The 118,786-nt window shown below is 38.3% G+C and overlaps 3 protein-coding genes across 4 annotated transcripts; 1 reads left to right on the top strand and 2 right to left on the bottom strand.

The window, feature by feature from the left end:
• Positions 1 to 54,543: 54,543 nt before the first annotated feature.
• Positions 54,544 to 77,353, bottom strand: LOC146310308 (NACHT, LRR and PYD domains-containing protein 3-like). Its single transcript, XM_084744369.1, has 11 exons — positions 77,177 to 77,353; positions 71,080 to 71,361; positions 70,912 to 70,977; positions 63,333 to 65,181; positions 62,673 to 62,846; positions 61,498 to 61,674; positions 60,869 to 61,027; positions 60,534 to 60,707; positions 60,260 to 60,433; positions 58,459 to 58,505; positions 54,544 to 56,284 (listed from the first exon to the last, which is right to left on the bottom strand). Exons 2-11 carry the CDS (start codon positions 71,357 to 71,359, stop codon positions 55,767 to 55,769), a joined length of 3,618 nt encoding a protein of 1,205 aa, XP_084600495.1. The 5' UTR covers positions 71,360 to 71,361; positions 77,177 to 77,353; the 3' UTR covers positions 54,544 to 55,766.
• A 6,332-nt stretch (positions 77,354 to 83,685) lies between these two features.
• cbx1a (chromobox homolog 1a (HP1 beta homolog Drosophila)) lies at positions 83,686 to 97,945 on the top strand. 2 transcript variants are annotated; one of them, XM_084745014.1, is made up of 5 exons: positions 83,686 to 83,823; positions 93,748 to 94,048; positions 94,298 to 94,469; positions 95,560 to 95,654; positions 95,969 to 97,945. In XM_084745014.1, exons 2-5 carry the CDS (start codon positions 93,771 to 93,773, stop codon positions 96,117 to 96,119), a joined length of 696 nt encoding a protein of 231 aa, XP_084601140.1. In that variant the 5' UTR covers positions 83,686 to 83,823; positions 93,748 to 93,770; the 3' UTR covers positions 96,120 to 97,945. The 2 variants fall into 2 exon arrangements, with proteins under 2 accessions (XP_084601140.1, XP_084601139.1); XM_084745013.1 differs by having other exon boundaries at positions 83,733 to 83,971.
• Positions 97,946 to 102,476: 4,531 nt separating this feature from the next.
• On the bottom strand, positions 102,477 to 118,576 carry nfe2l1a (nfe2 like bZIP transcription factor 1a). Its single transcript, XM_084745019.1, has 8 exons — positions 118,192 to 118,576; positions 117,279 to 117,473; positions 108,806 to 109,021; positions 106,679 to 106,747; positions 106,450 to 106,587; positions 106,188 to 106,359; positions 104,720 to 105,406; positions 102,477 to 104,576 (listed from the first exon to the last, which is right to left on the bottom strand). Exons 1-8 carry the CDS (start codon positions 118,471 to 118,473, stop codon positions 103,591 to 103,593), a joined length of 2,745 nt encoding a protein of 914 aa, XP_084601145.1. The 5' UTR covers positions 118,474 to 118,576; the 3' UTR covers positions 102,477 to 103,590.
• Positions 118,577 to 118,786: the final 210 nt, after the last annotated feature.

Here is a 118,786-nt window from a genome sequence, read left to right as displayed (position 1 = left end):
GTTGAATAGTAGATAATACATTACTAAAGAACAATTTTGAGGTATTTAAGTATTTCCGTTTTATGCAACTTTATACTTCTATCTAGCAATTGGGAATGGGAATTATCTCCTTTAATCTGTCATTTGTTTGGCTTTATTGCTGAAACATGCATCGCCTATGACAGAAATACACTCATAGGCATTTGAAAATGAAGATGTGGGGTTTGGACTAAAGAGCAGCAGATCCTGAGATGATCGACAAATGCAGCTGGCATCTTTCGAACATGAAGTCAGATCAGCTGGATGCACCACAGCAGGTGACCACACCAGGGGGAGAGGAGGTGAGCAAGAGCCATGCTACAGCTGGGACTCTAACATCCGGTCAGGCAGTGCCGGCTGGCTCATTAGGCAATATAAGCATATGCTAAGGGCACAAAATTGGGAAAAATTGACCTTCAATATAATTATATTAAAACTAGTTATTACTATTAACTCTTAAAATGGAAAAGCTAACATAGATTCAAATGTAAAGCAATGCCCAATTAATATTACTACAAATAATAATACCAAATAAGGATTTATGGATTATGGATTAAAGCCAAATTGCAGATTGTCTACATATATCACCCTTTATCTAGTGTTTCTAGATGTGTGTGGAATTAATATTTCTTTAAGGGAATTTGGTGTAATATTTTCCACATAGGATATTTACTTGATTCAAGCTATTAGTAATACTTCCCCTTGTCTGTCACTAATCTTGCATCCCCATTTATAACTTTAATTTTAATGATAACAATACCAGTTTCTGTTTTTTGTTGTCTGATGTTTTGTGGATTGTTGCAGCCTAAAATATCTGATTTTACAGTGGCTTTTCCAAAAAAAAATTGTGATGCATGTTGCAATATTTTTAGTTTTTTTTTTTTTTTTTGCAATGAAATAACAATCAAATGCAACATGTTCTAGGGAGAACAAAACTGCACTCTCTTCAGAGTGTTTTATGTAACCTCAGCAAAAAAGCTCACAAGTATAAAAATTCTAACAAAATAGGCTTTATTTGTTGATGAAGTGCATGCAGGTTATTGATAAATGTCAGTAACACGCAGTGGTGGACAGTAACTAAATACATTTACTTAAATACTGTACTCAAGTACATTTTTTTGAGTATCTATATTTTACTTGAGTAATTGTTATTTTTTTTTTTTTTTTGAAACTTCTGACTTTCACTCCACTACATTTCAAAGACAAATATTGTACTTTTGACTCCACAACATTTCTAGGAAGGTTGTTGTTACTCGTTACTAAGCTGAGCTTTGAAGTCAGCTTTTGCTGTTTTTTCTTTTCTAAAATGCGACTGGTCACATGCTGTGATCCTTACAGAAGGAAACCAATCACAGTACCCACTCTCAACTAGGACTGATGTAAAAGCAGAAATACATCATCCAGATGCTCTGTAATAAGCGCAAGCAAGCTCTCCCTCTTTCATTCAAACAAAACTCAGTAATGGTGACGGCAGGAGAAAGACAAAATTAAATATCAAGATGTAATTATAATTAGAAAAAGAGAAATAATTCCAGGTAGGCTTTTAATGTTGGATTGTTTTATCTGGGTGAAGACTTCAAGAACTCCTTACAGTTGGCTTCAATCTAATTTTATGCAGTGGTTTTAATATAGTTACATCAGAAAACAGTCATAATGTATTAATAATAGAAAATGTACTTTGTAATTTATAGCTTTGAATACTTAAGTATTTTTAAGAGCAAGTACTCTGGTACTTTAACTCCAGTAAAGCAACTTTCATGTTACGTTCTGACAAGGCCTGGACCCCAGATGCAGAGACTGAGTCAGAGAAAGGGTTCAAAAGAGTTTATTTTCCCACACGGGACAAAAAGATAACAAAAGGCGAGGGCAGGTGCAGGCAGAGGTCGGCAGGCTGGCATAGCAGGTGAAGCAGGAAGAAGCCAAGCAGGCGACAGCTCTGGAGCACAAGAGTTGCATGAACGGCTGGAAGGTTCGCTGGTGCTGCACAAAAACACAGACGAGTTAGAGCCACAAAAAACACAAGATATCCACGGATGCGCAAGAGAGGTGCTGTCACTACTTTACCGACAGATACGGTATAGTCTGGCGCAGGAGTGGCGTCTTGACCAGGCTTAAATTTGCAGGTGAATGAGTAGATGAGCGCCAGGTGTGTCTCGTTGAGAAGAGCCAGCCAATCACTGCCGCCGCTGCACACACACACTGCCCTGGAGAGAAAGGAGGGGGAAGGGGAGACAGGAAAAACACAAAGCATGCCAAACAAAAACCAAAAAATCCTACAACCATGACATTTCACTTGTAGTTGAGTAATATTTGACCAGGAGTATCTATACTTTGACTCAAGTACTGTGTTTGAGTACTTTGTGCACCACTGATAACCATGACAAACCTGTTCTTTTCGGTACCTGTGACAAAAATATGAACATAAATGCAAAAAACTAATGCATATTAAACAAAACATTGACCGGGTTCATTAAGACGTACATGTATGAAATTTGTGGAAAAGTTTCGGCGTTTGGACAAAATCGCAAGGCTGAGCCAAATTCACAGGGATTGGTTGAATTTGCATGAATTGTTGCCATCGCACAATTGCAACTTCCTGGAGGGACTGCAATACTAACAATCAATTCAAATTTTCTAGCCATTACAAGGCACAACAGATAATATTTTCTTTACTTCAACCTAAGAACACAGATGGCCTGATGTCACTGAACCTAAATGTCTTCTGTGGATTAAAAAGTAAAACACCACATACATGTCATTTTGAAGTTTTCTTACATTTACATTACTGTTGTTGAAGTGTTCTTTGTGTGGACTTGCTGTGTGTGTTTTATAACAGCTAATGTCCTTGTGGGAGTCGGACCAGATTCTTCTTCCTGTTGTTGTGCATCTGGGTTATTTGTTACCAGGCAGACTGATGGCCATATTAATACAAGGTGACGCTCAATTGGCTGAAGTAATGTTGCATAGATAGCAACACTTCTAGTGATTGGACAATCAGTCATCCACTTCCAGCCCCGAGGGTGACAGTCTGTCTCCCCACCCCCCATCCCCCCAACCTAAATGAAACAGGATTGCATCATATCACGTCAGTCTGTCAGTCTGTCTGTTGACACGTTCTGCTGATCACCAAAACACACAGAAATGACACGAAGTGATCCAGACATGTCACTCTGACCACAAAGCATATGGGTGATCAACCAACTTTTGTTACATCCTTCAAACTCTCACACACATACAGACACAGATTTGTTGATTACAGATCCCATTTTTAGAAAAAAAAAAACTAGGTTTGTTTCAATAATCAGGTAATAATACAGAGTTATACAAGAACCCATTAGTGAAACAACATTTTGGATCCCATCATTCCATCCATCATTTTTGCTTCATGCAATCACAGCATTTCTTCATCGTTAGATTTAACCTTTATTTAACTAGGAAGTCATATAAAGATTAAAATCTCTGTTCCAGTGAGACGTAGTAAAGACAGGGTCAAAATAGCAGCATGAAGGACATGACAAGACAATAACAACATCAAATCACAACAGCAGCAGTAAGTATGAAAATACTTTTATAATACGGGGCATAGTCAAAGGAATAATATTTAGGCACGTGTGAAGCAAATTCAGCTGGAATTAATCACATCTATTATTCTGCATTTAAAATTATTTAAAAATACAAGGGTCTGGAGTTAAAGCTCAGCCTGCAGATGATTCCAGGACCAAGGACCAAAGTAGAGCAGGCTTTGCCAGCCTCTGATCTGACTGAAAGGAGGACCAGTGAACTGAAGCCATTTATGTGATTGTTTATGAGTGTTTTGCAACAAAGCAAGTAGGAAATTTGCCCAAAACAATCTTGTAGAATAAGATGTCCCACTCTGATAGCCCCATGCAAAGTGAGGGATGTAGGCGTCTCCCTACAATATGAGTGAGAATGAATGCAAGCCGTCATAATAAGCTCACAATTTTCTACTTTCACATATACTTTTAATGTCACGTTAGTTTTGACAACAATGTCTAGGAAGTCAAGAAGAACATGTGCAGTTCAGCTGCTCCAACAGTCATGTCAAACATCAACCTAAGACAAAAATGAAATGCAAAACCAGAGTGCTGCTGTCTGAGAGCACTCTGATGCACTCTGACCCACAGAGATCCACTTAGGATAGTGATCATAGTGGATCAAAAATACCTGAATACCTGATGAAAAATGAGAATATATTTTTAATATATATTACACAGTGCTCCGTCACTTAAATGTACTGGAGATGGCATTTTTTCTCTTCTCCATTATCTATTTCTGGCTATTGTCACAACCAACGTCTAACTACTGTGTAACATTTGAAGAACATTAATATCTCCATCCTACTCTCCCACCAGTTACTGAAGGCTGCTGTCTCTCGTTGTCTATCTAATTATCCATGTTGTCACTATCAGCAGGAAATAACAGACATGGTGTCTAGAGGGGAACCCCAGACCTGTGAGATCTTATTAGGGGTAACATTTTGACCGAAATCATGAAAAATCTAACAAGCGGACGTCAACTAGTGGATTAAACCTCCCATATCTGCACCCAAAACTTCTGTCAAACCTTTTATTCATAGCTGCTAATACAGTCTCTATAATTCTCCACTGGGAAAAAGGCAAGGAAAAAACATAAAACCTTGCAAAAAACAATATACGACACCAAGATATCGCAATACTGATGAGACTAATGTTATCACATGACCTTTGTGTTTGCCAAAATATGATAGGTTATATGTGGTGGAACTACAATTTATTACAAATTATGGACATGGCAGATTCACCTGGGATTAAGATCACAGATGACATTACAAGAGGTCTCCAGATAACACTGGGGATAATACAAATAGGGCTTTTGTCCAGTCCAAATACCAAAGAAATAACATCCCCATCAGCCTCTACTGTACTTTGTTAAAGTAGTTAGCAAATATTAACATGCCAACACACTAAACCAGAAAATAAAACTTTCCGGGGAAACATCAGCATGTTAGTATTGTCACTGTGAGCAAGTCACCATGCTAACATTATAGAACCAGCAAAATCTAGTCCAAGAGACACTGAAAGAACAGCTTTGCTAGTCATCTAAGAAAATGTTGATTTTGGGTGAAGGTAAAAGATAAAAACACGTTGTTTTCATGTTGTTGCAAAGACAGCTATTCAAAGACGTCTATCTGTGTCTGGTTTATAATGAAAATGAAATGAGAAAAGATGTCTTCTTGATGTTGAAAAGACAACTATTTAAGGATGGATATCTACATCCAGTTTTAGTTGAAAGAGAAAAATGAAAAGATGTAGTGAAAAGACAGATGGAGTAAACACAGCCCAAATTTCAGGCTATTTGAACCAAATCAGCAGACTTTTGGGGGGAATTTTGGGCCATATTTGGACCAAATCAGTCAGACTAAACACGGTCCAAAATTCAACAACTATTTTTGGGCTACATTTGGGACCAAATTGGATGGACTAAAGATAGTCCAATTTTCAGTGTCTATTTTTGGGCAAAATATGGACCAAACATCTATTTTGGGCTAAATAAAGGCCACAATGGACGAACCAGATCTGATTCAAAAGACAATGCTGAAATGACCCTGGGTGCTTGGTGGGTTGCATTTAGCTCACAGCTGTGCCACATTACAGCTACACAGAGCAGGCTGATTTAAGTATGAGAGTATAACAAAAATATTTTCCCACCAGAAGGGGAGGGTGAACTAGAACTCATGACCTCAGTATTAGTGACATCATGGTCCTGACTGCTCACATGCTGGTAACCAGTAGAACTGCAATAAATAATGCTGACCTTGCATCAGTCCACTCTACGCCACCGTTGTCACACACTGATAAGCTAATTAATGAACTTGTTAGTCATCATGTAAAGATGTCACATGACGGGGTAGTGATGAGTGAGAGGGCAACTTTATCCATCCAAGTTTTGACACACACATGTGGACATTTACATAGGCTACATACTTGTATGCATACAGTAAACACACACTTGGAACAAAGCGCACACAGATGCTGATTTACACAAATTAAAATGCACGCATACACACTTTATCCAAACACACACACCAAACAAAACATCATAAACACAAAGTTGGTGCCCACAAATTAATTTGCTAGAGATCTCATATCAAACTGAGATAGAGAGAGGGCAGAGGGAGAAGGGGAGAGAGTGAGAGATGGTTGGAGGGTAGAAAACACACCGTTTTCCAGCTGATTAATTTTTCCAATTTCATCGAGACACGACCGTAACCTGCTTCAATTAAAACACCACTCTGGAGACAGACACTGTGTGTGTGAGTGTGATTGTGTATATGCAGAGCTGATGGTTGTATTTTATTGAGTGGAAAATTGAATCAAATTGTTTCTTTGAAACAGTCTGTTCTCCTCTCCTCCCTCACTTCACCTTCTCCTCTTTCTTTTTTGACATCCTTTTTTCCTTTCTTTCTATAGCAAAGCTGCTTTCCCAAGACTAGCTTTAAAAGGCTGCACTAAATGTTCATGCCAGTTAGCGAGTATAAAGTTTTATTTTAACATGTTATCATGGTGACAGTAAGTGTAGACAACAATGAAAATTTCATGTAAATCAGATGATGACTGTCACACGAGACTTACTTCCTGTTGCCAGTAGGTGGCACAATGAGTATAACTCCTGATTGGGATGTAAATGTGATCAAGAAGGGACTCTTATCAATCACGTGAAGGAGCTGATTGGATCATTTATACTCAAATTACGGTAACTTCTTGTTCAAAATTCAACATCATGCCACGCCCTTCAACAGTGGACAAAACTTTAAAACTTTTGATCACACATTAGTGTAGATGGCACACACCAATTTTGGGCTCAATCTGATCAATTCTCTAGGAGGAGTTTGTTAAAATACAATGCATGGAAAGCACCAAAATTGACCATAAAATTCAAAAATGGCCAGCTTCCTGTTGGGTTTAGGTTGTGGCTCCAAGAGGATTTTTGTACACCTGGAAATGAAACATTTGTCACCTTATTTTTGTACATGTTGATGAAACGTACCATGGGGGCTGCTTCCTTGAAATATTGTAGGCATGATGGAGCCATTTTGCAACACTGACTAAATGTTGTCCTGTAGATGTATTTAGGCTGCAAATCTTATCAAACATGTTACCTTTGGGGTGGATTCAACCATGAAGCGCCAGGTTACAACAACTTCCTGTTTCATAGCAAAACATTAAAACTTGATGCAACACCACAGCAACATCCTTCAACGATAGATAAATGATAAAAAAAAAAAAGCTAGAATATGTTCGCAGCAGAAATTAGTAGGACTGAAAGGAGAACATTTGGTCTCACTGGTTTCAACAGGACATTAATGTATAAACCTGCTACAGGTGATGTGGACACTATGGACTACAGGAAATGCTAGAACATGTCATTTTATATTGCCCGAGATAAACATGAGACACTTCAAACTACACTTCCAATAAACTAAATGACACCAGACATTAGAGTATGATGAAGTCTGTCTTGTGCAGACTGGACAAAAGCTTTAAATACACATGTGAGTTCAGGACAGAGACACAATAACATTTGAGAAAGATACAAAAGTAAGAGAGGTTATCCTCCATTTGTCTTCTCTAACATTAAAACTCAAATACTTTATATAGTTAATTAATGAATTAATTCTTGAGCATACCTGAGTCCATAAACAGCTTCTTTCATGGAGCAGCTGTCTCTGTGGCCGAGGAAGGAACAAAACTGTTGTGGAGGCAGCAGTGAACATATATGGTGACCAAGTCAAACCAAATAACACACAAGGGAGAAACAAGATGGACGCCAACTAATACAAGACAAAAACTAACTAAAGCCTGACACCCCCCACCCCCTCCCACTTGGCAGCACATGGTTTGGTCTGATGAGCTGTTTTTCAGATTTAAGAGGCTCCACCCCTCAGACACACCTTTTGTTCAACCAGGAAGTGAACCGACCCCAACAACCACAGTAAGTCAAAGACAAAGAAACACATGGTTAATATAAGAGAAAAGAGCTGGTTTAACCCCACAGTGTGAGAGTGTGTTCACTCCATTTAAACAGTGTGAGAGTGTGTTCACTTCATTTAAACAGTGTGAGAGTGTGTTCACTCCATTTAAACAGAGTGAGAATGCGTTCACTCCATTTAAACAGAGTGACAGTGTGTTCACTCCATTTAAACAGTGAGAGTAATGTGTTCACTCCATTTAAACAGAGTGAGAGTGTGTTCACTCCATTTAAACAGTGAGAGTGTGTTCACTCCATTTAAACAGAGTGAGGATACAAACAAATCACCAAGATTCACATCAAATAAACTGTGTCTTGTGAATTGTTTGGGTGTGTTTGACTGCAGATGAAATGATCCTGTGCAGGTGAGTGTGACTGCCTGTTAGCATGTGTGGCTGTTAGCATGGCTGTTAGCATGTGTGGCTGTTAGCATGGCTGTTAGCATGTCTGACTGTGGTCATCAAACATTCTGCATTCTTTTTAAAGACACCACTCACACAGAGCAGCATCTCCAGCTGTGTACAGAAATGTACCAAAATGGTTAAATTGCTGGTGTCAAAATGTTTAAAGGGACATTCATGTTTTCCTCCCATCTCTTGTAGTTTTTATCCATCTAGACCTTTTTGGTGAGTTGCAGAGTTTTGAAAATGTCTCTTGAATATAAGAACTAAATGCCACTTGACTTGTGGTAAAAAAAAAATAATAATAATAAGTTTAATGGCAGTGTCTCTTTCTCCAGTTTCATGTAGGAACTGTTTTCTTTCTGCAGTCATATCTATAGGTTTTGGGAGGATTACTTTAAGTATGTATTCCAAGTTACTAAATACCTGTTAAAAATGTAGTTAGTAACCTAATCCAAGTATCACAATATTAAAATAATGCCCCAATATATTGGGGTTATATTGGGTTGCCCCAATATAAAATATGGCCATGCCATCTGGCCACACCCATCTACGAAATTCATACCCCGTTTTCAGCCCTGGACTGTTATCAACCATGTGAAGTTTCAGAATGATTCGACCATGTACACTGAAGTTAATAAAACTTCCTGTGTTTTAGTGAAACATGGAAGTGCGTCATGCCATCATGGCAATACGTCACAATCTTCACAATATTCACAATAATGCCATTACCAAGGTCCTAAGGCCTCTGTGACCAGATTAGAGTTGGATATGGTCAACCTGTTAGGAGGAGCACGTCAGAGCCCATACATGTCATTTCCTGTTGCCAGTAGGTGGCACTATGACTATCCCAGAATGTTGTCATGTAGATGTGTTCAGGGTGGGACTCTGATCAAACAGTTTGGTGTAGACTGGATTATTTATACTAAAGTTATAGCAATATCATATTCCACGGTGAGACATCAAAATTCGCATTGATATTGGAGTCGTTAAGATGAATTCTGTAGGAAGAATTTGTTAGAATACAACACGTGGAAAACTGACCACTAAACTCAAAATGGCCTTCTTTTTTGTGCGTCTGGGCATGATACATGTGTGTTCTAATTTTTGTGTCTGTCAGTGGAACATGCTGTGGGGTGTTGCTGTTTAGAGGGCATGGACAAGCTATTTGACCACACCTACCGCCAAAACTTATATCAGACAAATTTTTTCACCACAACTAACATTTGTGCCAAGTTTTATGTGCCATTGAGCACGTTTAGCCCCTCAAAAATGTGACTGAAGAGGACAAAAAAAAGGATCCAAGCAAATCAAATAGGGCCCTAATAAACATCATGTTAACATCTAGGAGACACAACATGCAGAACATCCAACCAGGAAATAATCCTCCCTCTCCTCAGTGTCTCTCAGGGTCCCTCTCTCTCACCTCCCACTGACAGAGTCATGAATCTCCATTAGGAGAAGAATAAAGACACACACACACTTACACACACCAAAGTCACTTTGAAGAAAAAGAGAAAGAGAAGGAGGACAGAAAGGAAATGAGGAGAGGGGAAGAACCTAGGGAGAAAGGAAGTAGGAGGAGCTGAAGAATCTCATTATGGCAGTCAAGTTGGAAATGATGTATTTGTGTAGCATAGTCTATTTTTGTTTGCATGTTTGTTAACATTTTAATGTAACAATGCATAGTTCATGGTTACACAATCAAAGTTAATACAACATGTTAAATTGACTTTAATATTGTGTTTATGAAAACATGTAAGAAAATAAAATCCTTGTTTCTCAGAGTTAGTGGTTCAACTCCCCTCCTCACCATCCCCACATGGAGGTCAGCTGCTCGGTTATTCCAGTTCTTATATACTCCCTCATCCCTTACTCCGACATTCCCAGAGAAACTCCTGCAGTCTGGGAATTCTCTGCTGTTATTATGAGTCTGTAATGTTTTCTCAGTGTCTCAGCTCAAGTCATTTTTTTCTCTGTTTTTATTTTGTGACTTGGCTTTTCTGCTTTTGCGTTCTCAGTCATTTCCCTGTGACCATCTCTTTCTGTCACTCTCACAATTTCTGTCATTCAGCATTAACGTGCAACATAGTTAAAAAAAATAAATAAATTAGATTCCATTAGATTAGTTTGGATTAGATTACATTAGATTCAGTACAATTAGATTAGATTAGATTTAGCTTTATTGATGTCTTGGAGGAAATCAGGCCACTGAAACACTGAAAAGTAAAACAGCAAAAATACAAGAAAACAAAATGCAGAAAAACATTTAATTAGCATTATGTAGCTGATGGATATTTGTGCTGAATGCAATAAAAATATTTAAATGTAAAAAGACAAAGGCTGCATGCAGTATTCTGTGAGGATTAAGAGTCTACAGCCATGCTGCAGTAGCAGCTCTGTGAGGCTCGACTGAGGAACAAGAGAGCTTTGAGCTAACATCTGCAAACAAGGCACAGCTGAGGATGTTGGGAATATTATTAGTCTTGCAGGTATGTGGTCATCAACCAAAGTATTGGAAAATGTAAGGTTTCTAACGATGGAAAATAAAAAAAAGAAAAAATGATAATCACTAAAGTTATTAGACCTTTGGCATTTGTTGCAAATGTCAATCCATCCATAAAAAAAACATGCCAAGCCATCCGTTCACATTGTTTCTGCAAAAGTCAGAGGATTACCACAGCCATGGGAATTTTTCCTCAAGGGCAGGGCTCCCCAAACTTTTTCAGGTCAAGACCAAAAAGGAAAGCTTTATATCTCCTCAAGACCCAGCCTTACAAAAATACATCATGAACTGCCAAAACATTTATGTTTCTAAACTACTGATAAAAACATGACAAACCATGAATTTAAAATGCAGATGAAATGTATTTATTTTATTATAAAAGTCTGATGTTTCATGTTTTACCTCATAACAAACTTTGACTGTTCGCTTAAATACTAGAGGGCTTTTCATTTGAAATGGATACAAGGATACAAAGTTAATACTTTGTATTAACAGTAGTCTGACCCACCAGATGCTCACTGTGGGTCTAAGCCCTGTCACTGGTCATTTGCTTCGAGCTGCATTGTGGTGTCTGCTGTCTACATTTTCAAAGTCCCAGGGAAACATGGGAAACACTCCTACTTGCAACTACCATGCTGAAAATGGCAAATTAGCAGCTGGGACACTAATAGTACAAATATAAACAAGCTCACCTCCCAGCATATGAATATTCCACCAAAAGAAGTTCCTCCTCAACACTATTTTGTGGCAGCACCTTTGCCGCATCTTGGGCTAAGTGCTGCCCAAGATGTCTGGTTCTATATGTGCACATTCTTTCTTTAAACCAATCACAGACCTTTCTCCAGCACTGAGTGCTGTGGAGAAATGTCTGACAATGTGAGACTATATCAACAGCATAATTCAGTAACAGCAGACAGCAGATCAAAATGAGGCTTGGCACTAAAATATTGTGGTGACAGCCCACATTTCCCATCATGCCTCATGCTGGATTAAATAATTTGTTAAACTGCTGTTTTTATTTTCCTAAATGCAAATGTTATTTCTGTTAGTGTTTGTATACCCTCATTGTCATTTTTGTGATGGTATATAGTTTCATCCATTAATGATCCCAGCTGTATTTTGCAACTGTATTTTAAGGATTTTGACCCAGTATTGAATGGTCTGATGGTACTGAGAGATCTCTCATTCCCTACTGTTTGCCACAAACTAGCCAATTATGCTTATCAAACAGAGGGAATTTCAAATGAATGTTTGTCTCTAACAAAGGCCTGCTTCAATTTAAGGCCTGGTACTTTCTGCACTCAAGGCCCCAGGCACCATTTGAGGTAATACAGTGTTACCTTTGTCCATTAGTGACCCACTAAAAAAGAGTGTGTGTCCTATTTGGGGAAGTTTGGGAAATGCTCCGCTAAAAGTCTGAGGAGGCATTTAGATATATTCTCTGAACCATCTGGGAAGTTGTCCTTAGAAACTGTTTGGAAAAGGGCAGGTACTTTCAAAAACCACTTGGCAGGTGATTTGGATGAACCATCTGTCTATCATGTCTGACACAGGCTAACTTAAACCAATCAGATTAATCTCTTGCCAAGGCTCATTATGAGAAGAGAAAAAACATGAAGAAAAGCCTTTATTGTCGTTCTTTGCTCTTCTTTTGATGAAGAAATACTCTCCAGTTCTGATATAACTGATGCTATCACAGTATCTATGCTAACCTCTTCAGGAGCTGGTATTGTTTGTTCCATATGAGATGCTTCCATGGACCTTTCTCACTGTCATCACACTTAAAGGCAAGGCAATTTTATTTATATAGCACCATTCATACACAGGGCCATTCAAGGTGCCACGCCTGTAACTGCCACTAGTCCTGGGACACTGATTGGCTTCACCGCTTTTGGGGCGGACACAAATGGATAATTTAAAGTCTGGCAAGATGGATTCTTTTTTAAAAGATTTTATTCAGTTTCCTCATTATCTATAATAAACACTTTCCACATCAACAAAACAAGGTCTGTGTATCAAACTATAATCTCTGTTGTATTCAAACCAGGTAAACCAGGAGAATCCCCTTCAGACTATTGATCAGTATCTGATAAACATGAATCAATTAGGATTTATTAAAAATAGTCACTTAAAAACAAATACAGGAACATCTTTTGATATAATACAACACGGAAAACCATCTCTGACTCTGAGGACTTCCTTGTCCTCAGAATTTGCATTTAAGAACAAATCAGATCTGCTTACCTTCTAGCCCTCCATGGAGGGGGAACTTTTTTTTCCTCGAGCCTGCCCCCATGTCCAGCTGACCATCATCCAAAGCAGGGGCCCAGACAGCCTCGCTCTTTTCCCCTTGCTGCTGCTTTACCCAATTTAAACACTTGAAGTAATCCTTGTACTAAAGGTTTAAGAAAACAGTGACAAGTTTATACAATTTGTGCCCCTATGAGAGTATTTTAATCTCACAAGGTAGTGAAAACAGATTTACACACACACAGGCACACACACACATACAGTACAACAGCAAAGGGAAATGAGTCGAACATTCTTCATATGTTCTACCAGCAGTTCCCAGGGTGTATGTGCTGTTTATATTGTATATATATGTATGTTTTATGTGAATATGTGCTTGTGTAGTGTAACCATTTCATGGTATTTTCCTTGTGTGTGTGTGTGTGTGTGTGTGTGTGTGTGTGTGTGTGTGTGTGTGTGTGTGTGTGTGTGTGTGTGTGTGTCAGTGAGTATTCTTAGCTCCTGCTGTGTTGTAACTGTCTCTCTGGGAAACAGGCATATCCTCTGAAGCCCCCCGCTCCTCCCGCAGGGTCACAGCAGAGGTCAGAGTTGAGGTGTCAGAAAGGTCGTTTCCGTGACGATAATTCTCCTCCTGCTCAGACACTGGGGACATTTTTCACACTGTGAGAATTGTACAAACACACACTAGTAACTCTGCGCAGCACGGGGGCGAGCAAGCATACACATCTATCTGTCTCTACTGCGCACATTCTCTTTCTATTTGACCTGTCTTCCAGCTTCTCTCTCTTCCTCTCTTTCTTTTTCCTCTCTCTCTCTCATTCGCTTTTTTCACAAGAGACAAGACAGGTTCTCCTCTGGGTGTCATTAAAGTATCACATTATCATTCTAACATTAGTCAAACTGATGTTGACGCTGTTTCAGTTCCTTCCGTGCAGCGTTGAGAATGAACATCAGAATGTCATGAAAAAAGGTGAAGAAGGTCTTCAGGTGACATAATGCCTCCTCAGGTGGCCATATTGGAAGTTCACATCTCTACAAACAGCTGGAGTCTCAAAAGGATTTTTCTATAATAAGCTAGCTGACTCAGCTAGGCATCACTTTCCACCACAACCAGATGATTCAAACTATAATGATCAGCACTCACCTCCAGGTATCTGCTGCAGTAACAAGCCGGAGGAGCTCTACCATCAGTTTAGCAAATTGATGGCAGAGTAATTTGGGGTTTGAGTAATTTCAAATGTTATGTCGTACACTTAGCAAACTATGTACTCACTTGCATAGTGCACGAATTTTAACAGGGTAGTGCTGTCTCACATTGAGAGCAGCCGATTGCAGCTTCTTCACCAGTTCAAACTCTTGCTGTAGCCAGTCAGGAGAAAAGCCTTCAGTGCTGTTCTTTGCTCTTTTTTCAATGAAGAAATACTCTCCAATTCTGATATAACTGATGCTATCACAGTATCTACGCTAACCACTTCAGGAGCTGCCATTATTTGTTTGAGACATGTCTCTTCCATGGAGGCTTCTTGCTGTTGTCACACCTACAACCACACCCGCAGCTACTAGTAGTCCCTCCTAGGACACAGATTAACTGCACCACTTTTGGTATGGACTCAAACAGATAACCTGTAGCCTTCCTGTCACCTTGAAACTTTTGTGACTCTTTTGCTTCTTCTCCCTATGTGCTAGCTTGACTTAATTTGGTTTTGCCCCAGCACAGTGGAGTTTGTACCCACTAGAAGGTGTTTGATGATGCTGTCATCTTTGGTGGTGGATAAACATTTTATTTCCGTTCACTTCTTCAAAAAAAGTTCCCTGTTAGTTTATCTAAAATGTTATTATGAAGCAGCAAATTCAGGAAATGTTGGGTTCTCATAAGCAGTAACTTCACACAACTCTTCTTTAGCTAATAGAGGACATGAAACAGAACAAAATAAAGCAGATACCTGACAGTACAAACAGCAATGCAGGAGAGAAACTTAACTCTGAACCACAGAGATTCAGTTAGAAGCTTCACAAGTACTGAGAGCTGAAACTTTTTAAAACACTTTCACCTCTCTGCTCTCCTGCACACACTTAAGGTAAGTCTCAGCTTGCCAGAGCACATCAGAAAAAAATTTCTATTAGCAATCAGAAGGTCATTTGCCTATTTTAGGCAGGTTTAATCATGTTTTAAAAGCCTTCTTATACAGTGTAATTGTAGTCAATGAGTCCAAGTGAGCTGAATCTCCCTGAAAACATGACCCATCCAGAGTCCCATCCAGACAGGATCATCACAACCCTTTCATTAGACCTCAGGTTCCTTCAGCTGGACCACCATCCACAGGTGTCTGCAACGAAAAAGGGAAAAATCAGAGAAAAGACATGTGGGACAGCGCAGAGAATAGTGTGTGTGGATTTGAACCCTGACTCAAACACTTCTAAGGCTGTTTTTGGAAAATTTATGAGTAATGTCAACTTGTAATAACTTTATTAAGTGTCTGATATATATTGTGCCTGACGTGTTGTTGACCTGAGAGGCCTCGGTGCCCTTCAGATTAGAATGTTTCATGTTTTGTGTTAGGAGTACCAGCCTGTCTGGTTCACTGATAAAATGGACCTTAAGAGAGTCTCCAGTCTCATGATGATAGTGAGCAGAGAGACACATTGTTGCTCATATTATCTAGCACCCTCCTGTCTAGTGTCCTGATGATATACATCTCTGTGTAAAACTGAGTGAATTTAATGTTACTTTAAGCTTTTGGTATGAATAGGGCCCATGTGTACTTTAGTGCTTTAATCCTTCCCTGAAGAGTTGAGCCCATCAAGGCTCAATCCAACAAAATTCTGTCCAAAACTGACCCAAACCCAACTTTCATCAGCATATTTCAGCCCAAATCTGATTACTGCCTGACATTTTTCTTGACAAGCTTCCCTCTATGCACCTTAGGATTTTTCAGTGACAGGGACAGTATACAAGGAACTGGAACTGGCAACAGCTAGATTGGAGAGAAAATTCAAAATAAATAAATAAATAAATATAGTACAGCCAGAAGCTGACGTGAGCCCATGAAATTTGTGAGAAATAAGACTTGACCTGAACCTGTCAGGTCCGGTCAGGTCCTGTTGAGGCACAGATCTCAAGCTGTAGTGTACATGCTGTACCAAGATCTTCTCTGCTGACAGATAGGTGTTATTTTAAACTTGTGTATTTAAGTAAGAACAACTGGGGCTCCTCAAGTTTTCTTCATCAAAGTGAAGACAGACCAGAAATAGAAGTGTTCTTTCTTCATCAGCTGTATTCAGACGGAGTCATGAGTTGTAGTGAAAACAGCAGTTCTCCCATTCTTTTGAACTGAGGTAGTGTGTTTAGGTTGCAGCAGAGGGACCACAGGTGATGCTGAATTAATGCAGCAGCCCAGCAGCGAAAAGTTGAAGCAGAGTCAACGCAACCCAGCATCATACTGAAGTGGGCAGAAAGTGAGCTGGCAACAAGACTGCTCCACAGTCAGCCTGAAATACACAGCCTGTCCTCGCCAGAAATATTAGATGTTGGTCACAAGTTCAAGCAGCTTATTCCAATGAATATGTGTGTTTATTGTTAGGCGGTGCCCCTGAGTGGACGTAGTACGTATGAAAGAAGTATAAGGAACAAGAAAGTCTGCATGTGGAGGAGGTGATGGGATGGATGGATGGTTCAAACAAGCACAGGACTTTCACCCAGGAGAATGGTTCAACTCATGTGTAGAACAAAAAGAAAACATAGAGTTATTTAAAATTTTAGTAACATAAAATAAATATGTGAATAACGGAAAATTTCATTATTTACATGAAGTCCACCATATGACTGACTTCACTTGTGTCTCATACATAACATAGCTATTTTAACCCAAACCACAATCTTTTCCTGACCCTAAGCAAGTAGTTTTATTGCCTTGACCTAACCACACTGCAACAATTTTACAATGTAAAATGCATCAGTCAGATGAGTATATCATTCCACCAGTGACAACACTTCTGTCTCGTAATATAATTATTTTAACCCAAACCACAATCTTTTCCTAACCCTTGTCAAGTATTTTGTTACAGAAACCTAACCAAGTAGTTTTTGTGCCAAAATCTAACCAAACCGCCACCATTTTACAACGTGAACCATGTGTAATGTCACCTGAGTTATGTTATGTGACCTATATAACCTAGTTAAGGTGTGGTGATCCTGTTAGTGCCAGTACTGTCCACTGGTAATACATATCATTAGACCTGAAACTTGGCACATTACAAGCAGAATTCATGGACCTGATGATGCTACATTTTATTAACCAGCTAGCTTCTAACTTTCTTGTTCTACTGTTTGGGGCTTAGTAGGTATGGGTTGATGACAGTTTTTTTTTTAAGATTATTTGAGCATTTTTCCACCTTTATCAGACAGTGGAGGTAGAGAGGAAATGGGCCATGCAGCCACGTGGCATGCATCATAACCATTTGGCTACCAGGGAGCTCCCATTAGGGTGCTCTAACTGAAAATTTGTCAAGTAGTTTGTGATGAAGAGAAATCATTTTCAGACAAAAATAATTCACTTGAAAAGCTGATTTCATTCTGTTCTTACTACAGTTATCACAGTAATCTGTTCAGAACATGTGGTTCTTTTTTGTATTAGAAGAGTATTGTGTGTGTTGGTATTGGTCACTGTTGAAACACTGTTCAGGCAGCCAGTGATAGGGACATAGATAACACACACGGGTCCTGGTTTGGGTGGTGTGCTTATTTGTGGGTCTTTAGGTAATTGTTAATTGTTAATTGGCCTCAGCACTCCTGGGATCGCAATCTTCTTCCTGACTCAGAACAGAGGAGTGAGAAGGCAAGAGCAGTGTGTGGTTGTCTTCCTTCATTCTTCTCCCTTATGATTCCCTTTTATTTAAGGTAATTACTGTACACCAAGCACTTTGAACTTATTAATATGTCTGTAAGAGTTTTCACTGTGTTATTGTGGTTCTATATGGAGGAAAAATTGTGTTTTTGCACTATTGCTGAACTGAAAGAGATTTTGCCTGGCTCGGACACAGTGTGAACTAGAGTGGGAGACCCTGTATTAGACCCCACATTGTGTACATTTTAGTCATATTATATTCATACTGTATGTTTGTGCTGTAAGGATTACACTGTTCTTTTAACACTGTAAAAACCTAGTAGTTCATTCAACTGTAAGAATAAGTTCAAAATGTTAAAAATGTATTCCATAATTTCATGTGATGGTTTGGTTAAAAACACAATAAAGATCATTTAGTTGTTGTCTTCCTTCATCCTTGTCACTTGACGTAAGTGGTGAGAGTGAACCAAAGCAGATTTTAGATGACATATTTGGGAAAATACTTGTGCAACAGTTTGGAACAAACATACACAGATACAAAACTACAGTGAATAATTAAAATATGAGATGCCATTTAATTCTGTTTGTCTTTTACCTGTTGAGCCACAGTCTTACTGTGTGTGTGTGAGCGGGTGTTGTAAAGTGGATGAGTTCCCAAGCCATAAAATTGTAGAGGATGTTGCCATTTGCGCACACACACACACATACACACACACACAGTCCACCATTCATTCCTTGTCACCATCTTGCGTTCTTTCCCCTTCTTCCATTTTTCCTCCCTCTCTCCCTCCTCTCTGTGGCGTGCGATCCAGCCATCCATCCATCCTGTCCTCCTCCACAGGGATCCCTCCTCCTCCACCCCCTCGTCTTCCTCCCTTTCCCTCCGTCTGACCCTCTGACCCAAACCAAAGAGACAAACATTTATGCAGCAGAAGCCACGTTCATATTCTGGTGATAAAGCTGAAGCTCAACCCCAGATTGACCAACAGTAGCTTGTTTTCTTTCCAAGCTCTCTATGGCCCGTGTGTGTCCTTTTATTCTTTGTAAATAGTTTAGTTTGAACATCATGGGTATATGTGGGAAAATGGAGAAAGTAGATCTGGAGTGAGATTCTAAGTAAGGCTTTTGAGAGATCAAATAACACAATCTTGACTAAATAAATCAGTGAAATATGGAATTTGTAATAAAACTATCTTTGTTCAATTCAATACACTTTTTGGCCTGGTATTAGCAGTGGCTTATTGTAATGTAAACTTATGTTGGCAAGTTTTCGATTGCTGTGTAGCTGACATTACTGAATTAGTCTGATTACTATGATAGACAAATCGAATACAAAAAGTACAGACCACTTTGTGTATTTGTTTAAAATGTCAGTAACATACCTGTCATTATTTATATGCATTTTTTACATTTGCAGCCTGCTCTCATTGTGACCACCTGTGTGTCGCAAACAGTTCTGAGAATGTGAGAACTTGCTAAAATAATGCAAAAAATACACCATAATTTTATGTTATATTTATCAGGGTCCCGTTTCCCAGAGCCTCCTTAGTACTATGTGCATTTTAAGCTGCACCTTAACATTTCCCTTTAACTTACAGGGCCGTTTCCCAGAGCCTTCGTAGCGCTACGTGCGTCTTAAGTTGTATCTTAAGATCTCCCTTAAGCTTACGGGCTGTTTCCCAGAGTCTCCTGAGCTCAGGTATACCTTCTGAAAGGTTTACCTTCAGAGAGGAGGTCTGAACCACTCGTAAGCTGTGCATCAGTGATGAGCTCTGTTCATCCTGTCACACTTTTACCTTTATTAGTCCAACATTATGCTTTTCAAATGGACAGTTGCAGTATAGTTCACATCTAGACTACTGCAAATGACATCATTAGTTTAAAATGAACTTCATGAAAATTAATTATGAAAATAAAGTTTCTGTGCAGAACACATTATGTGAATGTTGTCATGTAATCTGTCTGTTCTTATCATGATGGTAGCCTAATAAAATATAGAACCTCTCCACAACATTTATCCAATTTAGGAAAAATGTGCAATTATATTTTTTAATGTAATGGATCTAAGTGAGGATCTGTTTTTTTTTCTGTGTGGTTAGTCTATAGTAGCCTGAACCCCAGACTGACACTGAGAGATGAACACTGCCAGCAGAGGAGCACAGTGCTGACAGAGAACACATACACATGTACATGTACACACACACACACACACACTGCAATTAAACATGAATATGCTGCTACAAGTGCCTACTGTGATGACAACAAATTTGTATTAGACCTTTTCTTTGTATAAGAACAAAATCATTCATCCATTTGGTGATATCATTTATCCTGGCCTTTCAACAAGTCTCAGGCTGTGTCATGTGTCTTGATTCATACTCTGTTTTATATTTTGTAGGCTATAGGTTACATATTTATTGTAACTATCACAAAGTCTCATCTGAATTCTTAAATAGATGAAGCAGATGATCTTTAGAAGTCAGAGCTTCCTTTGTTGTCATATGAGATAGAGGTAAAATGATTATGGCAACACTTTTTATATTAAAACATCATTTATGAGCTTTTACAAGTGATCAATTGATGCATGCACTGCAGTAAACGACAGCTTACAGCTCATGATGTACCTCAGCAGCACTTCCTTAAGGGACACTCGTAGGAAAAGAAGTTCTTTTGCAGAGGTAAACCTTGGAAACCTTTGTTTCTTTTGGTATTGTTGTTGTTGTTTGTTTCTTTGTACATGAAAACTGGCAAACATGGCCCAGTTCAGTTTACATTGGCCGAGCTGTTTGTGCCCACCAAACTAATACAAAGTTTCCTGTTTGAAAAAAACAAAAAAAAAATTCAAAAGAAATTAACAACACTTGTTATTGTTTCTAAAAGTCAAAAATATTGTGATGAATGAATTTTCATCCCTGGTGTATCAAATATGATATAATCTAAATATCATATCCTATGTTAATGATAGAGTTTTTGATTTTTGTCAAAAGGTCCAATAAACACTTCAAATTAAAAAAAATGTACATTTTCTGGCAATTATCCCGTGTGTCAGGTTTTAAAGGATTAAGCTGTGAAAGGATTTACTTTAAATCAAATAAAATTTAAATAAGATTTTGAACTGTCTTTATGTAATTTTTATCATATTCAGCTCCTGAACAAAATAAAATATATCAGAACATACACAGCGTTTGTTTTTGCCTCCTTCAGCTGTCTCTGTCATTGTCAAGTACACTCTGTGTTAATTCATGTGTGTGCATTCATCTGTCTATTCGTGTCTTTTACGGTGTGCAGATATAAAATGTGTGTGTGTGTGTGTGTGTGTGTGTGTGTGTGTGTGTGCATGTGTTAATAGGCTCGCTGTTTTAGGTGTCATGGTGTTACTGGTATTAACGGGAATAATTGAGTTGCTCAGCAGACCGAGGACCAATCAGCGTTCTTTGTGTCACCCTGCAGAGACAGAAAGAGAGAGAGAGATCACCATCCACACACACACCACAGTCACACATGCTCAGCTGATACATCAGGGTTAAACTGGTCCGTATTCCCAGAAAAGGTCATTGTTAAACACTTCATCTCTCTCACACACATCAACACACACACACACACACACACACACACACACACACATCTGTTATTATTTCTGCATTTCACATCTCTCTCTGCATGTCATCCTCTCAAGGCATTTTTGTACAAAAAGCTTGTAATTCCACCGACCATCTGTGTGTGTGTGTGTGTGTGTGTGTGTGTAACCATAGGGTGCCAGATGTGTGTGTTGTGCAAAAAATACATATCACTGCAAGTCTGAAAGAGATGGATTCACATGAACAGGGGAACAAGAGAGAAGAGAGGAGAAAAAGAAAGAAAGAAAGAAAGAAAGAAGACAGGGGGGCAGGGATAAAGAGAAAAGAGGAGGAAGGAGGGATGAGCTCAGCTGTGTCCTCGTCTCAATTTCAATCTCGACCTAATTAATTGGGCTGAATTAATCTCACAGTGGGCACACATGCGCACACAAGCACATGCACACACACGCACATTTCTGGTTTTGTAACCCAAGGATTACATGTATGCTCACTTTCACACATGCAAACACACACACACACACACACACCATTTTCCATTTCAAACATAAAAACAACCATATGAATGAGCACACACACACGCACACACACCCCCCGCTGCGTGCCCAGTGGCAGGCGGCACAGTCGGACATGAAATACTGTCCAATAGCATCATCCATCTGCTTTCCTTACACCTCCCTCTCCCGCCTTCTCTCCCTCTCTCCATCCCTCCGTCTTCTCCATCATTACTCCTTCATCTCCTCCTCCCTTTTTTTCATCACTGTTCCTCCCTCCCAGTCCTTCCCATGCATCTGTCTCCCTCCCTTATTCCTTCTCTTTTCTTCATCTCTCTCCTCCTCTCGTGTGCTTCCATGTAAACTTACAGTAAATCACATTTTCTCTTCCCCAAACTGTGTCCATCAGTCTCTGTAATGTGACAAACACAGATAGAGGAGACAAGAATGGACTGATGCTGTTAGACCGTGTTCACCCACAGCGTTTTTTTCTTCCTTTCATTTTGGTAAGTTAAAAGGTGCTGATGAGAAGGAATACAAAACGCATCAAACACCTTGTTTCCATAACAACAGACAGCTCATTTCACCCTACCTGTTGCTATTTTTTAGCTGGTGAGTCACAGTAACAAAACAGTTTACATAATTTTCAGGTAAACTACCAGCAACATCAATTACAAAACAAAAAAAAATAAAATTCTGTGGTTAGTGTCAATAAACCAAAAAAATTGACCCAATCAATACACAGACATAACATACAATTTTACCTACAAACTGGTTAATTCTGTAAAAGAATAGCTAGAAAACTGTGTCATCGAAGGTACAGTGAAATAATGCAATGAACATATAAATACAGGCTTGGGGAGTAATGGATTACATGTAATGGGATTATAGAAAGATTAAAATACATTTTAAAATAAAGAACTAACGTTTGCTGCACAGACCAACTGTGAATTTTAGCTACACGGACCAACCCCTGGCACTGGCTGCACAGAGCAACCCATTATGTTAGCTAGAAAGACCAACCAGTAAAGTTTGCTACACAGACTAACTCCTAACATAAACTTCTCAGACCAACTGCTCTTACACAAACCAACCCCTAGCTTTGGCTACACAGACCAACCATGAACGTTCGCTACACAGATCAACTACTAACTTTAGATGTACAGATGAACCATTAAATTAAGCAACACAGACCTACTGTGAACGTTAGCTCCACAGACCAACTACTAACTTGAGATACACAGACCGACCATTAACTTCAGGTAGACAGACCAACCTCTAATCTTAGCTACACAGACTAACTTTTAACTTTAGCTCCACAGACCAGCTGCTAACATTAGCTACACAGAAATCTAGTTAGCTTGCTAACCTGTCAACACTGCTACTACTGAAAACTACTCTGGAAGACGGGGATGGTGTGTAGGTAACAACACAAGCCCCAAACCAGAATAAATTAATTGCAATTTAATTGAAGTTTGAGTGTAAAGACTGAATAGCTAACATAGTAGGCTACATTTAAATGTTGCATGTGTCTTGTGTTCCTGCAACCTGCCCGAGTTTCCCTGAATCTGGGGAGGAGGGGGCGGGGCAAAACAACTTGCTTCAGCCACAGATCGTATATTGAATAGGATCTCAAACAATGTCGTATACAGTACAGTCGCTATTTGGACTGCTACACACTTGGAACATATTGCTGCTTTCAGAGTCCTTTTGATGTGTATCATCACTTAACATCACATAAATCCTGAAAAAAACAATCAAAAGAAGAAGAAAAGGTAACAGCCCACCTTCCTGCTGTTCCCTGATGCCATCTGGTGGCAGAAAAACAATCATATGCCATAATATGACTTAATATGTCAGTGTGTATTTGACACTGCAAAAGAAACGCACACACACCCCAAAGCCAGTCTGTCCCTGAGTCCATATTGTCTTAATTTGTATTTAGTCACTCTCTTTATTAGGGAGGGAAGTCCAGAGGTCAGAGGTCACAGGGCACACCCCTCCTCATCGTATATACACACACACACACACACACACACACACACACACACACACTGATAAAGAGGCTCCTCTGTGACCTCTGACTTGCCAACTCCTCATTTGTCTCACTTTCTCTGTCTGACCCTCTCTTCTCTTCAACTCTCCACACTTCTCTCTTCCTCTCTCTGTTGTCTTTCTGTCAGGTCACTCGTTCACATGGATAATTACTCTTTTCATCTTGTTAAAGGAACAGTTCAACATTATGGAAACATGAGAAGCGAGATGAGAAGATTCATATTTATCTATGTTTCTCCATTTAAGGATGGTGATAATCTTTTCTTAATTAATCCCCAAAAAGACCAAAACTAACAATGATACATCCTCCTAACAAATAATATACTAATGTACAAATTCATTCAAGTGTCAAACCAATAAGTTATGATGATATGGGTATTGTGATTATTTCTTGGCTGGGGTAAATAGTGTAACATATAAATAACTGTATAAAACCTGTTTCAAACATGTTTATCAGTAAATTCAGGGATAGTCCCTAATATTTTCAAGCACTGACCTAATGAGTCACCAAGCTCCTAAATTTGGGAGAACATTTTTGGCGCCCCAAAAGTAAACTTTTTTTTTTTTTTTTTTTTTTTTTAAACAGCACAGAAAAGACAATTTAACACTGCTTTCCTTAACTGTGACACTTGTGTTGTCTACTTTGCCATGAATAGTGATGTGGTATTTCCTGAAGGCTTTGGTTGCAATGAAAAACAAACTCGACTTCTCAGCTAGTGTAGGAACCTGTCGACACACACTGCAGTACATTACATTCTTAGATGTGTCAGATTCTCGTAATTTAAGGGGATAGATTACCCACAAATGAAAATTCAGTAACTCACCCTCATGCTTGTTGAAGGTCGGCTTTAGTTTTTTATTCTATAAAACACTGCTGCAGTTTCACAGGAAAACAGTTTTGCTGAATCTCCCAAATAACCAGTTTTGTGTATGGTGACCGGTTTTCAAACATTAAAAAAAACAACAGAATAAAAATCTAAAATGCCTCCATACTGCTCGTCTGGTGTAATCCGAGTCTCCTAAAGCTCCAACATGCCAAGTTGACGTAAAAAATGTTATTTACACCATGTTTTCAGCCCGAATCTTCACTGCATGTGCACACTGTCTGAACTGTGTGTGTGTTAGTGTGCAAACGGCATGTCAGGAGACTTGGATTATGCCAGACAAGCAGTATGGATGCTTTTTTTTTTCCAAGTTGACTTCAGGTTTGAAAACTGGTTGTTTGGGAGATTCTGCAACACTGTTTTCCTGTTGAACTCCAGCAGGGTTTGGTGGACTGAAAAACTAAACCCACCCCTAAATCAGCATGAGGGTGAGTAAATAATGACTACAATTTCATTTTTGGGTGAACGATCCCTTTAAACTCCTGCTGCCATTCACTCCTACATTTTTGTTTCTGTTCTGTGTTTTTCGTTTTGTGTTCATCTGTAAGGATTGCGTCAGCAGTTTGAGCAGACTTGCCAAGACTTCAGAAGCCCTGACATATACAGACTGCTAACTGTCAGCGAGCACTATTTGCTGTTTTCATGGATTGTTGAACTGAAGAGCACAAAGGAATTGGGAGTTTGACTTTGTAGAACTGTGACGTTACTAAAGGCTCACAGTGTGGGGATAAAACTTGGTGGTCACAGGGGGACATGAGTGACTTTTTGTGGCCACAGGTCATTGGGCCATGGTAAATGTCAAAACTCTGGGTCACTCTGTGGGCAGTGACCATGACAAACCACTCAGTCAGTGTGATGTGAGGATTACTGGATTTACATCATCAGCTTCTAAAGGACTGAATGATGAATTACTCCTGAACATCTTTCTGTGATTCTACACATTGAATTTTTCTGTAAGTATATATAGTTTTTTGTATGTCTTCTTTGACTAAAGAATAATCCTCACACTTCTTTAGCAGCTCCAGACAGTTCTGGATACATATGAATATGTGCATATGTTATCAGCTTCATTTAGGAATGTGACCTGCTGATCATGTCCATGTATATATGTATGCAGCCCTGCTGCGTGAGGTTTTTGAGGTCTTGTTAAATACTGCAGAGGGTTTTATATTTAAAATTTATCATGGATATTGACTTTATTCTATATGTTATTCTTGTATATGCTAGTTTCACCCACAAGTGTTGGAACCCGGTGAACAGTGTATGCAGTATGGATAGTGTAGAGTTAAACGTGATTGTTGTTATTTAACACATTGGTTCCCAATCTGGGGTCCAGGCCCCCCTTAGGGGAGGCACCAGAAATCACAGGTCCCAACAAGTCTTAGGTCCCCAAGACTTTGTCTGCTCTGAGGTCCTCAAAATCACATTTGCACATCTTAACTGAAATCACAGTTTCAGGGTTTGTACACCTTTTCCAAATGAAACTAAATTCTTTTCAAGCATTTTCAAGCTTTTCCAGCACCTCACAGCTTTTTTATATAAAAATGTAAATGACATATTTATATACACAACAATTATTTCTCCTCTTCATCACATTAAAATCAGATGTTGTTGTGCAATTATCATGCAAAATTATGTTTTCTGACAGAAGGTTTCAAAATGTGTCACCTGTCTGTAAGCAGACTTGGGTTACACATTTTGTGCATTTTTCTTAACCAATAGTTGAAAATAAAACAAATGATTAATTCATGAATCATTAATAATTAGAATGATTAATCATTAACTTCCTGTACAATCTGGTGAGGAAAAATCTGACTTATTTATCTAAAAAGTGGACTAACTTCAGTCAGACAGCAATTTAAGTAATGTGATGACAGTTTCAAGCAGTTTTCAAAAGGTTGGGAACATCTAATTTAACATATATACATTAATGAATAGCTTGCTTTGCTGTATCTATAATGTGGGGTTCTAAACTTCTGTTCTTAACATAATAATAACAATATATTATTATTATAGCAGTAGTGATATTTAGACTTTTCTCCTCCTGTAAGTTTATCTCATTTTATCTGTCCTTCCTCTGTCTCAGTCTCCCACTATAGTCTGTTCTTCAGTTACCTTTTGAACTCTTGACCAGTTCAACCGTCCACACACACACACACACATACAAAACACACACACACAACCCGTTTGACCAGACAAGTGGTGGTCACTCGGTGGTCATCTGACACACACACACACACACACATGTTGAGCCATAAGCCCTGGGGAGGGGTCAGCCGGTGGCCACGGTGACCAGTGCAAGGGTCAGTCTGGGGTCGCTAGGTTGCCACAGCAACAGAGGCAAAGTCACTCAACGGTTAAACCTTGGCCCGGGTCAGTGAATGGTCAAATGCAGTGACTGGATGGTCCACACACTTCATTTAAAACATGTACACATACACACACACACACATTTCCTCTTAAATATTCAAGTGTTTAAATCCTCACTGTTATTATAATCTATATAATTACAATTTTAGATCCCATTTGAAAATTATGACACATGTTTCAGCTGCTGTTTCCATCCAGCGTGGCAGACATGACATCATTTTTGTTGTCAGTTTTACCAGTGAGGGCGCTCTCCTCTCAGCTAATAGCAGCTGATAGTTTACAGCAGCAGCTGGCTGTCCCAAAATAATCTGGACGATACTTCAGGAAATGCTGACATATCAGTAGCCTTAGGGAGTAATGGATTACATGAAACATGATTACATTATCTGGATACAAAAAAGGTAACTATATTTTATTACTGTTGCAGATAAAAAAAAAAAAAAGATGTAATCAGATTACAGATACATTTAGTAAAAATGTGGATTATTAGCAGGATTACAGTTTTAAAATAAAGACAGATATCCTACACAGTTCACACACAACTGACAATTCATTATCATGAGCTCTAGTGAAAAAATGATTCACTGGGTGGTAATTTCAACTATTTTTAGTCTGTAAATCAATCAGTCAATCAGTCAATCAGTCAATAAATAAATTTTGTACAACAAAGGAAAGAACAGTTGAACAAACTAATAAACCCAACAACAAACATAAAACATTTAGAACTGCAATGATTAATCTGTTATTAATCACAAAACTACTAAATTAATCTGCATCTAGTTTGTTAACTGATTAATCATTTTGAGTCATTTTTTGAATAGATTCTCTGATTTCAGTTTCTTAAATGTGAACATTTTCTGGTTTCTTTACTCCTCTCTGACAGTAAACTGAATATCTTTGCATTGTGGACAAAACAAGACATTTGAAGATGTCATCTTGAGCTTTGACCAAAAATCTAAACAATTTATTAAGAAAATAATCAAGCGATTAATAATCACTAGTTGCGGCTCTAAAAACACAATATTAGGCTAAATAATTTCACCATATTTTATATTGAGATAATCCAAAAATAACAGAGACTAATCAAGTTATATTACTTTAATATTGTGATAGTTGGATTATCTTATTGGCTACATTTTTAACAGGTAATTAGTAACTGTATCTGCATACATTTTTAAAGTAACCCTTCCAACCCTGTATATCAAAAATACATTTAATTTCAAGGGTCCTTAATTTCCTTAGACAGAAGTGAAGTACTTAATTTGGTGGTAGTTTGTGAAATTAGAGACCAATTGTGTTGGGACATCAATTTAAATGAAGAGTTAAAGGTATAATCTTCAACATTTTCTTGTACTTTTAATCTACTTAGTTACTTTGAAAATCATATATAATTGAGTACTGAGTACAAGTTGAATTAATATCCAAACCTTTCATCTGCATTTTTGTTGCCGATCAGGTGATCTGATCACAAACAGACCAATGAAAACCAGGACATATGGACGAAAAACCAAGGAATATTTAATCTCTAGTCTACAGTTTAAATGTCAATAACTGCACCTCATTCAATATTGGTTTGTCTGGAGGAACCATTAGATGCACAAGCAAACTAAAACTTAAAATGAGATCAAAATGACAAAATAATATCTTCTATTGATAATGTATTAAACATCAACGGTTAAAAAGAAAGATAACGCTTCAATTTCCATGTCCCATAATTTATTGGTAAATATGTGGTAATTTCCAAGAAATATATTTGAAATATCTTAGAAATTAACCACAAACTTCATGATTAATTTTGTGATAATTAGGAAGTACCATTTTCATGCAGCGGGTGGTCATTATCAAGTGACATATTCAAAATTTCTCTGAATTTACTAATTTACTACTTTAATTTTTTTCAATATTTGAAATTAACTGCAAATGTAATGTGTTACTTTGTATTTACCACCCACTACATGAAAACAGCTAATTATCACATAATTAACCATGAAATTTGGGGGATAATTTCTAAGAAATGTCAGATATATTACTTGGTAATTTCCACCTATTAACCATGAAATTATAGAACCGAAGTAACTAATACTCTGAATAGCTTTAAGTATTTTTTAACACCGGCACTTGTACTTGTACTTGAGTACTATTTCAGTAATAGTACTTGTGCCTGAGTACAGGTTTTCAGTACTCTTTCCACCACTAGTTACATTTCATCCATGTCTTAATATTTATGGATAATCCAAACTAATGAATAATCAATCAACAGGCCATCTCAACACATCCATGCCTGAATTATTTATTTGTGTTCCTCCAAAAAATCCTGACAGCACACTGAAAAATGCTGAGATAAACACTGTGATGAACACTGTGATGAACACTGAGATAAACTCTGAGATAAACACTGAGATGAACACTGAGATGAACACTGAGATAAACACTGTGATAAACACTGAGATAAACACTGTGATGAACACTGTGATGAACACTGTGATAAACACTGTGATAAACACTGAGATAAACACTGAGATGAACACTGTGATGAACACTGTGATAAACACTGAGATAAACACTGTGATGAACACTGTGATGAACACTGTGATAAACACTGAGATGAACACTGAGATAAACACTGTGATGAACACTGTGATGAACACTGAGATAAACACTGTGATGAACACTGAGATAAACACTGTGATGAACACTGTGATGAACACTGTGATAAACACTGAGATAAACACTGTGATGAACACTGTGATGAACACTGTGATAAACACTGAGATAAACACTGTGATGAACACTGTGATGAACACTGTGATAAACACTGAGATGAACACTGAGATAAACACTGTGATGAACACTGTGATGAACACTGAGATAAACACTGTGATGAACACTGAGATAAACACTGTGATAAACACTGAGATAAACACTGTGATAAACACTGAGATAAACACTGTGATGAACACTGTGATGAACACTGTGATAAACACTGAGATAAACACTGTGATGAACACTGTGATGAACACTGTGATAAACACTGAGATAAACACTGTGATGAACACTGTGATGAACACTGAGATAAACACTGTGATGAACACTGTGATGAACACTGTGATAAACACTGAGATAAACACTGTGATGAACACTGTGATGAACACTGTGATAAACACTGAGATAAACACTGTGATGAACACTGTGATGAACACTGAGATGAACACTGAGATAAACACTGTGATAAACACTGAGATAAACACTGAGATGAATGAATCAAGACAACCCAGAGAATTCAAGAATTGCTTCAAGCCAAGTTCCTCATTTATCCATCTGAGGTTTAAAATACCTAATTTATTCATCCAGACTGCCTTCGTCTTCAGGAGAAACTGTAAATCAGCTCTCTAATTCTATCTATAAATTTACTAATTCATAAAACTGACCTCAGGAAGACGCTGTAGGGCCACTGTAGCAGCCGAGAACATTTATATCAAAACTCTTTTATACCAAATGCGTTGTTAAACTTTGCTGAATTCAGACTGTTTGTTATTGTCATCTACACTGTGCATGTTGTGTTACTGTTGTGTGTATTGTAATTTATTGTGATGTGTTTTAACTAACCTGTTTAATGAAGGCAAATTTGCACATTTGTGGACAATTTTTATAATTATTATTAGTACTAGTAGTAGTAGTATTCATAGTTGTAGCATCATTATTATAATATTCTACTATGAAGTGATTAAGGCTAATCAGCTGAACACACTGATGTGTGAAGAAGAGCTTTGCGATGTGCTTTAATTTTAGAAATATATGTACATCTATTAAAATAAATGAAATACATACAATATTATATTCCACATATTGTTGTATTGTTTTTATAATATATAATATATATTTTTGAATTTCATCTAATTGTGAATTTCCTTTTTTCTATTTATGCTTCTTTAACTTGTGGTACTTCCTTTTATCTTTAATCTTTATTCATATTTTCTGGTACAATAAGTTTACTGTTATGCACCAACATGTAAGGGCAGATTCATTTTCCTAAATATTCATTTTCATAAATGCACAAACTATGCATGAATTTGATTTATGAATTATATAACTTTTATGATGTGAACTTCAGAAAAGATACAGACAACATGGTACCTAAAAATAATAAGTAAGAGAACTTACATTCCACTGTCATCCAGTGGTATATATTTGTCTGTCTGTTTATTTTTTTGTGTTTGTTTGTGTTTAATAGCATATAAACTAGGGACGATAATGATTATCATCTGAAATCTAACAGACATTATTTTTATGTGTTCGCTCCACATGTTATCTGATATTCAAGCATATGTGATTAATATGTTGGCCTTTACGTCTGTATGTGTTTCATAAAAACACATTTGGTATTATTTGGTAAAAGCAAAAATGTTATCTTTTTTTTTTATCAGTTTATTAACTAATTTATTAATTGATTAATTGTTATAATTAATTGATTAATTGATCATTGTTACCAATGATCCATTCAGAAAAGTGCTTACAATTTGATATAATCTCATGATATTCATATTTATCATTGTCTTTAGCGCTAATTTAATTATTCAACTTATTAAACACTTTTTTTCCTCATTTAACCAGCATGTGCACCAAAAACAGTTCTTGCGTGGACTTGGATAATGAAGTTTCTGGTTCAGATTTCTCCAGGTTAGAATGTTTCACATGTTTAGCACATTAAATACTTTTATTCAGTTCAGGAGACCTCTGTCTGCAGCGACTATAGTCACTTTACAGATTTGTTTATTTAGTTAGTTATTCAGTCAGTTAGTTAGTTAGTTACTTATTTTATTGGTTTGTTTGTTATATATGTATATTTTTTTATTTCATGCTCATGAAAAAAGTTGTTATATTATATATTATCGGCAGTCATTTTGACCCTTTTCAAATTTATATGTGCAATAACATTGTTAAATAAAAAAATACAATGCTGCTGGTACCTGATGTTCTTCTAAAAGTGTCTGTTTTAATGTCTATATTTTAATTAGGGGAGACCAGGGACGGTAGTAACACCTTTTGGCTCAGCACCTATAACTCACTGAATTTTTGGATTGTAGCTCTCAAATGTTGAAACAAAGTTACCTTACATATTACAAACAGCAATGTTTCAACTTTTTTTGTTTTTATTTTTGTACTTGTCCAGTCTTTTATCATAAGCTGTGGTTATTGTTATTGTGATGGTTCTAGGTGGAAATGTGTTATTTTTTATGTTAAAATAGCATGTTTATAATCTTATAAAATACATTGAACTGTTCATCACTCTGAGTAATTCTAGATTAATCTAAAATTTGAATCAGATCACTGATGGTTATTATCCTACAGAAAAATACTGCTGTGAATATATGCAATCATTACAGTTTACTACATGTACAATACATTTTACTTTATTTCATGTTTAAAAAGTTAAACTGACAGGATCAATGCATTATTCTATTAGTCTGGTATTTATCATGAGAGAGTTTGGATGTCAAAGGTCAAAATGACCATGTATGACCAGTGTAGTGGTTATGGATCTCTGACACTTTTAGTGTTGAAGCTTTACATAATTTTGGTCATGTGAAGAAGAAGAAGAAGAAAATAGATGAAATATGATAAGATGGTTAAGTAAGTTGACTGTATATATTCATGTTCAGGAATAAACACTGATCTCACGTTGTCTTTGCAGATTTAGATTTTACACTTGACACTCAGAGACTGTTGCTGCAGATACTGGATGAGAATGATACAAAATTTTCACCTTTTCAAGAAATCACAGTGTTTTGATTTGAGAGAGCCTGATGAACCATCATGGTGACAGTAACTGAGTTTGTCCAGCAGGAGACGCTGCTCTGACAGAGAGTGCATCATCCACAGGACAGTGACCCGGCCTTCAACTCTGCACCTCTGCTTTTAGGCACAGCGACCTGGCCTTCAACCCTGACCTTTGACCCCAGCCAGGTTCAGCCCGGGGTCAGCTCCCACGGACACACCCACCGGTTCAGAGAGGGGTCAGTGGGCAGGTACTGCTGGGAGCCCCCACAATGATTCAGCTGCTGCTCTGATCCACGGCAGCTTCCAACTTCATACACACAATCAAACACAATAACCCTCGACATCATCCTGCTTTTATTGGGTCATGATCAACTTTATAGAAAACATTAGATTAGATTAGATTAGATTAGATTAGATTAGATTAGATTAGATTTTGTTTTAAATTAAATTTGTCTTTGTTTGTTCACATCTATCAACATTAAAGCTGCACTATCAATATTTTTAGAAAAAGAATTCAAGTGAGTGGTCCTCAGGTGGGAACATAATGGAGCATTTAGCAGCTAAAGGAGTTGGTAGAGACCAAACCAGAGCTAAAAGGAGTGAATATTGGATTAATATTGATCCGGTCTGTCACAAACACCACTTCAAATTAATTATTTTACATTTGCCATACCAACTGTATCGCTAAAAATGTCATTAAATATATCAGTTGCCATGTTTCCATCCAAATGTCTTGTAAATTTTAACCTAATTTCAAGCGAATTGGCAAAATAATTAGCAACATTGGTTAATTGAGATAAAGAGTAGGTGGAGCAAATTCTCCCATTGGAGAACCATTACATCATTGTAGAAAAAGTGGGTGCAACAAGATAACGACATTAAAAGAGCGCCAGTCAAACTTCAAAAGGTGAAAACCAAAGTATGCTCTGAGAAAGACGAGCTCCAAAAAAGTTCTTCTCAAAGAACTGAAGTTCTACCCAGAACTTCTAAAGAACCCCTTTTTTAAAGTAGGACTGTATGTAAGGCTTCTTTTAAGAACCCTTTTCAAGAAAAGGTACTTCAAGGATTGTTGAAATTCTTTTCATCAAGGGTTCTTTGTAAATAAAATGCATCTTGGGTTCCGGATGAAAAACCTTTTGAAATTCAAAAAAGTTCTCTGTAGACCCTCTGGGTGGGTTCTAGATAAAACATTTGGAATACTCAAAGGTTCTTGATATAACCTCCTGGGTGGGTTCCAGATAAAATCTTTGGAATACTGAAAGGTTCTTGAAAGAACCTCCTGGGTGGGTTCCAGATAAAATCTTTGGACTGAAAAAAGTTCTCAGTAGAACCATCTGAGTGGGTTCGAGATAAAACCTTGTGAGTATGAAAGGGTTGTTGGTAGAACCCCCTGAGTGCATATTTGTTCGCACCCAGAATATGGAAAGGTTCTTGCCCTCCCAGAGAGGGTTCTGGGTGCTTGTCGTGACAGAAGAACTATTCAAACACTGGGCGGGAACACAGGGTGTTATATCACCGTTAAAACACTGGTCCCTTCATTTCCTCAGCAGCCATCTTAGATTTGGCGAAACAAACGCTCTGGCAGCCATCTTAGGCGGGGGCACAGGCTCGGCGAGGACGTGCCAGCTCTGACCGTATCCTCCTCACTGATCTCTCAGTCCTCCTCATTATTGATGAACTCATTCAAAAGTGCTTCTTACAAAGAAATCCATTTGGTCCTATCCAAACACCGTCATCACTTCCTGCCCTGCGGGGTCACAGTGGGGTCAGTCTGGGGTCGAACGCAGGTCACCGCAGCGTGAGGTCAAAGGTCACCTCGTTGTCTGTTGTACAGGACTGGTTAAACGGCCATTTATATTCATTTATAGTCATTGTTTGCTAATGCTCATATGACATAATGCTTCTGTTTGATAAAAGGTTTGTTTAAGGAACTGAGTCACATTCACATGAAATAGTGGATCCATGCAAACAGAAAATCTGCCATGCCAGATCAGATTCTTGTAGCTAAATAAAAGATTTTGCCAAAAAAAATCATAAAAAGCACAATAATTCCACAAAACACTGCTTACACCTGTTCATATCAGTAAAAATGACAGTATATTCACAATCATTTGTTTTTAAAATTGAATGTCAGACAGGGACACTGTGGACACACTTCCTGCCTGTGAGGGTCACAGCAGGTTCAGGGGGTCAGACAGAGTTCACCTTCACGGTTTCTTCTTCTACTTCCAAATCAATATGTGAAAGTTGTGCATTTTATACACAGCGAATGTAAATGTATTCAAACTAGTGGAGGACAGTTAAAAGAGACATGTGGACACAACTCCTGAAAAGCTTGTTCATATAGGACTAATTTGTAGATATACAATACCTCCCAAATGATCTTTTTCATCAAGATACTAAGGATACTTTTTATTTATTTAAAAAAAAAAACATGCTCATAACAATAACTGAAATACAGATGGAATATAAGGGCAAAGACTGGTAGTGGAAGAAAGGAAAGCCAGCAAAGAGACAGTAAAAACAAACAAATAAACAAAAACAACAGCAACAAAAAACAAAAACCAGTAAGTAGCGTGGCATAAGCAATGTCCACATATTATTGCTGGTATGAATTAATTCTGGATGACATAAGCGCGCACTACATGAGTATGTAGCAGGCTGATGATTTAACAAAAATACAGGAAAAACAAAACTTATTTTAAATCACATTTCAGTGATAAGTGAAGAAGTCATGACCCAGTTACTCAAGATAATCTACACACCTTGCAGTGAGCAGTTTCATGTCGGAACTATTTTCTTTCTACTAGAAAGTTCAAGATTCAACTATAAAGAAAATAGATTTTTTTTGGTGCTTAGAGCACCACATGTTGAGTGCCATCTAGTTCCATTTTAGTGGAGAGAAGGCAGACATCTCTACAGCTGATATCTCCAAAACTCTGCAACTCACACCAAAACTTTCTAGATGGATCAACAGCACTACAGGCCAGGGGAAAAATATGTATTGATTATGAATTGATTTTGGGATGAACTGTCGCTTTAAGTTTCCCAGATTCTTTTGGTGGTGCTGGGGGGTATAATCACCTTTGAACATGAGAAACATTATACATGTTAGACATGAGCATTAGCATTTTCACGGTTAGCTTGGTGATGTTAGCATTTAGCTGTACCTTGTTCAGCCTCACAGAGCTGCTAGCTTCTTGTTACGTGTCCTGCTCACCTGTTCATGTACTTCACCTGTAACTGATGGAAGATTAAAACAATAATAACCTGGAAGACCAATAATAATTATCTTTGAAAAATCCAAATGCGGTGTGAAGTGTGTCTCTGCTTTGAACAGACTTTACTGGCTGTTTCAAGCAGGACAGGTATAAAACAAGCAGCTGATCACTATCTGTCAGGAGAGTATGGAGAGAAGCTCCGACTGCAGTACAAGTGCTGCTCTGTGTGCTTTATGATACTCCACCACACTGATGGACATATTAACATTTTCAGCTGTATGAGGACAGCTTCACATTGTTATCAAGAGAGAAAGCAAGAGGCAAACACACACGCCCATATCGCCCATATCTTTACGTTTCTTCCATAAATTCCTTGTTTATTTGAATGTTTGGGAAATGAAGACGTGCAGAAAAGGTTTCAGGGCTGAGATCACAGAACAGCATACATCAGGCATGAGAGAGAGATGGAAGAGGAGGACAGAGATGTGGAGGGTTCAGCAGCAGGGCAACGACTCTCTTACTATCCTCCATCACACACACACACACGCAGACGCACACACACACACACATACCCTGGGGGTACGCAGCACAGCATGCCGCCATGCATTAAGGTGTGTGTGTGTGTGTGTGTGTGTGTGTGTGTGTGTGTGTGTGTGTGTGTGTGTGTGTGTGTGTGTGTTTGTGTGCAGATATACCAAATGAGCACCTTCTGGTCCTCCTGGCTCAGAGAGACGGAGAGACACAAACAAGAGAAAGGATGAGAGTTCAGTACACAGTCTTATCCATTATACATCCACTTACATCCAGTATATCATCCATTCCTGAGAACTGATCATCAAATCATGTCCTGCCCAAAATTATTAGTACCAACACTCTAATTCTAATTTTAGGTGAACATTTATTCTTTAAGGATTTGTATATATGACATATATGAAACAAGATATGTAATTTATGAAATGTTTTGGCTGGCTCTAATTTCTAAACTTGCTCTGTGTCAGAAAACAGCCTTGTCTCAGACAAGAATTCACAACTTCAAACAATTTAGACATGTGTTAAAAGCCTTCAAAATCTCAAACTAACAATATCTGCTGATAACAGAGGTGTAAAAATGTTCTGTTACAATTATCTTTGTTTTAAAATTGAATTTTATGAAAACATTGGCTCCTGTGTCCCATAACTCCATCAGATTTGTACAAAAACATGATTTAATCAGGCATAAAAAGGGTTAGCTATACCATAAGGACCCCTGTCTCACTTCCTGAAAGGCAGGAATACTGCTCAAGCACTGGTAAACTTTCTATTTTTAGACAGATTCATTCAATAATATTTCTATCAAATGTGTTTCAACCATAACATGTCAACTCTGTAGTCCTTCTAAAAAGATAAATAAGAATTATGGTTTAAAAATGTGTATTTTGATTAACATTAAAAGAACTTTGAGACACTTTAAAAAATAAAATGGCTGCTCACTATGACTATGTTGTGAAATGAAAAAATTTTGTCAACTCCAAGACAGAAAATCTGACTTGTGCGCACATACATATAAAAGATAGTAGAATAACTGTGGAAACAGGAAACTTCAGAGCAAAAGGTGTGATTTCTGTATGTACTGATGCTAACTGGATTGATTTTTGGATGATTTTATATTAAGTTAGCAGAGTTATGGGTGTAATGGGAGTGAAGAGAGCATTAAACATAATTCTTCAGGTTTTATTGTGTTACATTCTACAGCTGTGTAACTGTACATGTGTATGAGTTCATAGTTGATCAGCATGCAGTTCTGATTCTGATAAAATTCTCAAAAGAATATTCGTTAAAACCAATAATTTTTGACAAATCTTGTCCAGCCAATCAAGGGTGACATAAATGATGATAAAAACACGGTCAGTACAGTTGTTGCATTTATAGTGAACTGTGATTCAGCTTCTTGTAACATTAAGAGTGACAAGTGAAAAATGATTCTGAGGAAACAAAAGCAGGGTTCAGTTAGCTCAGCCTATCACAGCATGAGCACCACGGTTTGAGCTTCAGATCACTGGTCCAATATTGTCTTAGGCTTCATTGACCATTTCACAAATAGCATATTCACATATAGCTAATATTAGCTGACTAGCTACTTAATCTCGACATCCAAAATCATCAGCGACCGCTCCTGGTGTGTTGCGTTGCCATGTCTTATATAATCAATGAAAATTATAACACTAAATATGACAGTTTTGCTATGAATCCATGAATCAAGCCAATCAGAAGCAGAGTAGGGTGGGTTATGCCTTTGCCATCCTGAGAAAAAAATCACTTACCCACTACTACACCCCTGTATGAAATCTTCATGTACATATGTATACAGTGTAAAAATTCATGATTGTGGATGAAGTGTCCAGGCTGCCTTCAAATTAAGGTTTTAAGTTTAAGTTAAGTTGATAAGTTGGACTAATTTTTTAATTATTCAAAACAAATAAACTTTTTTCTAATCAAATGAACTAAAATATTAATTCAGTTGTACTTACATTTTCATTCAGCAGACACTTCTATCCAAAGCGATGTATGTGTCAGACAAAGGGACACTGCCGATCAAACATGGTTTGGTAGCTCGTTCCACCATAAGGGAGCCACAAACTGGAAGAGTCTGGCTGGTGACTTTGGACCCTTTTATGGTGTTTGAATCAGGCATCTTTCTTTGGCAGAGCACAGTGAGCAGGAGGGAGCATAGACCTGGACAAGGGATTTCAGGTGGGCAGGATGTGGGTGGATTTGTTGTTGAACTACTTGAGAAAACATGTTCAATAAACCTGAGATATCAAGTTTAACCAACAGCTCTTCTGTCACACTGACAAACATTACAAACATTATAAACTCATCTGAAAGTGTAGACACACCACAGGTTTCCATTCCTGTACTTTTGAAAAGGACAACCCTCCGAGCAGGGACTTTTTGGAGGGTAAGATAATGTGCCTGGAACTTAATTTAGACCCTGGTTCCTGTGGTGGAAACAGATTGAGTCTCTAGTCCCTGGGGTAACTTCCTGCAGTGGAAAAGTGGCTTTGGGAACACCCGTGTTTACCCTAATATTTCATGTCAAAAGGGAAGCTGTGAAAAAAGCCTACTATAGCAAGGGTCAAATGTCCCTACCAATATCTAGCAACTGCTGAATTTCCCATAGCAAGAAGTCTGATCAAAAACAGTTGGACATCAGTGTGAAGTTAATGTTAGTTGGTGACATTCAGTACTGTCAAGTTTTCAGTTTTTGCCCCACAGTGGTTTGGTCCACTACCTGCCGGTCTGCTTTTACTGCCAAAATATTTAATTCATGAATGAAGCAACTAGCAACAAAGTTAGCAAGTTATTCAGACTATCAGGGGGAAAGTGAAGAATACACACAATATCCACACCAACAGTGACATGAAAAATCCACCCTTGTACTACAGCACCCATTACATAGAATTATTCACAGTCTGACTCATCAATCGTCTTGGCATTGAAACTGTAGCAAAAATAACTGCAGTTTCCTGATTTTCTGTTTTCTCTTTTGTATAAAAGCATTGAAACAAAAGGAAAAGGAGAATACAGAGCAAAATATATTAAAAAAAAAGATGCAAAATCAAGAGACATATACTACATGGAAGTAGAATGAGACTGATAAAGGAGAAATGAAAGCAGAGGAAAGCAGGAGGAAAAATAATCTGATCAGAAGAGGGTAGAAAAGAAACGGTCAAACATGTTTACACTGTGAATCTAAATCTTAGTATGTAGACAATTAATTAAATGTAACTAAGAAACACAAACACAAAGACACACACACACACACACACATTTGCATGACATAAAAGTTCAGACATGCGCAGTGTGAACTTCCACACATGGACACACACAAACACGCAGTTACCCTCTCCCCAAGGCTAAACACATGATGTCACATGCGTTGTCATGGTAACTTGTGATAGACTGATATGCTTCCTAGGTCTGTGTTGCTCTCACTTTCTCCATCCAATGAGTGTCTTCATTAGGTTGGAAATTGGGGAGAAAAAATGACAATAACTACCTGTGTGTGTGTGTGTGTGTGTGTGTGTGTGTGTGTGTGTGTGTGTGTGTGTGTGTGTGTGTGTGTGTGTGTGTGTGTGTGTGCATATGTGTTATGTATCTCTTCCTCTACCTGTCTGTCCTCTTCCCTCCTCTCTCTGTCTCTCCATCCATTGTCAGGTCATTGTGAGGTCGGGAGGAAAAATGAGGCGCTGCTCTGCCACTGATGAAAATCTGTGTGTGTGTGTGTGTGTGTGTGTGTGTGTGTGTGTGTGTGTGTGTGTGTGTGTCTATATCTCTGTCTCTCTCTCATCCCTCCATCCCTCTCTCACCTCTCATGTATCTCCCATGTTTCCTCTCTGATGTCTTCGTCCTGTTTTTCATGCTCTTAGCTCTCCTCTAGATGACATTTTTGTTCTTCTCAAAGCTGCTTCAAATATAGATGTACTGCATATTTTCTTGTGGGGGTTGAAAATGAAGAAATATCTGAGGAGAATGGTTGCACTCAAGGTTTTTAATTGGTTTTATGTGTGTGTGGAATTCAAAGGTGGTTAAAGTCCAGATATTCTTACCTCAAGAAGAAGTACAGATGTTTGTTTAAAAAAGACCGAGGCAGTGAACACAGAGCTATGGCTCAGACTGAGACACTCGACAAAAAAAATGAGCCCAAAAAAATCAACCCAACCCAAAGCACCTGTATTTGTCCACCTGGGACTCAACAATCAGCCATTTTCTCTGGAATCAGTCACCCCGCCTGTAAACTTCTCTGCTCCTCTTTTATCAGTGCATAATAGAACTGGTCCACTCAGCCTCTGTTCTCATCCTCAGATAGCTTTCAAACATTTTGAGTTGAATGACCTGAATAATGAGGTTAATGGTCAAAAGCAGCATGAACACATACACACACTGGCTGAAGGTGGACATTTCTACATGAAGGTGAAAGTCACTGCTGGACGATCCACCATGAGTGTGTGAGCCACACTCAGCATGCACCTGTTGGTCACACAGCATTATGGGTGTGCTCACTGGGTGGTTCATTGAATCAGTGATTGATTTATTGATGTGGATGCAACATTTTTTTGACCTATACTGAGTTAAAATAATATTAACCATAACCATCGCCATTTGTGTGCACCCAAGGCTCATACTTTTCTGTTTTTAATTACACACAGTTGAGTGGAAGAAGCATTCATTGTACTCATTTGTACACACACACAGGGATGTTTCTACCTTTTAAGGGGCCTTATGTGAAGTGATTTTTGGGGAGGCCTATCTTTTGAAACTTAAGTGGAGGGATTCCAAACCCTCTAAAGTGGTCCCTAGGCATGAATTTAACATTTAATACATTGCATCTGGTGAAAGAAAGATAGATCCATGAAACACGCCCCCTTTTTTCTCAAATGCAAATCACAATTCTAAAGTTGACCCCAGCACTTTAAATCTATAGAAAATTATAACATATGTGAATCACTTGGGCTCTCCTACATCAAGAAAACTGTGAAAACTTACTGCTGGTTTACAGAATCTGCATTATAACATCTGCCACAATGATACATGCTGCAGTTTTCTTAAAATTTTTAATTTTAAATGTTTGAAACAAATTTGAAATATATAATACTAAACAAATCATTTTAAAATATGAAAAACTTCCCTGCTGATCTCTGGACAGTGTCAGTGGGGATACTCAACAGTGGATCTGCTACTGAACACAGATCATCACTACATCACACTGTTTGGGGGGCCCCTGGTGGTTTTCACGGCCGTATGCAACCGCATAGTCCGCATATGGCAAGAAACGATCCTGTGCACACATACTGGTAAAAATAGATATGATATGTTGATAAATCCGCAGCCTCTGAAGTGCTGTGCCAGAGCGCAGTATTATTACACACAGCCGCTAGCAGTGTTTACCTGCAGTAAATCAGCTGAAAACAGCTTCAGGCTGCTACAGACTGGACAGTTATAACTCCATATTCAGCTTTTTATTAGCAAGACGTCTGGTTATGAGGGATTTTATTCCAACTTTCTTTAACCTTAAAACACATCACAGTGCAAACGCTGCTGCGTAGCATTGATTACCAAACTACATGACCATTTGCAAAGTGAGATAAATTAGAGTTATTGCTAAAATTACCATGACAAAAACAATACTTTGAAAAAACATTAGTGTGCAAATTAATTGCATGAAAAAAAGTTTTAAAAAGAAACAATACCAAAATGTACATTCTGTAAAATATATTTACTCATATATATTCATCAATATGTAGCCATCACATTTAGTAAACTGTAATGATTGCATATATTCACAGCAGTATTTTTCTGTAGGATAATAACCATCAGTGATCTGATTCAAATTTTAGATTCATCCAGAATTACTCAGTGAGAAACAGTTCAATGTATTATAAACATGCTATTTTAACATTCATAACAACATAACATTACTTGATGTAATGGTTCCATAAGAACCATTACCAAAAAAATCACAGTCTATGGGAAAAGACTAGAAATGAGGACCAAAAAAAAGTTGAAACACTGCTGTTTGTAATAATTCAGGATACTTTGTTTCAACATTTGAGAGTTTTATCACAAAAATTCAGTGAGTTATAGATGCTGAGACAGAAAGTGTTACAACTGTCCCTGGTCTTCCCTGCTTTATTTTTAATTGAGTCTAATTAATTAATTATTTGTATTTTCACGTTGGGAAATTGGAAATCCAGACCACTTGTGAAGTTTTATTTCTAGAGACAATGATAGTTGCTAAGCAACCAAGATGTTCTTCGTCTGTACAAAAAGTAACAATATAACAGTGACTATTTCCATGTGGTCAGTATGACTGTCTGTGGCTGAAATAGGTCAAAATGATCACATTTTATTTTCCTGTTGTGTAATTCATAAAAGAAAAAGATTTTAAATGAAAATACAGACACTTAGGAAAAGTCAGGTAAAAGCAGCAATGTGTTTTTTAATTCAATAAAGTCATTGCACATTTAAATTTGAAAACGGTCAAAATGATCTCCTTGGCTGTTCTAGTGTTAACCTTCATATTCAGAGTGTGTATCTGTGTATTTTTTTTCCAGAATGTCTGCAGGGTTCTGAGCCACAGATTCTCTTCTGCTGCAGCTTCTTCTATTCCGTCAGGAGTTTTCCATGTGTCTTCTTACTGACAGGTGTGACATGAAATGTAGTTCAGTACAATATTTAATAAGAAATACACAAAGGAAAAATTGCAGATTTATAAAAAAAACTACCCCTATATTTATGAGTGATCAAAAAATGATCATCAAAAATGACTGTTACAGTAAATGAGAGTAAATATAATCTATAACTTCCTGAAAACAGCTGTACTATTCTTATTGATAGCAGGAAAAAGAGGGAGGAGAGGAGCGACCAAACAAATGGTTTCTCTGGTTCCCTTCTCACATCAAACCTCCCATAATTCTCTGTGTACAGCTGCTGCAGGGTCAAAGTTCAAGTCAAGAATTACACAATTCCTGTGTGTGTGTGAGCATGTGTGTGTTGATTATCAAGACTCACTTCAAATAATACACACCATTACACATGTCAATATTCATAGCACCTCTCTCAACACATGTGTAGTAAGTGTTGTGTGTGAGTGTTTTGTGGTGAGATGACGTTTTGACGGTCAAACTGATCATTAATATTGATCACACTGTTAGAGGTCACACATGTTCAATTGAGTGAGAATGATTATGATTGTGTGTGTGACCACAACCTGTGGTGGAAAGTAACTAAACCACATTCACTCTACATTTAAAGTAGTTGGACTTTACTTGAATATTTCCATTGTGTGCTACATATATACAGGGTTGAAAGGGTTACTTTAAAAATGTATTCTGGTACAGTTATTAATTACCTGTTAAAAAATGTAGTCAGTAACGTAATCCTGGTATCATAGTATTAAAGTAATACCATGAATAATAAACTTGTAATTAACTTGATTACTTTCCATTACTTTTGGATTACCTCAGTATAAAATATGGTGACATTGTTTAGCCAAATACAGTGTTTTAGGGCTGCAACTAACAGTTATTTTCATGATTGATTAGTCAGTCAATCACTCAATTAATTGTTTGGTCCATGAAATGTCAGAAAATGGTGACAAATGTTGATCAAAGATGAATTAAAGAAAATGAACTGGAGTGGGTTATTATTGAAAATAAGATGTGTCCTCCATTTACCCCCATAGAAAGCTTATCCCCATCTCAACATAGCTCCCCCAAACCCATCTTGTCTCACGCTAAAGAGGTCAGGACCAGAATACACACGATGTTAAAAATACCACATTGCAGACAACCTTACTCCTCTGTATGGTATAACAGGACATGTCATATTGGTGACCTGTACCAAGATGGGGTGTTTATGTCATACTCAGATCTGATAAAGAGATATACTCCTAAAGGAAAAGAACATTTTTGGAAATATCTCCAAATACGGAGCTGTTTTACCTCCAGGACTCTGGGTGTAGAAGAAAATCCCATTATGGACTTCTTCAAACTGCCAGCAGAGCGTCTTCATGCTTCTGTTTTTTATAGACTGACTAACAGTCTGCTCAGTAATAACTGTGATAGCCTGAAAATAATATAGCAGACAGACCTGGGATGCACTCTGGATGAAGAGCAGTGGTTAAAAGTTCTGTCCAGCAGTGGTAATATGTCAGGGAATCCAAGAGCAAATTCAACCAGTATAAAATAATACACAGATACTACTGGACACCAGCCAGGCTGCATAGGATGAGTATAATAACTAATGACTCCTGTTGGTAATGCCAGGAGAAAACTTGCACCTTTTAACTTTGTGTTTGGGATTGTCTGCTCATCCACCCCTTTTGGAACAAAATTCTTAAACACATGAGTAAGTGGTTAGGTAAGATTATGTTTACTCGGAGACAGATCACAAGTGTATAATATGTCAAAGGATGAATTCTCAGTTGTTATGCTGGAGTCATTACAGGTGGTACAACAATACTCAGCTACTGGAAGTCAACAAAAACCTCCAGAAATAAAAGAATGGGTCAATAATATGACAAAAACTGCCTCTTATGAATCAAAGTCCAAGACGACGTCCTCAAATGTCTTGTTTTCTCCACAACTCAGAGATATGCAGTTTACTGTCAGAGAGGAAAGAAACCAGAAAATATTCACATTTATTTCTTTAAAAAGTGACTCAAACTTTTAATTGATTATCAAAATAGATGCAGATTTATGCAGATAATTTAATAGTCACTTAGTAATAGATTAATCTTTGCAGTGTTGTATGTTTGTGAAATCATTTTTTCACTAGAGATCATGATAATGAATTGATAGCTGTGTGTGTGAACTGTGTATGGTAGGATATCTGTCTTTATCTTAAAATTGTAATCCTACTAATAATCCACATTTTCACTAAATGCATCTGGATCTATTTTTTTTATCTGTAACTATAATGAAATACAGTTACCTTTTTGTATCCAGATTACATAATCAAGTTACATGTTATTAGTTTCTCCTCAGACTGCATATATAAAGTATGCATGTGAGATCTGTAGTTACCAGTGAATTCACTTTAAGTTCTTGTATTTACTTTATTATTTTTATTCTGAATATTGTTTTGTCTTTCAGCCAGTACAGTTTCATGTAAAGCTCTTTCTATTCATTCATACTTTCAGCTATAAAAGTTAGTCAGTCTTCAAAATGTTCAGTATCTTTCATATATTACGCTGTTAAACTTTTAACATACCTTTTATAACTTGTCTATAATTGCAGTCAGGGTTTTATGTTCTTCAGATGTTTGTCAGATGTTAACTGAGCTTAATTTCCCAGCTTCTGGTTGTTATATATATAAAATCATAATTCAAACTTTTAAACACACAGTTCTGCTTTTTCATACCTTTCATAATCTTTCTGTAGTCGTACATTGGGTTTTATTCTCTTCACAAACATTTCCCAAATTTTATCATTTTCAAAATACTTAACTTTTTTTCTATGTCTTCTATAATAAAAGTTGATGTAAAATATAAATGTAAAAGTCTGTCTCCTCCTCTGCCCTTTCATGGGTTTTATGCCCTTTAGGCTTTAAAAGATATTCATTCAAAGATATTGTTTTCTATTGGGCAGAATGGTCAGGTCTATTTTTTGTAATTTTTTTACACGTTCAACAGACACTTAAAATCTACAACTATCATATACCTTTCATGGTTTTCTGTAATGTCAGGTTTAATTTTGTGCTCTTTCCAGGTGTTTTTGCAGATATTTATATTATATATAATATACATAATTTATATTGTAAGCAGTGTATTGTGCAGAATGGTCAAGCCTAGAACATGTGATTTTGTGTACTTGCACCTCAAAGGACACTTCAAATTATTCTGTGCTTCAACTTCAACTACAACTCCCAGATACAACATCCCACAGGCAAACATTTTAAAGCTGTTTACAGTCTTAACACCAGCAACTGACTCCGCTGCTTTCTAGTTATTTTACAGTTATTTTTGCTGCAGACAGCAGTTAAATGTTTCCACACTGACCATGTAGATCCTTCAAATGCCCACTGACAGTAATATAATCATGTAATAACAATGTAATATCCAGAGAGGTAAATTATTTTTGCTTAAGTTGTACTTCTACTTCTGATACTTACATGTTGTTTGTGATGCTTTTGGACTCTTACAGAAGTCAGACTTTCAATGGATAACTTTGACTTTTAATTACGTTTTTTTTCCATTGTGTTATTTTTACGTTGAGGATGTTATGGCAGCCCTGTAATGTTTAATGTTTTACAGAGTGTGGTGGTTAAAACACAGGCTGGAGGTCTGCACCACTGCACCCTCTGCTGTCACACAGTGACACCACAACACACTGCTCTCACATGGAACATTATCATCTGCTGGAAAAGACAACATGAACTCATATACACATTCAGACTTTCATTTTAGATTTTTATTATTATTTATTATCTAACTTAGTTTTAGACTTTAACTTGTGTAAAGAATTTTCTCTTATCTGTACTGAATGTTTCTAAACTATCTAAAGTTTAAAAGCAATAAAATACATCACAGCATGTCACAATAATTATGCACTCACACATGTGTGTGTGTGTGTGTGTGTGTGTGTGTGTGTGTGTGTGTGTGTGTGTGTGTGTGTGTGTGTGTGTGTGTGTGTGTGTGTGTGTGTGTAATGACATGACATTCTTAAAAATAAGTAAAATATTTTTATACAATACTTGTGTTTAAAAAAATAATAAATTCTAAATAATTTGCTGAAAACATCACAATGTTCTAATCTGGTCATTTTAATTTTGCAGAATGAAATGAAGACTAAATAACGTATTACATAATCAGTCACAGAACATGTTTTATTTATTTGTCTTGAAATACTAAATACTAAATAAAAATAAACATGACTATTTATGCTATTTTATTAACTGAATTCTGAATGTTGTAAAACCTCACAAATAAAATAAAATAAAATTACTTATACTGAAAGGAAAGAACAATGTTAAACAAGGAGCAATTATTCAGATTATTTCTGTATAAACTGAAAAAGTACATGATAGCTTTGAAATTCAACACAAATGTACTAAATTGCAACCACATAAAATATCAGTTATTTATTTATTTATTTATTGATATTAAATATTGAAGAAACAAAGGGACATAAATAAGACAGAATAGCTGCAAGCTGTTTCATGGGGGAGATAAGATAATCCTTGAATAGTCCCACAGCAGGGACATTTGCATTGTTACAGCAGCAAAGAGGATAACAATAAGCATCAATTTAAAATATATATATATATACATATATTATTACTATAATTATACAGTATATACAATGTAATATAATATAATTAAATAAGTAAAACAAAAAGTAAAAGATAAATTTGATAGATAAACAATATAAAAATATAAAAAGAAACTGCAGGTGTACTTACACATTACATGTAGTATTTGCACATGGGAATATAGAAATTATTGTTGATTGTCATAAATATATTGAAAAAGTTATTGTATTATCCAGGTGATGACTGCACTGACAGAGCAGGTGTTTACCAGGTGTCACACACACACACACACACACACACACACACACACACACACACACACACACACCGGTGTGCTTTAACTGTCTTTCATGTCAGATTAGAGTCATTTCATCTTTCACTGAGAAACATGGTGGAAATAAATCCCCATACTTTCATCTGGAGTCAAATATACATCATATTTTTCAGTGTTATCATATTGTATTTCTTAAAACCAGACAAACGTATGTATGTATTTCCACACCATTTAAAGATGAGTGATTTTTACAGCGTTGATATGCTGCTTCAGGTTCTTTTATGGTGTTAAAATCCCCTGCTGATCCTCTGCTACTGACACACCACACCTGTCTGTGATGTTCAACACTTCCAGCAGTTATTTAGTGTTCAGCGTTCTGTCTGACTTTATAGCTTCCCACACATGATCACTTCTGTGGCTCCAACACATGTGACTGACTGTAGTGTTCAGACAAATATACTCATAGTGAGCTCATTTACCAGCAGCAGTTGTGTTATTACTATAGTAGTTGTGGTAATTTCTAGTGTTGACAGTAGTGGTATCTAACAGTATTGTGAATTATGTTTGTGATGTTACAGGGTTGACTCATCTGGCTCCCAAGCCCCATCTGGTGGTTAAAAACAGCACTGCAGCTAAAATGTGTGACATGACCTTTCCCTGCTGGTATCACCAAATGGTTTGAATAAAGTGAAGTAAAAGACTCAATTCTGAGACCAAGTCTGAACACTTAGAAATGCTCATGAAAGGCACTTATTCTTCATTGTATGAATAAGAGTAAAATCATTTTTATACATATTACATTTTTACACATTTAAGATCAATATTTCTCTCTGTGCAATTAGCCCTTATAAACCAATACTATTCACATTATTTTCTCTTAATATAATACTACATACCAGGTGTGTATTACAGCATGTGTGCAATTATCCTGCACAATTATCCACATATACATAATACAGAACATCACCATATATCTATATAGTCTTGAGTGTATAGTTTGTCAAGTTTAATACTTCATATTTGACATTTTCTATTTTATTGGTATTGTATTTATCACTCACCCCCTTTTTCTACTTCTTTGAGCTGCTGTAACATTTCCCCTGCTGTGGGATCAGTTAAGTTTATCTTATTTCTTTATTTTAATCTTATCTCAAGTTTTGCTCTAAAATTCAGCAGTGGAAGAAGTATTCTGATCAATAATAATAATAATGATGATGATGATGATAATAATAATAATAATAATAATAATAATAATAATAATAATAATAATAATAATATGAATTTATAGAGCAATTTTCAAAATCCATGTTACAAAGCGCTCCACACAAAACAAATTAAAATGGAAAAAGCTGTCAAATTATCAGGTTTTAGAAGAACAAAGCTATTTGGTGTATGAAAACCAATACAGTGCAAAAATTTTAAAAAAAAAAAGAAAAGAAAAGAAAAACTTAAAAGGAAAAATACTAAATACTACTAAAATACTAATACCACACTGTGAAAATACTCCCACACTAAAGTAAAAGTATTGTCAGAAAAATGTACGTAAAGTATGAAAAGTAAAAGTAGTCACTGTGCAGTAAAATGCTCCCTGTCAGAGTTTTATATATTACATGTGATGCTTTCTCATTAATATTACTGCTGCATGAACGTGTATGTTGAATTTTACTGCTGTAGATGTTTCAGGTTGAGCTCATTTTTACTACTTTATGTTCTATTTTAATCTACATCAGTGGTTTTCAAAGTAGGAGGCGGTCCTCCCCACGGGGCTCCACACAGTGTCAGACGTGACTCATGAGGGGAAGTGAAAAAATGTTAGTTATTATATTAGATATCAAAAGGAGATCGCATGGAAGAGAGAGTTAACTTAGAGATACAGCATTTGGGAATGTTACTGTTTTCACACTTTTCCAGAGTCAAGTTTTGTCAAATAGTAAAGTTAGTAAAGTAATAGCTAACTATCTACCACCACAAGTTCCAGGATTCCCTAACTAGAATACCCTTTTTTGACCTGGTGTTAAACGTGAAATAACAAAATGTACATTTGTGTGGGTCTCAGACTTGAAAACACCTGATCTACAGCAATGCATCATATTCTAAAAGATATTTAAAAAATCTATAAAACTTCTTCTTTTCATGGTGTCAGAGTGATGATGTGTTTTCCAGCTGATCTGAGAGGAGTTTTAGAAAGTTAATCAAGCTTAAGAAGGAGGAGACTTTTCTCAATTCATAAAGAACACTGGACTGACAGGGTGTGGAACATTGTAATCTATGAAGTAACTAGTAACTAAAGCTGTCAGACTAATATAGTGGAGTACAAAGTACAATATTTGCCTCGGAGATGTAGTAGAGTAGAAGTATAAGTTTGTATTTTATGCTTAAATTTGCATAAACTGAAATGGTCAAGTAAAGTACAAATACCTCAAATTTGAACTTAAGTAGAGAGCATGAGTACATGTACTTAGTTACATCCCTCCACTGCTAAAATTATGCTAAAAATAGCATAGAATGGAAATACTCAAGTAAAGTACAAGTACCTTGCATTTGAACTTTAGTAGGGTACTTGAGTAAATGTGTTTAGTTATTAATGGTTTTTAAAAGGAGTTCTTCAAAGTTAGCCCAGTCCAGGTTTTGTAAAGGAGCAGACTTTGACATCAAACCTGTACCTTTTTTGTTCAGCCACTAGATGGCAGGATTGTATAAATTTATTTCAGCCAAAGTCAGCTTCCTTCACAGTTTGGACTCTTTATGTGATTTTGGTATTAGTAGATGAATGAATGAATGAATGAATGAATGAATGAATGAATGAATATATTATAAATATTAGTAGAACAGTGGTATTAAAATGATTAACACATTTTCTGTACCTTGGAAAACCTTATTAATATTTACTTATAAATATATACTTTAAAATGGTATAGAAACATTTAATGCATGTTTAACAGTCTTTAACTTTAAATCCTCCTGGGCATCCATAGTGTTATATCTGCTTACAACTACATTATAGCATGTTATGCACCGTAAGAGAAATGTTTATTATGCTAATGAATGCTAAAAAGAGGAGGCTGAATGAAGTACTATTATAACATATCATATTAATAAAGTATATAGCAGGGGAGACTGGGGGCAGTTGCAACACTTGTAACATTTCTCTCAGTAACTATTAAGGCTCAACCAATAAAATCTTTACATATTAAACTTACATCTGTTTGATAATTATCCACACCATTTAAAGATGAGTGCATATGATATATTGTTTACAACATTTACGGACAAATATAATGTAATGCAACGCTGGGGACACAAATAGGATGGTTGCAACATGCTTAAAATACACAAAATACCACTAGTTAATGCTTTGTCTCAGTAGACATTCATCTGAAAACTGAACTATTTTACAATCATATTATAGTATTATTAATGTATTCAATTATACATCTTTTTTTTTTAGTAATATTTAACAGTTACTGAGTTTTGTTTGAGTATGTGCAGAACACTGGCCTACTTCGAGTCAGTGTGCAGATGTTACAGATGTTACTCACTCTCTGTACATTATAGTGCATGAGACAGAGAGAACTGAACAATTTGCAAAGTAACAAACTTTTATTAACCATTATTGTACAAACATGAAAGTAAGTAGGTTTATTACTTTCTGTCAATTATCAATTAATTGATTGATTAATTAATCCTGTTGATTTAAAATAGGTCCAAACATGGAGAAACATACATATGTTCATGAGCTCCATGTGTTTCTCCATATGTTGGGACCTATTTTTCCAAGTGTTTCCTGTAACTATTATTTTCATTATTGATTAATTTGTTGATTATATTCGCAATTAATCGATAAGTTATGTGGTCCAATGCCAGAAAATGATGAAAAAAGTTCAAGATGACGTTCTCAAATGTCTTGTTTTGTCCACAAAAACTCAAAATTCCAAAATATTCAGTTTACTGTCAGAGAGGGGTAAAGAAACCAGAAAATATTCACATTTCAAAAAAAATATTTGAATGTTGGACATATTTTTTTCAATGATGTGAACAGGACTGGATGAACTTGCTGGTATGATATTCAAAATCATGTTTATCAACACAGACTAGATATCGTTAGCAATGGTGTCAAGGTATGGCTTGAGCTGTGCAACAGATCAAATGTTATTTTTTGAGATTTCAAAGCTGTAATGTGGGAATTAGGATAATGTTGGTGTTAAAAATGAGGATTATCCTGATCCTAGTGCAAAGGTAGATTCAGAATGGAGTCAAGGTGGTTTTATTTCATATTACAGTAACACAGATCATGCCAGAAAATACATTCTAAATAAAACAATTAAGCAAGAAAATATTTTCATATAGAACACCAAAGAAATTCCAAGCTGTTTTGTAAAAGTGAGTCCATATACAAACAAGAATTTCACATTTCAAGTCACAAATTTCAAGTCACAAATTTATTCAATTAGCATTCATAATACACCCTGAAGAAATACACAGAAGATTTTCCTGACAACAAACATAATATGAGGGACAAAGCTAATCGAAGAGGTGTAGGCTGAAGCACATGCTTATTATCCCTACCCTTTTTACAAAAACAACTTTAACACGGCGACTTCTTTAGCTGCATGGTCTGAGTTACACCATAAATTAAAAAAAGAAAGAAAAAGAAAAGAAATAAGAAAACGAGAGAAAGAAACAAAAAAAAAATAAAAACAAACACAAAAACTCTCAGACATGTTACAAAAGTAAACAAATAAATAAAGTTCCATAACAGTAATGCAAGCAAACACAATGTATATTTTCATTATTACTTTTCTTCATACCTGATTTATATATTTTTTTATTAGTTTAGTTTTATACATATTTTTAAATGAGGAAAGTGAACTACATATTTTTAATTCATCCTCACAACTATTCCACAAGTTAACACCTCTAACAGAAACACATCTCTTCTTAATATTTGTTCTTGCTTTAGTTTTTTTGAAAAAACCTGTTCCCCTCAGATTGTACTGACTCTCTGATTTCAAACAGCCTCTGAGTACTGCGGCAAAGTCAATTATTGTGTGCTTTGTACATTATCTACGCTGTTTTAAATTCAACTAAATCATAAAATTTAAGGGTATTTAAACTTACAAACAATAAATTAGTTGATTCAAGGAAGTTTGATTGATTTATAAGTCTTATAGCTCTTTTTTGTCATTTAAAAATAGGCTGAGTGTTAGTTTTATGTGTGTTACCCCATATCTCCACACAATAGGTCATATATGGAAGTAACAGAGAACAATAAAGTGTGTATAATGACTTCTTGTTAAGAACATCCTTTGTTTTTCAATGGTTTTTGATATTTTACTTTTCACATTATTTATATGTGGCTTCCAACAAAGTTTATCATCAATTATCACACCAAGAAATTTGTTCTCATTCACTTTTTCTATTTCAGTGCAATTAACCCTGATTTTAACCTGGTTTTTAATTTGTCTGGTACCAAAAATGATAAACTTTGCTTTCTTCAAATTCAGAGATAACTTATTAATATCAAACCAGGTTTTCAGTATATTTAATTCATTTTCAGCTGTAGTCAGAAACAGTTCCAGGTTTTTACCAGAGCAGTAGAGAGTGGTGTCATCAGCAAATAAAACACATTTTAACAGTTTGGAAACATTGCAAATATCATTGATAAATAATATGAATAATTTAGGGCCTAACACAGACCCTTGAGGAACCCCACAAGTGACCTTCAATTGATTTGATTTTACATTGTTTAGTTGCACATACTGATATCTGTCATCCAGGTAACTTTTCATCCACCTGTATGCTAACCCTCTTATACCATATTTCTCTAGTTTATTCATTAATATACTATGATCAATAGTGTCAAATGCCTTTTTTAAGTGTATAAAAACACCAACAGTGTATTCCTTGTTATCTATCACAGTAGATATCTCTTCCACAAGTTCCATCACTGCCATTGAAGTGGACCTTTTTGCTCTAAAGCCATATTGGCTGTCACTTAAAAGATTGTATTTTTCAACAAATTTGTCAAGTCTACGGGCAAATAATTTTTCTAAAATTTTTGAGAACTGCGGAAGTAGTGATATTGGTCTGTAATTGGTAAATTGATGTCTTTCTCCACTTTTATAGATAGGAATAACTTTTGCTGTTTTCATTTTCGAAGGAAAAATACCAGTTTGAAAAGACAGGTTACAGGTGTATGTAAATGGTTGCTCTATATATTCTATACTACTTTTTACTAATAACATGTCAAAACAATCAGAGGACTTTTTATTCTTAAGTGTTTTCACAATATCAAGTATTCTGGATACTCATTTTTTTAGAACCCTTTTTGATTATGCTATTTAATACTCTCCACATTTCTTGTGTATTGCTCCTGTTCTATTCCAATAATGTATGATAATATTCTTTCTTACTTGTTCTTATAATATTTATAATATTTTATTTTTATATGTCTTATACTTTATTTCAGCATCTTTTGTCCTCTGTTTTATAAATCTCTTATATAAAATATTTTTCGTTTTACATGCATCTCCTATTCCCTTTGTGATCCACGGCTTATTTAAGAACTGGTGCTTCCTGGTAGCTTTTATTAAAGGACAGTGCTTCTCATATAACAGCAGTAAAGTTGACAGAAATGCATCATATGCATTATTAGGGTCTTCATTAACATAAACCTCACTCCAGTTTTGTTCCCCTAGATCCACCTTAAGGGCAGCGATGGTTCTTGGTGTCCTATGTCTTATCATTTCAACTGTATAAGTCTTTTGTTTAGTTTTTGTCCCAAAGTAATTTTGAAAAATTGCAAAAACAGGGAGATGATCACTTATATCATTTATGAGAAGTCCACCTACTATTTCATAGTCAATTTTATTTGTGAATATATTATCTATCAGTGTAGCTGTGTCCATTGTTATTCTACTTGGTTTTATAATTACAGGGAAAATTTCTTTCTCTGAAAGTGCAATGTGCATTGTAATTCTCACCTGCATCATGCTTCATAAAATCACTGCGCTGCATGTCCAAAGTAGATGACCTACCACTGGCAGCACTGCAACTGAAATGAACTGTCACTTTGATCAACAGATGGAGGCTGATCCAAAGACTGCAAATCTAGATCTGTAATCCTGATCTTGTGAAATCTGGATCAGCATGATCCCATCTGAAAATTCTTTAAAAAAACAGGACAAAACCTTCAAGGTCTTTATCTGGGATAGCAAAATCTGGATAATTCTGATCTTGATTAAAAGTTTTCTGGCCTCTGGAGACTAACGTCATTCAGCACAGTGATGCAGATGAGAAAGTGCCAGTAAGTCTAAATGCAGGATAGAGGGGTTCAGTGAATGTGCAGTGGAAGGTGTGGAGGTGAATCAGTTTGTCCATGGAGACTCTGTAGAAGGACAGAGAGCCAGCAGGCCAGTCCAGATACACTGCTACTCTGTTGGACCTGGGAGCAATAGATGCAACTGTGGCCTTTCCGTTGTGCCAAGCAGTGTTCTTGTTGCAGTCAAAGCACCAGGACTTTTCATTCCACCCAAGCAGAGAGTCATCCTGCCGCCCTTTCCTGCTGATTCCTCTGTATGCCACTCCTACGTCAACCACTCCTCTCCATTCCACCTCCCAGTAACAGCATTCAGTCAGACCATTTTTACACAGAACGTGGTACCTGTAGTCAAACCTCTCTTGGTGATAAGGATATGGCTGCTCCACTCTGCCCACTGTCGCCTCTTTGCCACTTTGAGACAGGATGATTTTCTTATACGCTGTGTTTGGGTCTAGCGTGAGTTCACAGGCATCTGCAAGTAGGGAAAGAGAGACCGTTTGAAGTACAACTTTATTCACAGGGACCCATTATTTCAGTTGCAGAGGAGTTTTAGAATCACATTTTCCTTCTAATCTTGAATATCTGATGAGGCAGAGCTGGACAACTGATGGGATTCCCTCTCTTTCTCCCTGCTGGAGTTCATGAACATGTAGTTCAGACTCAACTGACCAGAGGTGTGGAGCAGATGACATTCACCTTAAAGAGATAGTTTGGTTGTATGAAGTACTTCTCCATAGTCAGTGTGTTACCTACAGTAGAAGGCAGTCGGCACACCCCCAGTTTGCAGAAGCAACAGGAGTACTGGTGTATGAAGCAACAAAATGTATTTTAGACAGCATTTTCCATAGTAGCAGTAGTAGTAACTTTGGTGAATCTGATCCAAACTTTTAAAACAGAAATCACACAATAGATTAACAGATCAAAGCTTACCTTGCAAGGTAGCTGGATTCGCAAGATCACGTGATAATCTGTTTTGCTGGGCTTCAAGTTATCCATTTGTGTCCACACCAAAAGTGGTGCAGCCATCAGCATCCTAAGATGAACTGCTGGTATCTGTGGGCGTGGTTTTAGGTGTGACAACAGCGAGACGCATCCGTGGAAGCAACTTCTCTCAAACAAACAACGGAGGTTAGTGCGGATACTGTGATAACATCAGTTATATCAGAACTGGAGAGTATGTCTTCATTGAAAGAAGAGCAAAGAACGACACTGAAGGATTTTCTCCATGGAAAAGATCTTTTCATCATGTTTTTTTTTTTTTTTTTGAAGTGCCGGCCCTTTTCCAAACAGAATTCCCAGAGGGTTCTGTGTAACAAACCATCTGTTGTGTCAAGTTAGCGATAGACCAGCAACTCCCATATTCAGCAAGGTAAAATTACTGCTTTGAATCTGGTTGAGCGAGAGTTATTTCCCTGATGGCGAGGTAAAGTCGTGAAAATTTTCTAAATGTAATGTATACTTAAACTGATATGAAAAATATCAGTAAAATAAAATAAAAGTAAAGTAAATAAAATATGTTTTATTGCTGACACTATCAACAGCAGTACGTTGCTCAGCTTCTTACACCAGTGCTCTTGTCTGCCTCTACAGGCCACAAAAACGAGTGTGTCCATAATGTGTGAGGCCACATTACCAGATAAGCTTAAGACTTCTCATGCTCACTATGATCTCCTCAACAAAGAGTCAGCTCTAAAGTCTCAAGTCTCATTGTCAGTGATATATAAATAACATTATATCCTTGTATCTGGACTTGGGGTGTACTATGGGTAAGTACCCCATACAACCGCACTTCAAATAATCTGAACTATCCCCTAAAGATTCTGAACTCTCTTTTTCAGGCTGTCAAAACCATCATGCCTTTTGAGAGTTGCATAGAAATCAGGGACAGCGCAGGTAGTGTTGATGGTTACAATTTTTTAACAAAAATATGAATCTGCAGTCATGTTAGCTGAGTTGTAAACCTGTATTTAGGTACAGTGATTCTTTCAGCTAAATGCTAATATCAGTTTGCTATGCTTGCATGCATGCTACACAGTAAATGCTCTCAATTGTGTTGTTAATGTGCTAATGCCTATCTAAGATAAACTAATTAACACTAACAAGGGATGCACTGATACCACTTTTTTCAGACATAGTACAATTACCAGTACTTACATTTGGGTACTTGCCATTACCAGGTACCAATATCAGTACTTTGTAATGCCATTTCAGTTCTTATGACTGTAAAAAACCAACATTTTCTCTTTCAAAATGTAACAAATTGTGGTTGCTGTTTTCCCATTGCTAGCATTAGCAAACTCCTTGAACTCATCATCATGTTGGTTCTTCAGATGTTTTATCCAATTGTTTGTGTTGAAGGAGCTACTTTTTGTAAAGTGGTATCAGGTGTGGTTGGTATCTGAGTAGTTTTACGATGAGTACTAGTACATGAGCCCAGTATCACACCAATACCCAGTATCTTTGAATCCCTTGCACTAACACAAAGCAGACATGTTAACTATACCTGCTGAACATCAGTATGCTAGCATTGTTAAAGCCACTGGCTATAGACTCTTAATTTTGTTCATATTTATGACTGCCTCTTTACAGACATTGATATTTGCCTACCTTTACGTGGGAAGGTTAAGAGGGAGTAGTAGTACTCACATTTCCTTGGCCCAAACAAGATCCTGGACTCTCCACAGTGATCAACACTGAAACAGGAAAATAGGTAACATCACGATCACTTCTGCCTGAATACTAAATTGTGTGTTCATTCTAACATATTGCGCATTTGGTTCATGGGTGTTTTGCAAGTGATCAAATAAGAATAATTGTGGAAATGACAGGTATTTAAATGAGGGTTTTGCATGTTTTGCAGGTGGCTGCCATGTGGAGTTTGGGCTGAAAGAAGAATGACCTTCGGACCGTGGCCATAAATGGCCTGACAGGAGGTACTGAAGATGGGGTATAGGCAATGGTGAGGTCTCTCAGTCCAAACAGTCCCACAGTGGAGCAAAAAAAAAAAGATGAAGACATAAAGGTCAGTGTTAATTTTCTTTAGGCTACAATGGCTGTGAATGTTCAGTTTTGTTTGGCTGCAAATAGGCTGCAATAAATTTGTATTTACTCATAGTCTTTTTCTGTGTTAAGGTTTATTGAACAAAAATAAAAATAAATGCATCCCCCATACGTATACAGACACAGTCACAGTCACTGAAATTATTTTCAGGCTTGGCATACATATTCACCTATTTGCATTTTCTCCACTCAGTATTTTACACTTTAGGGTAGAAACACCCCATATTGCATATTCATTAAGTCAAAAATAATAAATGGAAGAAGTGTGTTGTCATGCACATTTATAAGTTGCAATCCTTGGTGTGCACTGTTAACAGATTAGCTTGCACATTTGTTTGCAGATGATATCAAGTTTATACATGTTTTTAAACATGCAAACCTTTAGTAAGTCAGGCCTTTAGACTGTTAATACTATACTGACCCCTGCAGACCCCAAATTATTCAAAAAGTATAACGGGTTTTATTGGTGCATGTTCAATGATTCAGCAATGGAATGTGCTGCTGGCATTTTCATTTTTGTTTAATTCTTTTAACAACACAGAAGTTAAAACTAAAGTAAAAACTGTCATTCTACTAACTATACAGATATACAAGATTGTGAAAAGTTCCAAACTGTTCAGCCTCTACTTGTGGATGAGTGGATGAGTGTGATGGCTACCAATCTGACCCATGTCAAATCTGAAATAACACTTCTTCCAAATGGTATTTTGTTGGTTGTCCATGGTGGCATGCAAGAAACCTCGGGGTTAGCTCGATCTGTTGTATGTTTGGACCCAGCAGCTGAACATTGTGTACTGAGGTTGGTTAGAAAAGCTTATGCCAATTTTGAATTATGTAAAAATTAAACATACAGACACAGGTTTAAAGATGCAGAATTTCAAACTTGTATAGAACATGAAAAATCCAAAAGGTCAACCTTTTTCAGCTTAGTCAACATATGCTATGTGATGCAGATTTCTCACATCTGGACAAAATTCAAGATCTATCCAGGTGAAAATGGGATTGGTCATGTTTCTGAGACTGATGGTTCAAGAGTTATGGGGGAAAAAGTAAATGTTATTGTTTGATTCAAACTTCAAGCTTGTCAGATTGTCAAATGGCATGTGAAGCCCCTCTCTCCACATTATTTTGAAATTGGAACTGGGGAGCTGCTTCCAATGATTAGTACAGTACAGGTACACAACCTTTCTTGTCACTTCTTGTATGAACAACTGCATCTGACAGCATGAATGTCTTGGGGGAGCGACTGTCCAAACGAGTGTACGGTTATCCCATTTTGTAGGATTTGTCACATCTTGCCTCTTTCTATGACAGCAGGTCCTGAGCAGCTGGTTACATTATCAGAAAGCCCTGCACAAGAGGCAGGTGGCTAATAAACTGTTTATACCTTAGAGTCTCCAGTCTACACTGTGGATCCTCAAGTCTAGCGGAGAGCAGCTTCAGCCCTGAGTCTCCTGGATGATTGTAGCTCAGGTCCAGCTCTCTCAGATGGCAGGTGTTGACAATCAGAGCTGAGGCCAAGGAGGCACAGCCTTCCTCTGTGACCAGGCAGCCTGACAGCCTGTGGAGAGTACATGCTAAATCTCCCATGGACTTTCATGCTGGCATGCTGGAACTACAATTTGGTTGTCTCTATTTAAAATCGAAGGTTCAGCACTGACCCGAGTGTTTCCAGTCTACAGTGTGGACTTTGCAATTCAGCAGACAGAAGCTGCACTCCTAAATCCTGCAGGTCATTGTTACTCAGGTCCAGTTTTCTCAGACTGGAGAACCTGGTGTTGAGCAGTGCAGCCAGAACTGCACAACTTCTACCCGACAGGTGACAGAAACTGAGCCTGAAGGAGATTTAATGATGACAGTTCTTTTAGATTAGTTTGTTAAACCTGATAACAGATTAGGCTGTGACATTTCAACAATGTTCTTAAACACCATGACAGATATAATAGAAACAGAACATAGAAACAGAAAACTGTCTCATTAAATGAAGTCAACAGACCTGAGAGTTTCCAGTCTACAGTGTGGACTCTCAAGTCCAGCAGACAGCAGGTTGACTCCTAAATCCTGCAGGTTGTTGTTACTCAGGTCCAGCTCTCTCAGACTGCAGTGTTGTCCCACATTGTGACAGCGTGCCTCTGTTAGCTCAGAGAACCTTGATCTAAGAAAAAATGGCAATTAAAAAAATGAAGTCCATAGGCATGCTATATGCTAAAGGATAGCTAATATTCTGTACAGCAATAAATGTATAACTGTTCCGTCAACTGTTGCCAATAATTGTTGTACAACAGATGTATATTATTACAAAACTGAAAATGGGAAGATTATGGAATGTGGGTTGATGAGTACATATACTCTTTCTACAAGAGTAAGTGTATCCCGTAGAATAAAACTGGTTAAAAACAACAGCACAATAGAAGCACAATTAAACTCACACTGCTGTATTAACAAATTATCCCTGGTAAATGTAAACTGCCAATCAAATTAGGCCTATAACAACTCTACAGTTTAATATTTTTCTTAAATAACAATGAATTAAAAAAAAAAAACACTTCAGCTGAAATACAAAGTAAAGTAATAAAATATAAAGTAAGTCAATGATTTATTATTATTATCAATAATATACTGTACGATGTGTATGACTGTTGACTGTGTTCCTCTGCTTTCTTTTTCACAGTGAGCCGCTTCACTTTTGTTTTTCCTGGATGACTGTAGTTCAGGTCCAGCTCTTTCAGATGAGAGGGGTTGGAGCTCAGGGCTGAGGCCAAAGAAGCGCAGCCTTCCTGTGTGACCTCACAGCTTGACAACCTGCATGTGGCACAGTGTCATTAATTTATAATGTACTTGTCTATTTTTTCTTAACTCTGAACTTATCTCATTATTTTTTTTTCCAGAGACCAACCTGCAAATGCAAAAGTAACATATATTTTGTTCTTCAAGTGGATAATTATGGGGAGCAGTTAATTTAGGAAATCAGACTATTGCTTTAGGCATTGTATTTGCAGTAGTGACTTTATTGTCCACATTTAAATGATGCTGATAATGTAATTGGAATTAATGTAATTTCTTTAATTAAAAGTCACAGTGTAAAGGATGTGAACATTTCTGATGTTGGTGCCTCTCAGTAGTTGTATCGAAGATAAAATACAAAACTCAGTGATAGTGGCATTAACAAGAGTCTGCCCTCAACTGTTTTATGTAAAGCAATTCAGGGCAGAGGTGGGACCAAGTCATTGTTTTGCATGTCTCAAGTCTTTGCATTGAAGTCCAGAGTCAAGTCCTAAGTCAAGACAGGCAAGTCCTGCGTGAAGTCCCAGGTCACGACTTACAAGTCCCAAGTCCTAAACTTTGAATTTTGGGTCCATGCAACAAGAAATATCAAATAGAAGTTGTTGTGTCTCCTACACCTTGATTGGATGCAGTCAGATTGTTTCGAAGTCAATCTGTGCAATTAAGTGTTGATTTGCTGGGAATTAAAAGTGACATTGTTAGTTCATTTAGGAAATTCAAGGAAGTGAATTGATTTGTGAATTCACACTTTTCAATGAACAGATGTTTTTAATTTTTGGGTTTGGGGACAGAGTGTGTCAAGTATTTATCAAGTCAAAACCCTAAAGTCCAAGTGGAGTCATGAGTCACTGGTGTTAAAGTCCTAATTGAGTTGCAAGTTTTTAAATTTGAGACTTGAGTCCACACTTCTGGTTAAGTGGAGAGGATAACTGTAGTGATTATCCTATAAGCAGGTGAAATTCTGCACATCTTTTAGGTATAAAAGATCTTTTAGGAATAGGTTTAAAAATATTGACCTTAGGTTTTCCAGTCTACAGTGTGGACTCTTCAGTCCAACACAGAGCATCTTCACTCCTGCATTCTGAAGGTTGTTGTTGCTCAGGTCCAGTTTTCTCAGACTGGAGCACTGAGAGCTGAGCACTGAAGCTAGAGCCTCACAAGACATATATGAAAGCTCACACTGGTCCAGTCTGTTTTAGAATTAGACAGAGTAGGATAATAAAGTTAAGATCATATATCATAGAAGATGCTGTTAAATTAACACATGCATAAAAAATAAAATTCAGTCAGACATCTCAGCTTCATAGGAAAAACATCAGTTTAGCCCCAGCTATTATACGTGGGCAAGTGAAAACTCAATTTACAGTGTAAACTGTGTTGAATCAAAAATATCCAATCTATACAAAATCCCAAGACCCAGTCATCACATTCAACAAGATTATTCATGTTTTTTAACAAATATAATATATTTAAATAAAAAAGTCTCATGATATGATAGTTATTTAGTTTGGTTGTAGGGTACCTTACGTTGCAAGATCCCAGTGCTATGTGTCAGGTACTATGCTAGTAGTTGTTTGTCAAATGTATTCTTTTTCATTAAAATTTAATGGTTTATGCATGAAGTGACATAAATATTTTATATGCAAGTGTTTAAATAACTTCGAAGAAGTACTTACAGTGCAGATGTTGATGCTTTGACCAATGGCAGCATTCTCAGAAGAACCTCCTCTGACTTTGAGTATTTTTTTAAGTCAAACACATCCAGCTCTTTTTCAGATAACAGTAACACATAGACCAGAGCTGACCACTGAGCAGGGAGAAATCTGGCTGTGGAGAGGTTTCCATTTCTCAGGTAATGTTGGATCTCCTCCACGAGGGAACAGTCCTTCATTTCACTCAGACAGTGGAAGAGGTTGATGCTTCTCTCTGGAGAGGGATTCTCCCTGATCTTCTTGTGGATGTACTTGACTATTTCCCGGTTGGTCTCTGTGCTGCTTTTTGTTACTTTCAGCAGGCCATGTAAGAGATGCTGATTTGACTTCAACGATAAGCCCAGGAGGAAGCGGAGGAACAAGTCTAGGTGTCCATTTGGGCTCTGTAAAGCCATGTCAACAGCCTTCATACAAACCTCAGTTTGGGATGCTTTCCTGAAAAGCATCTGTACGCGCTGGAGAGGTGGTTGCAGCTCAGCCATCACATCCTTTCTGTTATTTATGAGTGACAGGGCCACAAAAACAGCTGCCAAAAACTCATGAATGCTCAGATGCACAAAGCAAAACATCTTGTCTTCGTTCAGCCCATCTTCTTCTTTAAAGATCTGTGTGAACACCCCTGAGTACACTGACGCTTCACCGAAATGAATGCCACTGTTCTTCAAGTCTGTCTCATAGAAGATCACATTACCCGTCTGCAACTGGTGAAAAGCAAGCTTTGCAAGTGACTTGATGATCTTGATGTTCTTATTTGTGTCATACTTTATTGCCGTCTGCTTGATCTGAAACACAAGGAATTTTGCATACATCTCAGTCAGAGTTTGGGGAATTTCTTTTGTCTCGTCTTCTCTCAGCATTTGCTTGAGAACTGTAGCAGTGATCCAGCAGAAAACTGGAATATGGCACATGATGTGGAGGCTTTGTGTTGTCTTTATGTGGGAGATGATTTTGTCAGCCATCTGTCCATCTCTGAACCTCTTCCTGAAGTACTCCTCCTTCTGTGGATCAGTGAACCCTCTCACCTCTGTCATGATGTCCACAATGTCAAGAGGGATCTGACTGGCCGCTGCTGGTCGTGTGGTTATCCAGAGGCGAGCAGAGGGGAGCAGTTTCCCCTTGATGAGGTACGCCAGCAGTTCATTCACCAACAGTGGCTTATCAACAGAACATTCTTCTTCCTCATTGAAGTTGAGCTGAAAGCGGCTCTCGTCCAGCCCATCAAGCACAAACAGAAGTTTAAATTTACTCTTGTCATAGTTGGTATTTCCTGAAGCCTGTATTTTGTGGAAGATGTCATCAAGAGCCTCCTCTTCGATATCCCGACTTTCCCTGATACATTTGTGAATGAGCTCTGCAAAACAAAACCTTTTCCCTTTCAGTAAATTCAGCTGGCGGAAGGTGAAGGGGAATATGAGATGCACATCTTGATTAGCTCGTTCTTCAGCCCAGTCCAGGATGAACTTGTAAACAAGGAATGTTTTGCCGATTCCTGCGATCCCACTGGTCAGAACTGTTCTTACAGGTGTGTTTTCTCCAGAGGGGTGCTTGAAAATGTCATTGAGCGGAATTGATCTCTCAGTTCCTTTTGGTTTTCTTGATGTCATCTCAATGTGCCTGACCTCATGCTCTTTGTCATCTACATCATTCCCATCTATGATGTAGACCTCTGTGTAGATATCATCCAGATGTTTCTTATCCTTCAGTTTTGACGACCCCTCTGGTATACACATAAACTTGTTCTGGAGGTTTGACTGGAGCATGCATTGGTATGATCTGATGTGTCTTGGAGGCTTTGGTCTTTGCACCCACAAGTCTGTATGAAACAAAGTCATAAAGTCAAATTCTTTAGTGCAATGGGTAGAATAAAATATGTTAAAGGTGCTTTCTGACAGCAAGTGGCTGCCATCTGGTGACATCATGTTTTTTACTTTCGATCAGCAGTAGCAGGGCACAATACCACCACTGCGGTTACTGTCAATCCTACCAGCCTGTAGGCCTACACCACAGGCCACTACTATTCACCTACTAATGTCATCATACAGCTAAATAGAACTGATTATAGCAGAAAATACAGGAAATGGTTAGTAACATGACACAATTACTTGCAACTTCTGTTCTGTGGTTGTAGTGGACAGTCAAGTCCAGTGCAGCAAGTACACACAAGGGTGAATTTGCAACAGCTGTTACTAAGTGCACACATGCATCCACATGTGCATGCATTCACACTCACTCACACACACACACACACACACACACACACACACACACACACACACACACACAACCACTTGATTTCCATGGCTAACGGTTAATTGAATTAATCAAGGGAGCGTTGCTAAAGAATCAGGGGCCAGGAGAACCATTACCAATGAAAAAATGAATTCTGTTTAGTCCAATGATGACTCCCACAAGTACCTGAATCAAACAGGCAATAAGCTATGGAGGGAGTGTGTCTTAAGTAGTTGGGCAGGGCTAACTTGTATCATTGAAATACTCTCTGCTGAGACCAATGATGCCTCCCACAAGAGTCAGGACGTGTCTACCAAATAGGCGTGTCCCACACGGTGTATGAGGGAGTGTCTCACTGCCCTAATTACAGCAAGGAGTGGGTGTTGTGTCCATTAGCAAAAAGGACCACTTATGGTTTCCCAAACCGAGTCTACATCTGGAATACCACCTTGGGGTGAAGCCTCCACTCATCCATCAGAAGCCAACCCGTCATCATGAAGTGTTAGCTCCTGATCTGGAAAGTGACAGAAAAAACAGGATGAGTCCCACAGCCACTGGTTCTCTGCCATCTTCCACAGGGATACAAACCAGACTTCTTCTCCTGCCTGTACATGAAGGCATGTTGGGTGGCATACAACTGTCTGTACTCACCAAGACGGTTCCCCTGTACCAGAGGCTTTAAATGTTCGCTGACCAGAAAGACAGACTAAAGCTCAAGTAGGTCAGTATGTCAGATTTTCTTCTGGAAGCCACAAACAACCTATTGCCCTCCCAGGGCAGGTATCCCACCACCCCAGCAATGTCTGCTACATCTGGTCTCCATGATCCGTTGAGTGAAGAGGGCTGAGACATGCAGTGCCTCTATGCTTATAGAGCAGATATGAACAAACAACAGTAGTTCATCTAGACTACTTCTTTATCAGTTGCTTCCCTTATTATTGTTAATGAATGCCAACATTTTTTGGCTTCTGAAAAGGGGACACGCCAAAAACTAGTGCTGTAATGGATCATTGTTGATCCATGATCCATACAGATCACTCTCCACAGTTCCACACAAGTAGTCACATGTATGGGAGCATTTTGGCTTCCCTGTAAAATACAATGATGTTGGAAGAAGGGTGGTGGACAAAACCATTATGGTGTGTAGGCATTGTGGCACGAGAAAGCAGTATGACAGTGGAAATACATTGAGCATGGCCACCCATTTGAAGCTACATCACCCTGGTGTGTCAGTGACAGGAGCCAAGATGAAGGCTGTTCAACAACCGCTTATATCATCACGGCATTTAAGCAGCCCTGACCGGGCTAAAGCTATTACAAAAGCTATTGGGGTGTTTATAGCTGCAAACATTAGGCCATATTCCGTGGTGCAAAACACAGGGTTTAAACATATGCTGAATGTGCTTGAGCCGTGTTACGAGATCCCGTCGCGCACCCACTTCAGTGAGAAGATTGTGCCAAGTCTGTATGAGCAGGAAAAGACAAAATTCGTGAATGAATTATCCCAGGCATCTTCTGTTGCACTCACCACAGACGGGTGGACCTCCAGGGCAACAGAAAGCTATGCAACTGTGACTGCTCACTACATCACAGCGGAGTGGGAGATGAGAAACCCTGTGCTGCAGACACGCCCCCTCTATGAGAGTCACACAGGCACAAACCTGGTGCAAGTACTGCAGTGGCAGAGTGGAAGATAGAAAGGCCCAATACTAATATCTCAGTCACAACAGATAATGCTAAAAACCAAATAAATGCAGTGAATGAGGTAGGACTGGGCCCACAGATAGGGCGCTTCACATATGCAGTAAATTTAGCATCCCAAAAGGGAATCACGGTGGATAAGATGGACCGCCTCCTTGGGAGGATCAGGAAGGTTGTTTCCTACTTCCACCGAAGCACAACAGCTGTTCATCTGCTTAAGACAAAGCAAGAAATGCTACAGCTGCCTATGCATAAGCTCATACATGATGTTACAACAAGGTGGAACTCCACTTGTGATATGTTGGAACGTTATCTTGAGCAGCAGGTAGCTATACTCGGCACTGACAGACAAGACCCTGAAGAAAAATGTCAGAGACATCGTCACCTTGTCTGATGATGATGTGAAAGTGACAGAGGAGGTTCTCCAAGTGCTCAAACCCCTCAAAACAGTTATGTATCAGCATAGAGGTATTTATCCTCTATGTGATTTGCCACCACTTGTAATGAGCGCCACTGGTGGCCGTCAATGAGGTGAGCTGGTACAAAAGTGGCAGTCTTTCCACCAGGTCTTTTTTTTTTGCGCCCCCATCATCACCAGCACGTCACTTCCAGGTTAGAGGTTGTTTGGCCCAACAGATATGGCTGCACGCTGCTTCACCTCACTGCTTGTGTTTTGTCAATGTGCTTACAGCATTGTTGTGTTGTAGGGCAACTGCTTATGTGCCTCCTGTATGTGCTACTACATTTGTTTGGCTGTGGTAAGCGTCCTCCTCTCTGGTGGCTGCCTGGAGCCCTCTCTCCCTCCGCCCTCTCGTGCGAGTGTGTCCGTGCTGCTAACAAGGTATGTATGCATATCGTAGCGTACACTGCATCATTTTTTTAGTGTATGTAGCATTACTGATAGTACTTTTCTTGATTAGGTGCTATGATAACCAGCTCACGGGGGCCACTGCTGTTTTGTCTCCGCTGCTGCTTGTCTCTACTGCTGTTTCGTCTCCACGGCATCTGCTGTTTGTCTCACCGCTTACGGCATGCTGTCACACTGCGCTCTTCAGGACTTTCACAGTTGTGCTACCACTAAATTGACGTTTTTGCTGTTTCGTCTCCATGTCCCATCTGTGATGGTTGCTTGGCCGCACACTATGGGCCGGGGCACAATACTTTTTACCAGGGTTTGGTCACCTTTTACATAGACTGAATGAGTGTGTGAAAATGTGGGTTATATTCTGTTATTTTTGGATTATTTGTATGAGTTTATTTGTATATTTTGATTTTGTCTGCTTGTATAATTTCTTTGTTAATTAGGTTAATTTGAGAGTTTTTCTGCAGGTAATTTGGGAACTGTTTGGGTTCTGTTTTCTTTAGCCTAGTTTTTTTTTGTTTACATTTGTTTAAATTATTCTAACTGGGCAGTTATTGTTTGAAGTATTTTATTAAGTTTAATCTTGTGACCTGCCCATTAATTATAATTTGTGACTCATTGATTTCCTGTTTTGTTTGTTGCAGCCCCCACTAATTTGTTTTATTTCCCCCCTTTTCAGTTGCTGGAGGCCAGTGGCAGTGGTGCTGGTGTTTTGGTGGTGGTATCCCCCTGTCCTCTCTGCTGTGTCCCTGTGTGTCCCTCTTTCTTTTGGTGGATCCCTCCCCTGCACTAGCTCTCACCCATCCACTAGGCCTCAGCCCTGACTAGGTTTTCTCCTCATTCCCCCTTCTAGTGTGAATGTTTGATTAGTTGTTTTAAAAGAATGATTATTTAATAAAAACTGTATTTTAAAACTTGGAACCACATCTCATGCTCCTTGAGTGAAATTCCCAGGGTGGCATTGTCAAGCCCTTTTTTTGGTAACAATATTAGCTCTAAATTCTTTCACCTCCTCCTCACCACAGTTACAACTCTGTTGAGCACTGAAACTGCACCATCTGTCACCACCATGATCCTGCCTCTGAAAACAAGGACTCTACAATCCATGGCCCCAAGTGAGGAAGATGGCACCATCACAATAGATGTCAAGAAATAAATGGAGAGCAAAGTTATATTTGTCTTGTCTTTTTTTTTTTTGCTGATCTGAAAAACCATCCGAAACCTTGACTCAAAACTGTGATATGATCTGAACCGTGAGTTTTTTGATCCGTTGCACCCCTACCAAAACCAGTTTGTGAACCACTGTACTAATGAAACAGGCTGAGCAAATTCATTATATCCTGACTCCTCCACCGTCATGGTCATAGCTTTTGGGAAATCCTGTCAAACAAAAGTTGGCTGTCATCATCATCCCTCAATGGTGTCACTGGCATGATATCAGCAAAGTTGGCCAATGTGGGCGTTTCATCTTCCAGGGTGATGTTGGTATCGAACTCCTGATCACCCTCCTCACAGCAAAGCATCACATCAAAGTGCCGGTAGCAGTCCACCCAGTGTTGACATCATGGGGAATGCCCGGCAGTCCACACAGCAGCGTGGTCTCCAACGAAACACTCAAAGCAGTAAGCACTCTGGTTAGCAAAGCTTCTAGAAGCAGCAGTTCCATCTGTGGAGAAGAATGATCTGTGGGCAAACTCTGCTGTTGCTAAAGAAAAGAGGATGCAAAAGCATCAAGGACACTCTCTTATATGCTGTGTGGGACACAAATGTTCATTAGGCACATCCTGATTGGCTGGCTACGTGCAGTTTCAAGTGGACAAATGCGTGCATGTGATTGGAGAGACATATTACCCATAGTGTGGGACAGAATGACAGTTTAAGAAGCTCACGCTGTAGTGCTTTACAAAGTCATTTTTCTTGGGAATAAGAAGAGATCTTGATAAATTATATAACTTGCAAAATGCTGACACTAAATATTTGCAAACTGCTATTCACCGAAACCTTATTGCAAACCAATGTGATCTCATTTCAACTCATCATATACTGATGAAATCACCGCCCCTCAGCTTCTGATACTCAGGCAGAATTATCCTTTGACTGCAGCATTTGATGTGGTCAGAAAGCCTTTTTTAACATGTGATTAACGCTGTGAAAGGGTCACAGTTTAGTTTAGGCAATAAAACTACTTGGTTAGGCTGAGCCACAAAAACTACTTGGTTAGGTTTAGGATAAGAACATGCTTGGGGTTACCATGACTACAAAAGTCACAACAAGAAAGTCATAATGCACATAAGTCATGTGTCACTCCATGCTCGTGACACGAGAGTCATAACATTATGTGCCTTACAACTTTTAATACTGTTTTGGTTTAACACAGGACACAAACCCGAATCTCCTGCACACCACCTCCTCCATGGGTGGATTCCAGCCCCTTTTTACTATGTCAACAGCTTGAGGCATCTTATGTAGCTGTGAACAGGTTTCATTGGTGTCTATATGAGTCACCAAAGGGAGGTGACATTTCATCAGTATCTGTCGAGTTGGGAGTGAGACCAGGCTGCGCAAATAGACCTTACCATTCTACCAAGAATCCTGATCTAAGCAAAGCATTACAAACAGTGCAAGTGATTTGTTTTTTCACTATAGGGACTTTAAAAAAAACTGCAATTGGAAATAAACAGTTGGGTAACAGGAGATGAAATAACTATAACAGCTTTCAAATGTCCAAACTGTAAACTGAAATGGCTTCACCTTCATCTTGAGCACCAGCCATGGGACAGCGAGGAACAGAAGTCTTTCCAACATCAGTGGCATTCTCTAATAGAGACATACAGATATACAGTATATACAGCAGAGTTAATTTCACATTTGCAGTAGGCTAATGTGACATTGAATTGTCAAAATCTTTCTCAGACTTACCGCTGGGGTCAGAACCAATGTTGGAAAAATGATCCAGTAAATCATTCCTGCTGATCTTCTTCAGAATTTCCACTGTGATCTGCAGAGCTCCAGGAAGGCTGTATGTCTGCACCATCTGATCCACTGTGTCCTGCCTGTCGGCCTCCTCCAGCTGGCTCTTTGGAATAGCTGGGAAGCCCTCTACAACACCAGCCTGCTTCAGGAACCACTGGAAATGCTTGAACTCCTCATTCCCCAATTCTTGCAGAACTCCAAACAGGAGTTCCACATGTGAAGTCATCACTGATCATGAGAGGACAGTTTGATAATCAGTCACCTAACTTAAATTATTTGATTATCCAGATATTCATGCATTAGATTTATTGAGCTAATTAGATAACTCTGCTGAAAAGTTACTGCTTGTATTTGCATATGATTTAGTTGTTTACTTGATTCTGTTCCCTGTGAAACACTCTGTAACTTTGTTAAGAGCAGTGCCATACAGACAATCTTAATTATTATTGTATGATTATGCGATTAAATAATCACCTAGTTCTTGCATATGTGACCAGATACCCAGATACAAAAAGATCCTGGATAAATTAGAGCTAAAGATTGCAATCATTTACAATGAGAAAAAAGTGTCAGTTGTCATCAATAAACAGAACTGGGTATATTCATCATAACGTTAAGATTTTTATTTTTTTCCACTGTTAAACCAGCAGGACCTCCCTGGCTCTCACTGACTAAGGTGCGGGCTGTTTTCCGTGGAGAAGTGTGACAACAACTCTGAGGACAACTGAACAGGTCACAACTTTTCCACATAAAAATTCAGCAATTTGTCTCATATAATTTGCTAAAAAACACAACCTGCTGCCACATTACTCTTGTCTGTTCTTATAACATAGTTGTCTGGGGTAAAGTGCAGTAAATTTCTTTTTTTATTGTGAAAGTCCAGCATTATCCATTGAAGTTTCTGTTGATGACAGCACAAAGAGAAAAAAGTTGTGGATCATATTGGTTATAAAACTGACCCAAAGTTACTTTCTCTTCTTTTAGGCAACTGAGATTCATTTCATCACAACTGTTTACAGCAGTTTTAGTGCTACTTGTTTTGTCTGGTGTTTTAGAAATATATCGAATCAAATTTGGCCTAAAAAACTACAAGTGCCACCTATTTGATAGGAAATCAAAGACCCCTGAAGGGCAAAAGTATAGAATTTGCACCATAGATTACAGGGAGGCTCCATCATCTTCCATCAGGACAGAAATCATTCTTACGGAAAACTGATCACAGCTTATCACACAATCATTCCTTCTGTTCTTACCCGTCAAAATAAAAGCCCTAGATTGTGTCAACTGTGGCAACTGCTCAGACAAAGCCAACAGTACAGGGATTTGCTGATGACTTGCGGCCCCGACTGACCAGCAGAGGTGGAAATAACTAATTACAAATACTCAAATTACTGTAATTAAGTAGTTTTTTGGGGGTCACTTGTATTTTTACTCATACTTAAAGAGGACCTATTATACTCATTTTTGGGCCTTTGTATTTGATTTTTGGACTCCTATAGAGCTGCTACACACGATCGCCCACACAGAAAGCTTTGTAGATCTTTGGGACGCTGTGCCTCTGGCTGCATCACTTCCTTGTATTTTCTGCATCCCGCAAAAACGGTCTGTGTAATTTACTCCACCCCCCGGCCCTGCTCCATGTATGCCTCCCGCCGAACCCATTCCGCTGTGATTGGTCACACTCCCGAGGACTTCCGAAGGGCTGCCGAGCGCTGCCGAGCCCCATCTCCTCATTTTGCCGGTGTGAAAGTAAACAGCAAACTTTATGAAACTGAATTTCTCTTTTGAAAATGTCAGATTTTGAAATACAGCCGTATGTGTTGGATCCTGAATCCGATCTGGAGGTAGAGACCGGACAGCCTGAAGTTCCTCAAGAACAGAGGTTACTTCAAGACGTCTCTGAATGGTAAGTAACGTTAGTTGTAGCTTGTTATTGTCATTACCTGCTCACCTGTGTGGCGTAAGGATGGATTTTATTTTTCTAATAGAAAGCCATTTCTACAAATTACCGACATACTTTCCTGTCACTTACATATTTCCATTTTACTAGGTGCCCATGTGGGAAATGTGCTAAAATGCAGACAGAAGTTGAAAATGTCTGTGTAGAGAAGTACCACAAGAAACGTAGCAAATTTGGATTGTTGTGTCTTGTGTGGAAAATGTCAGGTACTACTACAACTAAAGTATCTGTACAGTTATTAATCCAGTTACAGCAGCAGTTTACCGGCTAATCCAGCTTCCTACTGGCCCGTGTTGACAAAACAGTCCCATGTGACGTACCGTAGACAGTCAAACACAGAGGTATTTTTCTTTTACTGGCCAGGAAAAAGCAACTCTGTCCACTTCTGCCTGGTGCTCGCCTCTTTAGGAAAGCTAAACAAAGTTAACTTTCCCTCACACCCGAACAAACATTTTCTGGGAGCCATTGCTCAACATACTAACACTGAAATCGTTGTAGACAGCAGAGCAGTGCACAGCGATATAACTTCCGAAGCAGAGCGGGGGAGCGGGCAGGCCTAGAGCATATGCCTGGGTATGACCATATAAGTAAGTCTGGCACGCATTAACGTCAATGGGACTACATCGTTAAAAAAAGACAGTAAAACAGCGTGCAGAGCCTCCAAAACAGCTTGCAGGGCTCACTTTCAAATGCATGAACCTCATTATTTGATGCTTTGGAATCGTTTAACACAAGTATCCGACATTGTGACAACATTTATAGGTCAGAAAAGAGGAAAAGCATAATAGTTCCCCTTTAAGCATCCATTACAAAATGTAATCTACTTAGTTACTGTTAAAATCATAGATGAATACTGTGTAAAATTTGAATTAATGTCCAAACCATTCATCTGCATTTTAGCAACCAATAAGCAAACAGGCCAATGAAAACCATGACATACAAACGATTAAGAAAACAAAACAGTGTGGCAGCACACATTTAAAGTAAGTAGTAAAGGAGTAAAGGTGTTAATGATTAATCAGTAATATTTTAAATGCAATTAAGAATTGAATCAATTAAAAATGTATTCATGGGTATTTAATCAGTAGTCATGGCAGTAATTGCAGCTCAGTTGACATGGTTAAAGTAACTAATACTCAGAGCAGTTTTTGCAACAAATACTTTGTACTTTTAATCAAGTATATTTCTGTCACCAGTATTTTTACTTGCAACTGAGTTATGTTTTAGCAATGTAACAGTACTTGTACTTGAGTACAGATTTTCAATACTCTTTCCACCACTGCTGGCCAGTTGAGAGAAGTTCAGAGTCAGAAGTCAATATAACTTTCACAGCTATGCAGATGACACACAACTTTACATCGCCGTGTCTCCTGGTGACACAGGACCACTTGATGTCCTTTTTAAATGTATTTCAGACATTAAGTCCTGGATGGCAGAGAACTTTCTTCAGCTCAACCAGGACAAAACTCAGGTTTTAGTTATTGGTACAGGGGACCAGAGAGAGAAGCATGCTAGCAAGCTACAGGCCCCCTCTTTTAGCCCGTGTCAGCAAGTCAAAAATCTTGGTGTAATATTTGATGCAGAACTGAATTTTGAGGCTCATATAAAGGATGTCACAAGAAAGGCATTTTATCATTTAAAGAACGTCGCCAAAATAAGACAGTTTCTCTCTCAAGCCAATGCAGAGACACTTATTCATGCTTTTATTACTTGCAGGATTGATTACTGCAATGCTCTTCTTTCTGGTCTCCCTAAAAATAATATTTTACAACTACAATTACTCCAAAACTCAGCCGCTCGGATGCTGACAAAGACCAGAAAGAGAGCTCACATTACACCGATTTTAAACTCTCTGCATTGGCTTCCTGTATGTTTTAGAATTGATTTTAAAATTATTTTATTGGTTTATAAAGCTCTTAATGGTCTTGCCCCTTCTTATTTCTTCTTATTTATCTAACTTGCTTTTACCCTATGAACCCAGCAGAGCCCTCAGGTCTTCTGGAAGTGGCCTTTTAACAGTAACCAAAGTTAAAACTAAAACATACGGTGAGGCATCTTTTTATTACTATGCCCCCCCGTTTATGGAATAGCCTGCCTGAAGATCTGAGGGCAACATGCAATATTGATATTTTTAAAGGCAAACTTAAGACCCACCTTTTTAGTCTGGCTTTTAACTAAATTTCTAATTTTATCAATTTTTAGTTATTTTATTCATTCTATTCCATTTAATAATTGTCAAATATTTTATATTCTTTTATCTTATGTATTTATTTATTTATTTCTGTTTTTATTATTTATACTTTTATTGTTTTAATATTTCAAATTTATCTCCTGTGTTTCGTCATCTAATTTCTATCTAATTTCCTCATTATCATGATGTAACATGAGTGCTGATTGTATGGGTTTGTGTGATCCTGTGTATGGGTGTGTGGGCGGGGTGGGGGGGTATTCTCTTAGCTATGATTGTAAAGCACTTTGTGCTACAATTCCTTTTGTATGAAAAGTGCTATACAAATAAAGTTATTATTATTATAAAACAGAACAGTCATTATTTATGACTTTTCATAAATTGTGAATCACTGCAAATATGAAAGGTCCTTAAGCATACGCCATACACAAAAGTTATTGTTTGTATGCGTCAGCGATCACGCAGTTCCTCATCTCATAGTTCCTCATCTCGCACAGTCTAAAAATGCAGCATTGTATTTTACAGGCACATTAAATCTATAAAATCATACTCTCATATTTAAAGGACCCTAAGTCAACCACTAAGTCACACGGAAGGCAACAGAAGCTGGCCTCAGTTAAAGTGTCTCAGGTGTGTTGCAATGCAGGAAGAAGGCTGAGGTGAATTTAAAGCACCTGGAGGCCTTTTAGCCAGGGTCCTATTGCTCAGCTTCCTCTGCTCTCTTCCTTTCTACACATAAGCACAAGTGCAGCGTCAGTTCAAATAAAGAAACCAAGGTGCAACGCACATACTGTGTCACAAGTTCCCTCACCACAGATGCTTCAGATTCAAGCCAGTAACAATAAGATCTGCTTAAAGTGGCCATGTTATGCTCATGTACAAACTCATATTTTATTTTGGATTTCTACTTTACATTATTTTCATAGCTGTAGGACCTCATTTCCCCCTCCGTTTGACACATGCCATTTTAGCTCTTGTCTTTTTAAGCCCCCAAACCCATTCGAAAGTCTCATATTGGTTGCACATATATATGACATGGAGCTGTTACCAAATAACAGAAAGAAAACACCAAAACAACCATCATGACCCAGATCAAAATACGCATGTCCATGCACTCCACCTGTTTTCACGTTTGGACCTATTTTTCAACTAGTGATCAATCTGGCAATATTTCTTCCACTAATCGATTAGTTTGTTTGGTCAAAAAAAATGTCTGAAAATGTTGATCAAAGCTCAAGGTGACGTCCTCAAATGTCTTATTTTGTCCACAACTCAGATATTGAGTTTACCATCAGAGAGGAGCAAAGAAACCAGAAAATATTTCACATTTAAGAAGCTGAAATAAAAGAATTTAGACTTTTCTTCTAAAAAAGTTGACCCAAACTGATTAATCAATTACCAGATTAGTTGACAAGTAATTTAGTACTTTATACTTTCTTATACAACTCACTGTTTTTATTTCCTCTCATCAGGAAACCCACAACATTTTTAGCCTAGTTCATAAATGAGACAGTAAATACATACACATATATAATATACACATTTTAAACATTTTATTAAAGGTGAACTGCAGATCTTTTATTTATTTGTCAACCCAAATGAAAGTTCCTGTGAGAATGTTTGACTGTAACTTTTTCAATAAATAGAACTTTCAAACAAAAGGAGCTGCACTGTAAAAAAAAAAAAAAAAAAGGAAAAAAAACTCCTTTCAGCACAACACAGGGTAGTTAAATCAGTCACATTCATCCAGATCCTCTCTTTCATCATTTAACCAAAACGGACAAGGGTAGAAATCATACTACAATGTACTGAAATCAAAACGGTTAAGACAGATTTTTTTAAAGGCTCAACATAAGAGAGTCTAAAATGTTTAACAGAAACAAATTGTCACTGACCTGATGATCCGCTGTCACATCATTAGACAATCAGTCTGTTTTCCCGTCGAAACGTATAGAATGGGGAACTGATTCAGTGAACATCAACCAGTTATGAGTTACTTCCGTCCACTGTTTCAACATCAGCTTTCCTCTTCACCAGAGGAACTGACTGAATACTTACAGCAGGCTTGGAGGCTATTTAGCAGGCTACTGTTGTTGCACCCATTTGATCAAGTTAATTTGACCAATATTACTGGGGGAGAAGTGGCACAATGTAACACTCTTTTGTCTTTGTTAAAGTACTCCAAGACTGTGTCGCTGTGTCAAAGTTAAGTCACTGAGTTGTCACTTGTAACAGCAGCCATAAATGCAATAGGAACTTGCTGAATGGGAGCATAAAACAATGTAACAATATTTCTGACAACCTTACATACTAATATTAGACCAGATGTGGACCAGATGTGGCCTACTGAAAGGTTTCCATTTCTCATGCATTCTTCAAAAGCTAAACTCACTGGTGTCGACAAGCCACACAGACTGTGCTAACTAACTATCAAGGGATTATTCAGTTATTGAACTGAGAGGGGGGGAAAGTTACTAGAAAAACATGTCTGGTTTCATGGTTTCACTTACCTTTAATCTGGGTTGTAAGGGTTACTTTAAAAATGTATTCTGATATAGCTACTAAATACCTATTAAATAATTTAGTCAGTAATGTAATCCAAGTAGTATTGAAACTTGATTACTTTCTGCTACTTTTGGATTACCTTAATATAAAATATGGTGAAATTGTTTTGCCTAATAAAGTGTTTTTAGAGTTAAAACTAACAATTATTTTCATCACAATTAGTTGTTTGGTCCATGATATGTGAAAAAATGGTGAAAAATGTCAAATTCCAAGATGACATCCTCAAATGTCTTGTTTTGTCCACAACTCAACAAGAGAGAGGAGCACAGAAACCAGAAAATATTCACATTTAAGAAGCTGAAATCAGAGAATTTGGATTTTTTTTTTTTTTTTTAAAGCCTCAAAATGGTTAATCAATTATCAAAATAGCTACAGATTAATTTAATTGTCGATTAATAATTGATTGATTGTTGCAGCTTGTTTTATGTTTTATGTTCAAGTTTTATTAGTTTGTCCAGCTGTTCCTTCCATTGTTGTGCACGATTTATTGGTGGACTGATCGATTTAAAGACAAAAAACTGCGAAATTTCCAACCAGTGAAGCATTTTTTCACTGCAACTGCAAAACTGCAACTGTTATAAAACTAGTTTTAAAGGTTATAAGGCCTACTGTTACACACAATTTAGGGATTAGCATCAATTGGACATCCATTCATAAATCATTAAAAGCCTCACTCTGTCTACTTAAAATCGGGCAGTGGGCTGTATCTCTGTGGTTCTGTGTGGAAGTAGATGTGGGGTCCTTCTTTTTATCAGGTTAAATGAATACAATAGTGCTGCACTTCATTTCAACAGCTTTCTAACATTGTCCCAATTTACTTGAAACATGCTGTCACAAATTAGCAAACTGTTTACAGCGGTGGAAGTAACTAATTACAAATACTCAAGTTACTGTACTTAAGTAGTTTTTGGGTACTTGTAGTTTTATGAGTATATTTTCAAGTATGTACTTAAGTATGCATTTCACTATGTAATCTACTTAGTTACTTTTAAAATCATAATTGAGCACTGAGTACAATTTGAATAAATATTCTAACTTTCATCTGCATTTTAGTCACCGATGCTATTTGATCACAAACAGGCTGATGAAATCCAGGACATACAGACAAAACAAAACGCTGCAGCAGGTTCAGGTGTGTAGTGGAGACACTGACCACCAACCGGAGGAGCACAGGAATTGCTGATGATTTGTAGAAGCAGAAACCTCTTTGATTGAATGACTGCTTTTGGTCATTCGGAGGGGTTCAGTCTAAAATGCCTATTTTCACAGCCACTTTTCAAAAAAGATTGTGATATATGTTGCAATGTTTTAGGTAGGTTTTGCAGTCAAATTGCCAGAGAAAGTGAAAATTACAACAAAAAAAGTTGCCTGTTTTTGTGTAATTCAAAAAATTTACTTGTTTGTAAAACCACATTCTGTTCTGAATGTTCTAAGTAACCAAAAAGGTTTTTTAATACAATTCTAACAAAATATGCTTCATTGGGGCCTATTCTTCAAAGAAGCAAAAGTCTTTCTGGAGGTCAAACGAAGTCGAAACAGAAAGATTGTCAACATTATAAAATATAAAAATGCACAGAGCATTGATGTCAATAACACTGCCTAACTTTGTGTTTGTTTTCAGTGCCTGTGACAAAATAATGAAATAAAAATACAAAAAATAATAAATGATTAAACACCGAGTCAGTTCATTGAGACCTAGTATGACATTTGTGTGGGGAGGTTCTGTAATTGGTGGAACTCACGGGAAGCTAAAATGAAATTTTCAGAAAAGATGCAGTGATTGGACAAAAATTGCAAGGCCATGCAGTTTTCATGAGGATTGGTAGAACTTGCATGAATCATCAACATCACAGCTTCCAGGCACGACTGATTAAAGCAGCTAATACTCCGAGTAGTTTTTGAGAAGAATACTTCACTGAAAAAAAATGATTTTTTTTTTGGCCCTGTAGTTATTACCTTGATTGTTTGTTTAAATTCTACAGGAAATGATTATTTAAGTGCTTTTACTTGAAAAAATGTCACCTTTTATTCCATATGTTTCTTGGTGTTTGTTTGTAATTATGTATCCTCATATCCATATGTATGTTTTACCTCTTACATTTTTTTCAAAAGTTACACCAACTGAACCAGCAGGAGCTGAACAAGGACTGACTGTGGTGGTTTTGTCACTTATTTGATTAAAAAAAATATATGGTATATGTTTCATTAACTTTGTATATTCTTGTTGGCCTGTCAGCTTCAGTCAGTGTTTGAGTACTGAATATTTTAACATTAGCACTAGTTTATCAGTCTAGCTTGCTAGCTGGTCATCTTGCTGACACACATGCTGCTTTTCAAGACACAGTATGCTACTTTTTGTGACCAGATTTTCATTTGCAGATACTGAAGAGTCACATTTATGATGTATGCTTTTTCTGCTAGCTAAAATGCCTTACTTGCCTTATTGGCAGCTTACTTAGTTGTTTAACCCAAGGAGCGCCCAAATTTCAGTTTTACTACCTTTCTCAGCTTGCCCTTTTAGACACTGTTGCAGGCTTACATTAGCATCTGTTTCTTATATGGAAGTATATATTGTTCTCTGAAATAAATTTATTTCTGTCAAACAGCAACATGTTGAAGGCAGAACAGATGTAGTTGATGGAGAGTCTGAGGGGAAAAACAGCCAAGTCGACTATGAAAATTTGTGTTTTTATAATAAAATAATAATAAACTTGTCTTTCTTCCAACCTAATAATCTTGGCTTTTTAATTCAGTTCAACAAATTTTAAGGCATTAACTAAAATGAGCATTTATGATACATTAAGTTGTTGAGACAAATGATTACATGTACTGTATCTTCAATGTTTAAAACATTTTACCTTGTTTTATTTAGTAAATCATGTCTTAATTTATTTAAGGATTCTGACAAGGCTAAAAACAAAACTGTTTTTAACAACCTTCTGGGTTTTTCAGACAATGCTAGTGGATTATCTGTGAAAAAAAAAGGTTACCTATAATACATGAAAGTCACAAACCATAAACTTGTTAATACAGGTCAAAACAGTTTGCAAATCATTGCATTCAGGTTTTATTTACGTATTAAACAGTGTCCCAACTTTTTTGGAGCAGGGCTTGTAGTTTCATATGATACCAGCATCTTCACTAACTTCAGTTGTCTCACACACACACTCACACACACATACTTACGAAGATGGAATGGGTGTCTCTTGGGGTCCTACAACTCACAGCAACAGAGGAGGGGCCAAAGCGAGTTGAGCCCAGCTTTCCCAAGGCCGGTTAATGCACGCTGACTCACGCTGGTCAGAGCGGGAAACTCTGGCAATCGCCAGCGACTGAACTCGTTCACCTCTGAACGTGTGGGGGAGGTCCACGCCACGCATCCCATCTAAGGGAGCCAGGTCAACTCCAGCTCGGTCCATATCATCTTCTCAAGATCTATTCATAAACTTCTGAAGCAGTGACATCATTATGACATCACAGGAGAGGCTTATAGCCTAGCATCTATGATGTCACAAACCAAGCATGATACCCTACTCCAGGCCCATTCAAATGGTAGCCCGCCGGCTACGTGCAGCCCAGAAGTAATCCCTGAGTGGTCCAGCCCGTGGCCCAATTAGAAAAGCAGAGAAAGAGTAGTTCAGATCGTGAATGCAACACTCTGCGTAGCCTTGCAGCACTCAATGTTGTTGTGAAAATGTGTGTGTACTAGTGGTAACGTTAGAAGTAGTAGTCCTATAATACAACCTCTAAAAACAATTCTTTCTCAACCCTGAAACACAAAATTGATAATGAAAACCGTCGGTTTAACCCTGCCTGGACTGACAAATACTTATATATTTTATTTTGCTGTCAAACCAATGTGTTTAATTTGCAAGTGCATTGCAGTATTTAAAGATTACAATCTTCAGAGGCACCATCTTGAGAAACACCAGACTCTCCAGACAAACTTTCCCGACGGATCACAGGAGAGGGCTGCAAAAGTGCAGAGTTCGGTTGCATCTTACAACCGGAGCTGTACTACGATGATGCAGTGATGCACAGCCCAACAGAGAGCTGCAGCAGCTTTCCTCTGTGTCTTCTGGATCCTGGCAAGAAAAAACACAACATTCACAAACAGTGAAAGACTGCATGTTGGCCGTCGTGGATGAATAACAAAATGATAAATGATGAATTGTAAATTGTATTGAATTTGTAATTGAATAGCCCTGCACTTTTTTTTGGGGGGGGGGGGGGGGGGGGTGTTGAATTGCTGCTACCTCAGGTTCTGTTAAGTTACAGCTCTTTTGTTTTTTATACACTTTTTGATGTGAATTGTGAAACAATGAATAAATATTGTTTGTTTTTCATTACATTAATTTGTGTTGGTTTAAAATGTGTCATTACCTGCTGCTTACCACTGAAAATGTCTGGCCCAGCTAAATTTCTTCGTTTTAAAATCTGACCCAGTTGAATTAGTAATTGAACATCCCTGCTGTAAGTCATTACTTCTTGCATCAATGTTGGGGAATATATAATAAACATGCTGCTGTTAAAAAATACATCTGTTATTTCATGATTTGTAGAAGCCTTATATGAAGACAATTTTATTAATTAAAAAGTAGTCCATATTAAAAATGCAAGAAATCCATATCAGATATTATGTAAATGTTACTCTAAAAATTAAAGTAGAGCTAGTAAAATAACCATGAAATACAAAGCATTTTTATAGGGTTTTTTTAATTATATACAGAGATAGTCTGCAATGAGTACATTTTATGTCAAAGTAAATGTTGCTAGTAAAATCTACTTGAGTATTTTAGATTTAACTATTCTTAAGATGTAAGTAAACTTTACTAAATGATTTCCCAAATTGTTACCGAGCTTTTTTTTAAGTAAATGCCACTCCAAATTTGTTTCAGTGTTTATACTTTTACTTAAGTATTTTTCCAGTACTTTTACTTATCAAGTAATATTATAGCGATGTAACAGTATTTGTACTTGAATACATTTTCAATACTCTTCCCACCACTGCCTGTTTGCCAATTTGGGAATGAAGTGAAAATGACCTCATTTAAAAACATAACATAACATAACAAAACATAATTTCAAAACATTGTCTGTTTATTTTGGTACACTGCTGCTCCATATGTTTGCAAATCATAACATATTAGTCATTTGAATTGGATGCCCTTATATTAAATTTGAGATGAAGAATATCTTTTTTCTTACCTCTTGCTTTTTGGGATCAACTTCCTGTTTGATGCTGAGGTGCCTGTGCAGAGCCCGGAGGATCCTAAAAGACAACAGCACAGCCACAGCCTGTTCGCCCTGTCGGCATCTGGAAGGAGATATAGAAGTATCTGCTGCTGTACCAGACTGAAGAGAAACTTCCTTCTTCTCTCAGGCTGTGAGAGGCTGCTTAATTTATCCACAGCACTCCTCCATATAAAATCATTTGATTTTTACTTTTATTCAGTGAGTCATTATTTATTCAGCCAATCCTCCTTATAATTTTTTGCATGTACATCAGACTACTAATGTGTCATTTAGCCTGAGGATATGAGATTCTGTTTTCCTGTGAAACTCCAGCAGTGTTTTGTAGATAAAAAAAATAATAAACTCAAACTTCATTCGGCATGAAGGTAAGTAGATAATGACTGAATTTTCATTTTTAGCTGAACTATCACTTTTAATCTTGTGTCATAAAATGATAAATACATTAGTCTACTTTCTATCTACCTTCTCTAGTAGTACTAGCTGCTCGTGTGACTGCTAATAAACACTCATAAATAATACATATAGAAGAAGAAAGAAGAAGAAGAAGAAAAAAAAAAGAGGAAGAAGTTGCTTTTGTAATGGCACACACTTCATCTCCCAGCATACCTTCCTTTTTCAGTGACGTAACATCCGTTGGTGCTGTTGGCGGGCAGAACGGGGTCGATGCTGGTTGTTAGCGACGCTGAGGCTATTGTGTTATTCAGCAGCAAAGCACATTGAGGTAAAGTCCACCCGAATCAGGGCAGTTTTGTGTCGCCACTGACGCGTCTGCGGCTCCTTCCTCGTGTGCAACAGACGGTCAAAACTCGGTGTTTTCACCCGGGCCTACTGTAAGCCTACTGAATCGCCCCGAAGCATTCTGTGTAAAGGTAAGGCTCATGTTAGCTAACGTTAGCTGCTGGGGGAAAACACGCCAGCCATGTTGCCCTCTGGTTGTAGGGGGCAGGCCGCCGGGCTCGGCTCCTTGCAGGATTTGGCGAATTGCAATATATGACGTCCATGACAAGTTAAATGAAATTGTCGGAACTTATTTGGCCTTCCGTTGACTATAAAATGCAGCGCGCGAGGCTTCTGCGTGTGCATGCATGATGCAAAGACGGTGTGCAGCACGCGCTGGCTTCGACGCGTCTCATCAGACAGCTCACAAGGCAGTATTGTTTACTCCGATGATATAGACAGAACAACCCTTTAATTCTGGAGGTTACTTAATTTGCCCACAGGTGTGTAAAGTTGCGGCTGCCGCAGTGTGTGTGTTTTCTGTGGATGCAGTCTATAAATCACGCTCACTGTTATTCGGCAGGCATGGAGGAGGGCGTTTTTCTTCCTCGCCACCAAGCCACCAAACACTGCTTAATGAAAAGACACAGCGCATCATTTCAACTGTGGTTGTCATAGCTGCCAGATTTGGTTTGTTTGTTTGTTTGTTTGTTTGTTTTTTGTCTACACATATAAAGTGATACATTAAAACAATTATATCCTCCCTCTGTTTAAAAAAAAGAAATTTATCCATACTACTCTGTTTAAATTAAAAAAAAATCTATAGACATTAGAATGTAAAAACGCTCTCATGCTTTGCCAAAACTTTGGGATAAAATCTTCATCAGCGATGCAAATCAATCAAATACTGCAGAACACCTTCATTTGACATCAGTAACTTCAGAACACAAGCATTAGTTAGTAGGCCTGGATGATATAGCCGAAAAACTATCACAATAGTGAAGTTTCATATCCCTCCCTCCCTCTGTTTAAAAAAAAGAAATTTATCCATACTACTGTTTAAATTTAAAAAAAATCTATAGACATTAGAATGTAAAAACGCTCTCATGCTTTGCCAAAACTTTGGGATAAAATCTTCATCAGCGATGCAAATCAATCAAATACTGCAGAACACCTTCATTTGACATCAGTAACTTCAGAACACAAGCATTAGTTAGTAGGCCTGGATGATATAGCCGAAAAACTATCACAATAGTGAAGTTTCATATCGGTTAGTATCGGTGATTATGTTTGTTGTGTATTCCAAGGGGTGGAAGCTGCTATGGTGACAAAATGATTTTGTATTATCGCTGGGCAATATGGACAAATGCAGTATCACAATATTTTTGACTAACTACCTCTACATCGATATTGCGACAGTATTGTAGGGATGACTATTGGTGCTTTTAAAAAAATATTAACAATCATTAGTACAATGATTAAAGTGGGTAAAAACAAATAACAGCACACCTAGAACAGTCTGGTAATTTCAGAAAATGCATCACTTTACTGTAATGCAGCCTTTAAAACCAGGAAAAGACAACACTTATGTCAAAACATGCTATCCAAAATCTATCATGACATCTAGTCTGTCTTAGTAGTCCTGTCCTAGTATGTCTTATGTTTACCGAGCCCTAATGGTAACTATTTATTTGTATTATCTAAGAACTTTCTGGCACACAACCTGTTAGTGCTCACCAAACATACACTCAAAGCCAGTGTCACTGTTATGTGTCTGCACATTTTCCGTACTGGGGGAAGGCCAGGATTCACAAGTAAACAAATACAAAATGTATTTAGAGCTGCAGACTTCGCTACGAAATGGGCTATACATTGCTTGGCTAGATATGAACCAATTTTATATCAGTTTGGTTTGTTATAAATGCACAGTATTGAACATAATGGTGATTATGTTTTTACTGGGGGCCAGTATTTCCCCAACAATTGTTTCTTATTTGAAATAACACATTTGTTTCTGCTTTTTGTCTCCACTCATTCTCTGTTGGTTCTGATGTTCCAGTGCAAAAGTCACAAGGGCTCATTATCGTTTAAAAAATTACGACATCGTATCAGTATAGTACGATTAACATGATACAGATACAAATGGAGCACTTCATTCAGTACCTTTTTTTGAAGATTCTTTATGAATGCTGGTGGTGATTGGCTGCAAGTAAAACTATACAAATAGTCTGTGTTTTCTAGATTTGACAATCAAAAGGATTGAATGCATGTGTTGACTGGAGAAGTTTCGATGCTACTGGGTTATTTCAATCAATACCTTAAAGTGGAGCAACAATGATTAATCCATCAATCGATTATTTAATGAATCATCAACTATTTTGATAATTGATTCATTGGTTTGAGTTTTTGTTGTTTTTTTTTTTTTTTAAGAAAAGAAATAACTTCTCTTTTTCTTATTTCACCATCTTAAATGTGAATATTTTACTCCTGTATGACAAGAACCTGAATATCTTTGGGTTGTGGGCAAAACAAGACGTGAGGACGTCATCATGGACTTTTGGAAATCCAGTGACTGACAATTTTGCACTTTTTCTGACGTTTTATAGAGGAAACAACTAATCAATTAATTGATAAATAATTGACAGATTAATCGACAATGAAAATAATCATTAGTTGCTGCCCTACCTTAAAGGAGAAGTGTGTGATTTCCAGTGGCATCTAACGTTCAAACCTTAGATTGCAACTAAGAGGATTTACCCCAACACCGCCCCTCTCTCACCAAGAGTGCGGTGGCCGTCAGCGGACAAAATGGTGAGCGAAAGCTATCTCACAACAAACTACAATTATGTGTGTAGGATGAATTACCTGTCCAGTAGAAAACAGGCAACCTCGGCGTCATTGTGAAAACGTTTGTCCTCCATCAGCGATTTCCATCGTGTAAACGCTATGCCGATGTTGATTCATGTTTTTGCCGTTTCCTGTCATGCTTGCGTTTACTTTCTTTGCGTCTCCGCTTCTTGGATGACAGGGATTCACTGTCCGCTGCTTTTTGTTCTGGTACAATGTCTGTATGATCCTCCATTTGTCAAAACTGTGCCAGTCAAGGTTCACAACGCTAAATGGTCTGCCAGCAATCACCCACGTCTATCCTCCCCGTCTACTTCCGTGTTTACGCTGCGGCGTCTACGTAAGGTCGCCATGGGCTTCCCAAGAGTCACTGTTAGTGCAGTTTGTCCGCTCTGCGCTGCCGTAGATGGCGCAGGATGATGATCTCCGTAAGGCGACCTGACAGTTTGTAACTATAAATTAGACTTGCATTGATTTCAACTTTCTTAGCCGATTCCGGTTTCCAATTTTTGAGGGGTCTGACCTACCGATTCCGATTTTGGCCGGTTCCGATTTTCAGTCTTTCTAAGAACTGTAATTGACAGCATTCACAAACATTTTTGCAACTTTTCTTGTAAATGTATTCATAATAAGACACTGACTATTAAATATTCATTTAATACTTTCTCCAAAATGATCCAGATTACAACCAGGCCTTATTATAATTTTATATTAAGATTATGAATTGGGTGAAAGTGATCTCGCAAGATCATCTCGCGGGATTTCGCAGGACGCGATTTCACGTGATCTTTTGTGGAAGCGGATGTAAACAAACCGGAGACTAACGCGGTGCAACAGTTTGAAGTAAAACTTTGCCGTGAGAAAAACAGACACAGAAGTTAAAGGAGTCTGGATGAGAAAATGTTTGAGGAGACACATCAACACAGGTTGTTTATTCTTCAGTCAGAACAGGAAGTGAGATTTTAACTGTCCCTCTGTGAACAGCAGTCTGCTGCTAGCTTGCTAGCATTAGCATGAAGTGCAAGAGAGTTTACGGCTGTTTTGCGACATTGTCAGCTGCTCTGTCTCGTTGTAGACTGTCTGTCTTCTCTTTATCCTGTTCTTGGAATCTGTCTCTGACACCATCTTCAAGCAGACATGTGTCTGAGTGTGTAGCTGTGATCAGTGCTGTGTTGACGTCACGGTCAGTTTGTCTGCTGCGCGCATGACGTGACCATCGTGCAGAACATGTGTGTGACAATGACGGGCACAGAACCGGATTTGTGACGCTGACCGGCCGGTCAACGGTCAAGGCCAGTCACGTGAAAACCGGCCCAATTCCGAGCATTGCTGATTAATCGGTGCAAGTCTACTATAAATGGCTATTTCTAAAGTGACGGGAACATATAGATTATGAGTTTACGTTGATTAATCATAATAAATAACATACTTATATATATTGTTAGTGTTAAGTGTATCTGCGGTACGTCTGTAATGTCTGTAATGACTCGTTTCAGTAATTAGCCTCACCAAGTCATAAGCTAACTGGATAGCCCAGCTAGCTTGCACTGTATTACTGTGAACACACAGTAAAGTAGTATTCACACAGAGTATTCTGGTCTGATTTTACAGTTCTTGAATGCCTTTAGTCAATGCTGACAATCAGCCCAGACACACACATTTGTAAATCCAACTTGTTCCAAATTTCTTGGCTGATTCAGATTATTTTAAGGGTCTGACCTGCCAATTCCAATTTTCAGTCTTTCTTAGACATACAGTTGATTGCATTCACAAACATTTCTGCATCTTTCTTGTAAGACTAAATTGGATGTTCATATTAAAACACTGACTATTAAATAACTTTGACATTTTCTTCAAAAGGGCTCCAGATTGCAGCCAGACCCTGTTATATTAATATTATGTACTAGAGAAAATGCGATCTCACGAGATTCCGCGGGACGCCGTTTCACGTTATCTTGTGTGGAAGCTAGGGCTGGGCGGTATACCGGTTCGTACCGAAAACCGGTTTTTATTTTCGTTATGATATGAATTTTTCATATACTGCCATACCGGTGAATAGCCCAAACAATGTCCGGAACGTGCGTGACGGGAAAGTGTTACAGCAGGGACCCATTTCACTGCTGCACACCAACACCACAGGCGTGCTTGCTTGAGCGTGTGTACTAGGGATGTTCCTGGCAACTAATTTCTCTGTTGATTAGATGCAAAATTTAATTTAGAATAGTCACTAAGAAAACACAAGGCAGAATTTATTAATTTATAATGTTAAACGCTGCCCGAAAAATATACTGTGTATTAAGAGCCATTTGAAGACATTAATCACAGTCTACAATCGCCAAATCGTGCTTTAAATGCCGCTGAAATGCGCGCTACTTCGCGCTGTGCAATACAAACCTTACACGCTTACGCTTCACCTTTTCAGACCGAAGAGGGTCACAGTATCTACAGGTAAAGAACCCAGAGCTAACGTTAGCTGCCAGCCTGACACACAGTGTGGCTAACGTTAGCAGCTGGTAGTAGCAGCAGCAGCAGCTCCGCCTGCAGGTTTATGTCTGTGTCTGTGCTTAATATGGTCACGTTTCTCCAGTCGAGTGAATATATATCAGCTTATTCTGTCACAGTCTACATTCATCTGTCCAACTTCGCTGATGTAAACATCTGGTGTTGCCATGGCCGTCGGTTCATATGCACTGGGTGAGAGGGGCTGCTGTCTGACAGCCGCAGCCCCGACTAGTGCTGTGCGGCAACAGATAACTGGCATCATGCATGAATGAAATATTGACAAATATTTCATTTTTAAATATTTTAAATGACTAGTATTTCTGGTGCCAACTAGCGTGGGTGGGGACGTTTAATTGTAGTCGTCCGTGTGATGGTAACCATACTTTGAAGGGGTCATGCTTTTATCTGTGTCTGGACATGAAAAAACATGATACAGTCCTTATGACAGTAAAATGGGCTGTTTAAAGACAATCAACTGCAGTAATGCTGTTCTCAGTAGAAGAAAATGTGGGTAAGAATACTGTTGCATGAAAAAAAAATACTGTCATACTGTGAAACCGATATGATTTTTAAAAAAAACGTGATATGAAAATTTTGTAATACTGCCCAGCCGTAGTGGAAGCAGATCTTTGCTGTAGTAAACCTTTGCAGTGAGAAAAACAGAAGGATAAGTTAAAGGAGTCTAAATGAGAAAATGTTTGAGGGGACACAAAAACACAGGTTATTTATTCTTCAGCCAGAACAGGATGTGAGATTTTAACCGACAGTCTGTGAACAGTAGTTTGCTGCTGGCTAACATTAGCCTGAAGAAGTATAAAGCTTACTGCTGTTAGGCAACATGGTTATCTGTTCTGTCTCATTGTACACTGTCTGTCTTCTCTTTATCCTGCTTTTGGAGTCTGTCACTAACACTGACTTCATGCAAGTATTTGTCTGTGTGTGCAGCTTTGATCAGCGCTGTTGTGAATGTGACATTAGGTCAGTGTGTCTGCTGCACGTGTGGTGTGACCATTGTGCAGAGTATGTGTGTGAATATTACCAGCACATAATTGGATATGTGACGCTGACCGGCCAGTCACCAGTCAGGGCCGGTCAAGCAGAAAACTGGATGATTCCAGTCTCTGGCAGGTCAATTAGTGCATCTATACTCTGTTTTGACTTAAGTTCTGTAATGGTCAATGAAATTTAAATAAAAACAAATATACTGTGATTTATACTGTTACTGTACATGCTCCAAATTATACCGTGATATACATTTTAGGTCATACTGCTGCTGGAGCTTAAGTAGTGGACTGAGATAACAAGTCAGCAACTATTGTTCTGTTTCCACAGACCATAGGAAACATATGGCTAAAAGAATGAGTACATGTGCTGTTTTTTGTTGAGCTTATATTAACAAAGAACATTAAGAAATATAAACTAGGCCTGGGTGATATGGCTGAAAAGCCTATTATGATAGGGATCAGTCTATCAGTAATTATTGATCATGAAGGTACTTCAAGGGATGGAAGTGGCTGAGGTGATAAAATTAGTAAATAACACAATATTTTACCACATACCGCAATATTGTAGATATGACTACTGGTGCTTTAAAAAATATTAACCCAGTGAGATTTTTTTATTTTCATCATTAATGTAGATATAATGACTAAGTGGGTAAAGGCAAAATAATAGAATGGTGTGGTCAGTTGAAAAATTGGCACCACTTTACCATAATGTAGCCTTTAAAACCACAGAAAGAAAATGCATCTACCATATCACTATATAACAATATCAAAAAGAAAATATCACGATATCTAGTCTTATTTCATAGTACGGTACAACATCAATATATTGCCCAGCCATAGTATTAACTTTCCTGTTTTCAACTTTCGTGGGCATCCAAGAATAAATTTCAGAGTTTATGAGATGCATTTTTTTTTTTTAATTCATTTTGTTCCAGGCAGTCTTTTAGGGTGTGTTCTTAATGTTTGTTCATATCACAATGACAATGAAAATATAATTTATTGGTCAGCACTAATGAAAACCACAATGTGTTAGTCCAGTGCTTCAGTGTTTGGACTTAGCTACTCTGTGTATGCCTCAAAATATGCAGTGCACCTTTCTTCTTCAAAAAACACTCAAACCAATTAATTGATTATCAAAATAGTTGGCAATTGATTTAATGATCCATTCATAATTTAATTGTTGCAGCTCAAGTGTGTGTGTTCATGATGATGTGAGGACATGTAACAGCAGGACACAGACTGAATGCTGTAGAATTTTTCAGACAGAGTTTTTACAACTAGATAAAAGACAACTTTTTAGTTTCACAGATATGGATCAAACCAAATCATGATGATGTAAGTGCTTGAGCTGAAGCACACTGATGTAAGATCACTAAAGTTTCCATTTCTGGTAGCAAATGTTGTAGTGCATGCCGATTTGTCTGAAGTACTGCAGTGACTGCCAGAGGCTAGCACAGACATGATGGTATAACCTTGGCCCTCTACAGTTTACCTGCTGGGGTGTAACCACTCAGCAGACACTCTCCAGATGTAATAGTTAAAAGCCCTCACAGTGCCTGTCGGTGCCAGTCCTTTGAACAGTGCAGCTCCTTATCTGGTGACCCCTCCTCCATTCTCTCCACAATACTCAGGTTTCAGCTTCTTCATGCCAGGCCTAACATGCCTTCCCTTTGGCTTCTGGTCTGGCTTGGATGGGGATTCTGCAAGTCCAAGAGGAGTATTAAGTTTTCACAGATCACAAATTAATTTCCTTGTAAAGGAAGAAGGGAGTTTTTCATCTAAACACATTATACATGTTAGAACATAGTTGCTAAGAACTGAAAATTATGTAGTACTGAATCATGGAGTTAGCCCCTTGATTTCTGCATTCCAAGATTTTTTGGGTGGACCTGAAACATGGCTGACGTGCTGGAACCATGGTCCCCCTACACCATATAAGACCCATGAACTAACACATGAATGACAGTGCCTCCCCCTCCCCTCACCCTCGCTAACAGTCAGTTACAAACACACCTCTCAGTCCAAATCAGCCCAGCAGCTCACTTCAGTTCCAGCAACCCGACACAGAAGAAAAATAAAATTCTGTCACTGTCCTCTGGTTCTGGTCACCCAAAAGTGGACATGTCCAATAACACTGCCAAACGGAGCGTCCACTTGTTAGGTCACTTTCATGTGTAGTGGTGTTTGACAGTGGAGCAGACGTGCCCCCAGTGTTAGAACAGGGGAAACTGCTATTTTCTTCATGATTTTTTAGACCGAATTGTACTCAGAACATACATTTATTGTTGCTTTGCAGTCATTTTAAAGGATTTGTATGGTTTTGAAGACTAGGAGGTTTTGTCTTTCAGAGTCTCCTGCTATGCCATCAGTCCATCATAAACACAAAACTGATGACAAGCAGGGACCAATCACAGTTGTAGTTAGATTTCATTGTTACTCTTACATGGTAACACAGATACTGACATTAAGCAGATCACTAAATACAGTTTCATTATAAAGAGGCAGTTTTTCCACCATCAGTTACATGACAAGCCACTAACCTAGTATGTTTAACACGCCACTGTCCCTGCTTGTTTAATCCTTTTTTCAATCACCATATGCCAGGTATAGATGTATAGAAATCCTGAATGTCAGTAATGACAGATATGCTCTTTAAGTACCTGTAACCAAATAAAGAAAAATATAAATGCAAAGAATAGTGAATAATAAAACAAAACATTGAGATTTACATGTATGACATTTGTGTGGGGAGTGGTCTGATTGGTAGTAGGGTTGGGTGATAAGACAAATATATAATCTATCAAGGATGGGCTGAATCCATCACTGGTTGCTTTTTTTGGGCTGATTTTTGGGGCAATATTTTTCATTTAATTTTGTTAGTGTAATGGTCTGCAGAGTGACAGCTGCTGCTCCACATCGCGCTCTCATCCAGCAGCACAGTACACAGTCTTTGCACTTTTCATGTGCTGAATTAAGGATTTAATTTGACCAAGCCAGAGTTGGTGGTTGTTGGAAGAGTGGGCAGACTAACAAAGATGGGTTTTGTGAGTTTTACACATATTTCTGTCAAGTTTGAATGAAGTGGATTTTGTGAGGCGTTACCAAGCCAATTAAGGTCGTCTTAGTTCCGTAAAAGAGAGAAACTTGAATTCAGAAGGTGTGCAGTTGTATTTCTCCATTTAAAATGAAAAGTAAGTGTGAGAACATGTAATTTGTAGACACTTTGTTTATTTAGTCTATTGGATATAGTGAATGTACGCAGTATGTGTAACATAGTGAATTCGCTGCTTGCACACATCTCCCTCTTGAGACCCAAGAGGAAGGGAGGAGGTGGGAGAGGGGAACGATGATATTGCGAATCGCCGATGGAGGGGCTGGTGACGATCATTTGGAAAATTTTAACATATTGCCCACCTCTAGTACAGACCCCAGCAAAAGCCTAGTTTGTACCAAACAAATATTTTCACAGCTTCTGTGATTTGGATATTGCACTTGCATTCATATTGCACTTTTGATAATATTTCAATTAATTGTGCAGCCCTACTCTGCATGTTTCCTCTTGGGTCCACTAGAGGTGCCCTCAGCCGACCTCAAGATGGCGACTGTAGCAGGAAAGAAGGGCAAGAAGCCTGAGGAGGAGGAGCAGCCTGCAGGACCTGCACCAGAAGCAGAACCAGCACCAGCTGCTGCAGCAGCACCAGCAGCACCAGCAGCAGCAGCAGCAGCAGCACCACCACCACCACCAGCAGCAGCAGCAGCAGCGGCGGCAGAGGAGGAGGAGGAAGAGGAGGAATATGTGGTGGAGAAGGTGTTGGACCGCCGAGTAGTGAAAGGAAAAGTGGAGTTTCTGCTGAAATGGAAGGGCTTCTCAGAGTGAGTATGAGTCTGTCTTCACTGAGATGTACATGTTGGTGGTTTTTGCCCTGAGACATTTGTTTCTTGTTCCTTAGTTTTACTGTTAAGAGTTTTAGTTATAATGTGCAGCATGAAGTATCAGCATTGATTCCCTCAAAGCTGAAAGTTTAGAATTTTACATTATGTTACAGCCCTGCAAATACTCTACAAAATGGCACTAAAAAACTGTCTTCCATTCATATTTGCCAATTGCACCCACCTGTTCAGCGAGGATAACACATGGGAGCCAGAAGAGAACTTGGACTGCCCGGACCTAATCGCTGAGTATATGCAGAAACACAAAGAGAAGGAAGAGAAAAAGAAGGAGGGCAAGAGGAAAGTCACCAGCGAGGCCTCGGGAGACACTGAGGAACGAGGGAGCAAGAGGAAGAAGGAGGAGGTGAGCACAGGAGAGAGGCTGCTTCAGCAAGTTAGTCAGACCACAAAAGAGTTAACAATCTTTTAGTGGAAAGGTTGGTAACGGCAAAAAGGGGGTGTGGCAGTGGGTGTGGCTTGTAACAAAAAAGCACATTACTTTTAAATGGACGTAACACGACCAAATGTATGAACTGTTAATCATGGCGGGATGGTGAGAGGCATCATTGCACTTAGGTACCTTTATCATTAATGATGTATGCCTCACTCAGTACACTTTAGCCACACCCCTTTTCATGAGTCATTAACGCTTTCTCATAGAAACTAGTGAGAGGTGTCACTGGTTGCACCAGAGCTAAAAGTCTAATGATTCCAGTTAGTCCCTTTCATGACCCAGTAACAGTTTGTTTTAGCCACTTTTGGGATTATTATTCATTCAGTCATCACTGGACTGAGTTCATTTTTCATTGGTAAAGTTTTGCCTCGCCCCCTACATTTTAGCCATGCCCTCTTTCATAACTCATGACCTGAGCCTTGAGTTAGACCATTTCTTTTTTGACGATTTTGAAAAAATACCTAATTGCGGTTATTTTGACCAACATTGCAATTGTGACAGGATTTGTAATATTAGAATTATAATTTTTAGATCATTATTCTTGTTTTGATTGGAGAACATGAATATGTTGTGATTTTTTTTATTGCAGAAATCTGTACCAATTGCAGATGTTTTTTTTAAATCAGTAGAATCTCATTTGTAGGAGAGGACATCTCTGCCTCATTAATTTAAATGATTTTTGACACACATTTTGCCTTTAACAAATATAATGCAGTCTTGTGATTTGAAAATTGCAGAAAGCCATATTGTGACTTTGCTCAAATGTTGATTAATTGTGTTGCCCTACTCCTTATACTTAAGCCATGGAGGTTAGGTGCTTGTGTGTCTGAGGATGCTTGCACACTTGGATGCATGAGTGTACCTGCGTTGCAGTAGCTGGTAGCAGCTAGATAAACTAATTATATATGTTGTAGACACACATGTGGTTTATTATCTCCCACATATCTGTTTCTTCCTTTTTGGTCATGTGTTTTGTTGTTCTTGTACTTCCTGTTTCCAGGGTGAGAAGGCCAGAGGTTTTGGGAGAGGTCTGCAGCCAGAGAGGATTATTGGAGCGACAGACTCCAGTGGAGAGCTCATGTTCCTCATGAAATGGTGGGTCTTCACTGTCAGTTTAAACTGTCAGATCCAATGAGACGGCAGCAGTACAAAATGAACATATGCAGAGAACAAGATGTCTAAAACCTTCACTTTTGTTTATTGATGGATGAAGTAATTAAAGACCTCTTTGACTAACACTGTTCTGTCTTTTGCTTTTCCTCCCTCTTCTGCCTTGTTTGTTTCTTCAATATAATGTCTTTTCCTTTTTCGTTCTCCCTTTCTTCTCTCTCTGTCACCTGTCTCTCTCTACCACATTGTTTGTTCATTTTGTCTCCTCCTTTATTTTTCTCTCAAATTAAAATTAACAGGAAGAAGTCAGATGAGGCTGACCTCGTCCCAGCCAAGGAGGCCAATGTCAAATGTCCCCAGGTGGTCATCTCGTTCTATGAGGAGCGCCTCACCTGGCACTCTTACCCCACAGAGGAGGAAGAGAAGAAAGAGGAGGAGAAAAAAGACTAGATGAGCGGCAGAGGAAGTGGAGGTGCAAAGAGGAAACAACAGGATGTGTGGAACTGCAGGGCGGGAAATCTATGGAATCAGATGAGTCTCAATATTAATTGATTCACAGATGTTTTAAATGATTTCCATATGAGTGACACTTGCCACAAAAATATTTAATGCACACAAATAAATTTGTTCATCTAAAAAACATAGGTCACAAATGTATTTATGATGCACATGCACAAGTATTTCTTGTTTTAAAAATATCTCAAATTATTTTCAATTTTCTTTGAAGATTGCAAATACATACATTGTGGCTTTCTATTGCACATATTTAAAACAAATGTTTGTGCATCAGAAATACATTTGTGAACCTTGTTTTTTTTTTTTTTTTTTTACATATATCTATGCTGATACATATTTTTGTGTGCATTGAAAACTATTTTTGTGCAGAGAATCATTTATATATAAATCACAAAATACATTTGTGATTCTTTCTGTTAATATTGAGACTCATCTGCTTCCATAGACATCAACTTTATGCTGGTGAACTGTTGTCCAGGTAATTGCTTCTAGCAGCCACTTTGGCAGTGAAAGAGGAGGAAACCCCAAGTCATCGGGGCTGATCTGCCAATGTAGCTGACAGGGAAAAGAAGAAGTTTGTTTTCCTGCCCTGAAAGGAGATGGGCGTCCTTTCCTCAAAAGATGCTCCCACTTGTATCTTGACTATAAATGTCAAATTTTTTTAAAGAGGTATGTTGACACTTGGTCTTATTTTAATGTTTTTCCCTCACCATGACCGTGTCACATGATGGGAATTGGTGCCTTTGTTCTGCTAGTATTCTGGAACCGAATACAGTGAAATGACTATAAAAGTGTTTGTCTCCTGAATTTGGTGACAGGCGCCTGGTGGTGGAAATACAGGAATACACGGCAAGATGTCAAGCTACCTCTTAAACACATGCCTTCATGTGAGAAGCTAGCTGAATGTTTGGCTGTGGCCGGCAATTTTATCTCTGCTCCCAGTCACCGGTCTCCATTCAGAAGTCCTCTTTCTTTAAAAAATAGTTTCAGCTGATAAGATGGCGAAAGCGGCCGGTGAATTGTGGCGGTTCCAAGAGCACAAACTTCCCCTTCTTGCTCTGTCAGGATACACTGGAGGGAACTTCTTTTGGAACGGAATGGAATGAGGCGAGGTATTGTGGACGAGTGAAGGAACGGACAGAAAACCATTGTTCTCCTATAGTATCTGTTCTCTTTGTGCCACCTGGGTTCTCATTATTGCTGACGTAACGCTGTTCCTCAATTGAAACTCTCGAATGCCAAATGACGACTGTACATTTCACTCTGACATGAACAGATTGACACAGAGCGGTCTCAGTCTACATGAAAAGACCAGCAGTCGGCTTTGGCCTTACATGTCCTACCAGCCAATGTGGCAGCCAGCCAGCCAGTGAAACAGTTTAAAGAAAGTTTTCAGTCATTCCCACCATGGATGATGCTGCTGCCCAAAGCTTGTGCTTTGTTTTCTGTTAAATTTTCAAATTAAAAGTCGAGAACTAGTCTCTATTTTAGCAAACAGAGGCAAATCTGTAGCTTTTCTTTGAATGTAAAACTGTCATGGGACTTAATCACATGCCCTCTAGATAATAAGATTTATATTAGAATGTTGCACTCTTCTAATTCTTATTGTCTTGAACACCGTCACTCACATGGAACAAAGAAGTACTATTAATCTCCCACCCTGGTACTGTTTTTGTAGAAAGCCAAATAATTGCCTGCCAGTGAGATTGGAAGAAAAGTGACAACTTAGAGCAGGAGTGAAGCATGTGTAAGTCTACAGATTTATTTTGCTCACTGGCAGCTGTAGCTAGTTCAGTTCCCCAAATTTTCCTCCCAGTATTGCAATTTTATTGAGATATTTTTTAATGGAACTGAGGCTGGTTGGTTGCCTGGCTGGGACAGTGCGCACACAGCAGCAAAAAGAAGCTTCTAGGCAGGTTGAAAGTTTCCACACTGCTAGATCGAGCTGCAACAATGAATCAACTTTACTCTGTTAGTTGTAGCTGTTAGTTATTTTGATAATCTATTGTTTTAGTAATCATTATTATTCTCTGGTTTCAGCTTCTCACATATAAATATTTTCTCATCTCTTTACTCCTCTGACAGTTAAATGAATAACTTTGGATTGTGGGCAAAACGAGAAATTTCACTGTGGGTTTTGGGAAACTGTTTCCCCCATTTTCTGACATTTTATGGACCAAACAACTAATAATCGATAGTTGCGGCCCTACTGCTCGAATCACAGGCACTGGAAAACTTCTGGTGATGACTTAACATGATTCTCATACAGCAGTTAGCGTTGGTGGTTGAGACTCAGCAGTAGGGAGCGGCAGTCCCAGAACTCCTGCCTGAGAAAGCTGAGATGCCCCAGACCCTGTAGACTGTCAGTGTGTCAGGAACCAGCTGGTAATCATTCAGACAGAAACACATCATCCAACTAGACTGAACACTGTGCTAAGCTGAGACTCTGCAGGTTTTCACTTTAACCAAACACAGGTTGAAGGTGTGTTGAGCACTGAGCTCAGCTGAGGTGACGCTCAGGTGGAATGAAATCCTGCTGGCTCTCGGCTGCTCCATGTTGTTTGTTTTCCCTGATGAGCACCGCCGTCCAGCTAAAGTTTATTTTTTTACATGCTTCTGTAAATCTGATAGTTTTATAAAGTTAGTGTTTGCTTGATTATTAGCCTTATTGTTTATGACATCAAATTGTAGAGTAGGTAAACAAGCATGCTTTAATAAATCGAGCTGCTGCAACAAGCGTTTCTGATGGATGATCATCAAACATGGTTCCCGGGGACATAAAGGTACCCCCTCTATCAGTCCCATAGTGAATTAACAGGTGTTGAACAAGAGAACTAGCAGTGTGGGGACCGACCAACCATATGCCACTGATTTGCTGGCTGTAGTTTGTACATTCATCTACTCTGCCAGCCGTGTTGGCACAGCACCAGCCAACAGAGTCGGTTTGGCTGACGGTGAAAGTGGCGCTCCGGCTGGCAGGTGGAGGTTTCCTGATGAGACGTCAGCTCCATCACTCAGTGATACATGCTCCATAACAAACTCAACTGGGTTTTACTGCTAATGGAGATGATTGAAAATATGTTTCAAATCATTTCCACTTTCTCTCTCTCTCTCTCTCTCTCTCACATACACTCACACACACACACACACACTCAGCCACGTGTGTTTTTTCTAGATTGTATTATTTTAGCTTGCACTGGCCGGGCAACATTCAAGACATGCCGATTCAGTATGTTAACAGCATTTCTTGTTTCCTCTTGCTTGCAAACCGTCCTATATTTAACACTTTTTGAAATTTGCGTAAATGAAACAGGATAGAACCTTTGAATTCAGCATGATTAACATGTCTACTTCATATGAGAGGTCTTTCTCTGGTGTTTCCCTGTGTTTTCTGTGTTGAATGTAGCCCGGCTGTGCTTATTTCTATGTATACTGTATTAAAGTTAGAGTAGCAGCTTCCTCTGTTAGCAGACCCAGGATAGCTAGTTCGAATCCACCTCCTCTGAACTGTTTGCTATGGCTCACCTTTTGTTGCTCGAGATTTATCAGAGAACTGACACAAAGAGAAAACTGAATTCTGGAGATATCTTTCCTTATTTTAATGCACCTTTATTCATTTCCAGTGGACATTTTGTTTCTGCTTGACCTCGTACCACCGCCTCATGTCACAACCCTTAAATCAGCAGCTATTTTTTAAATGTTGTAATTTTCTTATAGAATGATCATTTTGACAAGCCTCAGCCCTCAGTGACATGTTAATAAGGATGTGTACAAACTCAACACAGCAAGCTATTTACAAGAGTCCATCTGAGTAATTCATACAAAAGGCCAGACCAGATCAATTGAAAGATGCTCTTTACTTTACCTAGTCCATCTGCCAAGTTTTTGATCCTTGCCTTTCTTCCTCAGAGACTAAGTTACTGTCAGACATTAGATTAAATTAGAGAAATTAGTCAATTGGTGCGATTTTTTTATTTTTTTTTATTTTTTTTTTTTTAAAGTAAGCTTGCTCAGCTGTGTTTTTTTTTCATTATTTTGGCCTTTCACACATTCTTACTTTTTAACCATTTTACATCAGTATTAAGATCTAAATGTCCTGCTTTTTGACTGCCTTCTGTTATACCTCATCACTGACAGGAGGTGATTGAAGTAGCTGCACCTGGGTCTGCTAGTTAGCTTTTCTATCTTGTCTTTGAAACTTTTCTCTGTATTTAGTGGATTAGCTTGTGTTGTCCTGTTGCATGTTCATCGGTTTCCCTTGCAATGTCACTGTCATGGCTGATCTACTTTTAATTGTCTGTTTTGGACAATAAAGGTTTTTTGTTTTCGTAACTATTTGTACTTTTGTGTCTCAGTTAGTCCCTTTTTCATTTAATTGGCACACAACAAGAAATATATACACTGATCAGCCACAACAATAAAGCCACTGACAGGTAAAGGGAATACCTTGACATTTAAAAAAAAAAATAAATAAATAAATATAGTAAAATAAATACAATGTTATTCATTTCCATAGAATAATCCTCAGGGAGCCACAGGAGAGGGACAAAAGAGTCAGATGCAAGTTACTAACCCCTGCCCAAGACAGTACTCCACAATTGTGAAAACCAATTCTTTCATTGGTTCATGAATTTCATGTCTTAATTTTTATGTAGCTAAAACAGAAAAAATGAAAAAAAAAAAGCTGATGTCTTAGTTTTTACTGCTAAGGAGTATTAATCCTGATTTTAAATAGTCAACAGTAAATGGCTATGTGATAGCCTTCATCTGCTATTCTTACTGAGAGGGAAGTCAATGACCCCAAAGAAATATTACTATTTTCTTTTTTATTGTTCTCTTTTTTTAATATTACAGAAGACAAGGTCCCAAGTCCTTGAATACCAGCAAGAACAATGGGCATTCACAAAATGTAAAATACTACAACAACTAATAAAAACTTGTTCCATCAGTCATAGTGGTAGACATGCAGGTTATTACATAATAAAAGGTTTAGACTTGGTATTTATAAATGAGGACTTCTTTTACAAAAACAAACTCAAACACAACTTGATATTCCCCTGAGTGCACAATAAAAAACATGATTTATGAAGCTTTAAAAGAAATGAGACATCTTATCACAGCAACCCAACATCTGTATGTTTGATATTCTTTGGAGTTGCCCCCCGCCCCCCCCCCCCAAAAAAAAAATAAATTATATATATATATATATATATATATATATATATATATATATAGACATACAATTTAGTAAAGTAAAAGCAGAGCAATCTGTTTTTGCAAATGAACCCTTCAAATTTGAAAGAGACATGATTTTGGTGAAGGACGTTTCATTGCACTTTTAGTAATGCAGATATCCTGAAGGGACACGTATGTAGAGTAGATTGATTATTGATTCTAACATGAGGTACCATGGGAAACACTGAACATCTGACAATTTCTTGACTAAGGAAAAATCTGACTACACATGTACCTGCTAGTATGTTCCTCTGGCTGTGCTCATTCCTGAGACATGCAAAATGTACCAGTTTATTTGCCAATAACATACACATTTATTATTAGGGGCATGACTGTCAAAATATCACCTTTCTCAACTACAGTCTAAAGTACTGTAGATTTAGCTCAAATTTGTATATGTTTACTTCTTAGCATCACTTCAGACTGCTGCCATGTTCAATTTATGGTACTAATATCTGAGAAAGACCCCAAAGAGACTTTGATGAAACTATGCACAACCACCAGAGGGTGACATGCTGAAACAATTCACAAATCAGCCTGACATTTGATGAAATGCTGGAATCTGAAATTACCTGTCTTTAAAGGTCAAAACTGTAATCTCTAATTTACCAATTACATACATTCATATTTATTTTGGGCATTTGACATACACTTCAATCTATAAATTTTAACACATTAACATCTCATCAACTTCATTCATATCTACCAAGACTGGTAACAGGTTCCAATCCTGTTTTTAATTTAGCTACCCCCTGGCCTCACCCACCCCAATCTTTGTTTAAAATAAATAATATTTCCACAGCCTCAGACAAATAGGTGTGTTGAATATGCATAAAACATATTTTTTTAAAGGCACAGATAAGACACATTGCCATCATACTTTCAGTTAACAAGATTAAAAAAAACACTATACAGCCTTGACAGTAATACTCAGAACTGTTGTCAGTGTGTTGCAGTCTGCTCAGTCTGTCACTCACAAGTCCGTGAAGCCTTAAAAATTGGTACATTTTGTTCTCAACCCCTCCCATACTAGAGACCAGTACATCAGGGATCGTGATTTTCTGAAAACAGCAGTTTGACAGCGATACTAGTTTTCTGCAGTGAGTGGCCATGTGTGCCATGTGAGAAGGGAAAAATGTGCGGCGCTCCAAGCACTCTATCCACCCAATTCTTCATATTCCTGTTTCCATCACTTTCCATGTTCACTGCTGAATCACATGGATGGCCCCTGAGGCCAAAAGTGACAACTAATATATCCTACCAAAGAGTGTTGCCACATTCTGAAATAGCTTGTGTAGACAAAAGTTTGTCTTTTTCTGAATTGTTGTCAGTACCTTCTAAGTCACTTTAGTGGTAGGACTGGCACTCTTAAAATAAGGATCAATTTTCAGAAAAACTGACAGACCATAGTTTAACTTATATGTGCTCTCACCAAGGTGGCAAACTTCCTCTCCAGCTAGAGATTGTGCCTAATATCTGGCACTTTTGGTGAAAAGCATGGTTCAGTTTGGCAGGGGGTGGCCTGACCTGGTGTTGCTGCATCATCTGATAACTGAACATACCCAGGTCTGATCCTCATGACCCCAAGTCTTTAGCCTGCTGAATCATCTCAACTAGCTCAAGGGGGGTATGAACACAAACCCACCCTCTCCATGTACCAGCAAACCTTCGTCATAGTGTGTCCGATGGTTTGGCTGTATTAGATGACAGCCAGGTTTACTTTTTCAGCTCAATATTTTCAAATCTCTGAGGGAGCTGATGGAAGAGAAAGCAGGACTGTGCATAGACATTGAACTGGCGTTTCCTCTCGTCAGTTGTTTGAATTCCACTCGGTAGAAGCCTAGATTTACCTCAGAGCTGTTTGAGAATAAGGTTGAAGGTTGAACTCCAGTACTTTTCCAGTGTAGAAAATGTTAATGAAGAATGGAGAACAACACATCCTGAAGGAGGTTTTCCTAACACCATCAACATGGTAATCATTTTTGCTCAGGTTTTCTGTTTGGGTGTTTGAGGATTTCATGGTACATGTTAGCACCTTCCATTGACACAAGATAAAGAATTCGTTTTTCTTTATACACCTGCGCATCAGTATTTCCTGCTTTTTTGTGGTTTTCTTTTGTTGCGGGATCTCTGTACTCTCCCTACATTCTCTAATGGCTTTTTCATCTCCTCACTTCTTCTTGTCCCTCTGTTTCTTGCTCTTTGTCAGTGGCAGTGTTGCTCCTTGTTGGCGTGAAGCCACTGTGACACTGCCATTTGGGTCAAAATGGAGCAGGTACTCCATAGCGTCCAGTGGCCTCCCCTCCTCATCCCTCAGCCTTGAAAAGACGTCTTGGTACAACATGCCCAGCCGGCGCTTCATTTCCTGCAGATTCCTCAAGGCTTCCTGTTTCTCTCGGAGCAAACGTGAACGGTAGCGCCTCAGACTTGACACATTGTCCTCCAGTCCCACCAACACATCCATTTTTCTCTTTCTGCAGTTCTGAGCAGCTATCTTGTTCTTACCGCGCCGCCGTATGTCTCTTATGAGGGTAAGCTGCTCCTCACTGAGCTGGACACTGGCCAGTAGCTCATTAAACTCCTCCACTGGCAGATTAACAATCAGCTCATTGGAGAAAGGGACTTTCAAGACTCGTGCACGCCGTTCATCACGGCTCCACATTTTGGTTTCAGAGATTTGACTGGAAGAGGAGCGGTGGTATGGCTTGGCATTGTCATATCGCAAGGAGGATTTGGGGTGTTTTGTGGGAATCTTTCCCAGAGATGGAGAGGAGGCAGGTGACCAGGGCTGGTTGTACGTGTGATCATGGCCGATATGCTCCAGCCAAGGAAAACCATTAAACAGCTTGTCATCCCTATAGTTGGGAGGGAAATGTTTCTTAACATCTTCAGGGTACCCTCCTCCTACAGCCCCCATCTCCTCCTCTTCGAGGTCCTCCTGCTTTATGGTCACCTCCACTTCCATATCAGAACCAACTAACCCTTCCTCAGCATCTTCGTCCTCATCTTCAGAGAGTGGACTTTCCTCAGCTGACACACTAGATGAAGAGGAGGAAGAAGAGGAGTACGAGGACGCCTCAGAGGCACATGGAGAAGCAGGGCTGTAGCTGAAGTCCAGAGATAGACCAGAGTCTGAATCTGCCTCATTCTCGCCATCTAAGAGGAGGGAACAAGGAAAAGTCAAGGTAAGCTTTATAGCAAGTACTCGGCATTAGTGCACTCTCCAAAGAAAGGTACATAGTTGCACATTTTGTCAAAAATTGTTTCTATAAACGAAGGTCTATTGACTGCCTAATTACCTTGCTGATGTCTTCTTGCTTGGCCCTGATCTTCTGTGACTGCCATACTAGAGCCTGAGTGGTCATAATCTCTGCTTGTTTCCTGCTGGGCTATTTCATGGTCAAGGTAGCCTTCCTCTTCCAGCCTGGCTGCCATCTCAGGACTGAATCCTTCCTCCAGAGCCAGGTCCAACAATCTAATCTCATCCAAGATGGCAGCATCCTCTAAGAGGTCACCAAGTGGGCTAGGGAGATCATCGTCATCCTCAACATCCTCCTCATCGACCAGAAAGACACCAGAGGTAGATGTCAGAAGGTCCTGGGTCATACCATTCTCCTCTGCAGATGGCGTGAAACTGGAAGGTGTCAAGTCATGTGAATGAAAGTTAACATCAGGAAGGTTTCCAGGATAGGGGGCATACTGTGAACACAGACTGCCTTCCGTTGTATCCACAAGATCTTGTGTTAGCAGGTTCATGTTGAGGGTACTTGAGTTATCTTCTGTACTGAGTCCCAGGCAGAAGATTTCTGAAGGATCCTCAGCAAGCAGATCTGTGTGATCTGGAGGACCGTGCAATGGATTCACATTAGAGTTTTTAAAAGTGTCCCTTGTGTTAAAAGCTGAACTGTGGTCATCCAACTCTGCACTGGGGGTGAGTGGAAACAGGGCTGGCTCTAATTCTGACTGGCTTGAGGGCCTCAACAAACCTAGGAACAAAAATGGGACAGTTTTGCAAAGATTTAAAAATTGTGGGACATGCAACAACTCATTTGGTTCAATCATTCATGGAACATTCAAGAAATATGAAAAACAAGCTTGTTACAGACTTATGGGCCTTTTACTTATGGTGTCAGGCATGTATTTAAAGGACCAGTGTGTAGGATTTTGTGTCATCTAGTGGTGAGGGTGCAGATTACAACCAATAGGAATACCCCTCCCCTCACCATCTGCTTTCATGTATGTAGAAGGCAGCATAAGACATGTATAGATGTGCATAGACAGCATAATAATTAGTGGATGGAGCATCTGTGACATCATCCATAGGTTTCTGAAGAACCATTTGGTGGCTACAAACATCGTCATCTTGTCAGTGTCGGACTTGGCAAACTCCCAGCTAAGTAAAGAGGCAGACCGTGGATAAAGCTGAGGCAGCTGACTGAAGCAGCTAGCCAGCTGTGTAGGCTTTCAACCATGTCTTGTTCAGCAGCTACAGTTGCTCAGTTTTTATGAAGATGGTTTAGCTGGTAACATGTGGCCTATGTAAACCTTCTCCATAACAACTAAGTAGATCCACAGTGGAGAGCCACTAAATGTGGTTGTAAGACTTGGAAACAAGTGACTGGGCTATTGTCTTGAGATTTTTATTGTCAAGCTGTTGTCTCTAAGGACAACAATCAACCTTCAAGTTCAGTTTTTGAGGAAGTGTTGAAGCATAGGGAAATTGTCAGTGAATTATTACAACAAATGTCAGCTTCTGAATTGAATTACCATGCTGCTGAGGAGTCTCCATTAGAAGGACCTCCTGGTCTGCCTCTGTTATGAGGTTGTCATGGTTGTTAGAGTTTTGCTGTAGAGCTTCAGACTCAACACCCTGAAGGTTCCCAGTGTCTCTTGAACTCTGTGTGTGGTCAAATGAAGTCACCATGTCAACATCTGTGTTCTGGAGAGGAAGGATGAAAAATTTATCTCAATTTATTGTACCATGGCTTACACATATCTTGATTTCATTTTATAATATTCACCCAGTCACCTCAGGCTCCATGATAGCTAACAGGTCCTGCCAGTGGAGCTCAAGGTCCAAGGAAGGGTTTCCAGTGGGGATGATGGGGGGTAGCATGGGCTCTGTGTCTGGGGACTGATGCTCCCCTCTACCACCAACATCATGCAACTGAGGGACATGAAAACAACAAAAATTCTGTTCAAGATCAAGACGGACACAACAGAATGGACTGGAGAGAAGACAAAAGCAGAGGCTGTACCTGTTGTTCTTCTGTGAAGGGAAAGGTCTCCTCCAAAAGTCTCAGACACTCCTGGAGGGAGACAGAAGTCTGAAAAAAGAAAAAGACAAAGGCACATAGGATTAGAGAGAAAGAAGACAAACTGGTAGTATGCGATCTCTGATCCCATCAGCTATTATCTGACAACGATTTAGCCTCTTGGGCCAATGTTTTGGGGTCTCTGGTGTAGTCAGCGGATATCTGGAGAATGGAAAATGGATATCCAGGTCAAGGTTGCATTGTTTACAGTCCTTTTAGTGACCTAAGACACGAGAACAGGGTAGGAGTTGAGAGACAATTAATTTCCATATGAAGATACCTGCTTTCAAATAGAAATATATTTTTTTAAAAAGCTAATAAAAAGCTAATTCGTTACCAGATGATAGCTGAGGGCCTCCAGTGCCTTCGCTTCTACATGGACTGTTTATCTGCATGCAACAAAAGCCTGCTCAAACATGACTGGTCAATACTACTCGGCCTACAAACTGAAACCAGAACACTTCCAATCACAAAGTCTTGTCCCATCTCTTTTTTGTTAGCCATGCTGGCAGAGCAGCTCTAAGGATGACCATGTCGCTCACTCCATAACTTTGGACCTGACTGAAATCAACAATCAAATGGACTGCCATGAAATTTTGAGCAGATATTTACATTGCACTGATGATAATCACGTAGAATTCAACTCACTGCTTCAGACTTAATTTAGTCATATTCACAACAAATCCGCCATGTATATGATTAGTATCAGTGACAGATGGGAGGTGGGGTTGGATGGTGGTGGATGGATGATCAGTTCATGACAGACACCACAGCCCAGTTGTTGAGTTTCACTGCTCTATGGAAAGTTGCTGAACCAACAGGCAGTGCCATAAATGGCACCATGAGAGTGAGACTTCTAAGAACGCAGACATACTTTTCATCTGTCTCTGTTATTGATTTCTGCGGTTTCGTTCTAAGAAATGTCTGTCTAGTCTTTCCATCTTCACTGGATCCTGTCATAAATCAGACACCTGTGACCTGCAGTCTCATGTGGGAAATTCTAGGAATTCTCCGGGCTTCTCTCAACATCTGCCCTAAAAATGAGGGACAGCGTTACAGCATATATGACCCATATTTGATACTTTTTAATTGCTTCTATGAAATATGTCTGAAGTGAAATAAGCTAACACATATTCAGTTTTATTTCATCTTTCATTTGTCATATCTGTTCATGTTACATGTACCCTGGGTGAGCAGGCACCTTGGTTTGCAGCTGCTTAAGTGTGTCACCCATACTTTTCTATTCAGCTGAGCTGGCAGCTGTCCAGCATTTGAAGATGAAGCGTCCGGCTCTGATTCCAAGCATGACAGACGCTCAAATCACCTCACTTAACACTCATACAAGTGTCTGTACAGTATTTGAGGTAGGTTCTACTGATGCAGGATTTTTGAGGCTGATGTTGATCCTGAGGACTTTTGGCTTCAACTGTAGTCAGTCATTATTTACTGCTTAATTTAATCCAAATATACAGACTTTGTCAGTCCTGATGTAATAGTAGACAGGGTTTGAGCTTGTCTCTCAGGCTCTCTTTTTAAATTCTTGTCCTCAAGGAGAAAGTATCTGAAAGTGCACTGTTATCCCCATTTATATGATTCAGTAAGTCAACACCACAAAGAGTTCTTGGAGAAAGATTAGGAGGACGTGATGTGGTTGGATGACGCATTGTACACCCTTCATTCAAGCATATTATAAAACTTCTCAAAATGTAAAATTTCTGATCTTCCAGAGGAATAGTTTAATATTTTGGGAAACATTGAACTCTTCACAAAATTTCTTGGTGTCACCACTGGTTGGGTGGAAGCTGGTCGAAGCTGGTTGTATTTACAATGCATAACTGCAGTGCATGCCATGTCATGCATATTTCAAAAACATGCCAAATTGTTCCTTTAATGATGCTTTGTGGTATTTTGTTGATTTGAAGTTAAGCACTACAACTATTATGAGGCTATAGCCACACTAGCAGCCCAGTCAGACTGTCATACTCATTACAAACTGTAATAACAACTTTAATGACTATCATCCAAATATTATATCATATAATTTCATATTATATGATAACTATGTCTTACCTGGTCTACTTCATTTTGAGTTAGTTCTCTGTTGTTAGCACAGTTGTAGGAACCTCCTGGTCTTCCTCGTCCCTCTGCCCTCCTGTACTGCCTCTGCATCCTGGCCAGGTCATCCTCCTCCTCCTCCTCATCCTCCTCCTCCTTCTCTTCCTCTTCCTCTTCCTCTCCTCTCTCATCCAGAGCAGCTCTGTGATGGAGGACATGATGTGTTTCTTCCTGGTTTTAAAGACAAAAATGAAGAATGACCTAGTCAGTCCAGCTATTACACCGCAAGGTCTCTGAAAACTGTCCAAAGTGTTTTAAACATGATTAATGGTCCATGTTGGTTAGTGTGCAGTCAGACATACAGTTCTGTTTCCACTGGAGTTTAAACTCAGAACCTTCTGCAAGTAAAGCACAATAATAATGTCAACTACACTATAAAAACTCTCATATTTATTGATAAGGCTGCTTTCTAAAATGCAAAGAAAAAAAGACTAATTCTAACTTCACTTTACTTATTTTGTCATAAGTATTCAGCCATAATTTACAATAACTAGGATACACCATGTGGATTTTTTTCAGGCAAAATGCCAACTGATAATTAACTGCTTGTCAGGGCAGCTACTGATAAGCTACCCGATAATTACATATTTTTGTATTTTAAGTTGATATAACCTGTAGTTTATGCACACATGAGGGTAATATAGGCTCAGGTGTAGTGAGCAAAGATGTATAATTTAGTATTCCACAGCTCTGACTGAAACAAATCTAACTGACATCACTATTACAACATAAAGCAAAAAACAGTTTGGACTCCTCAAATATTTATTTTACTACAAGTACTTTCACTTTTATAGAGAATTTTGTCTAAGAATTCAAATTACATGTTTTGATTTGATTTGTCAGTATTTATTGGCTATAATTTTGTTATCAGAATAATAAATAATAACATTAATTTCCCCTTATATGCCAATATTTTATCAGCCCTGATATTTATTGTACATTCCTAACAATAAGATTAGATAAGACATTTCTTTATTAGTCCCACAATGGGGAAATTTATGGTGTTAAAGCAGCAGCATGGATAGCAAAAACATGAAGAATCATCTATAAAAAATAAATAAATAAAATATACCCAGAGGAAATATAAAAAATCGAAACGATTTTAACAGAGGAAATAAAAAAATAAAAAAATATATATATAAAGTAAAAAAGACAAAACTAGTAGAGAAAAAACGCTCAGCAGTGAGCAGAGCTGCTGCTACGAGCTGCCACTAGTGCAGTGCCATCTTGAAACATGTTAAAAGAATAATTCTTTTATTAGTATTCAACATCTACAGCTCCCGTGAGACTTTGACAGTTGGCCACATAGATTATGTTGTGCTGGAATGTATTATGACTGGTTAGGATTGGTAACTGAAAATCTATTATCAAATTTTACTGGGTGTCTTTTTTATACACACCCATGTTCTTAAAGTTAAAAAGAAGAAGATGTTGATTTTTTTTCATGAGAATATGTTAAATGCATCTTTCGGATGTGCATGTGGGATTTTCTGTTAGGTAGTATTAATATACATCCAGGCACACAAAGTTACAACACAGACACACAGAGTGTAGAGGGAATGTATCACCATGCTGGAGAAGTATAATGCTGTTGTACTGTACAACCAGACTGTATGTTCAGAACGTAAAGGCTCATGTTTTACCCAGAGACAGACAGCCAGGCTCAGAATAACTTTAACCTTTTCCTGACCTGGCTGGGGGCTTATGGATAAACCCAGAGACCCTCAGCAGCTGGTCAGTGAGGACATGTATGTGGCTCTGAACATATATGGGTCAAGCCTGTGCACATAACCCTTACTACACTACATGAGAGCCCAGGTTTTGATCGTGCTTATTCACTGTAATATTTTGGTTTGATCTGAAACAGTCTGAACATTTTACTGAAGACTGTCCCTCAGAGCATATGAAGTGCTCAGACACCATCCGACATACTGGGATGAGAACTGGACCAAAGCCCAAATGATGGGTCACTGAGCAGAGCATGGTAGGGTCGGATTACTTTGAAATTACATCACATCAAATTATTGCATCACAATTTTTGTAATTAGTAACATAGCCTTATAAATACATTGATGTTAATGTCTTATGAATGTGCTTATAACTGACATGACCTTCATCAGAGGTGGTATCAATTGTTTTAATGTACATCCTCTGTCATATTTAGAGTATTCAACCCTTGACATGACAACAGTCATAAAAACAGAGGAGATTTTACTTTTCGTTTTAAAAAAGTTTTGCTTTCAGATGTTAACTGTAGGTGTGTTCAAGATGAGCCATGCCTGCACAGAATCAATCCCCACACAATGCATGTGGGTTAGATTTGTGTTCAACTTAAATCCCGACTTGCTCGGACATCAGGCACACATGAGCAACGATAACCACATGAGATTGAGTCAGCCACAGTTGTTCTCCACCAAGTGCCTGTCTGCCACCTGACTGATGAGTTGACAGACTCCAGTTGCTTCTTAATTTTGACAATGTTGTATAAAATACTAATTTTCTGTGTAATTGTAATATTTAATGCTAGGAATATTAGTCTTCTGTTGTGCAATGTTTTAATCTGTCAACAAGCAGATATTTTCTGTCTAATAATAACAATAATAAAGGTTATATGACTTATCAAACGAACAGTTACAAAGTGCTTTACAAGGCAGATTGAAGAACAGAGGATCATGAGACAGTAGGAGGATCACTTCTGTTTCAGCTTCAATCAGTGATCAAGAACACACTTTATTTCTTCAACTATGAACATGGTCTGCAGACTACAAGTAACCTACAGCTGATCTAACAAGATGTTTGTGTCTTTTCCTAAATATTCTCTGAAGTCTGCTGGAAACTGTCTGACTTGACTGTAGCTTTTTGTCTCCACCTCCTGCTGCAGCCCACTGATCTACTCTACTCTCCTGGCGAGACGCAGTTTGTCTCTGCATCTACAAATACAAGTTAAGACTACCATGTAAAGAGAAAGACATATATCAACAACATCCAGAAACACTGCAGACTTCTCTGGACCTGAGCTCATCTGAGATGGACTGACGCAAAGTGGAAAAGTGTGCTGTGGTCTGATGAGTCCACATTTCACATTGTTTTCACAGATCATGGACGTCGTGTCCTCTAGACTAAAGAGGAAAAGGACCATCCAGATTGTTACCAGGTTTTGGAGCAACATATGCTGCCATTCAGAGGACGTCCTTCCTCTTTTTTCAATAAGATGCTCAGACTCATTGTGCACGTATTCCAACTAGACTGACCTGCCTGCAGTCCAGACCTGTCTCCCATTGAAAATGTGTGGTGCATTATGAAGCACAAAATACAACAACAGAGACCCCGGACTGTTGAGCAGCTGAGGCTGTATATCAAGTAGGATTGAGAAAGAATTTCTTTTTCAAGACTTCAACTATTAGTGTCCTCAGTTCACAAACACTGACTGAGTGTTGTTAAAAGGAAAGCTGATGTATCACGGTGGTAAACATGATCCTGTCACAACTTTCACATAGGAACATGTTGCAGCAACAAATTCAGAATAAGTGTAAATTTACAAAAAACAAAGTTAATCAGTTCAAACATTAAATATCTTGTCTTTGTTCTGTGTTCAGTTGAATATTGGTTAAAAAGAATTTACAAATCATTGCATTCTGATTTTATTCACATGTTTTTACTGTTCTAGTCCTGCTACAAAGCAGCATAGAATCAATCTACATAATTTTCTACACTGAAACCTGCTGAATGATTCTGACAGAACGCTGTGAAGTGATTTCAGCTCATAATCAAATCTTTTCCAACTAATATTTGGTGTGAAATGACAAATGTCTGCTGTCTGCTGATAGTGAGGAATCAAGTTGTCCAGGATTATTTTCCATAAACATATTACTCAACATAGCTTTTACATAATAACACAACTTTTGTTCATGATACAGTGTTCATGTCCACTTTCTCACGTTAGCTGGTGTCACTTGGCACAAGCAGGATCTCCAGTTTTCTTCCTGCAACACTGCTGAATAAGGGAACACAAGTTTGCACCTCATGTGTTTGTGTACATTTGTTTACATGCATGCCTCTGGCTTTTTGTGTGTGTGTATGTGTGTGTTTGAAGCAGTAAACAGGAGCGATTGCAAAACTGAGGGATGTAAATGTGTGTCAGGACGCAATAGGCCAGCGATCATGTTTCAAAACAAGCCAGCTGGTCACAAGGCCAGGAAGACGCTCATAAAGTGTTGTGTGACTCTGTGTGTGTGTGTGTGTGTGTGCGTGAGACTGTATGTGTGCTGGTGTACATGTGCCATTTGATACACGAACAGAATTCAAAAACACTGTTATATTCACTTTCAGTTTGACAAACAGAAGGTAGCAGTCCAGTCTGTAGTTAGAGCTCTATGTCTGAGTGTGTGTGTGTGTGTGTGTGTGTGTGTGTGTGTGTGTATGTGTGTGTGTGTGTGTGTGTGTGTGTGTGTGTGTGTGTCTGGCATGCTTACAGATATATAGGTGTCCAGCCTGCTGTAAAATGACACTGAGCTTAAGCTGTGACTTCAGCTGAATACTTACGATCAGAGTGTTTCTCATCTCTTGTGTTCTCTCTCTGTTCTCCATCACTCATTATAGTTTTCCTGCTTTCAACACAGTTTATCCTCAGTTTTCTTTGTCTTAATTGTTTTCCAAAAAAATACTCTAGAACAAATACAGTCTATTGTAACCACAGTGACAGGAGAGATGTTTCAGTACCATTTTTTCCTTCCCAGTACAGATTCTACTTATTTTTAGAACACTACTAACCCTGAATGGATGCAATATAATTATATTTTTATTGTATGGCCTGGCTCATCTTAAAAAAATTGTGGAGTACAAGACACTGCTGAGAAGTGGCTGAATCCTGTTTTGGAGCTAATAAATAGCGTGATATTGGATCGATGCATAAACTTGCCGATACACGATCCGGTATTTTAGGCTGTATCAGAGGTATTACACTGGAACTTTATATATATAAATAATTAGTATTAATAATCATTCTTTCTCCTACACAAACAATATTCATGTAACTTTGCAACTGATTTGTACCAAACACCTCCACCAAATCTGACTGTGTGGTCCTGTGTGTTAGTCCTGTGTGTTAGTCAAAATCTTTACTCACTTGTATATGGAGTGTATTTGGTGTGTAATTCATGAAAATGTGTTACAAAATTCAAACTACAGGTGAGCCCTGCAGTCCTGATACACTGCTGCACACAACACAATCTGAGTGTCGTTGTGTGTGTGTGTGTGTGCATGTGTGTATGTGTGTGTATCCGTGTCCAGACGGGACATGTTGGCCAATATGTGTTCTATTTATATATTGTACAGACTGTTTGCACCGGCCCCTGTGTTGTGTCTGAGTGTGTGTTATGGAGTCTTTGTCACAGTGTAGGTAGTGTGATCCTGTAAAAAGTGCTGAGTCATAGTGACTTCACTGCTGATCAAGGATCAAATATGCAGGAAATGACAGCAGTGTACTCTAGTTTTTCAGCTTTGCACAGACCAGGTATCTTCTGAGAATCTTAATTCCTGTTCAAACACTTAAAAGCAGAGTGTAAATCCTCCCTCAGTCTGTAGAAAAGATTTCTGCTCAACTCTGTGAACTTGAAGTGTCAGGGCCCGGGGTGGCCACCTCAGCTGTTTCAGACACCCTTCTGTGCATGACATGTTCCAGAAATGATTTTCAGTTTCAACATGTCTGGATCTGAAGCGAGAGATCAGACCGGCGCGTGCTTCAGTCTGTCTTATGGGCCAAAGCTTGACAGGGCATGTCTGAAGTGTTGCCATTAATAAATGCAGTTCACACAGGAACTCAGCGGTGCCACCCAGATCAGATGATCAGTGGACGTCCCTCACCTATGGTATCTTGCTTAAAGGTCCAGTGGGTAAGATTTGTGGATATCGTAAATATAAAGTACTCCTTCTAAAGAGACAAAAACAACTATTTTAATACACTAATTAAAACATACTTATGAGCAGTGGTGGAAAGAGTACTGAAAATCTGTACTCAAGCACAAGTTCTGTTACATTACTAAAATATTATTCAATTACAGGTAAAAGTACTGATGTTAGAAAAATACTTCAGTAAAAGTATTCTTCTCAATAACAACTTAGAGTATTAGTTACTTTTTAAACAGTGTTGTTTAATACATTATCAATGAAAGGAGTGTCAGTTTGTCCAAATCTTCTGGCTACATTACTCTAGTTCAGTTCTGCTGCTCAGTGGACACAGTGACCTCCCAAATTTTGTCCATTGTCCTTAACCGATAAAGATGCTAACAACTGTTTAATCATTAATAATTTTTACTGACAAAAACATGTTATTTTCTCTTTTTCAATATTGTCATTTTGTCATTTAAGTTGAGATGAGCCAGACCTGTACAGAATCATCACCGGCGATCGCCACACAATGCATGCTGGTTAGATTTGTGTCTGACTTGATCCTGACTTGCTCTGACATCATGCACACATGGGCAACGGTAAGCTCATGACATCGAGGTGACTGCAGTTTCTAGAACCAGTTGCTCTCAATTGTCACCTGATCAATGAGCTGACAGGCTCTGATTGGCTCTTAATTTTGACAACAAACACCATGTGTTGTATAAAATACTAATCTTCTGTGTAATTGTAATATATAACACTAAATATATTAGTCTTATGTTGTGCATTGAAGTTTTAATGTGTTAACAAGCATATATTTAGTGTCTGATAATAATAATGAAGGTTATATATATGACTTATCAAACAAACAGTAACAAAGTGCTTTACAAGGCAAGAACAGAGGATCATGTGACGGTAGGGGGAAGTCTTTTATTTTAACTTCAATCAGTGATCAAGAACGCACTTTATTTCTTCAGCCATGAACATGGTCTACAGGTAACCTACAGGTGATCTAACAGGATGTTAGTGTCTCTTCCTGTTTATCCCCTGACGACTGTCTCCGCCTCCTGCTGTGGCCGCCTGATCTTATCTACTCTCGAGGAGAGACGCTGTTCATCTTGAACAGGTCTAATATTAAATGAGGTGCAGTTACTGTCCAGTCCCTCCAGGAAGTTGCAATGTCGCAACAATTTACACAATTTTTGTGACAAAAAAACTGCAAAAACAAGACTGACATGTTATTTTTATGAAGCTGTTGTGGTGAATGTGTTACCTAGATACACCCTGCGCAGACATGTAACAATATTAGCATTAATTTGAAGTTGTGTTTCTGGCCATTTGACAAATATAAGCCCAAAATTAACTCTCTTTTAGCTTCATTTTGTTCTCCACCTACTCTTGAGAAAAAAAAATCTATGAATAGCTCTTGACTTCTTATTCTCTCCTGTTTACATTAAGTAAGTACGAGGTCACTTCACACAACCAGCAGTAAGTAAGCAGGTTACTGTGGCCTTGACAAAGTTTGTGACTGTAAGGCTACTGTGTGTGTGTGTGTGTTTATTTAAAAGGTGTATTCTCTCTAGCAGGGAGTTTCTGCTGTAAGCTTATTTCAACTGCACTGATTGTGTTGCTTCATTTTCCTGCTGAGGTCATCTCTGGTGAGGTGAGGTTTCCTTCTGACTCATCTAACTCTGACTCATTATCTCACATGACATTACACTCAGTCTTAGTGACAGTCAAAAATGGAGAAAGTACTCCTGTCCACATCAATAATTCATATCACTGAAATATAAATAAATAGCTGAGTCTATTTTTCATTCCTAAACATTATTACTAATGCTTCTGGAACAAACACTTTGGCATCATAGTATAATCAGAGGTGGCAAAAGTACACAAATTCTGTACTCAGTACAGATACTTGTGTAAAAAAAAAACACATTGGTAAAAGCAGAAGTAGTGATTCAACTGAAAGTAAAAGTGAAAAAGTACAGGCTCTGAGATGTACTCAGAATATAAAGTTGTCATCTGAAGGACATTTCTGCTGACTCCTCTGACTCTGGCACTGTTTTGTATTGTTTTGTCTTTTACATTGTTTGTATGTTGCTATGTCCTGCTCCTACTCAGTTTTTGTCTGTATGTCTTATTATTTTCATCTAGTTACAGTTACATATTTTATGTTTTTTATGTTGTATTCATCTTGTTACGTCTTCTGTGCTTTTTTGTTTTGGACTTGTGATAAAGACACTTGGCAGTTGGCAGGTGTAGTGTGGTACAAAGAAAACAGTTGCTACATGAACATGGGATAACTTCAACCAATCAGATCATCACTTCCATGGACACCTCTTGCTGCTGATTGGCTGCTCCACTTTTGGTGTGGACACAAATGGATAGACTTCAAGTCTGGCAAGATGGATTCTTGTGTGATCTCACAAATTCAGCTGCATCACAAGGTAACTATTTCTGATGCTAGTCAAGAACAAGCTAAAACATGTACCCTACATGTTCTTACAGTGTTCTCACAGTGTGAGTCAAACAGCCATACCTCTTTATCCTCCTCCTCCTCTTCCTCTTCCTGCAGGCTTCCAAGCACTGCTCTGGATTCCACAGACGGGGCAATCCAGTCTCTCTCTACCCCAGCAGGTGCTCTCACCATTGGGGAGGTCTGGTCTGGAAATCCCACGGGGAGAGAATCTGGCTCCCGCTGGACCAGCCATGTCTCCAGCTCTGCCTGAGGAACCTGTGGAGAGAGGTATGAAGCATCAGAAAATTCAACAAAATTGAATTGTTGAATGTTGTTACAAGTGGAAATGTTACAATTGTGCCAGTTCATGTCAACTCCATCAGATAGAAAATCAGATCAATCTGATCAAAAAACATATTTTTAAACCATAATTCTTATTTAGCTCTGCTTTAGAAGGGCTACAGAGCTGACATGTTATGGTTGAGACACATCTGATTGAAAAATTCTGTAATGAATTTGTCAAAAAAAAAGGAAGTTTACCAGTGCTTCAGCAGTATTCCTGCATTTTTTCAAACCAGGAAGTAAGACAGGGGTCCTTAGCATATAGCTAACTGTTTTTGTGCCTGATTAAATCATGTTTTTGCAGAAATCTGACAGAACTGATGGAAATCAACTTTAAACAACTTTTAAAAAAAGATTTTAAAACAACAGTTACTTTTAGATTTTGAAGGCTGTGAACACATTTTTCTTTGAAGGTGTGAATTCTTAACTGGGACAAGGCTGTTTTCTGTCATAGTGCAGGTCTGGAAATTAAAAAAAATAAAGCAAACCAAAATTTGCATAAATCACAAATATGTATGTCCACTAAGTTTCATGAAAATTGGGTCAGTAGTTTTTCTGTAATCCTGCCGACAAACAGACAAACAAACAAACCAAATCCAAAGACATAACCTCCTTGATGGAGGGAACTAAGGAGAGGGACATGTTGTCCTACCTGTAGTCTGTCCAGGGAGTGGACCCAGCCAAGCAGCCTTCGTGCCGTAAAGAAACCATCCAGGTCTACGCTCTTGGGATGCAGGCCGTGGCCGTCCTCCAGGCGGTTGCGGAGGTTGTGGAACTGCGTCTGGGTCAGCGCTGAGGTTGGACCCAGGATCATCTCATGCAGGGAGGGAGGCAGGTAGGGATCCAGTCCCACGTCAACCCTCACTCCACACAGGCTGAGCAGGATGGCCATCTGGATGAGGCCCTCTGTGAAGTATTTCTTCAGGTACAGCATGGTCTTTGGCACGCCGGACAACGTCCAAAGGGTCCAGGCTTAGCTCTGTCTCCACCACAGTGAGCGTCTCTTCTGTTATAGTGTCTGTGCACAAAATGTAATGTCCCCAAGTTCCACCCAACTGCTCTATTAGAGCTGCTCAGTGTCCAAGTGTGGAAGATGCTAGTTTTTTAACGGAACTCTTCCAGAAATCCAGAAACTGTGGAACTTCTTCGTTCTTACTCATCCAAAATGGAAAATTCACCAACGTTTCTTCCTGTGAATCAAGAGAGCAGCTGATCTGAATGTTATCTCTGACAAAAAGACACAGTGA

Source organism: Lutjanus erythropterus, chromosome 19 (genome assembly GCF_056507025.1).
Source record: "Lutjanus erythropterus isolate fLutEry1 chromosome 19, fLutEry1.hap2, whole genome shotgun sequence".
In the NCBI taxonomy this organism is placed as follows: Eukaryota; Metazoa; Chordata; class Actinopteri; order Lutjaniformes; family Lutjanidae; genus Lutjanus; species Lutjanus erythropterus.
Note: the sequence above shows the minus strand (reverse complement) of the source record. Positions and strands in the feature narration are given on the sequence as shown.

What these genes read in the sequence shown, in the direction of transcription:
- cbx1a (XM_084745014.1), top strand. Translation starts at nt 93,771, where the DNA reads ATGGCGACTGTAGCAGGAAAGAAGGGCAAGAAGCCTGAGGAGGAGGAG. An exon ending in AAATGGAAGGGCTTCTCAGA is followed by an intron (nt 94,049 to 94,297) that starts GTGAGTATGAGT and finishes CCACCTGTTCAG; the next exon opens with CGAGGATAACACATGGGAGC. An exon ending in CTCATGTTCCTCATGAAATG is followed by an intron (nt 95,655 to 95,968) that starts GTGGGTCTTCAC and finishes TAAAATTAACAG; the next exon opens with GAAGAAGTCAGATGAGGCTG.
- LOC146310308 (XM_084744369.1), bottom strand. Translation starts at nt 71,359, where the DNA reads ATGACTTCACATGTGGAACTCCTGTTTGGAGTTCTGCAAGAATTGGGG. An exon ending in TGTAGACTGGAAACACTCGG is followed by an intron (nt 60,434 to 60,533) that starts GTCAGTGCTGAA and finishes TACTCTCCACAG; the next exon opens with GCTGTCAGGCTGCCTGGTCA. An exon ending in TGTAGACTGGAGACTCTAAG is followed by an intron (nt 58,506 to 60,259) that starts GTATAAACAGTT and finishes TTCCTGTTTCAG; the next exon opens with TGTTGATCACTGTGGAGAGT.
- nfe2l1a (XM_084745019.1), bottom strand. Translation starts at nt 118,473, where the DNA reads ATGCTGTACCTGAAGAAATACTTCACAGAGGGCCTCATCCAGATGGCC. An exon ending in CCTTCACAGAAGAACAACAG is followed by an intron (nt 106,588 to 106,678) that starts GTACAGCCTCTG and finishes CATGTCCCTCAG; the next exon opens with TTGCATGATGTTGGTGGTAG. An exon ending in AGCAAGAAGACATCAGCAAG is followed by an intron (nt 104,577 to 104,719) that starts GTAATTAGGCAG and finishes CCCTCCTCTTAG; the next exon opens with ATGGCGAGAATGAGGCAGAT.